Source organism: Athene noctua, chromosome 1 (assembly GCF_965140245.1).
Source record: "Athene noctua chromosome 1, bAthNoc1.hap1.1, whole genome shotgun sequence".
NCBI classification, from domain to species: Eukaryota; Metazoa; Chordata; class Aves; order Strigiformes; family Strigidae; genus Athene; species Athene noctua.
In genome coordinates, this window is record NC_134037.1 from 63635074 (window position 1) to 63779252 (window position 144179).

General features: G+C 40.6%; 2 protein-coding genes across 4 annotated transcripts; one reads left to right on the top strand and one right to left on the bottom strand.

The window, feature by feature from the left end:
* The first annotated feature begins 12754 nt into the window (after window positions 1-12754).
* ENPP1 (ectonucleotide pyrophosphatase/phosphodiesterase 1) lies at window positions 12755-71918 on the top strand. Of its 3 annotated transcripts, none has more exons than XM_074896337.1 (25): window positions 12755-12833; window positions 28854-28926; window positions 30615-30731; window positions 32962-33087; window positions 33249-33309; window positions 38280-38377; window positions 41887-41966; window positions 43362-43481; window positions 44590-44699; window positions 45907-45972; window positions 46287-46359; window positions 48431-48539; window positions 49645-49776; window positions 51307-51338; window positions 52467-52594; window positions 53732-53801; window positions 56926-57013; window positions 61071-61246; window positions 61795-61846; window positions 64649-64803; window positions 66002-66137; window positions 67151-67231; window positions 68260-68392; window positions 69082-69238; window positions 70078-71918. In XM_074896337.1, the coding sequence occupies exons 2-25, from the start codon at window positions 28869-28871 to the stop codon at window positions 70243-70245; spliced, it is 2526 nt and encodes an 841-aa protein (XP_074752438.1). In that variant the 5' UTR covers window positions 12755-12833; window positions 28854-28868; the 3' UTR covers window positions 70246-71918. The 3 variants fall into 3 exon arrangements, with proteins under 3 accessions (XP_074752438.1, XP_074752436.1, XP_074752437.1); XM_074896335.1 differs by lacking the exon at window positions 12755-12833 and adding an exon at window positions 14754-14987; XM_074896336.1 differs by lacking the exons at window positions 12755-12833; window positions 33249-33309; window positions 41887-41966 and adding an exon at window positions 14754-14987.
* A 15654-nt stretch (window positions 71919-87572) lies between these two features.
* CCN2 (cellular communication network factor 2) lies at window positions 87573-90730 on the bottom strand. The gene is made up of 5 exons (XM_074896340.1): window positions 90362-90730; window positions 90043-90265; window positions 89666-89917; window positions 89230-89441; window positions 87573-88902 (listed from the first exon to the last, which is right to left on the bottom strand). Exons 1-5 carry the CDS (start codon window positions 90728-90730, stop codon window positions 88606-88608), a joined length of 1353 nt encoding a protein of 450 aa, XP_074752441.1. The 3' UTR covers window positions 87573-88605.
* Window positions 90731-144179: the final 53449 nt, after the last annotated feature.

The following is a 144179-nucleotide window of genomic DNA, read 5'->3' on the forward strand; positions in this document are numbered from 1 at the left end:
CCTAGCACCGTTAAGTATTTTAGATCTGTCTTCAGTTTCAAGGAGGAAGAAGGGCAGAAAAAAAGCACTGTCTGAACTGCAGAAAAAAATAGAATATTCAAGTTTTTGTTCTTTGGCATTTTTGAAAGATTAACTGCAGACCCATGGGAAAGGTGAGTTCAAACTGTTGTTTTCTCTAATTCTTTCCACAGAATGAGAAATCTTGCCTCATTTCCTTTCCTCGGTTATGAGTTAGATCACATTTTATGTGGCATGAGACTTAATCTTATGAGTAGTACATAGTTTTGGAATCAGTTTAGCTGCATAGGCTTACAAAACACACATGATATGATCTCGTATTTGTTTTAGTAAATTTTTATTTATTAACATTGACAACAACTTTCAGGCTGTGTTTGGCATACCAAATGTGTTTCTGGTGGTCTGACAGCAAATAATTCCTTATAATCCTGTCTCCTAAAGGCAGAGTCAGATGGAGTGACAGCAAACAAGACACTGTTTGGTGGGAAAGCAGAGGAATGAGAAAAGAGAAAGAGATGGCAGTGAAGCATGTTTCAAAAAGGACTGGTAACATTTCCCTAGGAGACTGTGTGCTGTGGAGAGCACAGGGTCTGGCTAGTGACCCCTCTTTGTAGTTGACCCACAACATCGGGTATAAGAAGCAACCACATCAGATTCTATTTTTTGTGCAGGGTATCTCTGGCTATATCTGCTTTCCAACATCTTCCTTTTCCCATGGTTCCTGCTTATCATTTCTCTTACTCCAATGTGTGTCTTTTTTCTCCCCAACATCTGTGGCTCAGTGTGATCTTTGGCTTCCCTAGATGTTGCCACTTTCAATGAAAGGAGTCCCCATTCCTTTCTCCACCTTGGCCCTTAGCATTTGGCCCAACTGTTCATGTGCCAACCGTATTTCCTAAACAACTGATTTGGAATAAAACCAAAACTAGCTCCCTGCTCAGTCTTTGGGATTGTGATCGCTGCCACCCATGCTTTCTCGGGTCAGAAATCATGCCGCTTCTGCAACTCAGGACTATCAGAAATGTTAGTGTAAAAATGATTAATTTAGTCATTAAAATCACATGGCTTCCTCCAAAGAAATAGGATGAGCTATGAGAAGTCCAAAAATAAGCATTTCCATTAACAAAAGGCTTCAACATTTTATGGTAACATGTATTTCATTATAACTGTTCCCTGAAGTACCGATTTCATTTAATGTACTGGTGTAAAGACCCCTTGAGGGTGAGAACGTCTAAGTAAACATCGCTGTAAGAGAAATGCTGTAAATCTTATAGGTTACAGAAGTATATATAGTCTTTCTTTCAATATCTTCCTCACATGCAAAATGTTGAAGAGAAATAATACAGCGGAAATGTTGTTGTCAGTGGTACTACCTAACACTCTAGTCATTAAAAGCTACCAAAAGTTAAAAGGTGTGCATAAAAGCAATGTGAAAGCTTTCTAGAAATAGAAATATGGAGTCCGAGATATTTTATCTCACACAAAGGCAGACAGTGTATATTTTGAAGCAGCAGGCAAAAATTAATACTTGCTGTTACTGCAGTTATAGAAAGCTCCTTTTCTCTTTGTGAACAAGCTAATACAACCATGAACTGCTGTAATGATGTTTGAGAAATTTGTTGATTGAGTGTTATAAAAAACAGGTCCTGGTGAAACACAACTGATGAATGACAAAGTCAAAAGGGAAGTTGTCTAACTGATTTTTGGAATATCTCAGGAACTTTATGAAATCCACTGTAAAGAAGACTGTATTTCTTCATGGGAGTTGATTTTTTATTTTCTAGAATATGTTTCTACACTGTGATTAATGCAGAATAACTGCAGAGAAAAATAGCACTGACAAACTTTGTATGCTCTGGCTAAAGCTTCTTCTTTATGAATCACTGAATCCACAGTCTACTTCTTGTCCAACAAAGCTGCACAGTATTCTGGACAGCTATAGCATGCGATAATGATATATGGGACATGACACACCAGTGTGGTGTTTGTGCTCAGGGACTTTTTTGTGTGACATCTTGCAATGTTTACTGAGGTTTGAGGCTAAACTGAAGAAAACGATTATTTCCTCCCGGTCTCTGATAATCCATCTGCTTTTTAACTACTTGGTGTCATTTGTGGACTGCTGTCAATGTCTAGGTATCACTTTGAATACAAATGAGGTATTCCATGTGTATTGGTGTTTATATAGCCATATGGACTTGGCTGGACCTAGTGATGACTGCAGTGATGCCCTAATGGCCAAGTAGAGGAGAAAAAACAAAGAAATTGCATAATTTCTTCTTTAGATATTAATTCTGAGTGGTTTCACATATAGCTACTTACAGATTTGTCAAGCTCAGACTGGATGGCATGAGGATTGTGTTGTAGACCTGGAATGAACATCAGTGGCAGTGAAACTGCCAAGAAAGTGGACTTAGACATCCCGAAGCCTATGCAGAGTTCACACAGAGCTGCAGCAGTCTGTTACCTAATCAAAAGCTAGCTTCAAAATGAACATGGGTGTGACTGTCACTGGTGACACCTGCATGTCTTGGATTGCTAGTTGTCAGTAGCTAAGCAGCTTGTCAAATAGTTGTCCACACGGTCTCCAGGGGTGATTTCTGTAGGTACAGAGTACAGCTGATGTAAGGCTGCCTAATGCACATTGATGACACTTTTTTGTTGCTGTTTAGAATGTGAAGGGGGCTTCAAACTGTAAGGGAACATTGTAATTCCAGTTACTGAAGAGGTGTTTTCGATTTGGAGCAGGAGCAAAGGAAGGCTCCTGCTATGATATGAAAAATTAAGCCCCTATATTCTTACCTACTTTAATCTCTTCCCAGACAAGAAGAGATTTTAAAAGCTTGTCTTGTTTAGCAGAGCAAACCCAGAACCTGAGAGAAGATAAACCGCTCTTTCTAGCTGTATTGCTAGAGTGATAGTAGTGATGAACAGCAGAGAAAGAACAAAACAATCTGGCTATGGTACAGAAAAATGTTGGCACCAAATATTTAGATTATATATAAATTTGCTAGCAGTAGATTGAGGCTGGAAATTGGAAGACAGATTCTCACCAGTAAGCTTCTGGAACAGCTACTCAATGGAAATTGCAAGGGATAAACAAAAATACTTTTAAGAAAGAGCTTGGTCAGCCTATGAATCAGCCTGAATTACACAGTTACCCATGATAACAGGGAACTGCCTCAATGACTCAATTGGATCTGTGTTCTTTGCCTCAATGAATAACAATTAAATGAAAGACAAAAAAAAGGCCTTGATACTGTAGAAAGGTAATGCAAAATCTCTTTGAGACAGTGCTCAAGGATATTTAACAGAGATTAACACTAAAAGTCTGGTGACAAACTTACCTGGCTTTATAGCAATTTAAACAAAAAGTATCTGTGCTGGTAGGATTTGTATGAGTACTGCTCGCGCTGCCATTTCAGCAGTCCTAGCTCTCGCTCTGCTTTCACTGCTTGTGAATCATCTTCCTGAACACTTGGATAGGAAAACTGTTCCCTACTTGCCTTACTTCCAGACGTGTTTATGAGCTTGGGAAGTATGTGTGTGGATGACCGAAGGAAAAGGCAGTGGCAGGGTGAGGGGTCCTTTATTTCAAGGGTGGCGTTGTAATGCAAATCATCAATACCTCCTTCCTGTATTGACTTTATTGACTGTTTTGCACAGCATCTGCAAGAATGTGTGAGAGAGAGCATCTCTGAAATATAACAACAGGAGTTGTCATGCTGAGCCAGAAAATGACTGTACAAAGTACCTTTGACTAGTTAGGGAAAAAAGGGCAAGGATAGAGATGGTCAGAAGAAGATTAATAAAACTTAGCTGAGGTTTGTTGGTTTGGGTTTTGGGGTTTTTTTTTGGTATGAATTAGCTCACTGAAATGAAATAATTTTGCAGAGTCTGAATTTGCTTTCAGTGGTGTCCCAGCACAACTTTGTCAGCCAAACAACTTTCAGAACAAGATTAGAGGCCAGCATATCATCTCCATGACTTTTTTTTCCAGGCTTCTCCTGAGCTGACAAACAACCTGAACTCACTGACTCCTGGCTGACTGCCGTACCTCTCCATGGCCAGCTGAGCTGACAAAATCCATAGCTGGAGCAGCTTGTAGGCACAAGCTTTAAGCTGGATTTTGTACAGCTTGAGTTAGTGTCTCAACAACCAATGTGCTACTTGTTTTGTTGCCTTTCTGTCTGACTGCTGTCCCCATCTGAAAGATGGCTCTGACCTGGTGCAGAATGTGAAAGTTTCTGAAGTCCTAAAAATTCCCAGAGGACAGGAAATTTTTATCAGCACATTTCTGCCATGACTCTCATCTTCATCACATCCAAAACTCATGTTGTCCTTGCTTTCTTTGCCAAAATACTATTCCAACTCTTCATAAAAAGATATGTGAGTTTTAGTTAGAACATATACAGAGACAAGGGAAAAGCAGCCTGGCTGAAAAGAGCCCAGACATGTGATGGAGGATGGGGTAGTTACTGCATCTGCTCAGATTTCATTGCAGAGAAGCTGCCTTGCAGCTCATTCCCATTTATATCCACTGAGAGCAGTCAATCAGAAGATGGAGAAGAAATACAGGAGGCCAAAGGTAGTTCAATGTATTATCTATATGTGAGAGCTGATTGACTGAGTGACTATTACATGACTATCCTGATAGCTGAGTCCCTGCCTCTTTATTGTTTTGGGTACAGGATGCAAGTCTTGAGCACTATTCACCAGTATCATTATTTGGTTAGTGAGAGAAGATTATTCAGATGTTATCCTAGGATGCTGGAACTGGAAAGACCTGCCTGTTTTATTGTTTGCAGACTTCCAGAGTAGCTGAAAAAAAAAAAATCTACCTTCCTGGACACTTTTTAATTATTTAGGGGACACACAATGTATAAGATAAACACTAATAACTGAGAAATAAGCTCAGAAAGAAGATCAGAGAGAAGTTGGTTTATATGTTTTAGCTGATGCATGTGTTAAAATTGATTGGCTGGAGCTTTGGATTTTTATACCATAAAGGGGAAAAACAAGAAGATTTACTGCCTTGAAACTTTTATTAAAAAGTTATTCCAAATACTTTTCATGTAAGTCTTGCAAGAATTCAGTATTTATGTAGTTCATAGGGTACAATTATTGCTTACTTATCTCTGCTCTTCACATAGAACTTCTAAAAAGATAGTTGTCTGGCATGTTTTTGAGACTTTAAGTTCACACGTAGAAAGGAGTATAGTAATATTTTCCTTGCACCCTCAAAACCCATTCCATTAATATAATCTTCCAATAATTAGTGGAGAAGTTAAACAATAATAATATTTACTAGCATTTGGCTTTTCTTTGTAAACAAAGTACAGACTGAAGGGAGTTCAAGGGCAGTGGCACTGCTGGGACTGGCCATCGGTGTTGGGGATTCATCCTACCTTATTACCTGGTGCCAACTGACTAGTTTGGTTTTGGGAATGATGGTGGTGGTGAGAGACCAGGTCATGGTGGGAGCACCAGGTGTTCATCCTTGTAAGTAGGCTTCCTTATCAAGTTGGTCTTCCTGATCAGTCTCAGAGTTTTTGAGTTGTATTTCTTCATATTAGAGAGATGTGAGTCATGGAAAGAGACAAGCTTGATGCTCCTGTCATATAAACTGTTCTAGTAAAGAGGGCTGTGACAGAAGACAGAGGAGATGTCTCTGTGAGGCATCAGGCACAGAAACTATGGCTTATCTACATGTGGAAATAATCTGTGTTGTTTCTGTGGAAAAGCTAATCTGCATTTACAGAATCTCTTAGACACTCCCATTGCTGTCTAAGAATGCCAAGAACAAAGAGCTACGTCCAAAGTTTTCCTTATTTCATAATTTTTTGTACATGCTCTGAAAACCCATGGGGCATGTAGATTGCTAAACTAGAATATGGGCAGTGACTTCTGACTGGCAATTAAAGCACATGTTTGCTTCACCTTAATGAATTGCTTGCCCTAGCCCTCTCCCCATGAGAGTAGTTAAGTAAACTCTAGACCTTTTTCCAAATAAGATAGATTAAAACATGATTTGAGATTAAAAAAATAAGATTTTGTCTAATCGTTTGATCAATGGTCCTAACCATGTGTCACAGGGCATCACTATGAGTCAACTTTCTGTCAATGAACACTATCATGTTTATCGACATTTAACACATCTAAAGGGGTAACTCACCAAGAAGTACCTTAGCACAAATGATTTGCCGTCTCCAAAATGTCAGCTATCCCTACTGTTCATATGCTTTCTCTGTGAATTATGTTGCAGTTCAGGAGATAAGAATAAGTACCAGGGTGACTAAGTGCAATGATCCTGCAGTGAGTTAACACCCTGGAAGTGTTATAGGAAGATACCTTCCAAAGACAAGCAATTCTTCAGAAACTTAAATGACTAGTCTGAGACAAAATGGTTTACCAATAACTTATAAACTATGTGGCCACTATGTGGCCAAGGTATCTGGTACACAGAGCTCTTGGAACTTTCCATGAAAAAGGAACCCCAGACAAAAATAAACATTCACTAAAAATACACCATGTTTCTTTCTGGGGTGAGAGTAAAATGATTTTTAGACACCGCTAACATCCTGGTTGAGTCAATTCAACCCCCCTTGAAATACATAGTTGGGTTTGGTTGAACATAGTAGTTTTTTAATGGTAACAGACTAAAGAAACATCCCTACAAGAGCTGGCAATAAAAGTGTCATTTATTTTCTTCGTATCTTTTAACAAAACGATGAATGAATAGAAAAATGAATAGAAAAAAAAGAGCTGTTGAGCTTTTCTCTGGAGGAGTTCTTTGTCATGTAAATTTCATACCCCGTCTTTTGAGATATTTTCATTTTTTCCAGCTTCTTCGTCCTAGCAGGAAGAGCTCATATGGGAAGACAACACTTGCATAGTCTCTGTATTACATATCCTACAGCGAGTGATGCTTAGCCAAGATTTGCTGAGTAATACAGTATTTCTCATAAGTGATGGACTACCGAGAAACTGGGGACAAACAAGTTTAGGCAAGGGAAAAAAATATGGAATGAGCAAATCTGTTTCTGACATCTGAAGATAAACTGGCTGTGGAATGTCTATATAAGGGAACTGCTGAATTAGTTTAATGTAGACATCTTAAAAAAAAAAAGAAAAAAGTTCATTAACAGAAGACATAGATGATTTGGGAAATTCATAAAGGATATTTAACTCTACTCCTCAGATTCATTTGCAAATTAATCTGGAAGAAAGAGTGGATTGAGTACTGAACAGGATGAGTGCTGCCTGAAATACCCAGTGCAGGCTTGGAGTCAGCCCAGGAGTGGCTGCTCTGTTTGTAAAAGACCTGCTTTTTGTAGTAGAATCTATTAATACTATTTCATTAATAGATCCAGGAGTATTGACTTCCACTTCTTTTATGGGCTACAAGAAGGTGTGAAAGTAAAACAGTAAAAACTGGAGGACTTATGTTTTTACTACTCCTTTACCCTGATTGTGAAGCCAGTGTTGAGTCAACTTGCCCTGTGTCCCCTTAGGGCTGGTTTATCACATGTTCCCTAGTCTCCCTGCAGCCTCACCTGCAGACACCAGTTCTCTTTGTCCACCGACAAAATTATGACTCATATCAACATACTCAAATTCTGCTCTGAAAGTAGAGCAGTGGTTTGAGTTTGGATGACAAGATATCCCTTGTGATCTTCTGGGCTCCTGAAGATCATGTCTAGAGTACCTGGTATAGACCTTGAATCAGACTTGGAAGTATGTGCTTCCTGGCATTCCCTGAAGCCTGAATTAGCCATTGTTCCTGACACCTAGCTCTGGTGAATCTCTGGACAGACTTTAGACAATGCCCAGGTCAGGCATAATATGCCCAGGCCATAAAGTAGCAGGGATTCAGCAGTAGGCACCCTGCTAAAGACTTCATGCTGGTTCTCAAAAAAAGGGGTAGGTGCAGTGCTCTGTCCCAGAACACCTACTGCATACTTGAGATATCATCCTGAAGGATTTTTTTTAACAACTATTTAAACATGCATTGTTTCCCTTTCCTGGAGGGCTTCTCACCTGGGCCATGTCCCAGAAAATGGTTTCATTTTATCAGTCTGAAGCAGTTTTACCAGAAGAAATGTTGTGCATCCTCTTGTACTTTTATATTTCTAAAGATCTGTTTTCATAAATGCAGAGGAAGCAAATTACAAAGCCCAGAAGACTAATACTAAAATGTTCTCCCGGAATTTCCCTGGGTGGTTTTTTGTTGTGGGAGTCTAAGAGGAAGTGGGATGGGTTAGCTGGGTGACAGGGCAGAGTTGAAGAGGATTGGAGTGAGCTCAGGTGCTGGTCACATCCACTCACCCTGTTTGGAGACAAGAGTGTGAATATTTCCTACCAGGAGGCAGTTTCCCTGCTTAAGTGAATTTTTCTGTGTGTGCATGGTCACATGAAGCCGGAAGAAGCACAGAAGCAGAAAGTTGAGCAGGAGATGTGCACCAGCAAGGGACTCGGGCACAAGCTGATGTGGCAGTGCAAGGACGGGTATTTACTCCTGACAGTAGCAACATGTTAGACCCTAACGTTAGGTAGTTGTTTCCATTGGAAAAGAGTTATAGTATTCCTGAGAAAAAATGAGTCTAGTCAGTTTACTTAGAGATTATTAGAGAGCTCTACAATTCATGGATGATTCAGATTTATATACAGTTGTTGTTCTTAAATAGTGTTTAAGCTTTCAAAAGTGTTTGGGAACAGACCTGTCAGGATTGCAAAACCAGATGTCCAGTGAAGGCTTTAATGGTCAGGACTCCAGAAACATGGCGTATTTGTTGTTGTTGTTGTTGTTGTTGTTACTCTGAAGTACAGAAATGCCACAGCTATTCAAATTACTTGGAGACTTTATGAACGTCCTTTTATGGAGAGGAAATTTGATCCAAACAACAAAATGTTTTCATTAGGTGTTTTGTTCTGTTGAATCTGATCATCTCCTAAACTTGCAATGCTTGCACATACTGCACTGAAATTCAGATGAATAAAAAACAGCATCTGCAGGATTAAAACAGGATTATGTAACTTCCCCTCTCTTTCCTCCCAGGTGCTCCTCCCCTTCTGGAGGTTTTTTCTCTTGAGTTTTCTAGTTAGTCTTAACACTATACTTGTCAAGTATGATGTTAATAATTTTAAACTCTTGTCTTAAGCCTTCATTAGTTCTTGTTTTTTTTTTTTGTTTTTTTTTGTTTTTTTCTGAAAGGAATAACAAATGCTGCTTCTCTCATTATCTCTGTACACAGTATTTTAATTTTGTGTGGATTTTATTGAGTAATAACCTATTTTACAATACCAGATGTTTCCTTAAATGTACAACAAGTTCCTGGATCATTTGTGTTCTTCTAAAACACTGGAACAACTTGCATTGTGAAAATCAATTTTTTTTTTTTTTTTTTAAATGAGAATTCAGTGCAGCCAGTCTTAAAGCATAATTCTGGGTACTTTTCAAAAGTAAAGGTATTTTCCAGAATTTTGTTTTGATGACATTTTAGTATGTTCATATGAAATAAATGTTCCAGCAGTGAAATGCAAACTTGGCATTTCATGTACTTGCTTCCAGTAAAAAAGTAGTGAATGCCAGTGGCTGCAGCTTTTGAAAAGGAGACATGAAGCATGTGAACGGTAACACCACTATACAGGGCACAGGACTTTCTCAGAATACATTCACCTACATATTTTCCATGATGACAATAAACACTAAAATTTAAAGAGGCATTTCTTCAGGCACCGAGAATTAAACTCCAAAACTTTCTACTGCGGAATGGGGTAGATGGTAAAAGTGTTCATGTGTTCAAAAAGTGGTTAGACATGATGAAAAATTATCTCAAATAGTATTTAGCAGGAGATCTTCCCTCTGGCTCAAAAATCTTCTCAGCTGCAGATCTTTGACCACTGTTTAACCTGATTTAATACAGCAGTTGTATTACTCTTAGACATGAAATAAAGGTGGATTTCAAAACTGTTTGTATGATTTAGGAATAAAAATCTGTCTGGAGATGGAGGATGTGAATTCCGAAATTCCGTGGGCATTTTTTCAAATGTCTGCCCCTAGTCGACCATCTATGAATCTTGAAGATTCAGACGAGAGTTAGTCGATGTAATTTCACAACAGCCTTTCTATATGTTACCTTTTGGATCACCAAGTTGTTATAACCAAGTTAGAGATGTCTTAGAAGAAATGGGTTTTAAGGCAGGAACTAAAAGAGGAGTTGGTTGTAGCAGATCTATATCATGCAGAGACCAATATGGATGAGAACACAAGTATGCCTTCTGTTTATTTATTTAGTTTCAATTGTAACACATTTAACTTGCGAAAGAATATTTTATCTTCTTTAAATCACTAGCTAGCTGCAGTGGATGTTACAGTACCTACACTATTGCTTTGTTCTGGACTCCTCTCAGGCTGATAAGCACTGCTTTTAACCTCGCTGGAAGCAGCACTATTAACCCTTCAGGTCTGCAACAAACCACAGGACTGGTTACTCTAATACAGTATTTTCCCTTTTTCTTTCCTCTTGTTGGCGAACATCCTACATGTTTTCCACCATAGGTACAAAAGTGTTCTTCCTGGTAATAGGCTTGCTTGTGCAGACCACTTAGATATGGTTGCCAGGTTAGGTATTAAAACTGTGTTTGCTAGAGATAACATTGATAACGGCATAATGAATGTCTGCTTGTGTAGCATTAAAGTATTCAAACATCTTATAATGTGCTTCCCACGAAATACTGTCAGTACATTATCATCATGACAGGATTTTGTTGCATGTGTTTAGGCATTTTTTCTGAAATAAAAAATAAAGACGTTTTTGTATAGCTTAGAGAGACAGGCAATCACTGTCAAGCAAGTATTTTCTATTGCTAAAACAAAGGTTTTTCATAGTTTGCTTGTATTGTTGCCAGCAATCTAACAACTGTTAGAGTAACAGTTATTAAAGTTGCAATAATATATGCCAAACTAAGACTAAAAGCAAGCAGGATTATACCATTTTTCAATGATACAGGAAATAGTAGGTGATCAGTTTATTATCTTTAGATCATATTTTTCTTCAAGACCAGTAAAACAGAAAAAAAATTGGTAATTTTTTGCAAAACTAATTTTGTGTACTTATCAAAAAGGGGGCATGTTGGAGAGTAAAATTAACGGATTCTGAAGCAAGTAGTTATGAAGGACTAAGTCTTTTTTTCCTGACAAAGAGACATCTGAACTGGAAAGTTCAGAACCCGTGTCTTGCAATGTGTGTCCTGAAACTTGTGCCTTGGCTCATTGCTCGGCCATGTACCATCCCTTGATGCTGGTAACATTCAAATACAAAATACAGATACAATCCTGAAGATCACAGTTCAATCTACATGGTTTGATGTGCCCATAAATTCCATGGGATTTCTGACTTCATCCAGGGCATTACTGCCGGAGACAATAAAACAGTTTCAGATATACCTCCACTCTCATTTGTCCCTTTTATTAAGAATTTATTCCATTTCTGTAAAGTTCTAAACATACTTTGAGTGTTAAATAAAATTCCCCATAAGTATATTTCAGAAACAAGACAATTGTTATTTTTTCACTCATTTTTAGAATAGTTTACAATGCAGCTCTTTTGCAACAGCACCAGTGAAGTCCTCACAGCAGGAGCTGAGAAACTGAGCTTCTTTAGCTCCCAAAAGGTGGAGAGTCCCGTGTCGTGCGGAGCACCCAGTGTTCTTTAACAAGCAGCTTCAGGCTTTTAGTCTGGAGCTCCCGATCTTTTTTACAGCTACAGAAATTTTGCTGAGGATTAGAGACAATGCAACATGAAATAGCTGCCACAACCACCAACCACCAGGAGAAGGTTTGTGCTGCAATTTAAGGGTCAAGACCCTGCCAGCCTGGAGCTGATCATCACAGGAGACCTCGTAGGACGGTACTCCTTCCTCTGCCTGCAAGTTCGGTCTCTCCTCCTGCTGCGAGAGCAGCGAGGCTCTTCACACTCTGGCTGGAGTGAGCGGATAGCCCCCTCATGCAACGAGGTGCAATTTATACCCTCTGTTGCTAGTCCATAGTTCCGATTTGTGCCATAGCCACCTCACAAACTGGAGTCAGATGAGGGTTATGCGGGCACTTGGTGTTTGCTCCAGTCTTCCTAAAAAACAGACATTTGGTGGAGATTTTGTCGAGGTAAAAAAATGCAAGTGACAAGTGTCACAAGCTCTGAGATGCAAGAGCATGGAAAACTCCCTATGTTTACCTTTCCTACTACATCATTTGTTTGTCTCCTCTGCAGTCGCTAACAGCTGAGCAACAAATTAAAATTGATAATCTCTGTTGACTCCCTTCACAGATAAGGCCCAGAAATTCGAAGCTGGTATTGCTGCTCTTCTCCCTTGACATTTGGTGAGGCAGTTTGATTCAGTCACGGCTGAAGCTCCAGCTGCACTGGCAGCAGCCCTGGGTTCCTCAAAAGCTTCCTTGGTCTCTGTTGAAATGGCTGCTGCCAATTCTTTGGAATTTGGGTTTGCAACCTCAGTAATCCCTGTAATTAATTCAATGCACAATGATGTCTTTTGTCACAGATTTGTTAAAATGGTATTGACTGCTATTTAACAATCTCCTCCCCCCCCCCCCCCCCCCCCCCCCCAAGAGATCACACAACTGTAGATTTCTGAAAGTTGAACACTGGCAATGTTTCATCTCTTCTATTATTCAACAGAAAAGACTTTTCACCTGATTTCTTCAGCACCAAAAGTTAGTCCTTTTTGGGTTTTCATTCTCCTCTTGCCTAGAGTACCTTGACACTCTGTCAGTCAGATGGAATAACTTGTCACTGGTAGGTTAATTATATTCCATACTGGTTAATTATTTCCATGCTTAGCCTGAAGCACCTTAACTGTTTGCATTGACACAGAAAGAAATTACAAGATTGAGGCTGTTTAATGAACATTTGTACATAGGAAAGTAGCCATTAATGAATAGTTACTGAATGAACAACTCAGAAATTAGCTCCAGCTGCAGAATATCCTTTCTTTCTATGGAAAAAAAAAGATACAGTTTTGTTTGTGATGTAGTTATACATCATTTCCATTGAATCATCAGTACACAGGATGTGCTATTCAAACTTTTGAGTGGATGACTTACACAGGACAAGAAATGAGATTTTTATTTGATTTAGTCTTAAAATTAATCAGAAAATATCTTGCTACATACAAAACCAAGAAAATTAAAAAGGAAGTTTTAACTATTTGTAAAAAAAACCCCAAAAAAACAACTGAAAGCTTTTAATTTTCCTTGACATTTTTTGGGGGGGAAGGCATTTCCTTTCCTGCCACTACGAATGGAAACTGAGAGAAAAAGACGACTTTAACTTAAAATTAGGGGATATCAGTGTCCTCCTTTTTAGAGGAAAAAAAAAAAGGTTGTTACTGCCTCTTGTTGCGGTAGTATTAAAACCACACTCACTGAAAATAACCACAGTCTGACTGTGTCAGTTGTCATGAGTGTTTCAAAATTATCAGTGTTCAATTTACATTTTTTTTAACAGTTCAGATGTCAAAGTCCTTGAACGTCTAAGTCTCTCAGTTGAAGAGCTGCTTGAAATGCCGCACTAATGGAATAAATGAGACTTACTGTAGACTTAAGAGCTTAGTTCTCACAGTTTCTGTGCTTTTTTTTTTTTTTTTTTTTTTCTTCAGTAAAGTGAAATATTAGTGTAGAAATCTTCAAGACTGCTCCTATGGAGCCTCATTAGAAGACCACAAGAAGCATATGCAGGCAAGTCTGCAGGAACTCTCAGTATGCTGTGAGCTGCAGCACTACAGACCAACAGTTTTGTAAATGCCTTATCTTTACAATTATTTTTAAAGGAAAACTTTAATGGCATATTGATTGTGCAAGCCAGCTGAAACAGAAAACAGAGCAACAACATTTTGACAGAGATCAAAATCAATTCCAAGGGAAATTTTCTTTTCAACTGTAGCTATTTTTCAGAAAATATGGATTTTGTCAGAAACTGTGAAAGTGCCACTCTTTTCTGAGTACATTGACAGATAAAATAAATCTGGAGCGGACTCCTCAAGCCCTAGGAAATTAAACCCATCAGCACACTAGAACTGAAAGAGGAAACCCTTCCCGGGAAGGGGCGAAGACTAGCCGGCAGGGAGAGGAGCACCTTCAGCCTGCGGAGGAGACCAGCAGCCGGCAATAAAGAGCCGGCGAGTAGAGCTCGGGCTGCAAACACGCACCGAGGGCTGCCTGCCTCTGCCGACACCGGCATCAGGACCAGGACCGCTCCCGGTCCCGGTCCCCCCCGCCCCGGCCGCCGCGCACACCTGTGCCGCCGCCAGGGCCGCCGGGCGGCCTCGGGGAAGGCCGCGCCACCGCCTCCGCCCGCTTCCCGCGGCGGGGGTCGGGCAGCGGAAACTTTCTCCGCGCTCCCTCGTAAACACGGCCCGGCGCCCTCCCCCGACCGCTATTTTGGAGCGGCGGGATGTCGCGGCCCCTCCGCCCGCCCCGCGGCCCGGCCCTGCCCTGCCGCCCTGCCCGCAGGGAGGGGCGCCCGCGGCCCGCCCTCACCTGCAGGGACAGAGAGGGCGGGCAGGGCAGGACCCGCTCCCTCCTCCGCGCTGCGGCCGGCGGGGGTGCCGGCGGGGGAGTGGGGGCCGCTGGCGGCCGCGCGCCCGGGCGGGGCGGAGCCGGAGCCGGAGCCGGAGCCGGGGCCGGGGCCGGGGCCGGGCCGCCACTCTATTAATAGCCGTGGCGGCGGCGGGTGGAGGTCAGAGCTGCGGGGACCATGCAGGGCAACGGGCAGCAAGCGGCGGCGGGGAAGGGCCGTGAGGATCATCACCTCGGTGGGATAGGGGCGGCTGACGGCGAGCTGCCGGCTGCGGCCGTGCCCATGCTGCCGGCCATGGAGGTGGCCGAGGAGCCGGAGAAAGCTCCGGGCGGCAAGAACAAGGACCCCAACACCTACAAAGTGCTCTCCCTGGTAAGGGCCGGGGACGGGGGCGGCGGCGGCCTTCCCCGGGGCTGCCCTCGCCGGCGGTGCGTGAGGAAGAGGTGCGGCCCGGGGCAGGTGTTTCGCCCCGCGGGGTTGGGGACGGGCAGACCTCTCCCCGGGCCCTCGGGGACGGGAGGGGAGCCGGTGGCGGGGCCTTCAGGACCTCCCGGGGGGTCTGAGAGAGGGAAATCGCCCCGGGAAGCGGCGGCGCCCCCGGGATGACTGAGGGATGGCTCCCGCCTTGCCGCCTCGGAGGTTGGCGTCGGGTGGGAGCGGGCACTTGCGCGGGCGTTACTGCTGCGAGACAGAGACCTGCCGGAGACGGGGGGTCCGTGACTTTTGTGGTGGTTTATTCTGCTCCTTTGACAGCGCTCAGAATCGTCTCGATTCTTGTGTAGTGTTCGTGATTGTCCCGTCTTCCATCATGTGGTTTTTAGCTGGTCGGTGTAGGGGACACCCCAGGGAAGACCAAAAACAAGTTCAGACAGGAAAATACTGCTGAAAAGCTAAAAAGTGTTCAAGAGCCGACAGGACAGGGGAAGTGTAAAAACTTGCTTTTCACTGAGTTTGAAGTACCATGGATTGCAAGTTTGTCTCCAAGTGCTGCTTGGAGCCACTTTCAGCCCGGGTTTGGAGGCCTCGGTGGCCAAAGCCATTGTTAGCAGGTAGGTCACTTTCCAGTTTTAGCTGTGCTGCTCTATTATAATTATCCACCCTGTAGAGATGTGAAAATAAGACCTTCCAGACTGCCTGGAGTGATCATTATGAGGCTCAAGTCATTACCGAAGCAAAAGATCAGCAGGATTCTTGGAAGGAAGCTTCAGTGGAACTGCAGCAAACTTTATTACACATATAGAGTCACCTCTGCTTCTAGCAGTGCTAGCTGTGGCAGGCATCATTTTAAGTTCAGCTGTGGGTTTTCATACCTACAGGTATTCTCTTCTATTGCTGCTGCACAGGGAGGATTCCTCAAATGGTGGGACAGGACTGCAGGGATTTAGTAACCCATGGTGCTTCCCCAAGGCAGTGGAATGAAAACATCCAGCTCTTGAGTAATCATGAGAGATGATAATCCGTTTATCCATTTATGTAATTTTTGTGCCTGCCTCTTCATTTAGTGTCTTGCCAATTTTCTGAGCTCGTACCTTTGTCCCTCAAAGCCCGACGAGCTGTCTTGCTGTAGTCTCTCCAGGCTCACCCGCTGCTGTTGTGTGACTGAGCAGCATGCTGCTACTCAAAAGCAAACTTCTGTTTAGGTTTGAGGTTTTCTATTCCATCTTGCCAGTGACTCTCAGGCATTACATTTTGGTCTGATTCACTCATTCCATTAAAATAAAATTTTCCATGGGTTTGTAACAGCCTAAACATTGAGGAGAAAAGTATCAAAATAGATGATGTTTCTTTTTGACAGTTTAGGGCTTTCTTTGTCAGAAGTGAAGAACTCCTTCAAACTGACACTTTTGTTAGAAAACTTCCTAAGGAGTTTTTGCAACTTGAGAACTGTCAATTAAAAAAAAATTGTCAAAAAATTCCAGGTAAGGTTCAGGCTGAGACAATCAAAGTGTGTTAGTTTCCTGTAAAGAATAACTCAAGCATTTCAGAGTGCATAAAGGTAATACTGTGAAGTTCTAAAAAGTGCTGTGGGAATACACTTAAAAATATTCCATATGTCTGGGATTATCTTTTCCTTGTACTTTTTTCATTAAGGCAGTCTTTTTTTCAAGACTAGTGTTTTATGCATGTACCAGACACTAAATAGTTTTCTGCAATTTTTTTTTATTCAGTTGCCTTCTGCAATTCACTGAGAGGGTAGCTAGAACTTGTATAATACCTGTGAATTAAAAGGTTTTACTTAATAATTTAAGGCAGTATAATTCTTGGTGTGTACTCCTAGAAGGCTGCTCTGTGTTTTACAGCTGGTTGCAGATGCAGTGAGAAACAGTCCAGGATATGTGGTTGCACTCCTTTAGGTTTCCTTACCTTTTCTTTTGGATGTTTAGGGAACTCTTTCTTATCAGCCTGGGGATCAGACTAAGGCAGTGGGTGGGACAAGGCCCTGTAATCATCACTGAACTGAAGCCAGTGAAGGATACCATGATAAATATGGTGCCCTTGGGAACCTCTGCACTGATCTCGGTTGTCTCTTTATCTAGCAGTGGAAATTAAGTGTGCTGGACTCTATTCAGGGACTGGTAAATCAAGAGAAATTTTTTCTTTCCCTATAATCAGCACTTGCTAGATCCTGCCTGGAGTACTATGTCCAGGCTGGGGCCCTCCAGTACAGGAAAGATAATCCAACTAGAGCAAGTTCAGCAGTGCCACCAAGGTGGTCTGGGGCTGGAGCTCTTGTCATCATGAGGAGAGGCTGAGAGATCTGGGCTTGTTCAGTCTGGGAAAGAGATAGGTGCTCCCCACTCAAGTTAACAGCAGCCTTCCCATACTTCCAAGAACATCCAGTGAGATGGAACTGGGCTCTGTACTGATGTGCACAGTGGGAGAATGAGACAGTGGCAGTAAACTGAAACAAGAGCTTCTTGGTGGATATGGTGGGGAAAAATCACTATGAAGATAATGAAGTATTGGAACAGGTTGCACAGAGAGATTGTGTTGTTTCCACCTTTGGGAATTTTCAAGGCTCAACAGCATAAAGCCCTGAGCAGCCAGGTCTGAATTCAGTTTTGACCCAACTTTGTTCAAGAGATGGTTCTAAAAATCTCTTGAGGGCCCTTCTAGCCTTATGATTCTATAAATCCGTTTGCAGCTGTCCATTGGTCTCAATATTAAGTGTGAAAGATCTGAATCACAAACCCCCATAAATGATAAATGAGACAATCTCAGCCCAAGGAAGAGTATCTCTCTTCAGCTAGTATCCGCCATTGCAGCGGTTAGGATGGAGTCTAACTGGAGAGATCCATTGGCTTTCAAGATATTTTAGATAAGAGTCCTGAAATTTTTTCACTGCTATCTTCAAAAATAACCCATAGCTGCTGACTTTCTCCTCATACAGGGAAAGATAGGTGTGCTGTGTCAGGATTTTAGAGACAGCTGTAGGCTTGTTTTTGTTTTTTATTTGGTTCGTGTTTTCTTCCCCCACAGAGATGAAGGTGTGGAAACAACCTTTTCTTATGTAGGTGTCTGGAAGATTGCATGCCTGTTTGGTTGTTTTAATGCAGATAGTTTTCCTCCTAAATATGTTTGAGGATGCCCAAACCTTTGTATAGGTTAGTGCTTTTTTGTAAAAATGCATTTCTATATTCTTTCTCCAGAAAAGTTGCAAAATATCTATTTAATTGTTTTATTTAATATACTTGTTAGCTTAATCTTACTTTCTCTTCTACATCTGCTGTTGGAGAAGGAAAGATGGGGAGCAGTTAGTGAGAGCAGGTGAGAAATGAGTTGGACTCGTCAAAGTAGTGTGTTGGCTGAGACCCTTCAAGAGCATGTTCTGCTCTTGGGCACAGGCTCCTGAGAGGGGTGAGATCAGTGGATGAACTCCTTTGTCTTCTGCTGTTGCTGGAATGGGGACTTGATTCCCAGGGGAAGGACTGTGTAGAAAGCTGTTTCCAAACTCATGGATTTTTCCCTTTGTGCTCATCATACATTAATTCCTGAGCCTGTAACTCATGTGAGGAGAGGAAAGGCAATGATAGGAAAGTGTTCATGCCCAAACCCTGTGATTTGGAACGTGGTTATTGACTTCAGCCAACTTTGGCGTGGGTATTTTTGTGGGTATCAGTCTACTCTTAAGCACTGGATTCAAGGACACTTGTACTTGGTCCTCGAGTTTGTGAGACCTGGGTGCCATGTTCAGTCTTTAATTTTTTCTGGCCCTGAGCAAATCTTTCCATTTTAGCCTTTTTTTTGTACTGTTTTGCCCTCTTCCTTCTTTTTCAGTAACAAAAAGTAGTCCTTGCTGAAATTACTTGCTCCTGTGAGAGTGCTGGTTTGAGCTTAGGTGGGACTTTTGTGTTCCAAGAAACTCAACACAGTTTAACAAGTAATATTAAAGTAGCTTACTGTTACACAATTTAATTTTTTTGGTATCAAATATTTTTTTGTGAAATATGAAGTAAAAAAATGACAGTGATGGGATGGCCATAGTTTAAATAGACCTTGAAGCTCTTTGGGTTCAGAAATGTTGCAGCAGTTCTTGGCCAATCTCCAATATTTTAATATTTTGTAGGAAGATCTATTCCAATGTTTGGAAACAAGGATGTTTTACAGTGTCTTGCTGTCTTTCATCAACTTTACAGCTCTCCAGCTCCAATGTTGGCTTGTTTTGAATTCTGAAATCACAATAAAAACGGATGTTTGACAAAAGACTTTTGTATTGCATTTGCTGTTGATATTGCTTAAATGCATCTAACTACTATACAGTTGTAGCTGTAAATACATTGTTATTCAATTTAATCCATCAAAAGAAAATTTGGGTTTTGATGAATTTTAAGATCATTATAACTTCTAATGTTTTTCTTCAGTCAACTCATTTTTCAAAGAAGACTTTGCAGATAATTTTCGTTATATGCAGGGAGCTGTCAACCCACAATCTCTTTACTCTTTAAGTTGTTACCTTTATGCTGGGTATCGAAGACAAAAATCATGATCTCATATAAAAAGCTAAAAAATATTCAGCCATTTTAACTCTGAAGGATTTCCAGTGTCAATATTCTTGCTTTACTTGCACTTCACAGAGCTAGTCAGCATATCCTACCCTAGATGACAGAAGCTGGTATGAAATAAAAAATATTATTCAAAGAAACGCTTTCAGGAATTGAGACTTTATACAAGGCCTTTTTACTTAAACCAAACAAACAAAACCAAACAAAAAAACCCACAACAAAAAATTCCACTTGTATAAAAATCTTCCCCAAGGGAGAGTAGGGACCACCTTTGTTTGGAATTGTACTCAGAACTCATTTTAAATTTTATTGCCAAACTACATTGACTTTGGGTGCAGCTGTGCCACAGTTAAAGGTATGATTGAGACTTTCTAAGCATACTTCAGTTTACTTTGAGCTGGGTAGTTTAGGTATTGCTTCCAGCATAGACAAAACTGTGGAGTTTAGGACAGGCAGCGTGTTGCTCTCTTATGGAGCTGAGCTGGAGGATTTAAGCCATCTGGGAGGTTTCGGTCACCCCTCAGAAGCAGTGAATGCTTCTGGCTTCCTGGGCCCCAGCTGGAGTGCAAAGCTTGGAACAGGCTGAAGTACACCCAGCTGTGTGACTTGTGTGCTTCTGTCAACACCGCTGGCTGGTTGCCTGCCTGAAAACATCCATGTTGTGCCTGGGAATTTGAGTGTAGACTGTCTGCTGATGGATGAGGCTGTAGTGTACTAGGATCAGCCATTTTGTCTATCAGGCAAAACAAATGAGTGAACGGGACTGTGATTAGTGTCACATGTGCTCAGACTTCCCTATCCACACCTTAGGGTTTTCATTACTTTTGCAGTAATAGTCTTTGCCTACCTGTCAAGCACCAGATGAGGGTAGGTTGTGCAGAAAGAGAAGGTAAAACTGTATCTACGCATGGTAACAGAGCAGACACAGGCAGTGGCCTCGCTGAAAAGGGACAGTCTTGCCATACCTGAGCAAGATGAACAAGGCAGGTTTGGGGACACTAACCAGGTTCAGCCAATGGTCTAGATTGCTGGTCCAAGGTCAAGGAAGAAAGTAAAGTCTGAGTTAGGGTCAGGGTCAATAGGGTGCTTAGCCAGAATGGACAAGTGGCTTCAGTGTGGCTGTGACACACCCAGGCAGAGAACAGTGTCAATTGCTGGCTGAAACAAGGTGAGGGAGTGACTCTGCTGAGGCTTCTTCTAGTTTTTGTTGAAGAGCTGTCTTCAAGGCTGGTTGAGGTTTCCCAAAAAGTGCTCTCAACAGCTGAAACCAAATTGGAGAACTGTCCAGAAGCACAGGCAGCCAAATTCCTGGGAGAGGGAAAATGTGCTTTTGATCTGAACACCACCTCCATGTAGTTCTGCAAGGCTTTCAGATACTAAAATAATAAGGAATACAGTAACAGTTTCAATTGATAGACTTTCTGTAGAAATAATTATTGACCTGAATTCAGAATAACTTAGCTAAACTGTTGGATTTCAGGCAAGGCCAAAGATATAAAAATTATGCAAGGCTTCCTTCCAACTCCGGTTCTTCAAAATTTTTCCTTGGCATTCTTTTACTAATATCAGTAGAATTATACAAGGAGTGAATTGTTCTGATTTGAGTTGCTGTGTAAGCTATGTTTTTGTTGCTTTCAGCTGAAAGGAGGAATGGAACTAATTAAAGGCTTTGAAAACATGAGAGGTATGAAAAGTTTTTCATCTTGGAGCTGGTATTAGAAATTAATATATTGGCAAACATCACTGTGACCATATGCTATGGGCAGTGGATAAATACTTGTTTTAAAGAACGTTCTGTCTGACAGAATTTGGATGAAAATGTTGTAGATATAATTTTTCAGAGAAGCTATTTTACAGTGATCAATATTGGAATTCTGTTTTGAATAGAGGACAGGAAATATATCAAAACAAAGTAAAAATAAACTTTCTGCACTGAAAAGCAAAAAATACTTTCCTGCACAGGTGTATGGGTCAGCTCTATAACAAGTTTCCTTTAAGTGTATTTAGAAGACAGCAGTGGATTTTGTTGTAAATGAGGTGTGGTAGAGGGCAAAGGAAAATATTACAAGGCTTTTGGCAGATAGGCTATTGTTTAACTGTTCAACACTGAATGAGTTAGCTAAGGAGAAAAAAGGGAACAATGAGAAAAGATTAAATGTCTGCATTTCTGAAGAAACTCAGATGAGTGTGAACCTTGTCCTAGTTCTGCTATGTAATGGCATCTAGGCAAGTCAACCTGTATTAATTGCCTTCTAATACGTGGTAGTATTTTGGTACAAGTATGTGTTAAAGGTTTTTTGTTTGTTTGTTGTTCATAAAATAACAAAAAGTATAATGTTGTTAGAGCTGCTTATACAAAAGTCAATAATCAAACTCAGCTATTTATCTCTTGTTCTGCTGTTTGTCTCTGGCATGATCAAGTGGGCCAGTTCCTGAGTCCTTTTAAGGCTGAAATATGTTTCTATGTTGTAAAGCATTAAAATTTGATAGTTTGCCTTTTGTTTTTTGAGGGATGATATTCAAAGGGTGCAGAGGTAGATAACAGCCTCTCTGTCAGCCATGGCCTTTGTTTCAGAAAAATGGCCAAAGGATTCAGGGCTGAAGATGTGCCTGTGATCAGTATCATTGTGCTTAGTAAAGCCCCATAGTGAATAGCTTTGAAACATTATTCATCCCATCTTCTTCCTGTACCACTGTGTGGTTCTGCAACTTTTGACACTCCTTACATTTTTAGTGTTTTACAGGATTTTCTCTCTTGCTCTTTAAGGTCCATGTGTCTTACTGCTCAGCCTAATGTTACTGTCATGATGGCGGTAGCAACAGCGTCTGCAGGGGAAAAATGGAGGTTACTGGGCTTACTTGGTATATTTAGTGGTATTATGGTACCCAGCAGAAGCAGCCCCTTTTTACACTGTTCTTGTTGCAACTCTCATGACAGCATTATAAATCAGAACAGCTTTAGCTTTATTCTTGAAAAGGGATTTTTGGAATAGGAAGAGCATGAAGATGGCTCAAGGCCATATTTTCTTTTCCAGTTTTGCTTTTATTCACAGCTCAAGTGCAACTTGCTTGAACAGTAGTTTTGACTTGGCATAATACTGACAGTTTCTTCTCTTTCTGTGTAACTGTGTATTCATATGTGGTTGTCACTAAAGCAGATGGCATGTGGTGGTCTTTGTTCTTCTGTGTTTGTAGTCTGCTGTGCTGAATAAAAGAATTGTGTTTGAAAGCACAATATTACCTTTTTCCCTTGTAAATAAAGATCAGTTTTCAGTCCTGGTTATTCTTAGGTTTTTACAAAAACCTACCTGCAGATTAAATAGCAGGGTCATCTGCTCTCTGTTTTCTGGGAAGCTAACTAGAAGTTGTATTTTCTCTTCTTTTTGGCTAGCCTATGGTTGTACCTTAGTTTCTCTCTAAATTCCTCTGTGATGTAAAATGCATGTAAAAACAAAACAGCCAGTGCAAAATGTGTGTGCTTTGATAACAGTTCACATGTTCATGCCTTCCAGGAGAATATGTATTTATACAGTTGGACAAGCAAAAAATCACAAAAATATTTTAGATCTTAGCTGACAGGTGGTAACTCTGTTCTAGCTCTCTCTTCCTTGTTAAAAAACAGATGCTTGAATAGTTTTGGAAGGTATTTAGAGATCTATAGTATGATAATGTCTTCTGCTGATAATTCCCTGCTGAATAAATGTTATCACTCTGTGGTAAGCTTTGTGAAGGCTTTTTATAATACCTTACAGTGGTGTGAGCTACCTTTAAAACAGTCTTGTCCTTTGAATGACCTTAGGTTGCAATAGTATGTAATAATAGTTTTGGGAACATCCAACAGAAACAGTGAGAGTTGACCTTCTGTGTGCTGCTTTGAGAAGAAAAACAATAATCCCTATACATTTTTAGAGTAAATCTTCTTTTTAGCTCTGAAAAGGTTTTGGGCCAGCTTTTCCATCCACTGACTTTGGATAGTCAGTCACCTTCAGTGTTTCAGGACAAACAGAACCTGCTGCCTCAGCAGATCTCTTCCTCCTCCGGAGCTCTGGGTGTGGAACATGGATCAACAGAAGCAAATCTTTGAAGAGCATAAAAATATTTACAAATGTAGAAAGAAGAGATGAGTGGTGCAAGAAGTAGGTGGTGCACTTGTTTCAGTGCTGATAACTTTTTTTTTTTAATGTGATATATTTAGGTATACAGCTGTACTGGTGTGAGTGAAGTATCCACCTTTCAGTTTAGTAAACTTTGTTAAGTTTCCCCTGCTTTTGAATAAAACTGAGCTCTTGGGGTTATCCCTCTTTAAAAGTAACTTTTTACAAGTATGAATAAGTGTTCCACTTCCCCTGGCAAGCGTAGATAAGATTTTTTTCCTCTGTACAGTGTACTTTCTGCGTTTTTAACAATGCCCTTTTAAAGGCAGAAGGCAACTTAATTCTTATTTGCAATTCATCATTTATTATTGTGTTCTCTACATTTTTGCCGATCAAGTTTTTTCTCAAAGATATTTCAGTGTTAAGGTCCAGGTAGTTAGTCATCTATTCTGGATGCATAAAATGGTGAAAACATAGTATTCCCTTCACGGACCTCAGTGTTTTTGGAAAATTTCATGGGATTTTTGTAATACTGGCACTACAGACCCAGTCTAGATGTTCTCCCTTTGTGGGTAGACATGACACAACTGTGGGAGTCAGTCATGGAGATGAGAATGGAAAACCATTACTTTGCATTGCTTCTTTGTTAATGTGTAGCTGTTAATGGATGCCTTAAACTTTGGAGTGACAAGTTTTCTTGGCTGTGGAACACCGGGGATGAAGAAAGCAAGATGGAAAGCAACTGAGTACATGGTAGGCAAAGAGTGAGGAAGATCAACACGGAAAGAAACAACTCAGAATTATTATTCCTTAAAAGAAATATCAATTCATTCTTTGCAAAGAAAAAGGAGGACAGGAGAGTGGAGCGGGAGTAGGGGAGATGGACAGAGCTATGGAAGGGTGAAAAGAAAGGGACTGTACCATTGGCTGTGTCAAGGAAGAGTAAAATATGATAGTAAAGGAAATGTGACACTGGCTAAGGCTGGTGAGAGATTTCTTTGTATGTTGCCAAGATCCGTACAGTTGACAAGTCTCTTTGGGGTCCAGTGTCTGCAGCCTGTGTGCTTGGTGGCCTTTCCAGCTCCCTGAAGTCACCGCTGAGAAATTCTCTTCAACTGCAGTTCTAGAGATGAGTGACGGAAATGATTCTGCTCTCTAACCATGTTATCATATTTCCATATGCCCAGCTCAAAATAAAAGGCTTTTGAAATGTTTTCAGGATTGCAGTTTTCCAGACAGTGAACCACCTATTCCCAACCACTATAATGTTTACAAAGCAGAGCTTTTATTGCTTCCTCCCATGTAAAGGAAGCAGTGATGGGACAGAGATTCATCCCTAGATGACAATGTTTTTTGATTCCAAGACAAACTTTCTGAAAAATATTTTTAAAACAGAGAAGGACACTTTCTTCTCTGCATTTGTTACTGTGTTGGTTTAAAAACTTTTCTCAGATACTATATTAAAACCAAATCTGACATTTTGTCCTAGCAATCAGTCAAGTTATAGATCATAAAAAATGCATGTGCTACTTCTGTGTATAACAAGGCTGGGTTCTTTAATTTTATTTGCCTTCCTGCTAAATGTTGGATTCCCATATTTTTTCTTAATTGCACCTTTCTCTTTTGAGGGGAAGACTATGGGAAAGAGAGAGAACAGGTAAGATTTTCTCATTTTGTGTAAAAAGACAGACTAAATCTTGAAGGCAGGTGGTAGGTTGACAGTGTGGTAGTAGCTAGAGATTTGAGTCTGCTTGCACCAGGATGCTGCAGGGTTCTAACAAGGTTCTTGATAGTAAACCTTAAACTACATGTGCAGCTACTTGTCTTTAGATAGATTAAAACAATATATAATCTTTACACAGCAGACTGCAGCATCCCAAACCTGAGTGACCTGTGTGTAAAATATTTCAGGTAATAGTAGTAACCTACCTGCTGCAGCAAGGTCCCATATAGCAAGAAGCAAAGTAAATTAGTTCACATTTGAGCTGCAGCAGCAAGATGACTTTCTGTACCCGGGCGACCTTTAAAGCTAGTTTGAATATTCCTTGTCATCTGCAGAGCTGGTACTTAGAGCCTTTCCTCTGACAATAGACCAACTACTAGTCTAACACCTCTTACTGTGCCTAGTCAGGACTGCTGCTGTTGGCCAGTATTAGTTGCTCCACATTGTTCCAGCTGAACATTTGTTCAATTTGCATGGATAATGTCCACATGACTGAAGTCATTCAGGCTCAAGATAAAACTTTGTTTCAAAGTGTTAAACACTAAACTGTAATTGCATGGTATAGTCCACTACATTAGGGTTGGCTGTGCCAGAACACTGTCAAATACTTTACCTCTAAGCTTGCCATTTTTGTGAAGCTTCTTTATTAAATGTCAAAGAAAGAAAGAAAGAATGGGGGGAGGGGAAGCTTTATGATTTTGCAGTAAAATATTTTTAAGAACAAAATTTAAAGTAGTGGGGCTAATATTAAGAAAGCAAAGGCTTGGATGTAATGAGTCAATAGAAGTTCCCAGGTCTTCATTTATTACAGATGGACACAGTATATCTGGTAAGGACCTGGACCATGTTTTCCCTTGTGTATATATAAGAAATTTGAGTACTGAACTGGTTTGTAGGATGCTGTGGTTTGTGATGCTACAAGGTTTCTGGAGTATTGGTTGCAGGAAACTCAAGTTGCACTACTGCATCAAATAGCATTACCATTTTGTTGTATTTCCTACTCAAAAGAACATTCATATGCCTCAGTGAACATAATCCTTTCATGTTTTTGCTTGTTGAAATTAATTATGTTCTGGGAAGTGTAAAACTGAAAACCTGGAATACAATACAAAACTGATTTTGTAACATTTGGTGCCAAAATCTCAGGAATTATTTGTGAGAACCTTAGTGAGGATTACCAATTTTAGCTGGGAAGTATTATAATGCTACCGCTTTGGAGTGGGTTTTATTGAGATTTTATATTAATCTGGTGCCACAAATTCCTTGGTTTTAAATATGCATTACTTACACTGAAGCTCCATAAAGGAATATTATTAGTCCATTTAGTGGCACTTCAGTGTTTTCAATACAAGGATGTCTGAGGTGGCATAAGTCCCATAGGTCACGTAGCTATTTGAAAAGATGAGAATAAAGCTCTTATGGATAGAGTAGGTGTGATTTTTGTTTGCCTTAAAGCGTGTTTGTGGTCACTTGTCAGAGGACATTCTAATCTTTGATTTTAGTAGCAGGACCTAGTGGGAGTAGAGAAGCGATATATCGTCACCCTTAAATAAAATGTTCTCAAGTTAGCTTTTTAAAAACAAACCAATTCATCATTTAATTAGGACAATAACAGGATTTGCTCTCTTCACTGATTTTGCTAGGCTTTGGCATGTTGTGTTTGATGTGCTACCTACCTAGCTGTGCATGTGCTCTTATCTAGGTTATATTTCAAAGGTCCAGATTAATTTACGTGGAAGATAATACTGTTGATACTGACTTAACAGAAAATGTTGTTGATACTGCACGTTAGTGTGCTGTTAAAAATAAAAAAGGCAAATACAGAGCTCTAGCAGTTGTGTTTATTCTTGATGGCTGAGTTAATGGGCACTTGCACCTTTCTGTCAGTTTTAATGTATCTGGGTGCACTGATAATGGTAGACTTTTTTTTCCTTCTTTCTCTGTGAATTCAAGGATAGATTTGAACTCAAAAAGTACTTTTTTCTGTTACATTGAAAAATCTAAGATTCTAGCTCTGCCTGGTTCAGAACTCTAGACCAAAGATTCATCAGTCCAGTCTAGAATTCCCTTTTTTATGAATGCTATATATGTAAATTTTTTTATATTGATTAATACTGCACTTCACAAATCCCAGAATAATACCTGAATTTCGATGCTGCACATTCCGGAAATTACTTTCTTACTGTCTTAAGTGCTTAGTGAACAAAATTGTATAATGAACTGTATATTTGTTAGAAACAACATAAATAATTTGTATTTTCTCAAGTGCTCTCAGTCTTTAAAAAGGTAAGCTTGAGAAATAATTTGGTGCATTTTAAAATGGGGTGAATTTTTGCCACATCACAACATGATTCTGGCATACTCAAAAGACTGGCTCAGCAGCTTTAGCTGATGATGGAGGGGGAAAAAGGGAGAGACTTTGCATAGGCATGTAAATAAAGTTATTGAAGTATTGTTTGAAAGCAGTTTTTCCTCAGAAAACAATGACTGGAAAGGTGACTTGTACATTTTCTCATACCTCCCCAAATACTTCTGAAATAAGAAAGTTATTACAGTGCCTTCTCTTTCAGGATTTGTGGCAAATTAGCATGTTGCATTCTACACTTGAATAGAATAACCATCATAAGTGCATTGCTGGCTTTCCCAGACTCTTTAGTTACTGCATATGCATTGATAATGTATACACTTTTCCAGGAGTTTATGAACCAAATCCAGTACTTAATGAGATCAAGAGGAATCTTTCCCTGTGTTTGTGCAGGCATTAGATCTTGCCCTAAAATGCTGGACAAGGGCAATATGGGGGTTTTTGGTAACTTCAATGCACTCAGAATCCAAAATAAACATGGCCATAGCTTCTGGTCAGTGTAAGACACTGGTCAGTCTAATATGACATCCCACAGTTGCTTACCATGGTATGGACCAACATGTAGTGTCAATTGGATACTAGGAAGTGGGAAAAGGTTTTTCTGCCTAAGAAAATTATAGGTATCACTTAAGAGCCATGCCTTCTGTTTGTAGTCTGTGGTCAATGGCAAAACATCGCTTCACCTTCTTAGAACAACCTAGGAGGAAGGAAAGGGAGCAACGAAAGTTTTTTGCAAAACTGATAGAAGTGTAACCATAAACATCTTAATTTTTTTTTGTTCGTGAGAGATAAGTATCATCACGTCTACATTAAATAACTTGGTAAGAAATTAAATATACAGGCCCAGTCTTGAGAATATTCATGGTCATGCACCAGTAATTAGTTGCAAACAACATAACTACTTGCGTGAATGAAAACTATTTGTGAAAGCAGTGAAATCAGCCTCCTAATCTGCATGTTTATCAATTTCAGTACAATTGTATAGCATTATAGAGAAAGTGAGGGCTTTCAAAGGTCGCTTATGGTTACTTTCTTTTTCTTCCTGTCCCACAGGTACTCTGTGTCTGCATGTTAACGACAATCCTAGGATGTATATTTGGCCTGAAGCCTAGCTGTTCAAAAGATGGTAACTAATATGCCTTTTACTTAGTAATATTTCGAAGCAATTCCTTTTTATTTCCTTTTTTCCATTTTTGTAAATTAATTTTGATATTATCAGAATGACACCCTTTCTTCCTGCAGGAAGAGGATTGGATGCATTGCTTGAAGCAGTTTCAGTTAGAGGGGAATGAAAATATCAGGAAATAAACCTCAGGTGTACTTAGTACTTGTGTGTACTCAGTTGAGAGGTAAACTGATCCTGGCACTCAGTGCCTGGTCTGGCAGCTTCCATGTATCCCAGCTGTCACTGTGGTGATGTCACATGGCTGGCTTTTCTCAGTTCGCTATTAAAAAAAACCCAACCAACCAAAACCAACAAACCAACAATTTCTATTTCATGTTGTCCTGGAACATTTGTTTTTCATCTTTTCCAGTCAATTATGGGGGGAGAAAAAATGTTATTTTTGTACCGGTTAGAATTGTAGTCTGAAAACGTTCCTTGTGGAATTCTTCTGGCTGTTTTCTGTCCTGAAAAATATGTGGGTTTTTTCAATGGTGAAGTTTCTTCAGGTAGAATGTTACAAAAGATATTTTAAGAAATCAAGCTTCACTTTTCAGTTATTCTAGATAGTTGCTCCTAAAGCTGATCTGTTAAACAAACAGTCCTACAATGATTTTTAACTAAAATTTGGTTTATCAAATTCCCACTAGAATGTTTAGGTTTTTTTCTCATTTTATTACAGCTTTGCAATATTGGCTTATTATTATCGCATTTTCCTACTATCACACACCTCAAGATTCTTAAGAAAAAGAGCCAAGTAAAGGATTTACCTGATTCCCTTCTGGTGATTGCACAGGATGAAACAGACTGACCAACTACTTAAGTGTTGTTAATGCTTCACATCACCAGTTTATTTTTTTTCCCAGGCAACCCAGTCTAGTGGAAGAATTATATGCCTTTTTTTACATTAAAACTGTACAAAAATTAAACCAGTGAGTAGTACACTCAAGTTTGTATCTCTGGTGTCTGGTTTGGAACAGCCCTCCCTGTGTTTTGAGATAGTACCTTAACTGTGGTACGGCAGGATGTGAAACTGGGGCCTCTTCAGTTCCTCTGACTTGTATGAAGACTGTCATTCAAACTGGGCATGAGCATGGAAGAGTTGTGAGCATAGCCAATGCAGTCCAGACTTTAATTCAGTCTAGATTTTAATTTATGTTTAATTATTTATAGAAAGTGGAACATTGTCAGACATGAAAATGAAGATCAGTGTTCTCTGGAAAAGCATTTCACTGTTTATGGCATCCTTACTGAAAACCTAGGTTCACATTTCCTCTGATAGACATCTTCCATATTCTGAATGTCTGTACTTGTATCTTCTGGTGATACAAAAAGGCAGGGACAGTCACAACTAGAATCATAGTCTTGTGTTTCACTTGTTTCTGCCAATAATGAAACACCATGTTCTTGTTAAAACAGAATAGAACCCTTTGTTCCATATGATGAAAAATTATTTTTGTTCAGTAAGACGAAATAAACATTTAGTTGGATCAAGACTTTCCTTCTCCTTTGGCTGTCATTGTTTTTGCAGCTATCTTGTAAGTTGTGAAATGACCAACTGTGTCACTGCACATGCTGACCTTATTAATTTCTTCTGCATGCTGACTGATTTGAGATCAGCCACTGACATCTAACACTATCCAATATTACAGTGAAAACCTGCAAAGGTCGTTGCTTTGAAAGGACCTTTGGAAGCTGCCGTTGTGATAGAGATTGTGTCAAGCTTGGAAACTGCTGCTTAGATTACCAGGAAGCATGTATACAACCAGGTAAGAATGGAAAAAAGCTGTGGGGGCAAACTCTCCTATTCTGCAACGTGGGACAGCTCTGTGTATGTGAATACTGTTACAGTCAGATGGCTGTGACCCCTGACTTCTTTCAGATGGGCTGTGAGTGCAAAGGGGGGCTGCTGAACAGCAGGGTGGTTCTGATGCCAGTGGTCTCCCCCTCTTTGTGCTCCCTCCATTGCGACCATGAGTGGAGTTACAGTGGTGGTGGCGGTACTGGGGACTCCTGTGGAAACATCAGGGCTCTGGTGCAGCTGCTGTTGTACACAAACAAAGCTTTTATTTCACCCAGCTGGACTACATAGGAACTGACAGAACCAGCAGGCTGGCTTTTCCATAGCTCCTGTGGGGAGAGAGGCTGCAGGGGACTGTGCTGCTACCCTCCCCCTAGGAAAGAGAAGGAACAACTGCAACTTGAGGTCTCAGCAAGCCTTTTGTTCTCTGTCCGGGGGTAAGAGAACAGTGACCTGCATTGTCCCTGCTGTCAGGGACAGCTCCTACGTTCTCAGGCAAGCCAGGAATAGGAATGCATTCTGCATATTGTATCTTTTTGTCATTGCCCGTGTGAAAAGGGGGAAGGACAGAGCAGCTCTGTGAAAGCTGCCGTCTTTCCTTACCCAGCTACTCCGTCCCTCTGCCTTGTTAGTTTCCAGCTTCAGTGTGAAGTAAGGGTCATGTGCTGGCCTTTGGGACAAGTCAGGATGGTAGAACAGGTTGCACTGGTGGAAAATGATTGTGAAGTGAGAAGCAGTTCTCATGATTTGCTAGAAAGCAAAGGTCAGGTAGGCAGAGGTGTGAAAAGTAGCATGGAGAAATTTTACAGGGAAAGATGTTAGTGCAGATAGTAATAATAAGGACAGAACTTGACTGTTTTCTCTGATTTAGTTTTTGCCTTAATGCTTCACATGCAGTATTCTTTTCAGTTAACTATTTTTCTTCTCACTCCGCTTTACGTGTATTTGTAAGCTTTATCAATGTAGTTTCACCCTGAAATTAAAAATTCCAATGTTGACTTTTAAAACCAAATTATTAAACTGAGCTCAGATCTCTGCTTCAACTGACTTATTGAAAGGTCCTCTAAACAGCATAGAGCTTTTTGCTTACAGAATAGTTGCATGGGATTTACTCTTCACTTTGTTTCATTGCATCACTCTCCCTCGTTTTTTAAAAAATTCTTTAAAAACAAACTGGAGAGCCTGTCTTTACACTAAAATGAGAATCCATTGCTTGGTGTTCTTTTTTTTAATTAATTAGCCTTAGCATCAGTGAAGAATCAAATTCTTCTTTCCAAATCATATCATGTAACTAGAACCACAATAGATTCTTCTATCTCACAGAAGTAAAGATCTACTGACATTGATGGAGTTACTGAAGTTCAGTATTACTGAAAGGGAGATTAATGTCCCGAGAATGCTTTTAGGGATTTCTAATTGCTAGTCATGTGTGAAGATCACTGACTGTCCTCTACTCATGTCTCTGTGAAGACCTTCACTTAAGTATTCACTTCGTTGGTAATCCTCATTGACTGTGAAGGATCTATTGTGTTTACAACTGATAACAAAATTATCATCTTCAAATTATATGATGTATTGGAATATTCTGTTTAGAAAAATCAATATGATTCAGGACAGAAAGTCTCTACTAAAAACAGCAATGAAGCTGAAGTCAGTAGGTCTTCCTGTGAGCTTATGTATGTAGTCTCAAATAGTGCCAGAGTGATGTTTATGCCTAAGAGGTGCTGAAAGAAGCTGGAGTGCCTGATGGTGATTGATAAAATCCATTGTGACTTCAATGCGAATCAGAGTAAGTTACTGCTGCTCAGTGTTTTCTAGGCATTCCAAATTCAGACTCAAGTTTTGGTGTTTCTCTGGAGTAGTTGTTGGGAGCTTCTTTATAGTTCGCATTTACTATGTTAAACCCACAGAAATTTTCATATTTAAGGAGGTCTGTAAAAAGGATTCTTTCTGATCTGTGATACTTGTAGCCATATGCTGCATAATTGTATTCAGCTGGCTATGCACTTGGATTATTTAGCCATGGGTGTTTGTTTCCCAAAGTGCTAAAGCTTGCAGTATTATGCATGCATGAGATGTCTCAGGACTGTTTTTCAGCGAGTACGTATTTGAGACAGAACTTAATGCTCAATTTGTTAATTCTGCACTTCCACTGGTATTAATCATTGTGCCATCCTTCTCTCTTACCTGTTTTTTAGCCCATATATGGACCTGCAATAAATTCAGGTGTGGAGAGAAGAGGCGACCAGAATATCATTGTTCCTGTTCAGATGATTGTGTGGAAAATAAAGATTGCTGTGTCAATTACCATGCTGTTTGTAAAGGTAAATATACTCAACAAGTTCCTACAGTCTCTTTTATGTACCCATATTTTTATGAAAGGAGCAAGGTCATCACTTTAAAAGCATCCAGTAAAATGAAAAAACTTGCATTTATCACAAGAATGTGCTGTCTTAAAAAATAAATTGCACTCGTTTGTTTTAAGGAGAGGCAAGCTGGGTTGAAGAAGAGTGTGAGGACATTACTGAACCTCAGTGTCCGAAAGGGTGAGGATATTGTATATTTGCATAGCTCTGCTCTTCGCTTGCATTTCATTTTTGAGATTATTTTCCCTACTGTGCCTTCCTGGCACCTGCTTGCCTTTCTTATCCACAGTAAGAGCAGCTGCCAGACAGAGAAGGATGCCTGTTCAGCCAGCATTTGATAGTGCTTACTAACAGATGAGGTTGCTTCATCCCAGCAGCACTCCTGTGTCACAGCACTTGCTTGACTTGCAAGACACGCCTGTTCCTGAATCCCACTGTCTCTCACAGATATGTGTGCTCTGGGCAGCTCTGCCTTGTGCCAGCCTCATTACTGTCCTACATGTACTTCGGGACCCATCCAGCAATCTCGGGCTCCTGAGACTGCCTCTCTCCCTGGTCACCTCTAAAGACCTTTCCAGTTGCTTGCCTGTGATAGCCCCAGAGCTGCAAAATGTGGGCAGATCACTGTCGCAGTTTGACCAGCTGTGGCCAGCATTATTTGCAAGCTGTCTGAACTACTTTCTTTAAAAGGTGTAAAATGCCATGGGATCTTTGTATTCTCTTGCTCAGCTCCACACTGGGCCCGCTCCTGCAAGTTATGTATACACTGGGTGAGGAATGACTCATGTAGTTTATGGCATCAGCACTTGGGCTCAAATAGTACAGCAGGGTTCCCAGCCAGGAAAAAAGTCTGCATTTCTTGTACTGTTTTTGCTGTGGGATCTGCAAATTAACTTTAAAGCTGAAGTTGACTGCAAACTATGATTGTATGTATAAATTATTAATAGAAGTGACTTAAACATTCTTGACTGAAAAGTGTTCTGCTGGAAAATAGTTTGTAGATGTGTTGTGGGGATGAGTTTAATTCAGTTATGTTCTTGTCTGAAAAGTGTTGAAAAGAAATCAATATTGTTTTCATTTTGACGATTTTGAAATTATGGTCTGCTGGGGATATTTCTAGTAAAGTATAAATACTTCACTTTGTTCTTATGTCGTTGCTTTTTTTGACTTATGTTAAGATATTTAAATTGTACTATATTTAGTCATTGGAATTACAATACTGTCAAAATATAATTCCTTTTTTGGAATATTTTTGTACCAGATGAGTACTTTTCATTCTGATTCAGAGCAATAAAAACCACTGACACTTCAGAACCTTCATCAAGACAGCTTCTGTCTGGTATATGGAGCTTCTGTCTGGCTTGGAATCCAAGTCCTTGATAAGCCCCCACGTAGGAGTGTGATAGCCAGGTGGTTCTGGAAGCTGTTGTCATTAACTTCTGTTCTGAGATTGGGGCCATTCAGGACTGGGTGCTGGGAACTGACTCAAGGGTGCTGATTTCACTAATGCAAGATTAGGAAGTGTTACTCCCAAGGGGTGGATAAGCAGGAGGCTTATGCAGATCCACAGTCAAAGTTAATGGTGTAAATGCTGTAGGGCAACTCCTGTTGGTTAACTTGTTTTTAGGGTTTTTGTTTATTATTTCTGTTCAGCACTTGAAAGGGATACATAGTTACTTTATTAAAATTGTTTTAAGCCTGGCAAAACCAGAAATGTTGCAATAAAACCCTGCCCAGGAAAGGGTGATGTGTGGTCAAAGTTGAATCGAATAGTGTTGACTGAAGGCACATCTCAGACTATTAGCACACAAGCCTCTACCAAAGCTAACAATTTTGTAAACAATCTACTTCTTCCTCTTGTTAGGGTAGGCAGGTGTGCAGGTGACTTCAGCTCAATGCACATTTTGAGGTCTCAGGATATCAATTCTGATTCTGTGCATACCAATACAGCATGTTTTGTGGGCTCAAATTACTGATTTTATTCTTATTTGGTTTTAGTTGGGTTTGCTCTTGTGGTGCCAAGTAAACAAAAGACAGTGCAGCGTTCAATGGAGTGCTTAATCTGAGAAATCCCACTGATTGAGACTGATCAAATGCTGACAATTAAGTACACACCTAAATCTTTTCAAGACTAGGTTTGATGTTATTTAATAGGATTATAAATTTAATGGGCTATAAGATTTCAAGAGTAATCTAGTCCTGCCTACTGTTCTAGGAGTGAAATAACACTCCTAGAATTAAAGCTTACTTAAGCAGTTTATCCTAGTGCTTAGCTAGATGGTTTTCCTGATGTTTTAGTATTTTTTGCTGTACTTTAAGCCTGTTAGTATTTGTTCTGTCTTCATTCAGCTGGAAGAGCAGCTGATTCCTTTCCTCTTTGCAGATCTTTCCTGTATATTTGAAGATTGTTACTATGCCTCGTCCTGAGGCTTTATGTACATTTAGTGGAAAAGCTTTACTTCCCGTGCTTTATGGTTGTATGTAGGCAGTAGTGTGTGTGGAGGGGGAGGGATAGGAAGTTTTCTGTGTAGTATGTTTAGCCTTTCAGTGGGATTTTCTTTTCTTTTTTCAGTTTCTTCTATTTTATTTTTTTTCTTTTAATTGTGGTCTAACTTGCCTGTGGTGAGGCAGGTCAGCTTGTCAGTGTGGCCCACAGTTTTGGGCTCTTGATCATCCAGACTGGTGAACCTGCTAGACCACAGTAAGCCTGTGTTGCCTCCATGACGTTTCCACAGAGGACAGTTTATAGGAGGGGATAATTACCACTGCACTTCCTTCAGTTTGGAGTCAGGATATGACTGTGGCATATGTATTTATCCAAGAGCTGTGAAACACCCTTGTCCTACTGTTTGGACACAGCCAGCATGAATCACTGGCAGGTCCAAAGCTTGAGCCTCTTAGGCTTGCTTGCTCATAGTAGCACATTACTGAAGGACCGAGTGTAACCTTGGCTGCTGACAGGAAAAAGCCATGGAAATTGCTGATACATATCAGAGCTAAGGTCAGGTCAGTTTAGGAATTTTACTGGAGCTGTTCCAAAGAGTGCAGTTTAATATGGTCTGTCATGCTTTGCTTCCTTGAGCAGAGGGCAGATCACTAACTGTAAGATCTTCAGCATGTGCAGAGTATACGAGAAGTAAAATGGCCAATCTCCCTAGTTGTGGCAATGGTCTATTTTGCCAAGTTTAATTTTACATGTGCAAGGGGGTCAGTAGCTGGATTTGCAGACAACCAAAACATGTACTTAACAGTTGGTTTACTTGTAAATGCCAAACCAGAAACAATTGCGTAAAGTCCCTTTCTGAGGAGTTGTTTTAAATTTGGTTTGGTTTTGGTGTTTTCTTTTTTCTTTTTTTTTTTTTTAAGTTAGACTTGTTGGTAAGTGACATTGAACAGTCTTTGCCTCAAAGTTTCAGTGACGATTTTTGGACCTCTGCATGGGAGGGAATCAATTAGTTGTGGGGGGGAGGGGGAGAAGGTATTTGAGAAGGTTGCAGAGATCAGAATCTGTGGTGCAAAAAATACATGTAATATGTCAAAGGTAGTACTTGAAGTTTCCCTACTCTGTTCTGCCAAAGGACTTCAGTCTTGGTCTGAGAATCATTCATTTCTTGTTCCAACTCACTGCCCCTGCTAAGATTTTCAAAAGATGATATTAAATATACCATATAAATAAAAAGCAGGGTACAAGCACACATCTCTCAAATACATCTCAATGTTTTATTCTGTCTGGGGTGTAGGGTAGGCTGTGTAAGGATTCTGACTAATGCAATCCTTTTGGCTGAACTGTTGTCCAAATTGTTAATTAAAGTTTTCTTAGGATAGACATGTTCTGGTTGCTTGATTAATCTTCAGTTTAATATGCTCATGTTTGCTTGACTGAAATAAGACTTATAAATGTTTCACTTCTAAATGACTGTTTGGATTTTTTTGTGGGGTACCTCACTAAAGAAATTGTTAACACTTTATAAATAGTATTTGTCTTCTATCTTCACTGTTTTATTTTGGGAAACTAAAGTGCAACAAAGTTTTAAAAAAATATTTTCAGTTTACAATTTGTAAATATTAACAGGAAAAATGGACTTAATTTTGGCATGTAAAATACACTAAATTCTTTTATGCAAATATGTATTTTCAGTGATTGTTGCTGCACTGCAGTGATTTATTTTCAGTCTCACATATCCTCATAGCTATAGGTCAAACATAAGATATTTTTTCTTCAAGGAAGAAGTTACTGATGACTATTCCCATCTGCGATGCAGTGTTTTAAGTACTTACAGTGGAGGAAAATTGTTTGAACAGGGCTGAATCTGGGAACAAGTCAAGGCTGGAAAACATAGGTCCTGTGGAGACTGGAAGGGAAGAATTTATTTTTGCTAGTTCCAGTGAAATCAGTTTCTGAATTTATCTGTCAAGTTCCAGACAGAAATAGAGTTACAGTGTTTCAATCATAGGGCCACATTTTTCAATTTGGAGACTGGCAGTACTTCTGATAGAGTAACCAAGTTCTTCTTAGTTCAATAATCTTTATAAGGTGAAAGGAAAAATGTGTGCTATAGTTGTTGGTTTAACATATCCTGTACATTAGACTTCTTTACAGTTTTGTGCACTGTTCACGTAAAAAGATAAATTCCTTTTTTTTCCAGCTAGATTACAAGTTGTTCAGGAGCAAAGTGTATAAAGGAGAGCTATGGCTTCATACTATCTCTTCTCTTTCCCTGCTCTTACCTCAGTCAGGGTGGGAGGCGAGTTGTAGAGGGGCTGAGTGTTGCTCCAGTGGGACTGATTTCAAGATAATGAGTACCAAACCCACCAGACAGGTTACATGAGCATCTTGCTTTGTTCCTTATTAAACGGATGTTTGCAAAATCAGGCCTTGTCATGATTTCCCTGAGCATGCCCTGTCACAATCCTCGGCCCCTTTGGGCAGGGTTGCTACGCCAGCTTATGAGCAGAGGAACCAGGTGCTGGTCTGCTCGGCACTGTGCCAGCCTGCAAACCTTCCTGCTTAGGAAGACTGACTTTCTTGGCCTGACTTATAGTACCATAAAGAACACCCCCACGGTTTGGGGGAAACTTTCTTGAAATAAGTGTTAGGAAATTATTTCTCAGAGTCTGTCTTGTAATACTTTACTTTTCCGTTTGTTCAGATTTACCAAGTCTCCAGTGTTACTGTTTTCATTGGATGGCTTCAGAGCAGAATATTTGCAGACTTGGGGTGGACTTCTACCTGTTATTAGCAAATTACGTGAGTAGTTTCTTTGTCTAAGCAGTATTATGCTGTATTATCTGAAAAATCCATAGATGCAGCTATGTTTACTCTTTAAAATCCTCATTCTTCCATGAAATTGAAGTTGTTGCCCTAAACAGCTGTGCACAGAGAACTTGAGGTGTGGGAGGGCATGAGGAAAGGGCCCTTTGGATTTTCAGTGAAACCTTAAAAACTATTAAGGAGCCCTTGCTATATTTAGGAACTGGATGCTTTTTGCTGTGAGCTCACTTTATTTCTTCAAAATAAAAGTAGACCTCTTTTTACTGTGTATTGCCTACTGTCTTGTATTTAGGTAGAATGGCTTTCAAAAATGGAAATCAAGGTGGAAATCATTTGATTATATTTGAAAAAAAATAGAGGAGATTAGGAACCAGATGATACAGATGTGCTGGTAGAAATATGCTGAACCTGAGAAAACCTTCATTTAACAAATACTTTCAGAAAAAGAGAGACTCATAAGTACATATATATATTTCCCCCCCCTGCCTTTGTAGTGTCTAAGTAACTCTAGTTATTTTTCCTGTCTCTATTTTGGTTGTGGTCTGTAAAGGACTGATGGCATTTCTTGTCTGAGAAATATGCCAATCCTCTTGTCATTCATAAATTACTACCTGAGGTGGCTGGTTTCAGTTTAACTAAAAATAAATCAGTAAAAATACTTGCTTTTCTGTACAGTGGTTGTTACAACTTGATCTCTTCCAGAGGATAACAATTCACAGATGTATTTGAGGTTTTAGCTTTTTTTTTTTTTCTTGTTCCATGTTAGAATAAAATGAGGCGTTTCAGGCAATTTCATTAGATGCAGTTACAAAAAATTTCAGTTGAAGAAGACTTCTCAGGCATTGTGAAGAGAGACTGGCTATTACAAGTGATTTATAGCTCTGGCTCAGATACAAGATAGCAGTGCCACAAAGCATCTGTAGGACTTCCAGGATGCTACATCCACTTACACGTGTCAAGTTTCTTCATTCTTTGGTCTGGATAGGCTACAGTGCAACTTTTCTCATTGGCTTCTATAATAAACTTGTGTTTCTCTTTCCCCTGAACCCATAATAAATTTTCACCACTAAGAAATACAAGTATCTTAGTATCTTCATCAAAGTCACTTCGCTTCTCCAGAACCATGGAGTTTTTGATGGTCAAAAATTACATTTTTAAAGGATTCTAAAACCAGAATGTCTAACAAGTCATATTTTAGACACAATAAAATAAAGAACAGTCTGGGGGCAAAAATATTCTTTCTGCATTTTGTCTACAGTTCTACATTACTCTGGAGCATTTTTTGGTAATCTGATAGACTTTTATGATACAATATACTACAGGATCTTCAGCTTTCTCATTACAGACCCTTGCTTTCTAGACTTTTTTTTCCCCTCATAGTAAAATGGTGGGTAAATGTCAAATTTTCTTCAGTAAGAAAAAAATAGTCTAATAAATAAAAATTGTTGTCACTGTAGTGTATATAATATCACATGACACTCTGAGGGCCTGTGACTTCAGCTCTCCATGGGCTTCATGTCCCATGTGTCTAGACACTGAAAATGATGGAAGCCATCATATTGTAAAGACAGACATCTCTCTGTAAATACTGCTACAGTGTTTTACTGTGCAGGAAAGGGTAATGAAATCTGTTCCTCTGTAGTAGACAAGTAACAATAATGGATAAATTACTTGACTATTGATGAAAGATTGTATTGAACCTTTTGAAGTTCATAGTTTTCCTCTTACAGAGCTAGTAAATGTTCAGAGAGACACAGTTTGAGTGACAGCATTTACAAAGCAGTGAACAGTTATTTGCATTAAGGAACTTACTGGACTGCCCAGTTTTTATTAAATTAGAACCATGCTAAATCACTGGATTTTTCTTTTTAAAACACTTGATGACAAGTGAAATATTCTATTAGATAAAAATATTCCCATTATCTAGTCCTGTTAATTAAGCCATGTCTACAATGCAATTCTGATGTCTCCTTAGAGAACCTGTAAGACAGTATCGTGATTTTACTTTTAGCAAGTTTTATTATACGCTCACTCTCTGCTACCTGCTGAAGGGTGGACAATTTTGCATGGAGCTGAGGGTTTTCAGTGAACCCAGGCATAGGCATAATGTGTGTGTATATATACTTGTATGCTGTGATACCATAATTTTAAAATAAATTCTCCTTTTGTCTTAAATTGTTTTTAACTAAGGCAACAAGCCAAAAAGAGGAAGGGTAGTGCTTACAGAAAACCCCAGCAAAACCCCCTAGGATTTTGGACAAAACAGTAGTTTTTAAGTGTATTTTTCTCTTATTTTAAAAACAACCAAGAAAACTCAACCTCCCCATCCAAAAAAAACCCAGTTTTGGAAAACAGATTGGGAAATGGTTAAAATGCAACAAGTGTGTTACAGTAGTAAAAAGGGTACAAGTGATGATTTGCTACCATAGAATGCATATATGGGAGAGTACATCTAGGTAATTTAGGATTTATTTTTCTGACTTGGCTTCTTTTTATCTTAGTTAGCTCAAATTGATTATTTCAGTTGAGATTTAATCCAAAGCCCCAATTTAATGAGTTCAAAGCGCCTTGATGTAACACTTTTTATGTTATCAAACCTTTCATTTATATTTTATTTGTATTATATATAGTGATCGAGAAGGCCAGTGAAGACAGCCTAGTGATGACCTTTCTATAGGGTTGTTACTTTTGGCTCTTTAGCATCAGTTGAAGTGGGTTTGGTTATCACATAGTATTTTTGAAATCATTAATGAAGGCTCTTTTTTGTTCTTTTTTTTTTTTTTTTTTACTTTTCTCTCTGAAAAATCGTGGTCCATACATTTGCCTGTGGAAATTAGGCACCTAACTTAAGTAAGGTTTGCTTAAGTACTTTGGCCTGGTTAATGACTCTTCATGCTAGCAAATACTGTGCACTAATTTCCTTAAAAACCTATGATTTTTATATAAAGATAAAGAAAACCTTGAGATTCATCCTAGAATAAGAGCTTATTTTTATTTGAAAAAAACAAAACCTAAAACCAAACAAACCCCTCAAAAAACCCACATAAAAAAAGGAGACTGCAAATTTGACAGGTGACTGAGAGAGCCACTGTGCCCCAGGGTGAAGTAGCTAGTTGGTCTCAAGCTCTAGACTTCACTTACTGCACACCAGGGCAACTTTGGAGTGTGGGATTTCTCTTGTTATTCAGTCTTATCTAGGCATACTTTTCATAAGGACTGTAGGTTTTGCTCATGTGACCACTGAAGTCAGTTATTAGGAATATTTAAAATTTGTATTAATAGCCATTTAGTCAGCTTATAAATGAACATGGGAATTAAAATGAAGTAGTAACTCCAGAATTTTAAGAATGAAAACTTTCTGCAAATATATTTTGGGGGTTTTTATTTTCTTTTATTTTTTTTAATAAGTATACATTTTTATGAGAGAAACTTGCAAGGGTTTTTATTTCTGTAATTTTGCTGGTTTTCTTTCTTCCTCCCTCCAGAGAAATGTGGAACATACACTTCTAGCATGAGACCAGTGTATCCTTCAAAAACCTTTCCCAATCATTACTCCATTGTCACAGTAAGAATTCCTGTATATTATATTTTTCCACTACTGAAGAGACTGTTCATTATCAAGCTGTCTCTAAGGGAATCATGTATTTCTTTGATGAATTATTAAAATAATAGGATTTCCCTTCAGAATATGAAAATGTGTATATTATACTCTTTATCTAATATAGATTAACAGTCATTATGTAATACTACAGCTAAATGGTTAGATCCAATCTGATTAAGTAATAGTCTTTCAAGACTGGCTATAAGAATTTACAGATAGGTGGAAGGTCATATCACTTTACAGCTCCTCATTTGTGTAAATATTTCCACTAAATTGCAGCATTCTCTCTTGGAGTGAGAGCAGCCTGAGTCCTTTAAACTGCCAGCCTTTTTCTGCTGCTTTAATGTAACATGGCATGATGCAACGAAGGGTATGAAAGGAAAGGTCTGAACATCACATTGATGTTGAATTTGTTGTGGCCTATACCCAAACCTGGATAGGAATGCACAAAACTGATCTTGTACACTTATCACCTCCTGCATATAGGAGAAAAGAGAGGAATAGAGGTTTTCAACACTGAATGCAGGGTTGGAATCCAGTATATCCTTCTTAATTTCTTCATGTCAGAATTAAAATTCAGTCAAATACTTGAGGATCTGTGCCTTCTTTCTTATCTTCCCAGTTTGTCAGGACTGCCTTTTAGTAAGTGAGGAGCACAGGTTCAGAAATGATATGTTTAATTGTGTAATCCTCTCAAACATCCATGACTGAATATGCAATTAAGAGGCATTAACCATTCCCTGCAGCCAAATGAAAGTGTCCCTAAATACAGTATAGAGCTTTGTCTCAGCACCCCATTCTTGTGAAAACTAGCAAGTCCTGGTGTTTATCAGGGTCCAAATGGTGGTGGTGTTATATCCTTTAATGTAAAAAGGTGCTGGTCTGCTTGAAGGCAGAGCACTAAGTCTGTTAAACCACCTAACAGCTGGTGCCTCTGAGCACTTCTTTTGCTGCTTATGTAATGATTATCACCAGCTAGAGCTTTTTATCTGCTGATAGGCAATTCTCCTTTGAAATCCCTGGGTTTTGGTCATGTGATGGAGGTCCAGCATAGGTAATTGTCATTGGTACTAAAGATATGATGAGTATGAACTGATGTGATGTCTTCCAGTTTGATCCCAGAGCAAGTTGCTCGCCTGTATTGTTCATTCTCACTGAGAAGCAATTAAAAGAGTTGGAAGATAGAACTTGGTAGCAATGACAGGTGATGCTGTCAAATTTGGCTTTTGAGGTACTGGGTGGAGTGAAAATCACATGTAGATTATTCACTGGACACATTTGTCTAATGGGACACTGTTCATGTAGCCAGGAGGTTCTTTTTCTTTATAACATTGTGACAAGGTGTACTCTCAATTACAGGGGCTGTATCCTGAATCTCATGGTATAATTGATAACAAAATGTATGACCCCAAAAGAAATGCATCCTTCACCCTTAAAAGTGAAGAGAAGTTTAATCCACAGTGGTACCAAGGACAGCCTGTAAGTATTAATATGCTGCTGAGAATGTACATCGGCCTGTTGTTATGTTACTTAATATCACTGGATGCATAGTGATGTTGAAAGAGTACAGAGGGTACTTCTAAGCGAGCCAAGAAGCATTACTCAGCATGGTTAGGAATTGCCATACTAGAGCTACAAAATGACAAATGAAACAAAGTGTAAGAGATTTTGTTGAACTTAAATGGAATTTTCTCTAAGGAGAAAACTCTCTTAAAATAGCTAATAACGATACCAGATTTTGTTGGTTTTGATATGAAATGGGCTTGCAATTAACTTCACTGAGGAAATTGGCAGACCAGTTAGTTTTAGTAACAAGCAGTATTAAAAGGCTTACACTCTGCCCAAGTTACTGCTCAGTTTAAAGATGCAGTTTTAAAAGAAAACATCTCAGTTCTGTCATACAGCTATGGCAAATCCGCTGAGACTGCCATCAAAATTAAGTGGCATGGGAAAGTTTGGGTGAGTGCTAGCCTGAAGAATAGCGAGGGAACAGATGCAACTATTTAGCAATGTTGGGAGGACTGATTTGTTTGGTTTTGGAGGAGAGAACACACAAGTGTAGACCTTATGGGCCCCTGCGAAGACAGTGGTGTACAAGTCAGGCAGGAAAACACACAGAAGGCAGACAAATCTGCAAGTCATGAGATCAGCAGTAAAATCAGAAGAGTTGACCAAACCCTTGCTCCTGTGTTTCAGAGTTTGTGGGGCATAGGTCCACAGAACATTCCCACCCTTTCTTGCTTCAATATTCTTGAGACATTTCCCCTTTCTGGTGTTCAGCCATGGTTCTATGATTGCGTTAGTGCTCCATCCATGGGAGCTAATGGAACCTACTTCTGTCCTGGCTCCCCTTCTGCTGGTGTAGCAGCAGAAGGGATGCAAGTTTGCCATAAGGAAACAGGTTGCAAGGTGTATCTGGACTGCAGATAGCGAAGACATGCAAGATTGACTGTTTGGAGTGCTCTGCTTACATTTGCAGATTTTGATCTTTCTGAAAGGTGCAGAGCTGGTAGGTGTGGTAGTGGATCTGGCAGTTACTCAGCTAATTCAGTGAACTGCACTAATGATGGTGATTTCTCTACTGCAGATTTGGCTTACAGCTATGTACCAAGGTCTAAAAGCGGGTACATTCTTTTGGCCTGGGTCAGACGTAGCAGTTAATGGAACCTTTCCAAGCCTGTATGAAAACTACAATGGGTATGTAATCTCCTATGTCTTGGATGAATATTTTACTTTTACTGTTACAATGGGACAGATGTCAGAGAAAATAATGGGGGTTTTCCTGCTTTTCTAAGTAGTTGTAGACAACGGGAAAAGAAGATAGATTCCAATTAACTTTTGTTCAGTATAATATAGATTCTTTGTCTAATAATTTTGTCATTCCTCAGCAAACTTTTACAAGAAAGGTGTGGAAAAAACAGCTTTAAGAGCAGCCAACGTTGAAGCTTTAGTGCTTTTCTGTTTCTATTTATAAAAATCTTTTGTGAGTGTCTTACAGTCATTCAATCCATATCTCTCATAGAGTGAATAGATCAGGTCTTGACGATATTTTCCATGAAAACTAAAGTTTTACTGTTGACTGTGGTAAATGTAAACCTATTTTCATTGTGAATTTTGAAAATATTTCACGGCAGTCATATTTGAGTCAGTGATTGCTCTTCACCACAATTAAAAATTTTGTGCCAAATTAAAATTCTACATAAATCTGTTTATCACCATTTAGTTATTAATCTCAAATTCACCCAAGGAATCAGGCTTTTTATTTCTATCTTCCTAGGAACATTTTCTCTTCCTACGTCCTTCATATAGCATGGAAATTCTGATGTTTGATTTACTACCTACATTATTTTTTTTCTCTAGGAACTTGTACATTGTTATGTGAACTTGTGTTAAGTAGCTGAATTACTACCTTTGTGGGTCCCTCATGTTGTTATAGGTCAACATGCTTATTGTTGGTCTAATTTAGTAATTGATATAGAGCATCTACTTTGTGACATAGTATGAGAACTTGTATCGAAACTGTTTAAATAGTTGGAAAAAGCCAAACAGCCCCAAACCAAAACTTTTCAAAACATGAAAAAACATGAAAACCTCCCCATGATTTTGCACCTTGAAGCCAATTATTCTCTTTGTATAATAAACACAAGCAATACTGGGAGCTTTATTCTAATCACATTGAAATCAATGGGAACAACATTTTAGGGAGCTTTAGATCAGACCATTCACTCCGGTAGAGTCACAGGCAATTGGCATAGATAAACTTACATCCTGCTAAACAGCCATTAATGGCATCCAGTTGAATTCAGTTTTCTCTGCTAAAGTACATTGGTTTTGTAATGCGTGACTAAAAGTTTTTAGCTCTTGGCAATGCATGGTTGGTTGATCTTGTGTTGTTCTGATACAGCTCAATCCCCTTTGAAGAGAGGGTGGTAACTGTTCTTCGCTGGCTGCAGTTACCTGAAGATGAAAGGTAGGTATGCAATTGCAGGTGTAAGTTCCTGTTCGAGTGGTATTGCAATTAATTATTTTGTAAATATGATTTCTGTTTTAAACAATATCTTATGCATTATTCTAACATTGTTAAAATATTACTTAATGCAAGCCTCTTTTTATGACTGAAACCTTTTTTTTATTAAGATGCATTTTTCTGTTTCTCTTTAATGTGTCCTTCCTCTGAATGACAGTGTTATTTCCAATATTTGATATCCATTGTTGAAATATAATCTCTTCAAACTGTCTCAACATGTATGTAAAATATTACATTTTTGGTACTGTTTGATATAGACCACACTTTTACACTCTGTATTTAGAAGAACCAGATTCCTCAGGCCATAAGTTTGGACCAGTAAGCAGTGGAGTAAGTAGTTTTGTATTTTCTTCATTTTTTAAAAAATTTAATTTTAAGCTTTGTTCTGACTCTATAATAAGCTTCCGCAATTCATGCTAGATTAACCAAGACCATGTTCAGTATGCTTATTAGGTAAAAAAATTGTCAATAGACAGACCATCCATAATTAACATTGATACAAAGCATGTAATAAGCAGGCTATTTAGTAAGTCTAATTTTTGTTTTCTTTATTTCAGTAACTTTTAAGTTGCCAAAGCATGTTTGGTTTTGTCTTGTATGTTGTTTTATCTGCCCCTACTAATTCTTTACACTGATTTGGGGGGGTGGGGGGTGGGGTGTTGGTGGGACAGAAAGTTTATATACTTTCAACATAGCAAGAACAGAGATTTTTATAGCCATTGTCCAAGTTTTGGTGATTAAATATTCATGTTATAATTATAATTAATTTTCCCTTCATCTCTGTGCAAAGTTTAGATGAATATTGCTCTTATCTCCCTGCAGTTAGGTTTTATGCTTTCTCGGAAGGAGGGTGATAAAAGGGACATTCACCTCATTACAGTCTGTGGCGTACCTGTTGTATAAATACGAAGTCTTTGGGACTGATACTGTTTTCAAGAGTACTAAACAGCTTCATGTTTTAACAAACTCAAGTGAAAAACGCAAAGGAAAAATCTTTTGGAAATCCAGGAATGTTGAAAAATTCTCCCATTTTGAATGGTCAGGAAGTTTGGGCATCTTAACTGGGTATTTAATCTCAGTGGTGACAACAGCAAAAAGCTCTTGCCAATTTCTCTTGAGGTGTGAGCAGTTACTGTTCCTGTAAGGAACTGTAAGATGAATGTGAGTGTCCACTGAAGTAGCAGACAACTAGTTGGAATTGCAGTACAGGGAATGTGTTTAAATTGGTTATCCTTTTCTTTGGTTCATAAGTGGATCTAAAGTTCTATATGGTAGGAATCCTTTGGAGGAAAGACCCTGAGGGTCTCCCAAGCAGCATCTCTGTTCACACAAAACAAGGCAGTTTATACAAGTCTTTCAGTGAGGTAACAGAATGACTTAATTTAAAAACACTTTTCTTGTTTTGTTTACTTAGCAAGTATTCAAAAGTAGCCCCAGTGGCTGTGCCTACGCAAGTGAGCTTGAATGCCAGACCTCCTAATCACGAACAGTGCTACACTTGTAGCTTGTTCTTTGGCTTTTTCAGTCCCTTTAAGCTAGTTTTCTCTGAGACCAATACCCAGTCACAATTTCAAGGACAGTTTGCTTCAGGGTCTTTCCCAACAGGGATTTCGAGGAAGAGTGCCACAGGCTTGGCTTCCTTTATTCTTTTCTGCCCTCTAGTATTCTCCCATCAGCATCTGTAGCCTTAGGCATTCCCTTTTGTCCTCGGTTGTGCCCCTGATAATGCAATAAACATCATCAATTTCATACTTTAAAAGCACCCTCACTGGCTAAAATCTGGGTATTAGTGTGTTTTGGTTTTTTTTTTTTAAATTATCTGGGTTTTTTTTTAAATATCTTCCACTGAAATAATACATAAAAATGTGTAGCTGTGTCTTAGTACAGTGTGAAGCCCAGAAAAAAATGGGGCCAGGAGCTGTATAGTGTAGATATAGCCAGTCTTCTGTAGATAGAGGTAGCCCTGAGCAGTGCAGGTGCTAGGCAGTCTGCAGACTCCCATTTTTATTTAGCAGTATTACGTGTACCAGTTGAGTCCATTCTCAGTGGATGTAAAGACTATGCATCTGAAGGGTATACAGCTGAAAGAAGTAGGAACAGGCAAAAAGCAGGTTTACCGGGTTATTGAGAATGTTGTAAGTCTCCTGTCCTCACAGTTCCTTCTGTTAGTGTGTGCTATGTGTGTTCCCTGTCCTGAGTTTGGGGTTACTGCACAGTTTTAGGGCCCCTGTGTCCTTCATTTATGTCTGGACTGCATCTAGCCTTGAATGGTCTATAAGAAGAGCTCCTTTATTATCACATACTATAACAGTTTAAATTTATTTGTTCTCCCTAGAAATAAATTCTATTTTTTAATTGAAATGATTAACACTTACTTTACATTACTATTTTTGTCTTGCAGGTCATTATGGCATTACAGAGGGTGGACAACATAGTAGGGATGCTGATGGATGGTCTCAAGCAAATGAACTTGCATAAATGTGTGAACATTATTTTTATATCGGATCATGGTAAATTCAATTTATAAAATATGTCTGATTTTTGAAGAGCTGTTTTTGTAAAGTACTATTCTGAGTTTATACTTGCATCTTTCTGGCAAGATTAGTGAAGCAGCTAATACCTAGAAGCTCAATTTTATATTATCAAGATGGTTTGAGAGATAATCAGTGTAGGTGAGAATCAGACTATTTTAGAGAGGGGGGAAGAAGTGGAGAACATAAGGAGGGATTAAGTAATTCTCATATTTTATTCCTAATTCCTCTTGTGATCATTACCAGCTGATAAAAGGAATAGAATGAAAAACGTGAACTGTGAAAATAGGTTTCATTTTATTCTACGCAGCAATGGTTTGCAAATTGCTGAAGAAGTGAAAATACAAGCCATATCTTCCTTTCAGTTATCAGTTCTCTTATCCATTATTTGAAGACTGTGAATATGAAACTTTGATTTATTTCTGTAATAGCTTTTCTATATTTTTGGATTTCTATAATAAGTTATGTATTTTAACAACAAATTTTTTTCTGCTACTTTTCGTGACAAACAAAATATAAGCATGCTTCCATGCAGCAAAAATTGACTTGCAGAACTCATTACCACTGGGAACAATCCAAGCCAAATACCTATACAGATTTTTGAAATATTTATGAAATTAATGAAGGGTAAATCTGTCAAGAGTTATTAAAAATAAGAGTTCAAGTGCAATATGCAACTTGAAGTCCCTTTGACTTCTGGAAACTGTTGAGGAACACTGGGAGGAAGATTGGTCCATAACTGCTGTGCTTGTCGGGTATTTCTCCAGACATGCTACTGAACACTATTACGTAGGATATTGGGCTAAATGAATATTTGGTCTGACCTTACTACTGTTCTTAGGCTCATAAGATTTCTTTCCCTTCAGAGAAGAAAATTTGTCTATTTATTCATTTCAAGTGTCTTCCTCGACTGAAGAAATGGCTGATTGTGTGTATCTACGTATTATGTCTCCTTGAATCAGATGTCTTGGGGTTGCTGATAGAAAGACCTGAGAAATTACATCTCTGACTTCCACATGTCTCCTCAACAAGGCTACTCTACTTTGATATTCTCATTTTAAATAAAATTTATTTTGTTCTGCAGGGATGGAAGCAGGGAGCTGCAGAAAAACAGCATATCTGAACAGCTATCTGGATGATGTTCAAGATTTCATAGTAGTACCTGGTCCTGCAGCTCGCCTTAGACCTAATAATGTTCCAGATGAGTATTTCTCTTGTATGTAGTTGCTAAACTAATTTTTGTTACTCGGTTTTATGCTTTTGTACTTTATGAATATAGACTTAGGATTCACATATTCCATTGGTAAACCTGACAGTGAAGTTCAACTAGGGACAACCTGGATGATGAGGAGGAAATACAAAGTAGTGCACCTGTGTTTTTAAAGACCATTTGACTCTGCAGGTCTGGAAGTGTACTGGAATCCTACAGGTTGCTTTTGTGGGCTGCCTCAGCGTGACCAGCTGCAAATGCTCTTGCCTTGTGAATGGCATTCCTTTGAATCAGATATTTGGTTGTCAAGACAGACCAAAAATCCCCCCTCATGTCTCACCTCATTTCCTGATTTACCAGTTTATGTATAAATCCGCCGTATTTCTGTCTTAAGGGAATGTTAGATTGTTACTATCTTACATATTGAGTATTATATTTCTAGTTATCAAAAAATGGCATAATGGTCTGATGGCAGTTGAGTAAACTGAGCTGCAAATAAACCCAAATAAGATTATAAGCCTAGAGCAAAAATCTATGTATGCTTACAAATTTTAAACTGATTCATTATGCAGTCTCATTTCAGTGAACACTTAACGCCTGCAGTTTTTGGTGGTACTAAATGCTGAATGCAGGCGTGTCCTTCATGTTTCATAAAAAAACCCCCTTATCCTAGATTATTGTTTTTCATGCCCTTTAAAACTTGTAGGCCTCAACCCCAGTGACTTTTAAGTGCTGTTTACTTAATTCATTATTCTAAACTGTTTTAAATGTTTTCTTGGAAAATGTGGGAGTCAAATGCAGTTCCAGGTTCTCCCTGGAGAAACAGGTTCAGGAAGTGGAAAAGCAGAGTATCTCCTGCTTTTGACACATGCACTGTTTTCATGAAGTAGCATAGCTGTCTTTGTAGCACTGCATACATCTATGCAGGAATTATTAATAGTTCTTTTGCCAGTGTAAGCCTTTATGTACTTTAGTCAAGCACTGGATATCAGACTCAGGACAGATTAACTGTGTGAAATGTAATGGGCCTGTGTTATACAAAATGTCAAACTAAATGATGTAATGGTCCCTTTTGGCTTGAGTCTAAGCATTTGAATCTTAGCCAGTTTGCACTTGGCTGTCTTCCTAAGGATGCTTGCCAGATAAAGCTGCTGCCCTAATAGTTTGTTTCTTTTTCCTTAGAAGTTTATTAGCAAGCAGAAAAAAATCCAGCTTGATTAGCACAGCATTTAGTTGCTGCTTTTGTGAAAATTTACCTCTTGGGTTATTTTTCTAACAATGGCCAATAACTTAAAATTTTAAAGCTGTAAGTAAGCAAGCAAGAGGAGGATAGACTGAACTAAAATTTCATAAAAGCAATAGCTTTACAGTTCAGGGATATTTTGCTCCATGTGAACTTCATTCTGGAAAAATAATTTCTTATGTCCAGAACTTTTTGAAACTAAGCTTATTGTATTATATATGATGGGAATGCTTTCATTTTACATCTGATTTCTTTTAACTTAGGTGACTAATTCTTACATATGATTCTTCCAGTTAATTATGAAGGCATTGTCAGAAACCTCACAGTAAGTGTCATTTTACCAGTTATTCTATCTTAATTTCTACTGACCTTTACAACTATTTTATAGCATCAGCTGTTTGCTGGGATACTTATATAGCACCTGGACTTCGAATCAGTGCCCTTCCACATGCTATACAGTTAACAACAAAAACAAAAGTAGTTCCACGCAGGGGAAGAGAAGGTCAAAGTTGAGCAAGGTGTCATATGTCTGTGGTTGTGCTTTAACTAAGGTTTTGTGTTCATATCTTTTCACTAACTTATCTAGCACTGTATCATGTTGCTCTTCAAGCTGGAGAACTTGTGTATCTGGACCATACTGGCTGAGGGCCAAGTCAGTGTAAAGCTCAGATCTGTTTCCTGGACAAGCATAAGATTTTCTTGCTCGCACCTTTTTGATAAATGGCTTTGAGAGAGGATATTGATTTTTTTTCGTTTTGTCGGTTCCAGCTTAAGGAATTTGCTTTTCTGCTCTAAACCTGGCTCCTATTCTCATACTTGCACTACAATCTGTTTGGCTTTCTCATTGTGCAGACACCACTGTTGGTGAGAGCTATGCTGTTTGTATAGATAACCAACATAGATATAACTTGTATAGCTAACTTCACCGTTAAAAAATTCCAGTGTTACTGTAGAGGGTGATGTTTTTCTTAATTTGGTTGGGTTTTGGGTTTTTTTTGGATTGTCTTTTTCTTGGATCATTAGTGGATCTTAGTTGATGAAAAAATATGTTTGTCTACCAGTCTGGAAACTTCCTTGAATGTCTGCTACTTTCTGTATTACAGAGCTGTAGAATTATTAATAGTCTCCTACCACTTGTGAAAGTGCCATAATGTTTGTGTCTCAGTATGATTCTTTATTAATTCTAAGCAATAGTTTGGTTCTGTACAACTGTAGACTGTCAGAAAAGAAAAAGTTACATCCATAATCCCATAAAAATATTCTAATAAATACTGACTGGTTTTGCATTCAGTAGTTGTTATTTAAATAGTTACTAATATTTGTCCCAGACCATATGACTCCAAACCTGATGGAGTTCCATTGTCTTTAGTGGAAGTGCTTTATAAGAACTGTGCATGTCATAAGCAAAAGTTTGGTGAAATGTACAATTTATATTTTAATTTAAACATTTCAGTGCATAGAACCAAATCAGCCTTTCAAAGCTTACATGAAACAGCTGCTACCCAAGCGTTTCCATTATTCCTATAACGACCGGATTGAACCATTGACCTTTTATTTAGACTCCCAATGGCAGCTTGCTAGGTAAGATACAGTTTTCAATACTTGATTAGATAGCAAATAATTTCTTGTTTTCTTACAGCTTGTCTCTTACCGATGCTTTATCGTTCAGCGATAGGTATTGGAACATGGTATTGTTGTTTGCCATAGCAAAGGGACATTGCAAAGAAACAGTGCATGCTTTTCTCTGCAGTTTTTGCTGGCCTGAGGCTCAGTTCTCAACTTGTAGCTCTAGATAACTCTCCTTGCTGAGTATGCAGGTAGTGGCAGGCTTTGTGACACAAATGTTAGAAACTAAGGTCCCCTTGGTCAGGTACTTGAGCACATCTTGCCATGCTTTAGAAATTTCTAAAGTGAGTCATGAAAGCTAAGCATGTGCGTAACTACTTGGCTGAATCCATCTTGTGAGTGATCTGCTGGCATACCTTAATTTTACTGAGCCGGCTATTGTTAATTACCTTACATGTTCTGACCAATGAATTTAAAACTCCCAAAATAAAGGCGTCTGCTATAATATAATTTTGAACACCTCTGTGGTACTCCAGGGCTTTTGTCATGAAAGATTTTTTCAGTCCATGTATTCAGTAAGTCCTGTTGTGTAACACCCTAAACCTGTACAAGTTGTGCAAATCAGGTTTGGGTTACTAGAACTGTACACATTTAAATAATATGTGTGGACATGGCATACGTTGGAGATTTGTTTTTATTAAACAGTAAGATGTTCAGCCGAATGCTCTAAATTTCATTAGAATTTTCATTTAAAAAAAAAAGAAAAATCTTAAGAACCTACTTATATAAAGTACTGTAAAGTTGTGTTATCCAAATAACAGTGAAGTGAAAATCTGTTATCCTGAGAACAAACATTTTGTTCACATATCATCTGATCTTTGACTTTAAATGACTCTGATGGACATTTGACAATTTCAAAGGGGATAACATTTGCAGAAGAAACTATCATTCTGGTTTTAAATTTTAATTTTAAATTTTAAAACATTTGCAGAAAAAATTACCATTCTTTTTCGGAGCTTAAAGACCTTCTATTACCTATGGACAAGCCTCTAAGAATCTTTAAATATGAAAGTAAACAGTGCATCACTGAATGCATTTTATACTGATATGATTTGTAAAGTGTGAGTTACATAAACTGTGAATCTTTAATAGGAAGCCACTTGAGATTAAAAGCTGCACAGGTGGATTCCATGGCTCAGACAATCGCTTCCCCAGTATGCAGGTGAGACTCAAATTTATTCTAGCTCTTAGTTTCAGCTCATTCTGTTTCTGGATGTTGTGTTTCCTGGGTCTTGAGATTATTTTTTTTTTAAGATCTGTGACACTATTCTATCTGCAATTATAGAAACCAAGCATTTGTAGGATCGCTATTGTGACATGTTGGGTAACCCAGGGTAGGTTATAAGAGCTGGGCAAAAACCCAGCAGGATTTACCCTTGGGGATTTCACTGTGCTGGTAAGAGTATAAAGTTGATCCAAGTTCTTTTGTTGTATCACTGAAAGCAGGAAAAGAGAAATCATCTCATCAAATCCTCACAGTAATTGTAGATTTTAAGAGAATTCAGATTGGAAGGCACCTCAGGATGTCTCTAGTCCCACCTCCAACTCAAAATAGTCAGCTGTGAGACCAGACCAGATTACTCAGGGCTTTATGCAGTTGCATCTTCAAAACTGCCAAAGGCAGAGGCTTCGCAACTTCTAACCAACCCTTTCCACTGCCTGACTGTCCTCCTGGTGTAAATGTATTTAGTTATAGCCAGCCAGAACCTTTCTTGTTTCAATTTATGCCTGTTCTCTCTCTGCTTTATACTGCATAGCACTGAAGAACATGGCTCTGTCTCCTTGATGACTTTGTTGTAGGTACTAGGGAACTGCTGTTAGGTCCACCTGAAGCTGTCTGTTCTCCATGCTGAACAAGCCCTGTTCCTCTTCACAGGGTAAGAGCTTCAGCCCCCAACCACTTTGGGGGCCCTCCACTGAGTTTGCGGTGATTGTTTATTGATGTCATTCTTATGTTGGAGATGCAGTATCCTGATGTGGCATTAGAGGGATAATCCCTTCCTTCAACCTGCTGGCTGAGCTTCTGTTTGTACAGCATGGGATGCTGTTGGCTGCCTTTACTGCCAGGGTGTGTTGCTGGCTCATGTTTGGCTTGCTGTCCCCTATGTCACCCAGGCCCTTGCAAGCAAAGTTGTTCCCTAGCCAGTACCCTGGTCTGTAAGGCTAGTCCATTCTTTTTTTTGTGGGTTGCCCAAAACAGAAGTAACAGACTTAAACTGCATTAAAGAAGAGTTGATTTGGTTACTAGAAAACTTTTTTTAACTGTTAGTGAGTAGAATAGTTTGCCCTGGATGTTTGTGGAGCTTCCATCACAGGAATTACCTAATGACCGGTCAGACAAAAATCTTTCAGAAATAGCGTAATTACTTTTGATTCTGTCTTTTGCAAAAGTTGACTAAATGATCTTCAAATTCTGCAACTCTACTGTTTCATGATAGATTATGTATCACTATTTTGAGGTAATCTGTTCAGGAGAGAGCGTGTCAATCATGCTTAAAATAAGAAGAGTCACAAAATTCTTAAGTGAGAAAAGGAGAGGGATCATAGAGAGACATGAAATCAGATCCTTAGTCAGCTCCATCTAATTTGGGGAAGTCACTTAACCTATCCTCTGCTTCAGTTTCTGCTTTCAATAAAATGAAAGGCAATACTCTTAATTTCAAAAGGCTTTTTTTCATGATAAAAACCACTAACAGTTGTGAGGTACTTGTTGCTATTACAATTAATTCATGTAAAAACATCTACAAAGAGAGAACCCAGTACTGAAAAAGTTATTGAAAACAAGTTTGAGGAAAAGACCTATGTAGTCCATGTAAAGCCTTATTTTTCATGTCTTGTAGAATTATGTAGTGTTGGAATCAAACTGGTTTTTAAAAAACTGTTAGCCAAAACCTGTGTTAATTTTGTATTGGTTTACCCTTTCAGGCCTACTCTTCTTCCCCAATTTGACAGTGGAGAACCTGTTGACAGGGTACCTAGTAATAGGTTACAACCAGCAAGGCTTGCATGATGCTGAGTGCCACCTTAGTGTATTCTCTCTCTGCTACAGTTTGACTATTTAAACTTTTTTTTCAGTAGCTTGACTCTATTGAAACTGTTCGCCAGACGTGATTGTCAGTTCTTAGCATCCATAACTGGTCTTAAAACAATTTCTCCTTTTGTGGCTAACATTATAGCAGCATAAATTTCATACTCTGTAATTGGCCTGGTTCAGCAGAAAGGAGGTAGCATGTTTCTGCCTCATCTGACTCAAATTAGAGTAATTATTAGCCTACAGATTTTAGGTTCAACAGTTGCAGAATGACAGCCTGCATTATGCTTTAATCTCAAAAAAAGAAGTTAGAGTTGAGTTTTTAGCCTCTCTTTTTTCCACACAGATATGAAATCGGAGAAGATGGGCATTGTTTACAAACAGCTGAGATCTTATCCAGGAAGATGATATAGAGTGCAAAGCATCCATCAGTCATTCAGTATCTTGATACCACAGATGGGTGCAGTCTGTTTCACTTAATTAAAATAAGCTGAATATCTCAGGATAAGTTTAAAAACAATCTTTTTGTTTGGCAGCAGTTGAATTTGCTGCCCTTACCTCCTTGTTCTTATTCCTCAGCAAACCCTGCTCTTTGCTAGTGTAAACTTTGCGTGGCTGCAGCTTTAAGTAGGTCGGGGAAGTGAACCAGAAAGCAAAGAGCCAGCAGGAAAAAAGAAAGTTTTTTAGCTGGCTGCTTTCCTGGATCAGGTTTGCTGTATGGCTATGCAATAGCTTGTGCCAGTACAGCTCAGGAAGTGGTGCAAGAAGGAGAAAGAACAGCTGCAAACCAGGCGTAGAAGCCTAGGATCTTGCCATTGCTTAAACCATTTAAAACATTGCTACCAACAGATGTTTTTGTAGCATTAAGTTAAAAGCTTCCAAATTGTTTACAGGGCTTGAAATGCATTGGTTATTTTGGCTCAACATTTTAATTAAATCTCTTAAAGCATTTAAGAAAATAAATGTAACTTCTCCAAAAGCAGAGAAGAGCAAGGGACTTCAAAAAGCTGCCTTCAGTTATTTATGAAGGCAACAGTGAGATGAAATTGGGTTTTCTAATACTTTTTTGCTACTTTAAAAAATTATTCTTCTATGTTTACCTTTTTTTTTAAGAAAAAACATGCTTTTGACTTGATCTGTAGTATGTTAGTAAAGATTAAGTTCTTGGAAGAAAATGCCCTCTGAGTTTGAAGATATTTTCCATTTCAGCTTGTCTTAAACAGAGTTCCACTTTACTTTTCTTTGTAAATCCTAGGCTATCTTTATTGGGTTTGGACCAGGATTCAAGTTTCGTACTCAAGTTGATCCATTTGAAAACATTGAAGTGTATAATTTAATGTGTGGTAAGTACAATTGATGGGGGTCATCTTTGTTCAGTAAAGTATATATTTTGGGCATTGCAAATCATCTAATAACAGATTTTTAAGTGTCCTTAGAAATTTGTCCTTAAGACTTTGCTGCTGACTTTCACAAATAAAAAGCTGTTTGTTTTTCTGAGAAAGGTCCAGCTTCTAAATGACTGAATGACTAATGGCTGTTTAGGTCAGACCATCTTGTATCTCTCCTTTCCAATGATCTCTGTGTATTCCTCTGGCTGCTCCAGAGCTGGCACTTTGACTCACTGTTCTAAAACTGACATCAAGAAGGGATATTTCTCACTTATATCTAACTGGAGGCTTTATCAGATTAATCAATCAGGTGACCTTATTCAGGCAGAACAATAAATAACAGGCAGAGTAATGGGTATAGGTGCAGCTGTCAGGCATATCATGTCCAGAAAACTTAAGTCAGTTACCCCCTCTGCTTTTTATGCACTTGGACAATACCTTGTGTGTTTTCTTCTTTGTTGATATCTTTTATTATATTTTTAATTTTAGCTACTTGATATAAATAGGCTTTTAATTCAGATAAAATTTATCTTTTTTTAATTTTTGTTTACTTGATTCATATAATAAGCCTTCTCCCAAATTCTTCATTGTATGTGTCACTCAGTTTTTTGTATTGTACCTTTTAATACTAGATTTGGATGTTTCCTTGTTCATTCTCATTGTTGAATACAACAGGTGTTTCAAGCAATGCTTTTTTTTTTTGTCTTTTGATGGACTGCATCTGTCTTGTTAGCCTGTAGGCCCATTGTTTTGGAGTCTGGCTCTAGAGCTAGATGTCTCATTCAGTAGTCAGGTTTCCTGTTTCTCACCTGTTTATGGTGTCACTCTAGGATTCATGATTGATTTCTGTTCCATGCAGTCTGCTCTGTATCTGTGGATCACAGACAGCCCACTCCATATACAAATAATCTTCACTTTATTTTCTGACATTGTACAATACACTGTACCAGTGAAGTGGTGTTTTTTTCTGAAAATTAGATGTCTTGCAAGCCCTCTTTTCCCCTTTTAAAAACACAGTGTTACTGTGGCTCTTTGTTCCTTTATCCCTTCTTCATTCAGTATTTCATGGTTTCTCCAAAAGTCTATCACTAGTTCTACCACTTTCTTTTCATTTATTCCCCTTGAGGTCTTCACCTGTTTTCCATTATTTTCTGCCTACTTCTCTCTCTTGCCAGGACTTATACTTGCTCTAACATCTGCATCTGTGAGAGACAAAGTATTACCAAAGGGTTTGGTCCGGAAAACACTTAATGGGAGCACTGCACATGCTTGAGATCAGTGGCGATATTCAGGTATACCACATTTAAACCATGTGTTTAAATTCTTTTCAGAAATAGGAAAATAGGGCAGTGTCAGGAAGTGTGTCTCAGGCTTGTATGCTTTGGTGTTTTCTCATGTCATGGTTGATGATGTGTTGGGCCCAAAGAGTTGTGATTAATGGAATTAAATCCAGTTGGCAGCCTGGTCACGAGTAGTGACCCCCAGAGCTCGGTTCTGGGCCCACTCCTGTTTAACATCTTTATTGATGATCTAGATGAGGGGATTGAGTGCACCCTCAGTAAATTTGCAGATGACACCAAGTTGGGTGGGAGTGTTGATCTGCTCGAGGGTAGGGAGGCTCTGCAGAGAGACCTGGACAGGCTGGAGCCATGGGCTGAGGCCAACTGGAGGAGTTTCCATAAGGCCAAATGCCGGGGGCTGCCCTTGGGCCACAACAACCCCCAGCAGCGCTACAGGCTTGGGGAGGAGTGGCTGGAGAGCTGCCAGTCAGAGAGGGACCTGGGGGTGTTGATTGACAGCCGGCTGAACAGGAGCCAGCAGTGTGCCCAGGTGGCCAAGAAGGCCAATGGCATCCTGGCTTGTGTCAGCAATAGCGTGGCCAGCAGGGACAGGGAAGGGATCTGACCCCTGTACTCAGCACTGGTGAGGCCGCACCTCGATTCCTGTGTTCAGTTTTGGGCCCCTCACTCCAAAAAGGACATTGAATGGCTCAAGTGTGTCCAAAGAAGGGCAACGAAGCTGGTGCAGGGTCTGGAGCACAGGTCGTACGAGGAGCGACTGAGGGAACTGGGGGTGTTTAGTCTGGAGAAGAGGAGGCTGAGGGGAGACCTCATCGCCCTCTACAGCTACCTGAAAGGAGGGTGCAGAGAGCTGGGCATGAGTCTCTTTAACCAAGTAACAAGCAATAGGACAAGAGGGAATGGCCTCAAGTTGCACCAGGGAAGGTTTAGATTGGATATTAGGAAGCATTTCTTTACAGAATGGCTTGTTAGGCGTTGGAATGGGCTGCCCAGGGAGATGGTGGAATCCCCATACCTGGAGATGTTTTAGAGTTGACATAGCACTGAGGGATATGGTGTAGTTGGGAACTGTCAATGTTAGGTTAATGGTTGGACTAGATGATCTTCAAGATCTTTTCCACCCTAGATGGTTCTGTGATTCTGTGATCTTGAACCACTTTCTTGTGCCTCCCTAATCTGTTCTGTGTATACTTCATAAGAGGATTAGACATCTCTTGCTGGTGTCTCAGTGAAGCAAGTTCAGTGACAAAGTCAGACGTTTTAAGTGCGGTCACTGAGGTCTAGTTTTTCTCCATCCAATATAAAGAGGATAAGAAGAACAGGATGTGCAAAGCCACCACACATACTTTCAGATAAAAAATGAAGTGAGGTGACTTAGTCAACCATTTCTTTGCCCAGCGCTTAGGTGCCTTCTGGACTGCAGAAAGACATCCTATTTCATGTGTTGTTTGGGGCTCTAGCATTTCTCTTGGAGGTGCCTGACTGCCAGAGAAGAGATACTGTCTCTGATTTGTCCAACATCTCAGCAGTTAAATCATGAGCACTAGATACGTACAACTATTTGTCTTGTCTGAATTGGGGAATTTCAACTCATGTTTTCAAAGTCATTCAAATTGCCAGACTTGGAGATTTCTGGGGTGTTGTGTATTCCTGGATACTCCACTTAAAATAACAGGAACATAACAATGTAATTTAGCTGTTGAAATGGGGACCCAAGTTCTGGAACTGGTTTTGATGTGTTTTTTCATTGGAGCAGGGACTACTAGGATTACAAAGGTTGTTTTATTCTTCTTTCCAAAGCAAAACAGCTTCATCTGAAGGGAATGCTATTAACATATCTGAGTGGCACAGTGCAGAGAGAAGTGTGTTCAGTTCCCCATGTAGGAAGAGAAGTTCAGTTCTAACTCTTGTGCCCTTGGTGAGTGATCTAGACACCAAGCTTTCAGATACAAGTGCGTCTCATCACCTGCTGTTTTCAAAACATCTTATTTTGTAGATTCAGTATGAGTTGAGTGGAGGAACAACAAATCTGTGAATGTTAGCAAGGATAATAGGCCTTGATCTATTCAGTATTTTGAAGGTGTCTGAAGCATCTCCAAGCATTGGTGGTACGCAGCTTTTAGTTGAGTTATTTGAATACATAGCTGTTTATGGGGTAGAGTTGTTTTTGTGGTTAGACTACTTTGGTGAGAATTTTGAAGCTTATTTTAGACCTAAGTGACAAGCAGAAACCTGTGCTTTGTCTTGGTTCTTTTATGGCTTTACCCTTTAGTGGTGCTTATTCTCTGAAGCTTATGTATTTAATTTCCAGATAATTCAATCAAACAAACCAAAACAAAAAAGAAAGCAAAACAAAAAGCTTCCAGTTTTATTCCCTAAAGCATCAATGTTACGGAGTCACTAACTTCATGTGTTTGAGACTCACATTCTGTCCACCACTGCACGTTTGTTTGCTGCAAGTTCAGTTCCCCTCAGATGTAAGCCTCTGTCACTTTTTGCACTTGTTCTGTCCCTCTTTACAAGCAGATTAATACCACCCTGAGCTCTAGTTAAAAACGTGCGCTTCCTTTTAAAGGGGTTACATTGCTTTCCCTTTTGAGTGTTATGAGCAGTGCAGCTTTATTGACTCACCTATACTTGTAATTATAGTATAAGCAGCAGTGTATTACAGTCTTTCTCATCCTGTTAATATCACTTGAATTCTTTCATAGACTTGCTTGATTTGAAACCAGCGCCAAACAATGGAACTCATGGACTCCTAAACCATCTTTTAAGGAACCCTGTTTACACCCCTCACCATCCCAAAGAAACAAGCCACCCTTCTGAATGCTCTGTGGTGGGACAAAGAGCCTTTTCAGTGAGTCTTGGCTGCTCCTGCAGGACAGGGGTAAGTACTGAAATGGTTAAAGTTGTGGAGGCAAACATCTTGTATTCAGAAAATGTGTTGTATTCAGAGTTGAAACACTGGATTCTCCGGTGTTTACCTGCTGGTTTTGCAGTCCCCTACTACTGGTTTCAAAATCAAATCTTGCCTGGGGTTAGCGGGTACTAGTCTGTATTTGTATATTCGTTTTTGTCGTTTTCTTATGTAAAGTCATATTCAGCTTGGAAGAGCCTGGAAGACACCACAGATGCAAGCTTTGATGCAGAAAGGATTCAGTTCTTGCTTGTTTCACTTAATTATGTTGAAATTTCCATTCTGTGAATGTTGTGTGTTTGGGCTGTGGTTTTCAAGGTTGTAGATTTGCTTGCAGCAAAACCAGTTCGTTTCTGCAAATTCTCTGTAGCCCCTCTCCAGTAGATGTCAGTGAGTTCTGTATAGGGATAACTTACAAAGCAGATGTTACATTTGGTACTTTTAAATGTAGTAGTGGATCATAATATGCTCTGTAGAACACGTAGTAGAATCTCACTGGTTTTGCTTTATAATTATAGGGCTTGCCAATAAGGGATTTTCATCAGCGTTTAAATTTCACTGAAAGAGAAGGTAAGAACTTTAGATAGTAATATAAAATTGTAACAACAATGTAAGAATTAATATGAAAAGTTGGATGTCTAAACTTCTGAGCAACTTTCAAGTACATGAAGTAAAAGTTCTTCGAAACACTCACTGGGACTATAATTCTGAGATTTTCAAATACAGTCCTACTGAACCATTTCTTCTCAAATAAATGTGTCTCCTTATACACATGTCTTTATGGCACATGTATTATCTGATATTTTTGAATTTTCTAGCACTGAAGTAATGAACATTCCAGAATGGGAAGCAAAAGCGGTGTATGGGGAAGTGTCTGATAAGAAATCCCTGCAAATACCAACATCATGATAGCAGCACACTTTTAATGAAGCATAAGGGGTATTTTACACAGTCGAGTTGTTACACAGTCTTAAGCTGTTGCTTGTTTTACTTATGCTTTGTTTCCATTCTTTGGACATATACGTGCCATGTTTGAGCTGCAGTTTGCAAGGCTGTAGGCATGCTCATGACTCGTAAAACAAAATAAACTATTTTGAGTATGAAGCAGCAAGACAATAAGTAAATCGTGAAAAACATAAGTCAAAATGGAATGTAGCCCTTGGTGCTAATACCTTAAAAGATTAAATCAATATGATTAGGCTGTCAGAAAGAGAAATAGGCTGATAGAGATCTTGCCTTGTGTGTATTGAAACCTTACTTCTTATGCAAATAAACTCTGTACTTGGCGACACCCCACTGTAGCTCACTATTAAGAACTGAACTTAAATGTTCTAATAGTTACAGGCAGGATCCAGTACTTGCTGCTTATTCAGGGCTAATTTAAGGCTTTTGTTGGTTTGTGTACTTTGTCCTGACACAAAGAGTGGATAGAGCTTTCTTGAATCTTTCCCACTAACAACAGGCTATCTTTTTAAAATGTGTCCTAGAACCCTTTTAAAATAACTGTTTCAGTATTGTAACACTCCTGAGAGCAACAAAATGAAATCTACTTAGTACCCTTCAGCGTGCTTTCCCCTGAGCATGGTTTTACTGAAACAGACTCTGCTAATGTGTAGGTGGACACCTGAGTGCCTTACTGAACCCAGCTTCGAAGAAATATGGCAAGGTTGGGCGCATAACCTATTTCAGTTCCATTTTGTAGAGATAGGAACCTAAGGCTCTAAACCTATGTTTTTGAAACAGTAGGTTTTTGGCTTGGATTATCAGTGAGACCTGGCTTAGCACTGGTCTTAACAGCAGCAATTTCCTTATAAATTGTATGAATTAAGCACTTATTAATTAGATAGAAAAATCATTGTCACAGATCAAAGAATTCTAGTAACCAGCCTAGATGCTTCTTAAAATGAATTTATTAGTTACCTCAGTTTGCTCTCAAGTTACTGTTATAACTTGACAGCCTGTAAGAACAACAAAACACTTAACTGAATTTTTAGTTCTATGAAAAAAATGTGAGTTGTTTGCCTTTTCCCTTGTGGGTGGAGAAATAAATGTCATAATCTTGAGGTTTTTTGTGTTGTGGAATTACTTTGGAAAAAACCTGCAGCATTCATTGCTCAATTTCTTTCCCCATTTAAGACAGTTGCCTTGAGATTGCAGTTTTGCATAGTATGTGGATGGTAGCGACCTGTTTAATGGAAGATATACTTTGATGCCGCCTTTATAATTCCAGTCATGTAACTATTGAAAATACTTGCATTTTCAATGGCAAAGCAGTATTTTGGTATTTTAAAATATTTCCATGTTGTGCTAGTTTTCCTCAGTTTTTATTTTACATCAGTAGCTCAAAAGCTGAATACCTTGGGTTTGTTTGTTTCCAGTTGGCAAAAATTTAAATATTCAATGTTTTGACAAAATTGAAGTCTACCTTAGGGTTAAAACCAGAAACTTTATGCTGACGCTTGATTGCAGCAAATAAATACAATAGCATGTGTTTCTTATGACTGTTTTGTTACTTCTTTGTTTTTTCATTAAGATAAATGGCATTGAGTGTAAAGTAATTCTGTTGCTAACTCTGCTTTACTTTTCAGCTTCTGTCTAATGACTTACCCTCTGCTGATCCCACATATCTTCCTTCTGATACAGTTTTAAAGTCTAGTCTTTGCTCTTCCATTGAATGCAGTAGTTGGCCAATAAACAGGCAGTGCCTTAGACAAGGGTCTGCTGGAAACCCTGTTCAGTATCATACGTAAAACATTTGGAGATACCTTTCTCAGTATAGGAACTTTCTAAAGAGATGCAATCCATAGGAGAGAGGGAGGAGGAAGGTTTTGTGACTATCACACTCATTATAAATCAAGTCCTCGCACATCTGAAAATCCAACCAGTACTTCACTGTATTGTTTATTTAGATCTCTATATTTTTTGGTCCTTTAAGTGTCACTTTTATATAAGACTTTGTAGTTTCTACTAAAATAGTCCCCTCAGCAGATTTCACATCACCATGATTGGTTACAGTCCCATCTAAATGTTACATAGAAGCAGATCCTACATTCTATATTTAAATTGAAACACAAAGTCAACAAAGACTAGCTTTGCAACTTAGATCCATCTCATTTTAAATGGCAAAATGCTTTGTTTTAAGTATAAACCTAATCTGTACAGTTTTAAGTTTTAATGATTACTTTATACTGGCTTTGTCATTTAATTTATTGCCTTAGGATTGAAACTACACCTTTGATATAAGAATGAAATTTTTTTTTTTTGTTCCTTTACTGTGACTTCTCTGGTAATTGAAAATTGAGGCAACCTTAGATGTATAAATCAATACAACCAGTTTTGATTGAAACGTAACAAACGCTATTTCTGCTGCAGTTAAGAAGATAGAGAAACTTACTTTGCCCTACGGACGACCCAGGGTTCTGCAGAAGAGACATAATTACTGCCTCCTTTACCATTACCGCTATGTGAGTGGATACAGCAGGGACTACAGGATGTCTCTGTGGAGTGCGTACACTGTTAACAAAGATGTAAGTGTATTAAGAAAGGTTAGAAGCAACCTTGAAAGGTAAAAATCTTGAATGTCAGTTATTCCTGAATGGTTCTTAGATCTGCTCATGATACTGTCTCCCAGAGGACTAAGTAGAACCACATGAGGAAAAAAAGGAGGAATTTTGTATGGGCTTTTCTTCCCTTCCCTATATTAACAAGGATTGACTTTGACTCTTTCTTGCTTGTTGGGGTGAGCTTTAGTTTTGCCTCCAGAGCAAGCAGATCCACCAGGAAGTAAGAAGCCCATTGCCATTGATACAGAAGCCCTCTGAGTCTGCACTGGCTTACTGCTTGGCAGCACAGATCTGCTCTAGCAGTCTGCCAGTGCTGTCCTTAAAGTCTGGTCTCAGCATGGGTTTTGTGGTCTTAAAGCAGTGTGTGTAATGTGTCAGGATCCTTTTGAAAAAATAATCTCTAGACTATTCTGAACTGTTCATGCCCTGATCCAATCTTTCTCTCAGAAGATCATCCTGATTGGGGAAAAAAAGAGGTCAGTGGAGATAAATCTGATCTTTGCTGTCCTGAACTCTGTGCTAAGGTGCATATGTTCATGCAGAGCACTGATCTTGTGAATGTATATTTTTTTCAAGTTGGCCTTTTCCATTCAGAGAAAATTTAGAAGCCACCTCATGCTTAAAAGGAATTAGGACAGTAGAGGATGCTTTTTGGTTTTTATTGTCTGGGAATCATAGGTTTTAATTAGTGACCATTATAATTAAATTTAACTAAACTCTGGCATGGTTTGCTTGATCCTAAATATTTTTAGGTTAGTGGCATGAAACAACCAGCTGCTGGAACAAGTGACCCAGTGGAGAGAGATGGCTAATAACACATCTGGCTGCCTCTGATTCCTAGCCTGAATGAACTAGTACATTTACAGTAGATCAGGTTATCTTAATGGGCACCTCTGGGTTCTCTTTTGGGAGATGTTATTTTCAGCTCAAATAAAATGCTGCTGTTCTGTTCACTCTATTTCCAAAATACTATGAAAGGAATGGGAGGGCTTGTTTTCTACTGACAAAAGAGGAACAGTTCTTGCATCTTATTTAAGTTCCTTCACACCATTAAAGGCATTTGCAGCTAAATATTTAGAGTTCTGCAGTTCCCCACACTGAGAGAATTATTGGAAGTCAGTTATCTGTTTTACCATTTATACTTTCTTCTTTTTTTCAATAGGACAAATGGGCTTCTGCTACAGAAAATACCTCCAGCTGTTTACACAAAGATGTTCGTATTTCTTTTAATCATAACCAGACATGTTTGTTTTACAACAATCATCCTCGCCTAACTTATGGATTCCTGTCTCCTCCAAGTAAGTACATTGCCTTCATAGTACAGCATATCTGATTTGAGTAATTTGTAATGTAGTAGGTGTAGTCTTTTATAGATATTCTTGATAACCAATCGGAGTATGAAGTAGTAGTTGTTGAATTGTTGCAGTTTACTGCAGTGTATGAGAAAGAAAAACATTTTAGGCACTTCAGCAGTTGATGGGTTGTCCAAGGTCATTTAGTACTTCCCAAGAGCTTTGGAACTTGTGAGATTTCTAAAGTGGCGTTTCATAGAAAAAACTGGAAGGAACGTGTAAACCATCAGTCAAATCTGGCAAGATAGTAAGTGGCAAATTCACTTTGTATAACAGGTGTTAGTTGGAACTATCCAAAGTAAATTTCAGGGATGTTTCATTAAGTAAAAAACTGCATTGATAAGTTTAATTTTCTATTTGAAATATAGTGTTGCGTGCCATGTGTGGTTTTGGTAAAGGGATTCAGCATTGGTCTGAAGAACGTAGGTCTGATTCTCAAAATTAAAGTAATAAGTACTTAGTAAAGTACTTAGCTGTTTACAGGTGGTTAAATTTTTTGTGAACTGTTGCTGACCTGATTTGGAAGCATTTTACGTTGACTTTACAGCATAAAGTATGGAATAGTAGGTTATTTAAGCATCCACATCAAGTGTAATTTACAAAGTTCCAACAGAGCTCCTATTTTTATGCCTAGATTCTGCGGTGAGAACAAGTTGGTCTGACACTCGTGAAGTGTATTTTATTCCCTTCCGCACAATTCAAATGTCTGTCCTGATTATTTTTAAATCTCATGAAAATTTATCTACTCTATATCTTACGAGTGCAATTGCTCCTGATGCTGCTAAGATTATTTTGGGTAGGATCCAGCATGTAATGAGGTTAGCACTTAGACACACATCAGCTTTGGAAAGTGAAGTTAGGTCAGCTCTACCTTAATGTTATTACAACGATCTTTAAAAGCATAAAAATGCAAGTTTAAAGTACCAAATTCAAGTAATGAATTGCTTTTTTTGTTTTAGATTTTATGACAGATGCAAAGAAACCTCACTATGATGCCTTGCTTACCAGCAACATCGTGCCAATGTATCCTGCATTTAAAGGTATTTTATTTGTATACATATTTTGTGTGGACAGTTGAATATAAAAAAGACTGCTGATTTTTTGCTTGCTTCCAAACCACACAAATGACCTCTGTTTCAGCTTCCTCGGTAAAATAAGACCTCCCCTGACTGTGAGTAAGCACCTCAATGAAAATTTTCTTGAATTAAGATTATCACTCTTGTGAAACAGGCCCACCATTGTGAGCTTATGGTTCCTAATCAGCTGGATTATTACATGGGAGCATAGTATAAGTGTCTCCATTTAATGTCTGACATTTTTGTTTGCATTTTCCTACCTACCTAAACATGGTTTTATACTGAATATCTACTAGAGAACCCAGATACCATATATAATTTGTTAAATTAATTTCCAGTTTAGGAATGTCTTCTAAACTCAGATGATTTTCCAGGTAGGAATTTAGGATCTCAATCACTAAGAAAACAGAAGAATAATCATGTCTCTAATAGAAAAGATATGAAGACATAGGCTTTCCTGAGTGAGAGTGAATATGAGATGGTTGGCTGAGGGACCTTAAGCATATTCCTAGTGAAAAAGGAGGATAACTATGGCACTAACTCTGGGCAAAAGATATGTCCTGTTTTGTAATGGAATAGTGGTCAACTCTTAACTGTAACTAAAAATATCCTATTGGTAAGATGCTTCACAGCTCATAGGTGTGGGTGTACAAGCTAGCCAAGCCAGCCTGATAGTGGGGCAAGACACAGGCAGGCATGCTTTTCTCTAAGCTTTCCTCCTCTAGCCTCTCTGTGATTTGAATTCCAAAGAAAGAAACCCAAGGCCACCAGGGAGCAGTCAGGTTTGTGGTTAGGGTGACTGTGAAACCACAATGTCAGGAGATACTGCAGTGCATGCTGCTGCTCAGTTAAAGGTGCAATCTTTAAACCTCTGTAACTTTTATTTTCCTAGTTTATCATGTCTGTTTATACTCCACTGAAAACTCTGCAGAGTTGTATTTACAGCTTCTAACTTGGAACGTATGTTTCCCACTTCCATTACTGTGTTTCAGTGTTATGGAACTACTTCCATCAATACCTGCTACCTGAGTATGCTGCAGCCAGGAGCGGTGTCAATGTAGTCAGTGGTCCAGTGTTTGATTATGACTCTGATGGACACTATGATACCCCAGAAAAGGTGAAAAGGTAGGAACCTTTCTCATTCTATCCTTTCTTTTTCTTCCAGTAGTGGTCAAAAGGTAGTTATGATGCTTGTTATCTAGGAAAGGTTATGTCAATTCAGAAAGACAGGCAAATGGTCCTAAGCAGATACAGGAGCATAAAGCTAAGAAATAAGCAACAAGCACAAAGAGAAAGTTCACCCTCAAAATGTGTCATCCTAAAACTTGAAGGTGAAGTGTAAGAGAAGCTGTTGCATGTGAAAGAACGTCTGCTGACCTGAAATCTTATGACATTGCCTCTAGGAGTGGATGAGGCAGGGGCTTATCCCTGGAAGTCATGGCTGACACTTCCTGAGCTGGCAGTGTTCCACTATGAAGTTGTGAGTACAGGTACACTGGTTAGCAAAACTAGTTCAAGCCAGCAGGCACAGTTTTCTGAGCTCAGGCTGAACTCTCCATCTACTCTAGATGCTTACTCATTTTAATGATAAATCAGTTTGTTGTTATACCTCATCAAACGTTATTTAGATCAGCCTACAAGCCAAACTTGATTTGCAAAATAGTAATCTGGAATTTTCCTTCAAGGCCTAAGCTTTCTTTGGGCTTAATAGGTGGATTGCTAAAATTGATATGCCAGAATATATCTAGCTGCTGGCACTTGTTCTTTGTGCAAGTATGATTTGATGGGTTTACAGAAAGACCTTTGTGTTTCAGGCACCCTGGTAATTCAGAAGTTCCAGTTCCAACGCACTTCTTCATTCTGCTGACTAGTTGTAAAAATACTTCTGAAACTCCTCTGGAGTGTGAAGGGTCTCTAGATGCCTTGTCTTTCATTGTGCCTCACAGAGAAGACAACAGTGAAAGCTGTGCAGTAAGTAGTCTTTTCAGTCCCCATAAACATCTGAAGTCAGGCTTGAGCTTGTTTTGCTTGGATATCAGCAATTAGCTAGTTAAAGACTGTAAAGACTGTAGAAACAATACAGTCTATCATCATCTTGAGAAAGAAGACAATATTTTTGTAAATAGAATTATGTTAAAGTCTGCATATATGCTCAAATGGGAAAATCAAGTTCCCTATTTGAAGAGAAGAACTTAAGAGCTAGTGGGGTAGAGTCAGAGTATGTTGAGACCATCACTGGGATAAGTACATAGATTTCCATAGTGCATAGAGCCAGTCAGCAGTTGAGAATGATGAAGACGTTCTAGGAGAAGATGAGTCATCTACAAAGAAGGGTCAATGCTAGGCCAAATGCATACCCAAAAGGAGAAGACTCAGGTGTTCCTGAAGCACACTGGTTCCTTCTTGTTCAGGTACCTTGGTATTGTGATGGGAATACACATAGCTGCTCTCCATATAAACCAGAACAAAGCATGGAAAGTGTGTAGGCCTGTCTTACAACAAAGAATTACACAAGTCACTGCCCAAGTCAGAAATAGTTTTATAGAGATGGTGGATAGATGCTGGACCTCATCTGCTATTCCCCATTATCACCAACTTTCACTGGTGCAGCTACAAGTTCTGTATACTTGAGGAAGTAACAGCAAGTACTAAGTTCAGGCAAGCTTATAAGTATTTATATACCACTGCCAACAGTTACTGCTTTCTGTCCTTATAAAACATCAAAATGTCTTTGAGTAATTGATTAAATATATGTCAGAACAAAAAAAATGATGTTTTGCAACCCATTTTTTCCTCCTCTGTCCCAATAGGATGGCAAGTCTGAGTCTATGTGGGTTGAAGAGAGAATGAAGTTTCATACAGCTCGGATCAGAGATATAGAATTACTTACTGGTCTCAGCTTCTATCAAGACAGAAAACAGCCAGTATCTGAGATTTTACAGTTGAAAACATACTTACCAACTTTTGAAACAGTTTGATTTTTCCTGTGGAATCTTGTTATCCATTTCACAACAGATTTGTAAATAGACTGTTTTTAATTAATGGAAACATTTTTTTGAAAATAAGCTGGAAAAATTATTGAGAACTCTTGACCAAAATGCCAGTAGGGAGGTGAGTGAGTGCCATAGTTGTATCTCAGGGACTCCTGATGGACTATGCATGTAACACAGGATGGCAGATCCTGTCATTCCCACTTGAATGTGGTAGAACCATGTCCATTATTAAATGCTAACAGCATTTGATCATCATAGTCTGAGACACGAACAAAAATGTTATCTTTTATATGCACTGGAGAGGAGAAGTTTATAAAGCATGGGTTATGATCAATGTTCTACTTTAAAATGTAGATAATTAGGAAATACAGTTCTGGGAAATAACTACATTCATGGTGACAGCACCTCTCATTCCAGTTTTCTTTGAAACATGAATTACATTCTGAGCTTTGGGTCTCAAACGATGCAGTGTTACGGTGCAAGAAGCTATACTGAGGTTAGTAAGACCGGTAACTGAAACTTCTCCAACACGGAAAAGACGCCTGGCTAAAGCTGGTCGCTGGGAAGCCTTGGTATGTTGCTGCCCTCTGCTGTCTCCAACACTGAAGGAGAGTTTGAGGCACAATTTGCATGTTTTATACGCATCCTCAGCATGAGCAGATAAAGGATGCGTCAGGTCACCTCCAAATCAGAAGTTGTTAATTCAGGAATATCTTTGAGCTCCCCAAAATAATGACCTTCCTTCAAATTAAACTTAGATTTTATGAAAATATTTTGCTTTCCTGAAGCAAAGATGGCTTTTTCAAATTGGTGCACGGTTTTGTCAGCTCTGGTCTTGAAATCCCGATTTTATCAAGAAAAAATAATACTGAACTAAGATTGTTGCCTTAGACTGGTAAGATGATCTTTAATGGCACATCTCATCACTACCATAAATGCCCACAGGCCATTCAGTTGTCAGTTGGCAGCAAATGACCAGATCCTAGTGTTTGTAGCTGTTCTTAGGGCTACATCATCCAAATTCCAGCTCACATAAGTTACCCATCTTGAATGCAGACACGGCCAGATGCAAATTCTGAAGAAGCATGTCATGAGCTTTCTTGGAAGCTTTCAGGCTACACAAACAGCTGCTACAGACACTCAGGAGTGTAGGAACTCCCTCCTTTTCCAGTAAACATGCTATCACCTTTGTAATTCTCCCACTCTTTCTAAAGCTGATGAGCCAAAATTGGCTCTGTTATGTATAGTTTGGCTTAGTCAATTACACATTTATGTTCTTCTCATTTAAAAAGAGGAAAATGTATCACGCACAAATGTGTTAGAAGAATGAAGAGCCTGTGACTGAGCACAGAGGCATTTTACCTTACAGCTTGGTCAGGGAGTGCTGGAGGCTGGATTCAAAGTCTGCTGAAGTCAGTGGAAACTTTTCCATTAACTTCAGTTTGAGCAGGCTGAAATCCTGGGACCATTTTTTTTCTTTAAACCAAATGTATTTTCTTGATCTTCTGTTCCAAGCATGATTTATTTTTCCCCTGAAGTAGTTTCACTGTGTGAAATTTAAATGTGTTGTAGCAACTTCACATTATATGACTGTGACAGCATTATTCATCGTAACTGCTTTGTAACATTGCCTGTGACCAATAAAAACATCAGAAGTAGTATGCTGTTCATGACTCTGTACCAAATGCTACTGGCTAGTTAAATACTGGTGCAGAAATAGAGCACTATTTCACATTATTTTTAGGGGGTGGGAAGAGAGTTTCTTCAATCCCTGCTCTTTGAGTTGAAGATAACTTCTCCAGCTGGAATGTTAAAGTTACATTTGTTATTGGAAGGGGAAGGTAGGAAGAAAGATGGTCAAGGTGTTCTTAATTTTTTTTTTTTTAGAACTGGTACTGTCTCTTGAATGCAAATGACTGAGGTGTTAATATTGTCAGAAAGTAAAGTGGTGCTGGTTTCAGTTAAGAGGCGGGGTAGCCTAGCTCCTGGGTGAAGGTGGAACAGGATAAAGGAAATGGCTGCTGGTTTGACCTAGGGAGAATCTCAGAAGGGGGAGCAGCTGTTGAAAGCTCTTATGGTCATCAAGGGAGGGTAGTGGCTGAGAGGGGTTTGGGATGAGGCTTTGCCAGAAATTAACAAGTCAGCTTTGTCAAAGAAGAGACCTGTCCTGATTTAATCTTAGTGTAAATAGTTTTGCTGCTTTTATTTCATCATCTTTGCTTTTTAGAAGCATTTGTAATGATGGTGTTGGGCCATTGTGAATAAATGCTGGTGCTAGTCATGGTGTCCAGTGGCTGGTGATACCCCAGGACGGCAGATACTGGGTGGTGTTTTTGAAGCTTGATGGGCCCAAAGGAGCATGCTACAGCCACCATCAAACTTGTAATTCTGAAAAAAAAAACCACCCAGCTTTGTCTATTTGGCTGTAAAATATTTCTGTTTCAGCTGATGTATGGTATCAGAGCTCCACTGAGCGATCACAGTAGGTGAAGCTTGAAGGTGTCATAGCAACGCTGTCGTGACATGACTGCGTTAATCAATGCAACTGCTTCTCAGTGTCAGCTGCTCTGCACTCTGGCCCTCTCACAGGTTAAAAAGACAGTGGAGGGGCAGACTAAAGGTTGTCAGTCTGGATGTGCCCAGCAGTGTCATGTCACCAGGCCGCCTCAGGGAAGGCAACAGGAGATGCTGTAGGCTGCAGTTGGTGCCCACCCATACAGGGAAGGTGCTGACCAGTTTCCACCTCCAAAGCAATGATGTTTGCTTAGGGTAAGGAAAGGACAGCTGGGGAAGAAGGGGGTAGGGGCCTTCACAGATGTTAACAATTGTTTCAGGGTGGACAGAGCTAATTTAGTCCTTGTGACTGTTAAGTTCTGGAAGAAAGGAAAAAAAGGCCTGAAGTTGCAACAGGGGACATCTGGTTTGGGCATGGGCTGTCTAACTGGGATGAGTTAAGCAGTGGGGTGGACTGGTTACATAAGGTATGAAATGGGTTCTGAAATTGTTTTGGGCAGGTAAGCCTCAACATATCTGAGAAGCTGATAGCTCTGGGATGGCAAGGTAGGAATGAGCAGTGGGGCAGAGGACATGTCAGAATGGTTTTGCTGCTGAAAAAAATGCATGTGGAGTTGTGCTTTCAGAGTTATTGAGGTGTTACAGATTTATATTGCTGGCTGCTCCCAGCACTAACTGTGAGGTAATTTGACTAATCTGTTACAGGTTTCTTGCTCTTATTTACCTCAGGATCTACTACATTTTAAGAAAATGAAGCAATATCTAACTGCCTGTATTTGAGATGGGCCTGTTCTAGCAAATTTGTTCTCGACATATCCAGCATCCACTAAACCTCTGTGTCCAGCCCAGTGCACAACAGCCGTCTGCTAACAGCACCTGCCAAAGGCTGCCCTGTCACATCCGGCGAGTGGGTGGCCTGGGTTTCTGCCTTTCCTTAGCCTGAGGAGATTTAAAGTACAAAATTATCCCTTTAAATACAAGATTATAAACCAGGCTTGGCAAGCTGGGAGGAGCTACTCCTCTATTGCATGGGAGGGCACCCACTTTTCCAGGAAAATGAGATTCATGGGGACCAGAAGACAAAAAGGAACATAAAAGAAGGCCTACGTCTGTGACTGTGGTTAGGGCACTCAGCTGGGAGGGAAGATCTCATTTCTGACCTCGCTGCTTCTAAGATCTGCCGCAAAGCTCAAGCCTGTTGCTGAGGAGGCGCCTGTGCCAGGATGAATTGCCCATCATACCACTCAAGTGGATACTGAGGGGTGACAGCACCGGGAGAGACCTCTCCTACAGCAGGGCCACAGGGCAGCCGCTGTAACACTCTGTGCCCACAGCAGCACCACTAATGAGGTCAGGAAACCATCCCAGGGCTCACAGCAAGGGCTATGCTCAGCTCTTCTGCTTCTCTGCTGTGGTAAACTGTTTTTACCCTTCTGAGGAGTTCAGGGACAGTTGGTGTGAGTCCAGCAACTTACTAAAGCAGAAGTTTCCAAATATTTTTGTTTGGGTACCACAAGTGCCAGTGGCAGCAGCAGCAACATCTTCTGCTTACCCTTGTACACCCTGGGGCAATGTCTGGGAGGTGTTGGATCACCACACTGAGGTGCCTTGTGTACCATGAGTGGTAGATCTACCATAGTTCAGGAATCTCTATATTACAGGAAACCAGTCCAGGTTTGGCCTCCTGTGACTCAGAGTCCCTTGGAAAGGAGTCGAGTCCCTCACTGAACCACTGTGAGTCACCACACCGGCCTCGAGCCTCAAGAAAGGCTGCTATGGAGACCATGGACAAACTTGCAATAATTACGGAAGCCTGGCAACAGATTTTAGAGGATGCTGTTGCAAATTATCATATTCCTCCTCTGCCACAACATGTGTTAAATTTATGTTGCCCTTTATTGCAGGTTAATCTTTTATATTTTTAGTTTCTCTGCTGAAATAAACCAAATACAGCAGGATGGAAAAATTTTGAGTCACCCTAAAGCTCCTGACCTATATCCCCCTGATCAGAAGGCAGTGAAAGTTGCCCTTTGGTCATGTCCATAAGGTGCATATGCATGGCTGAAAGTCAGTCTAGGTGGTATGGGAGTCTGCGTTCATGGCACTCAGAAGCTGGTGTTGAAGTGCAGTTTTGTCTATCTGAGGCTTGAAAGACAATTTATATCTCTTCATATCCCTCTGTGCTGGAGGCCTTACCTTTGCCATCCTTTGATTTTCTGGGTGGCAGAAAGTGTGCTGCTTGAGGACCATGAATTTGCTTTTAAATCTTGTACCTGCTGGTTGCAGGATGACACAGTCCACTACAAAATTTTAGATATGTATATGTTACAGTGCTGTATCTAGATCTAAAACTGTACCTAGCCTCTTTACACTGGAGAAAGGAATGATGTACACTTGGTTCTGCTGTTCAAAATAAATTGTTTAGGGAGGTGCAAAGTTTGATAATCATGTATTGATGCATTTTACTTTGAACAAATAGTTAATGCAGCTGCATTTGCTGGTAATATCTGGCCCTCTTCTGCTCTGATCTGAACCAAGTGGGAGAAGATCTGTTTTGCCAGTGTACATTTTCTAAGGAAATATGGCCCTAGAATAGTAGAAATCCAGGCAAACCACTTGGAAAAGAATGGGCTTTCCTAGGCTTTTTATGAAATGCTTCACATTCTTGTAATTAGCTAACACTCCTGTGTTGTGGTTTAACCCCAGACAGCAATTAAGCACCACACACTTGCTGTCTCACTCCTTGTTGTGGGATGGAGGAGGGAATCGGAAAGGTAAAAATGAGAAAACTTATGTATTGAGATAAAGACAGTTTAGTAGGTAAAACAAAACCTGCATGCACAGGTCAAGTAAAACAGGGAATTAATTCACCAGTTCCCATCAGCTGGCAGCAGCTCAGCCATCCCCAGGAAAGCAGGGCTCCATCATGAGTAACAGTTACTTGGGAAGACAAACGCCATTGTTCCAAATGTCCCCCCCCTTCCTTCTTCTTCCTGCAGCTTAATATGCTGAGCAAGATGTCATACGGTATGGAATATCCCTTTGGTTAGTTGGGGTCAGCTGTCCCAGCTGTGTCCCCTCCCAACTCCTTGGGCACCCCCAGCCTCCTCGCTGGTGGGGTGGGATGAGGAGCAGAAGAGGCCTTGACTCTGCATAAACACTGCTCAGCAATAACGAAAACATCCCTGTGTTATCAACATTGTTTCCAGCAGAAATCCAAAACCTAGCCCCATGACGGCTACTGTGAAGAAAATTAACTCTATCCCCACCAAAACCAGCACATCCTACTACAATTTTTAAAGATGAGAGCACTGGGAGGACTGAATTACTGGAGTGCAAAAAATTAAAAAAAAAAAATTGCAGAAATTTATGCTATGACTTCCTGTGACTGAGGAAGGGCTTTTTTCATATAAATTATTGTATATCCAGAGTATCAGACCTGCCAGCGGAACTAATTACACTACAGTTGTCAACACTTTTCTCTCTCTGTATGAATGAACTAAAATTACATAAAATGCACACTGCTGACTCCCACTGCTGGCTTCAACAGCAGAAATGCAATGTGATTCTGTATCAGATTCATCACTGGGGGGGATAATTGTTTTGGGGATATCTTGCAGAAAAGGATGTCATCTTGGAGCTTACATAATATAAACCAGGTTGTCCATAGCTTTCTGCAAAAAAAGGAAAACCAAAACCAGCAACTGCGTGAGCCCAGACCCCCTGCCCCTATATACTTCAAGATACACTACAGCCAAAATAGCCTTATTCAAACTGGAGAGGTGGGATGGTGTTACAACGATGAACACTCACGTGACTTCAGAGGAAAGTCAGCTAATGGATTGGGTGGTAAAGATTATCTTTTGATTAAGTCAGCAAATTTGGCTGCAGATCTCAGTTCCAGAAGGCAGGACTTGGGACTGATACATGGTTCACATGGAGAAGAGTTTTAGTTTGACTAGACACTTAGTAAGTATAAAGGGCAAAGCAAACACTCTTGGGAAGATCAGAAAACACCTCAAGGAAGAAAGCACCAACAGTTAGACATACCCACCAGCTGGCTCTAAGTCCTTATCAGGAGCGTCTGTTAAAACAACTTGCAGGTTCCAGAGATTTTATATCTGAGGGCGTAGATGGCTGTAGCTTGGGGAAAACTGTTGGTGACAGCATCTGATGCAAGTTGTGTTCAACACACATAGCTTCTTGACATGTAGCTCCTTGAATTCAGAAAGTGTGGAGATTCCTGCAACATCCAGAACGAATCCTTCTCAAAGCAATGACAATTTGTCAAAGCATCATCTATACCAAAATAAAGCTTATGGAAGATGGACATTTTTGGCGTTGAAGACATTAGAAGAAAAAGACCTACATACAAGAAAATGGCATGTGGAGCTTAACATCAGAGTTCACAACAATCACTGAGTTGTAAATATTTGAGCAAGACTGCAACTGTTCCATTACTGAAAGGTCATCAAAAGAGGGAGAGTGCTTTGGGAAGTAGAAGGAATGGATCTATCTGTTGAGAAAAGTCACATAACTTTTTAAAAAATAAAAAGCAATTAATCAGAAGCCTGTTTTGGCCCAAAAGGTTTGGATAAATATGTAAACATTTTCCACTGTTAATAGGAGGATAAATTTGGGGGACCTGGTAGATGGCAAACACCTTCCTAAAGACCATGTTTGAAAATAGAACATGCATTGATTTTAGCCCTCTCTTTGGAAGATGTTTTTCTCAGACATGTAATACATATGACAGATTTTGATGGTATAAGAGATGGCACTTTATGTAGGTCAGGGTTTTGTTGGGATGTGTGGATGATAAGAATTTCAAAGACACCCTGAAAACAGCTAGAACAGCTGTGCTAAGGCTGAATCACAACACAAAATACTAGGGGAATACAGTTAACCTGAATATGTTCTTTGACCTGCTTGGCTGAGCCACCACCTTTAACAAACAGGGGGGTAAAGGGATTTCTCTGTGAAGCAAACTATATAAGGAAATGTTTGCCTAATCTGGATCCTCAAACCAGCAATTTGAGAGCACTACATGTGCACATGTAGTTATGAGATGTAACTAGTGGGAGAGATTTGGAAGCTGAAGAATTTGGTCGGTTAGGGCTGGGCTGATGGTGAGCACAAAGCTCGGCTGTCCACAAGCCTTTCCAAGGTGGAGGCTGGGCCTAGGAGAGTGAAGTTTTTTCTAACACCTGCCTGACACAGCAGTACTGATATCTCAAGGCCTCTGGGTCCCGCACAAGGTCTGAGGCTTACCAAGCATTTCCAGTCAGTGAAGTTGGCAGCAAAGATCTGAAGTTCTGTGAAGACCCCTTGTTAAAAGTTGTTCACCTGGGAAAGGTGTTGTGAGGAAATGTATCTCTAAGAAGCCTCTTTTCTCGTGCAGATGAGGTGCACAGCACTTTTAAGGAGCAAAGCAATGACAGCAAATCTTGGGTGAGTCTCTGGTTCTGAGTGATTAGGAATGGCCAGCCCATCACTACTACTATTGAATAAAAGTGTTATTCAAACAAGTTGTTGTAAATATCTTCATCAGTATTTGTTTATGAAGGCAGTATAAGCACCTAACAACACCCAGCATTTCTTACCGCTTTTTGAGTCTAAGTAATGTAGGTGTCCATGTACCAGACTCTACTCTGCACTTTGGCTGGGGGGCCAGCTACAGTAGAGAGGATCCAGAGAACAAGGCACAGCAGCCCTCTTGCCCATTTGTATGTACAGACCCATTTCCCAGAACTGGGTCTCAAGTAAGGAGCTGGATCAGAAGGCTTTTTACAGTAGCTTTGGGTTAGAACCAGATCATAAGACCAAAGTCCTATTCATCAGACCAAATCTACACAAGGTGGACACGACTCATTGTCTATCTATGTCGAAGAAGTGAGGAGGGAAATGAGTTTCCCGTTCCACAGTCTAACTCAAAGGCTTATTGTAACATAATTAGTCAACTGGAAAAAGAGATGCAATTACATAAGATAATTTCATGGATTCCTGACAGATTCCCCAACGCCTAGATGTGAATCTGTATCTGCCTAAGGAGAAGCAAGCTTTGCTCATCCTAAAACTTGGACCTTAGAGGGTTGATTAATTTTTAAGAGGCGTGCAAGATAAAAAGCCAGACATTTAAAATATACTCTTTTTTATTATTACCTTTATTTACCTTAAACCTCTCTTCTCTTTTGGATTATTTTTCCAGGTACTGGCTAGTAACAATCATTGTGACATATTGTTGTGATCCGTTCCTTCAGGATGGGTGCTGTTGGGAAGTCAGAGAATGCCCAGGGAAGGTCTGTGAGGGGCTCCTGTTCTGCTGCCAGTTTGAAGCAGGGCAGCAGCCCAAAGCAGGAGAGAAAGGGGGTCAGTGAGATCTCATCCTGCGACCTGCAGCTCGTTCCAGACAGTCTTAACTGCACACTTGGGTGTTCTATTTTCTGCATCATTAATATAGGTAACAGTTATATGGAGAGTGTATAATTATATGTCTAAATAATGCATGGTGCTCAGACAGACCTGTGTAGCTATTATGTTAATATTTTATGAGAAAATAGGGAATATTTCCTATATTCCAAACAAGCCTATCCTTAGCTCACACCACCCTTCCTAACAAAACAGAGCTGTTTCAAGTGAGAAATGAAATACCTAGCACAGGAAAGAGCATAATGAACCTTCTTCCCTTCATCTACAGGGAGGCAATGTTTGTACCTGGAGCCCAGGGCTGCTGCCGCAGCGGAGCAGCCACACGGTGTCAGCGTGATGCAGCGCAAGAGCCCGGGCTCAGCCGCGGGCGCCGGCCCCAAGGCGCAGCGCAGCCCAGCGCAGCCCAGCGCTCCCCCCACCCGGCCGCTACCTGCCCTTTCGGGAGGCGCTACTCTGACACGGGCTCAGGTGTATTAAGTGGTAAATATTGGAATATAATGCCGTGCTGCCTACACCGTTTATTAGCAGCATCATATAACAGAAATTACATGCTCCAAAATTGCTTCATCAGAAAAGCGATTTTAATCTAAATGCACTCATGAAATGAAACGACAGAGCAGAATTTTTCCTCCTCCTTGTTTTGGAGAAGCAGACAGACAAAATAGAGGTGCCAGTGCACAGTTCTTTATTTTCTGACTGAAGGACAGGCTGTTTCTGTGCAATCCTACTAAGCCCACAGGTTGTCCTGGTACAAACATACAGAGCACAAAGAAATTCAAAAGCTAGTTTAATGAAGTCTAATAAATAATCTTAGAGTGATCTTAGGCAAAACTGTTAACTATTTGGAACAAGAACCTGTTGCCTCTCAATCAGCAGTCACCATACAGCACAAGGCGATCTTACTAGCCAGCATTACAGTTGCTTGTTTGGCTCTGATTTTTGTTGAAAGGGCCATTATATATGCCTCTGTGTGGTTCCTAGCAAATATACATATTGCTTCTAAATTGTTTTGTGATAAGGTCTGTGGAGAATGCCATGCAGGACCCAAAGAAAACATTACATAGTCTCTAATTTGCTTTTCAACTGTATGAAATTAAAGCACTCTTAAGGATTGAAGAACCTTGCTTGATTTCTGCATGTAGAAATTCCATTAATTCTTCATACAGAAAGCAAGTTTTTACCCAGAGAGCTCTTGCACTCTACACTCTAAAGGCTGGCTGTACTTTCAAGCTTTGCCATGCTCTTTATATACTTGTAGAAGTCAGAGAACTAACAATCCCGGTTGTACAGAGTTTTTCAAAGGATAAGATGAGCGTACTCACATTTGCAGAGTGGAATTTTGTGTGGAATGACACATTTATATTGCAACTGCATCCTCTCAAGAGTAACTACATAATACAGAAAGCTCAATGGGGATGTTTGTGTGCGTGCGGGCGTGTGTGTGCATAAGGTTGGACCTTACAGGCTCTCCTCACACTAGATGTATCCCATGTTGACTAGCTCTAGGAGTCAGGCACTCTAGGTGTTAAGTGAAGGGGGGTAACATTGCCAGTTCTTCTCTAACAGCATTTCGTTGGGTGTCTAATCAAGTAACTGTAAAATAAGATGGTACTTCTACAGTATTGTTTATTACTGCTATGGAACATCAGGATGAGCAGCAGTGCTGAGCCTGTAACACAGCAAGCAAAGGCAAATGTTGCCTTCCCTTGTAGTGCTGATCCCTGGTGACTTCTTGTAGGCATTAGTAATGCTGGGATCAATTTGGGCTCACTGGCTGGCACATATACTAATCTATGTAGTGCTTTCCAAAGTGGCCACTTATTGGCTATGGACTTGTGGCTGGAAGGATTAATGGAAGGAAAGTAACATTTCATTTCATTTCATATTTCATTTCATTTCATTTCATTTCATTTCATATTTCATTTCATTTCATTCTAGTTGGTGGCTAATCACAAGTGGTGTCCCCCAGGGCTCAGTTTTGGGCCCACTCCTGTTTAACATCTTTATTGATGATCTAGATGCAGTGATTTGTAGTTTGCAGATGACACCAAGTTGGGTGTGAGTGTTGATCTGCTCGAGGGCAGGGAGGCTCTGCAGAGAGACCTGGACAGGCTGGAGCCATGGGCTGAGGCCAACTGGGGGAGTTTCAATAAGGCCAAATGCCGGGGGCTGCCCTTGGGCCACAACAACCCCCAGCAGCGCTACAGGCTTGGGGAGGAGTGGCTGGAGAGCTGCCAGTCAGAGAGGGACCTGGGGGTGTTGATTGACAGCCGGCTGAACAGGAGCCAGCAGTGTGCCCAGGGGGCCAAGAAGGCCAATGGCATCCTGGCTTGTGTCAGCAATAGCGTGGCCAGCAGGGACAGGGAAGGGATCTTACCCCTGTACTCAGCACTGGTGAGGCCGCACCTCGATTCCTGTGTTCAGTTTTGGGCCCCTCACCCCAAAAAGGACATTGAGGTGCTGGAGTGTGTCCAAAGAAGAACAACGAGGCTGGTGAAGAGTCTTAAGAGGAGCGGCTGAGGGAACTGGGGGTGTTTAGTCTGGAGAAGAGGAGGCTGAGGGGAGACCTCATCGCCCTCTACAGCTACCTGAAAGGAGGGTGCAGAGAGCTGGGGATGAGCCTCTTTAACCAAGTAACAAGCGATAGGACAAGAGGGAATGGCCTCAAGTTGCACCAGGGAAGGTTTAGATTGGATATTAGGAAGCATTTCTTTACAGAACGGCTTGTTAGGTGTTGGAATGGGCTGCCCAGGGAGATGGTGGAATCCCCATCCCTGGAGGTGTTTAAGAGTTGAAATAGCACTGAGGGATATGGTGTAGTTGGGAACTGTCAGTGTTAGGTTAATGGTTGGACTAGATGATCTTCAAGGTCTTTTCCAACCTAAACGATTCTGTGATTTAATTTCATTTCATATATGCCATCTTACAAAAATCTTTGGAGTCACACACAGAAGGAAAATCTCAGTTGAGCAGATTCCCCCAGGTATGCAGCTACAGCTATGATGCTGATGGAAAATCTCATCGAGAGACACTCATGGCAGTTCCCAAGATAAGATGAGCTGGCCTTTTTCATTAACTCCTACCACATTAGATTTCAGAAACTTACTGAGCTTATTGACCTTGGACTTTTTTACCTCATAACATGCCTAGAACTAGAACAATGTATGTAGGTAGAAAAGGCCAAATGTGACTTTACATATTTCCATTGCTCTGCATAGCTGCTCTCCTGCACACATGGTGTTGAGAATTAAGTCAAAACAAATGCTCTTTTCCACTGAGATCAATGAACTCTAAGACTCACCTTCCTTAGGGTGGCATAAATTGGAAATTTGTGAAAATAACTATTTTCTCAGCAAGATCATGTACTTTTACTCCCTGGCTTTACAGCATGTAGTGAACCTCAATTATTCTCATGCTTTTCATCAAATACACATTTCTCACTTGCTCTTGATTTACGGATAAGGAGGTACAAATTTTGCACAGTATTATTCTTCTGTCTTGCTCTTGTTGGCTATGAAGCTGAACCCCAGAGGGGTGGTCATCTGTTTAGCTGATCTGTTTTCTGTTGGTTTATGAATCCTCTCCTCCTGCCAGGGTCTTCACCTAGGGTTGGAGCTGTGTGATAGTAGAGCACTGTTACAGATGTTGGCTGGGCCATACCTGTTCTTGGATCAGCAAATGGCTCGGTGCATGTGATGTAACCAAAGCCTGAGGTTTAAGACAACGTAAGTTCCTTCTTGTCCATCACATTCATTTACCAGATACACTGGTTTATCACTTCCCTAATAGATTGTACTTTTAGCCGTTCACAGAATACTTTCTTGAGCAATTTGTGCTTCTGCAAGTGCTTATTGCCCAGAAAATACTACAGGAGCTAGCCTGTGTCCTCTCGGGAACCCTCCCAGGCACACAGCCCCACACAGTTCCCTTAACATTGTGCAGCCTTGGGACTTTGGGCCACAGGTGGTCTAAACCAATGTGACTGCAGTTATGTCAATTAGCTAGGCTGACCTAAGTCCTGAAAACTAGCTGAAAAGCTGGTTCTTAGCATTTAGCGTGGGAGCAGGAAAACATACTTCGTAGCTGCTGAAAGCTGTTAAATACCTGCTTTTAATAAGACTAATTTAAACTAACAAACATTTCTTTGGATTGTGCATTTCTTTCAGTGGCCCAATTAATGGGGCTGAATAATGAATGGAGGCACCACTGGATTGTGTTTACACTGCAGTACCACGTTAGCAACCTTTTCGTCCTGCTCGCGAGGCTGTAAAATGCTTTGTTCCTCACAGCATAAACGCTATTATACTACTATTAGGGTTGGATTTACTTACCATTAAGCAAGCGTAAATACTCCTGCATTTGGCACTGTCCCACTATCAGGCAGGAGCTGAGGAATGTTGCCACAATATGCAGCCAGAGGTTTCGGGGAGGACTTTTCAGAATTGTCCCAACCTCACTGCTCCGGGGGTGTGGGCTCAGACCAGTGCAGAGAAGAGCTTAAATAGCCAGGGATAGCAGTCATGACTGCAAGCAGCTGTCCTCCGATGCAAGAGCAACACTGGAACGTGCAGTGGAGATGGGACCTTAGTCATGCTTCTAAACTCTGTTCAAACACTAAATGCGTTGAAGGCTTGAGTACAGTTTGGGAACAGGTTCCTTGCAGAAATTCCTGGTATTTCCTGGTTCCAGGCAGGCTGAAAAACATTGTGAGAATGTGGTGGGTTCTGGTATGTCCATTTATGGGCATGAATCAAAGGAACTGCAGGGAGGAAAATGGAAAATGAGAGGAAAAATAAGTTAACTGAGCTACTTCCTCTCTCGGATTCTTCTTGGGTTTTGGGCAAAGCCTTACACTGGTATTTCATCCCAACTTCTCCTTGCTAACTACTTCCATATGTAGGCAGACTATAACATCAGTTAAAGCCACATTTAAGCACTGTTTTTAAAGAACTTAGGTTTTTGGTGGTAGGATGCAAGGTCAGAATGGTTAAATTATTATAAGTTTGGGTAAGAATATTATACTATTCCTTCTTACATTTAATGTCTTTTTCAGTGTAACGGTGCAAGGGCTTTCTCCAAGTGCGATGTCTGAAAAAGCTATGCTACATGAAAAAAATATAGATGATCTAGTTAAGAGTATGCTATTTCTAGTGGTGTCCAAAAGACAGTTTTCTCAGCTGAGTCCCTTGTCTTTGTGAGACAAACAACTGGATACTGTTCAAAGACTCATTTGTTCCTGTGTGGTTACGGATCATTAAAAGTGGCTCATTCTTGAAGAGTTTCTTAACTAGTGTCTTTTGGATGTTTCTTAGCTCTGAGGAATCTGACAAATTTCCATCTGGAGAGTAGAGCCTATTTCATATGAAAGGGCTATAATCCGTGTCTGTTGTTCACATCTGTATTGTGTTAGAAAGCTAAGCTGCAAATCCATGCAAAAGTGTTATGGTACAAAAAACTGAAGTACAGTGGCTTAGTTATTTCACAAATTATTTGATACTCTGGTCTCCAGCTACCTTGAATTCCTGTTTAATGATTGAGTAACATTTATTAAATTAGTACTGACTTTACAGTGGTCCTTTACCAAATGTATTATGGATATTGCTGGAGATTCATTTTAAGGAGCTAGTCATTTGAATGAATATACTTTCATACATGAACAAAATATTTTAGAAGTACAGTAGCAAACCAGCACAATTTTCTGAGGATGCAAACATCCAAAAGAAAACTTCCAAAACAATTTCTGGAAGGAATGTGAACCAATGTTCGCTCCCATATAAGTGACTTTGGACTTTTGAAGTCAAGTTTTTATTCTTGCATCTTTGCATCTTAGGCACAAAGAATAAAATCAGGAAATATATTTACAGTTGAAAGGCCCACATTTTAACCATCATTTAAGATGCCATAAATTCCACACAAGGGCTCCTTTTTCCTGGGATACCTTTGAAAGAAAGCCTTACAAACAGTATGATGCCTATCTACACCTCTGGGAGACCTTATAACAAAGTATTTAAATTTCTTTACTTTCAGAGATAAAACTTTCAGTGGTCTAACGCCTATGAAACTCTGTAAAATGCAGGCTTCTGTCAGAAGACATTTGTTCCTAGAAAAAAATGGGAGTGCAAATCATTATAATGCAGTGATAGCTGAGATTTATGATCCTTGGTATGCTCAGGGGAGAGTAACAACTTGCTAAACAGATCTGCATGTGTATCATCCTTCCTTATTGTAATTCACAGTGGCAACAGCAAACCACCATTAAAATGTTCTGACAGGAGTCCTCTTCTGTCCTTCTCCACTGGCCTGCAAAGCAGTGTGATAATTTGTCAGATGGCAGGCAAGGCAGCTGCACCACTGCATTACCAGGACAAGGAGCAAAGGTCATGGACCCGAGCTGTTTTGGGGGAGCCCCTTCATGGATGCCTAATTACAGATGGCCCTTCCCAAACTAGAGCTCTGCTGCTGCTTTCTGGCCCTGCAGCCTCGCCTTGCCAGGCACAGCTGGTGGGCAGTGCCCGGGGAGGCTGCTGTGCTGTGCAGCTCAGGTGTCTAAGATACAGCCCACGCTGCAGAGGAACCCGAGTGAATCGCATGAGCTAGTGATGAGGCTCAAGAGGTCAATGTTACAAAGAATGGCCATTCATTATAAAGTCTGATATTAATTTCCAAAAGAATGCAGGGCAGAGTTGTTAATGAACAGGCTTGAGCAGCATCATAAACACCCCATCTCTTAGGGGCATTATCCCAACCTGCCAGGTACATTGTGCTTCTTTCTGTTCTGATGCTGAGAGCTTCTATACTGACGGCTGTGAATGAATTCCACGTACGTCCTGTCCTTGCTGGAACTAGAAATGACAGTTTTCTTGTTATTTGGGGGTGGAGCCACAGTAGCAGTCAGACAACCGGTCCTTGTGGTGGTATGAGCGTTTGAAGTGTTTCCCAGGTGGACTGAATGGCTGCATCATATTCATAACCTGAAAAAAAATACAGAGAGAGAAAAAATGCTGGAGAGTCTCAGGGAGTGTAAGCCAGCAGCTACCCAAAAGTATTTCATACGGGACAGAGAAAGCCACTTCCTCATGCCAGGAGAATTCCTCGTATTTTTTAGAGGAAGGGGAAATGCTTCTACGGCCTTGTGCAAAGGCTGGTGAGGCCACTGGCAAAACTCCCAGTGACTTCCCATTAGTTTAGGGCTCTGCTGTCTACCATTAGTCAAAGCTGGCGTTACACTGATTTGCTGCTAAATGCTAGCTGAAATCAATGGGATTGGAAGGTGCTCAAGAAGGATGGACATTTTTGTAAGCTAACACGCTTTCACCACCAGGAAATTCCAGATTGAACTTGTTTGCCTGAAAAGGATTCTTGTTGGAGAGTATGTGTTTTTTCTGAAAACAAGAACTAATGCTTCTAGTGCAAAGGTTAATTTCAAATTCAGAGAATCCCCTTGTCTTAATAAAGGGACAAAAATAAGTCTGTTGTTAATGTAGGACCTAGCCCAGGACTGAGGCTTTCCTTTTAGCTTTAGGGGGATGAGGCAAGTGACTCATAACTGTCCTACTGTTTTTTGCTTATCTGAGAAGAATGTTTGAACCATTATCAATATGTGTAGCTCTTACCTCTCTGTGGGCCTGCAAGAGTTTGAGTCAATGGACACTTCACAGACGTTCACATGAACTATCATGTAAAATGACTTGCCCCATCATCAAGTAGGAAGATAATTCAGGTATTTGCCATCTGAGTTTAGTGCTCTGTCTACCATCCTGTACTAAGGTATTAATTCAAGTGAAACTACATCTAAGCTGGCCCTACTCTGCATGAAGGTTAAATCAGAAGTACGGTAGTGTTCTGTGATTTTTATGATACAACTCACTAGCTCTCCACTGATAATTTTACCAAATCTTGGACTTCCGGATTTGACTAGAGTCAGGAGCCACTTCAGTGCAGATATTTTAAAAACATCTTCCTTGCCTTACTTGAAAATAAATCTTAACCAGTGGAACCCTTCAGTGAAATTAAGCACGTTGCACAGAGTATTACAGCAGGAGCTGAATACTATGGTGACCAGCTGGCTCATTTTAAAGCCACCACATGTGATACACAAGGAACCTGTTGCACTTTCTAATACAATTCCAGGCCTGGCAAAGCAAGCCTGGCCCTGCCCTCTATTTGGAATTCAGAAGAGCAATGAATTACAGTTGGTCACCAGTAATAGAATAAATAGCCATAAATCATTAGCTTATTCATAAGTGTATGTGCTTCTGGACAAAACACCCCACCACACATTACTTGATTTTCACCTAGTGCAAAGCCAAGCCCTTTTAGAAATACGTAAAGTAATAGTGAAGACTAAAGGTAAATGAAATACCAAGCCATTTATATAAAAAATATAAATACTTTATTTTCAACTAAAAAGGTGCAAACATGTAACTTTTGGTCACACTTCTCAACAAATAAACTGTCCAAAAAGAGCCATAGTCAAAGAAAGAAACAAATGCTCAAGTGGAAAGACTGATGAGCTACAGAAGAGACGTTTTTCTTAAAGCCACTTGTCCAATAAAGTGAAAGTAAATGTATTTTGCCAGATGAATGCTTTGTAAGGATACAGACACCTCAGCCCTAACAATCTCCATCTTGATCTCAACTCACCATTTGGCCCCATCGGAACAATTTCCACTAGAGTATCTATTTCATGCTTTGAATGCATTGTCAAACAAGCCTTAAATCCTACCTATCTTGTTCCAAAACAGAAGGCTATCATTGAAATTTCAAAGCATTAAACAAAGGCACAAAACTTTAAATTAATTTAGATAACTGTACAAATATATATACACACAGTATTTACAATATTAATAAAAAGTAGCTTGTTACAGGTAAATTAACTGCCACAAGCTGTCCAGTCTAATAGACATGATTCTGATTCTTGTTGACCAAGCCATATGAATCAGAGCGTCAGAGCTGAAACATTACTGTCCTGACTAACAGAACACCTTCTACTCAGCACTTTGCTGGGTGAGGGTTTGCATTCCAGCTGTTGCTGTCACTAAACCAGCACCAGCAAACATGCTAAGGGTCTCCTTCTCAATTGCACTACTAGATGAAGCAGTCTGTACCACATTAAGGGAACACTTGCTTGATCTTGCTTTTCCTGCCTATTTCCCTTAACCCCTTCACACCACCTCATGAACAACGTGTTCTGAAGCCGTGTCTTGCTGTGGTCCCACCGTCTGTTTTACCTTCTTCAAACCACCATTTGGGGTCAGTAGAAAAATTGTCTTAAGTCACATGGAGCAGTTTGTTGAAATTAAAAAAAAAATTATTTAAATACCTTGTGCTATTGAATCATGTTTACAAAATGAGATGCAAATCAGTTCAAGTTGAGAATCTAGTTAGCGTCTCCTTCTGGCTTTATGCCATGTCTCCATACATCTTTCTGTAGTACAGAGACTCAAAGATGTCATTGTCTCCAGGGCAGTTGTAGTGGCACGCACAGGTCTTGATGAACATCATCTTCCTTTTCATGATTTCCCCATCAGGGCACTTGAACTCCACGGGGAGGGTGGCTGTTCTGTGGGGTGTGCAGCAGCGCCCGTCAGTGCAGACACCACAGAACTTAGCTCTGTAGGTCTTCACGCTGGTGCAGCCAGACAGCTCAAACTTGATGGGCTTGGAGATTTTGGGGGTGCGAATGCACTTTTTGCCTTTCTGTTAGGATATAAGTGAATACAAAACGTTTAGAAGGCAGGCTCTCACACAGCACTAAGCTTGCAAGCTAAGGGCAAGAAGACAGGCTAATACCTGTTATATTTACATAAGGTAAGAGTGTCTTACCTAGTGCCGTAATACAGCGCAAGAAAAAGTTAAGGACATTTAATTGTAAACTATTCGCCACTGGGGCAAAACTCAGATTTCAAGGTACACCACTTGAAACCTACTACCTGTCAGAACTGCAGTGTTTTTGGTAAGACACTGGGTTTTTGCTAGTGGATGGAAGCATCCTAGTAGATCATAAGTAAAGATGAGACTATTTACCTTGATGTTCTCCTCCAGGTCTGCTTCACAAGGTCTGACCATGCAGAGTCTGCTCTGTTTCTCCAGCCTGCAGAAGGCATTATCGTTGGTGACCCTGGTTGAGATGCCCATGCCACAGGTCTTGGAGCAAGCACTCCATTCCGTGGTCTGCACCAGGCAGTTGGCACGCATCATTGTTGGGTCCGGACCGTAAGTGTCTTCCAGTCTGTAAGCTGCGGGTGACAGACAACCAAGATGAGGCCACCGCCTGACCTGCTAAAGGCTCTCTTCCCTTTCCTGAGAAATTGAGGCATCCACGCTTATCTGAGGGGTGACTCCACTTAGCGCAGCGCTCCAGCTGCCAGGGTGCCCCGGGTCAACCCGTCCCACCGCCTTCGACCTCCGTGCAGGGTGCCCCTTCCCCCCAGGCTCCCGTCCGCAGAGGGACCCCCCTCACCAGCGAGAGCGGGTCCCACGGCGGTCTGCTCTTTGGCCTCGTCGCAGACCCACTCCTCGCAGCACTTCCCGGGGAGCTTCACCCGGCGCGGGTAGGGGCAGTCGGGGCTGGGCAGGCGGACGTCCATGCTGCAGAGGGGCACGCAGCCCACCGCCCCGTCCAGGCAGGTGCACTGGTACTTGCAGCTGCTCTGGAAGGACTCGCCGCTCCGGTACACCATCCCGCCGAAGACACACGGGGCGCCGTCCCGAGCTGCGAGGGGCGGGAGGCGGAGGGTGAGGCGGGCCGGTGCCCCGGCGGACCCCTTCCCTCAGCCCCAGTCCGGCGGGACCCCGTCCCGGTCGCCGCGGCGGGCGGCAGCCCCGGCCCCCACTCACCGGTGCAGACGCCGATCCTGCGGTTGGCGGGGGAGCCGAAGTCGCAGAAGAGCCCCTTGTGGTGGTCGCAGGGGTCGCGCTCGGTGCAGAGCTCGCCCAGCTGCTTGGCGCAGACGCGGCAGCAGCCGCAGCCGTCGGGCACCAGGGAGACGCCGGCGGGGCAGGTGGGGCCGGGCCCGGCGCCGCACTGGCACTGCCCGCCGCACTCCTGGCCCTGCGCCTCCTGCCAGCGGGACAGAGCGGGGAGAGGGGGCGTCAGGGCCGCCGCCGGCACCGCACCGGCCGGGGCAGGGGCGGCGCCGCGGGCGGCGGCACTTACCGGGCTGAGGAGGGCGAGGAGAAGGACTACGGCGAAGCTGGCGGGGGCCATCCCGCGGCGGTCGGCGGCTTGTGGGCAGGCGGGCAGCGGCGTCGGGGCGGAGAGGTGAGGTGAGGTGAGCCGAGGCGAGGCGAGGCGAGTTTCCCGCCGGGCGGTTCTCAGCGCTGGCTGCGCGGACGGGGCCTGTCGCGGTGGGCGCTGGGCCGGCGAGTGGCGGCTGCTGCTCGGTGCTGCTCCGCTCCGCTCCTTCCGAGCCCGGCGGGAGAGTGGCTGTGCGACTGCGGAGTGCTGGGGCGGGCGCCCCTTTATACGCGGCGGCGGCGCGGCCTCGCCAATGGGCTGAATGGGGCCGCGGACAAACAGCGACATTCCGCGCATTCCTGCGCGCCGCGCCGCGCCGCCCGCCCCGCCCCGCGCCGCCGCCGCCGCCCCGGAGCGGCCCTGACCCCTGACTCCCGCATTCCTCCGTCTGCGCCCCCCCCCCCCGCACCGACCCCCCGTCTTTTTATTTTTCATTTTTTCATCCTGATGTTTTTTAAGTGCGAGTCACCTCCGCTGCCAGCGGCTCTCGGCCGTCCCCCCCCTCCCCCGCGGCAGCGCGTTATTTCGAGGCGGGCGGCGGGTCGGGCGGGAAGGGGCGAGGGGGGCGGTTGCCAGGGGCGGCCGGGGGAATCCGTTATTTCCTTTCCTCTGTTCTCCCCGCTCGCCCCTCGTCCCTCCCCCGGGCAGAGGGGACGGGAGGCCGCGGGCTGGAGGTGGCCCGAGCTCCCCAGGGGCGGCCGGCGGGGCCCTCGCCCCGGGGTGCCCGGTGCCTGGCGGCGAACGGTCCTGGCGCTTTGGTACCACCAAAAAAAGGTATAATTACGCTACCGGGTATAAATTGACTCTGTGTACCACTGAATCATACGGAGTATTTGTAATGTGTTCCTTCCCTAATAGATGCTCTCTATGAATAGAGAGAGTGCCTATTTACTCTGAAATATTTGGCACAGCGGATGGAGTCTGAAGCGTGGAAGAAGTGGCTATTATTTTCCCACTGCCTGTGTGCAGCTGTCATTTCTGAGCAACACGTTCCTCGTTCCTCGCACATCCCTGCTTCCCAACCTTGCTGATGGTCCACCCCCTGGGTTACAACAAGGAGAGACTGGCATGCCACCGCACTCAGACAAAACCTTAACGTTGTGGTTTGTATTTGACCGAAGCCAAGACCAAAGCACTGTGGCTTGTATTAAATCACTGCAGATAACTGTTAAACGGTTTTCCTTTTTTTTTCCCCTTTAACCAGGAGGATGGTTCCTTCCCCCACCTCCCCATGTTTCATTTGAATATTCAGTGATGTCATGTTGTTTGACCTCAGCTTTAACGCAAGGAATGCCAGCGTTTTGGCTTTTGACCTGTAGAAGTATGTTAGTGTTTAATGAGAGAGACCGGCTGTATGCGTCTTGCTAGGCAAACTGAAATCTGATGGATATCTTAAAAGATACCATCTTTTACATGTAGGCTTTCTCCCGCTGCCATACCCCACCCTTCTTTCCGTCCCTCCATACGTCGGCATACTTCCACGCTGTGATGCAGCAATATGTATGCACAGGATTCTTGAGGGAAAAAGAAACGTTTTCACATAAAGCCCCAGTAGGATATATTGTACTGTAAAACTGTTAGTTATATTCTGCCAAGACTGTAGTTTGGCCAGTAAAGTAATTTGGATGTCATTTCTTCTACTTGAAATTCTCCTTTAAAAGAAATGAGATTGGCTCTGACAGAAAAAGAAATCTCATAGGAACAGTTATGGTAAATAATATATGTTCCCAAACCCCTGAGGCCTCCCAAAATCTGTATTTACTTGAAGGACTCCAATGGCCTCAGTGGTGGGTAAATAATATGTGTACCAAACTATGTATGACATGCATACCAAAATGCAAATGTAACCAGGTAAACAGAATGCCTTTTTTAAATGCCTAAATATGGTAGGAGAACAGAGAGAGAGGCTCTAGACGTGTTTTATAACTTTCCATGTAAGAGGTTTTTTTCAGAGAAACAATTTTATTAAACAAAACCTAAGAATCTCACTGACAGAAAAAGTATGTTTAAAAGTAACAAACCACCAGAAAGCCAGGAAATCCAAAATTAAAGGATAAATCTGTCCTAAGTCCTCACACTGCGGGCCAAGTACAGCAAGCCCCATCCACTTGCTGCCCTGAGAAAAAAGGCTTAAATAGGCATTTGGACTTCAGAACTAATTCTGGTCTTGCACCACTGTGAATCGGGCATTAGCCCACTGAATTACAAGTTGTACCAGCCTGTGAAAGTGGGCAAGAATCAGAGTTCCGTCAGGTCTGCCTATTTGTCATTTTGTTTCCTGTGCTGTTAGATGTGACTCATCGGGTAGCTCGCTTGTGCGTGTGTTTGTGTGCACGGGGGCGAAGGGAACCTGGAAGGAAAGGTAGTTCTTTCAGAATCCAGTCAGTCTTCAGCTTATCCTTTCTGATGACAATATGTCACGGGTTGGAGAAATACATCTTGGCATTGATGTATAAAATGGTTAAAATGCTCTAATTTGGTCTTCCATGCAGGTGTTTATACAGCACATGCTTTTAAGATTGTATATTTTTTCTGCTGAAACTAGGAATTCACTACACCAGCCTTGCAGTCTTGTTTACACAGCTATATACGTACGGTATGTGTGTGTCTACATCAGCTTCAGTTGGTATAGTTCCTTTGGTGAAGTCTTGTAAAATGTACAGGTGTGGATATGCTGCATTCCTCTCTTGTGTTTTTCCTTCTTTTTTTTCCTCCTTCCCCCCAAAAAGTCACTTGATCAGGTATCAGACATACTGAAAACCTGGCAAGACTACAGGAAAGTGGCTAGACTTGGAGTGTTTGTGTACTTAAAGAAAGAATCTTGCACATTTTCAACTTTCAGTCACAGATATTTTTTTATAAGAGCAATTGGAGGTCTGAGCCAGCCCTCAAAGCGGAAATCAAAAGCTCCCAGAGAAACATACCCGAGGAATGTGAATCTGATCCAACAACCATACGCAATGCACATACAGTACTGTCAGTCTTATAGGAAGTCTTGCCATATATGGACATCTGGACCCTGAGCTGTTTATCATCGTGATAGGCTTGTAGCTGGCTTCAGACGTTTCTGGCTTGCCTCATGTTTAGTATGCCAGTTAGTTCTTTTCCCAAAATGCTCACCAGGATATTTCTTAAAAATTGTAATAAATATATCTCAAAACCCTGAGAGGTCTAGTTGAAGTTACGTTAGTAGGCTTTTGCTTAAAATGCAGATTCCAAGCAAGACTTACTCTGCTAGTTCAGAAATTGACACAGAATAAAAATAAAGAGATTTATTCCATCGTGAATGTGGTTGCCTGGTATTTGTCTTTCTTAGAAGTCATCTGGTAACTTGCTCTATGTATCTGTAGGCATAGCAAGTGCTCTGAAGTAGACTACTTACTGGGCTTTTACTCATCCTTTTCTGGAGAGATGCGTGAGCGTGTGGATCAACAAAGGCAAAGCGAAATAGAAAACTTCATTTCCCAGGAGCTGTCAAGCAAGTTATCTGCGTTGTGCCATTTGATTTGCTTTGTTAGAGTGAGGCACGTCATGCAAGGCTTCCGCTTTGGACCCGTGGCCGTTCACATCAGCTAATCTTACCAATCAGAGGCATTAGCTCTTCTCCAGAGCGGACCAGAATGAGAAGGCTGGGCGGTGCAGTGGATGGCATAGGGCCTATGGAAATGTTCACCACTGAACTCGTGGACCTAGTCCAAGATCCTTGTGATACTGGGTCGGATTCTCTTCTAGTGTCAGTTGGGCAGATTCACTGAATGCACTCCCGGCCATCAAAATACTTGGATTGGAGAAGTCCGAGTCCATTGAGCTAAAGCTGCTCAGCAGTATGAGCAAAGCAAAACCATCAGATGTGATTCCTGTTAGCAGATCTGAGTTCTGTTCTTTTCAGTAACTGTTGTTATTTAAACTTATGTTCTTTATGTTCTAATGTGTAATATTTTGTTAATTCTAGAGCCACCGAGAACGCTGCTTTAAGCTCTTGCTTCATTCTTCGAAAGTAGCTGAAGATTTTTAGGAGTGTTTGTGGTCTTAAAGCAGCAAAGTGATTACTGGAAATAGAATAAAATAAATGAGCATTCAAAGCACATGTAAAACTATTTGTATAAAACAGAGATTATAAGTAGCATGAAGCCAAAGGTCCTTTACCTACCGAGCCTCAGGTTCAGTATATCTGATTTTATTCTGAAAAATTTGCCATAGATCTTATCAGCACTGTAGGGAGCAGCATTCACTACATCTGTGCAGAGGCTGACTGTATCTTAGGTTTTTGTGGGAAAGCTCAGAGCCCTTCCACAGCTCGCAAGGCTGAGTATGGAGGGAAGAGACTTTAAGTTGTTTATTTCTCAAATTTCACTGAGGATCACAACCTCTTGCAGTAGTAAGGCAGGCTAATGTAGGACTACAGTGAGTCACTAACCACTCCTTTGACAAATGTATTATAAATGGTTAACAGTTCTTAAAAAAGTGTCACTGGCTGGAGAGGAAACGTGTCCAGGGACTTGATTCAGAACATCCACCAGAATTCCTTTGAGGTCTGTCTCTTAGAGGAACCACGTGGAAAACAGCTGGCAGATCACTTCCTCCCACTCTGTCATGCCTTATGTGGGCAGGAATGAATCAGATCTGCTTATTCTAAAATGCATGTGATTTTATTTTGTTTTTCAACCTGCTTCTCTCAGGAGCTGTCAGTGTAAATTTTGAGGTTTTGTGGTTTTTTTCCCCCAAGCTGAGAGACATTGATGTTTAATTAAGACTTAACCAGATCAGGGACTTCACTTAACAAACACAGTTTGGTCTGCTGTAAACTATGGGATCTCTTAATTTATGTTTTAGCTGCTCTGGAGGAGTAGAGGCTTGTGGAGATATGGTGGAGTACATTTGTCCATGTTGTCCGATAGGATAGGATTGATGTTTCTACATTAGAGGGTGGTGAATAGTGTTTACTTTGGGGAGAAAGAGATCACTGTCTGTAATATTTGTCCCCTTTTTGATGCAACCTGAGTTCATTGACCTTGGTATAGTGTAGCATGGGCTTTTCTGTTTACACAGCCCTTCCTGAGAAAGCGGAGGAGTTGGGTTATTGTATAGGTCTATAATGCCTCTGGAGGACTTGATAAGCACACTGCATCAGCTGACATACAAAGGAACGTAACATCCTCAACGTATTAACATATTAGGATTTTAGAGATAGCTTGATTTTCAGGAAAATGATTCCCCATGGTTCAGCTGCCAGCTAGGCTGGCTGTTTTTTCAGCAAGTGATGTGTGGTATGTGACCTGTGTAAATACATCTGTACAAGTGACGCAGATGGGGAAACTAGGATGTAACCTACAACAGACAAGGTGGCTTCCTTATTGACCCATGAATGTGTGTGAAATTTAGCAACTACCGGACCAGGTCTGAAAACCATCTTACACTGCTAATCTTCTGGTCTTGGTGGGAAATTCCTGTCAGACCGTTTTTCACATGGAGCTGAGAAAAGCAGATGCTCCAAGAAATGTGCATTGTTAGGGAAGTGGGGACATTTCTAAGATATTTTGATTTCCTGCAGGAACTAATTGAGGAAACTTAGTTTTAAAAGACAGTGGTCCCAGGTCTGGAGTTTACAACCATGTTGCTACAAATGTCTTGGTGATGAGCGGCTTTTAAGTAGTAAGCATGAAGTTGTAAAAGTGGTAGGATTCACACTAACAGCAAGTGTTTCTTAGCATATTACTCCATTTATTAAAGGACTTTAAATAGAAATCAAGGTTAGGTTTTTACTGTACCTAGGTGTTTGTTTTGACCATTTTGGACAATGGGGTCTTTATGAAGATATTTGTGGTGCATTTCTTGTGAAGAAGTTACCCGTGATGGATCTTGTGGAATAGTCTAACCTTAATAGCATGGTAGACCTGTATGATTATTTAAGATTCAATTATGACATGGGATGAAAGGATGATTCATCAATTGCCTTTTCTCATTACCTAAAATTTGCAAGGTACTTTAAAATCTAACCAGTGTTCACCCTGTGAGTTAGGAACTTTGTAATACAAAAATTTCAGGTGAGTTTTAAAAGCATATATGAACCAGCCACATCTTTTTCTTTCTGCTTATGTCACTCACAAGATACAGAGGGTTGAATTCCAGATTCCTCGGGAACAGCTTTTTTATTTTACCATCTTAAATTCAGTGAGACCTTGCCTAGGCCTTTACTCCATATCTTTTTTTTATTCATAAATGGCTTGCAAAAAGTGACGGTAGAGTACGTGACTTGGGAAGCGTGCTTCGTATTTCTTTTTTGCCATCAAGCTGCCACAGGGGGGAGTAGAAGTTTGGAAAGGACTGTGCTGCCCGAGGAGCCACAGAGTCAAGTCTTGTATTCCAGGTGTGTGCCCTGCCCAGCCCCTTACTGGGAGAAGAAGGGGTGCAAAAGCAGAGTGGGTGTGCTAGGAATGAAAAGGCTGGTTGGAGGAAGGAGCTGGAGGGTTTCTACAGCTGGGGCAAACTGAATGGTTCATTGCATCGCAAAACCACGCTGTTTTTCTTATTCATTCCAACCAGTTTTTCTGTCCAGATGTAAGGGGAATGTGACTGAATTGTTTTCCTGCCTCAGGAGAGAAGATGACATGTGGGAGTTGTACAGTACTTGCAAAATCCCTGTCGCTCTGACGAAAGGCTTTTCCCACGTTAGGACTATTTGCTAACAAGGGAAAAATGCTAAGCAGAGGCAAGGCGTCTTCGCAAGGCAGAGGACACAGCAAGGAAAGTTTTGCCGACTTGATAGAAAAGGGTTGTTCCTGTGGGACTGTTGGTGAAATCTCTGCTTATCATGAGTAGCTGGATTCTCTGCGAGTCCTGTGCAGCAAGGATGGGGAAGGGGGACACTATCCTCACACCTGGGCCACAGCTGTAGGGTTACCCTCTCATCCTGTGTGTGACCACAGCTGCTCTTGCAGTGCGTGGTCTGCAGTTGCAGCGCGGCTGTCACCCACCCTCCTTTCCTGACAATGGGCCTGGAGCATCTTTGAGGAGGAGGGATGTGGACAGAGGTGGGGATGTCAGTGTGAGAGTGGAAGGAGTGGGCTGGGATTTTTGAGTAGTGCAGAATGACAAGAGGGTGGAAAGCGGCTTATCTCTCCTGTCCTGGGTGCCACGTGCCAAATTTGAGCCTGAACCCAGCGGCAGCCAGCATGGTGCTGAGTGGGAAAGGGTAAATAAGGCTGAAGAGAGAGGTGCACATATGTGTTTGTGTGGGAAGGGTTGGGGGGAGGACACGGAAGGAAATGGAGGAAATGGTGTGTGAGGAGAGCGGTGTAAATGAACCAGCCAAGGACAAGGTGGGCTTGGCAGATTCCTTTCCACCGCCTTCACAGCGTTTTACCACTGAGAAACAGTGTTTGGGTCTGTTCAACCACGGGCGAACTCATTTGCCAGAAGAAGAGAGATGTGTCTGCAGCGAAATCTGGGTGCTTTTGTTCTAAGCACCTTCAGATGCCAGTCTCTGTCCCACTGCGCTCATCAGCAGGCTATACTGAGGTGCATGATGGAATGACTACATGTTTCTAGCTTTTGGGGTCTGTGTTGGGGAGTTTTATCATTGAACAACCCAGTCAACAATTATTGGGAGAGAATGAAGTGGTTTTCAGGAACTACTTAATAAGCAGGAAAATAACTGAAAGGAGAGAATCAGGCACATCTTATTTTATAAAATCCTCCAGATCTGAGTGAGCATATCAGTAATGAGACAGAGTAAGCAAGGAAAAAGGAAGAATGAAAGGAGAAATGCAAAAATGATATTTCTTTTTCTGTGACCTATCATGAGAACTAACAATGTTGTGTGTTGCTAAATGTGTTATTTTAGGATGCAGAGGAGAATATGTCAGGCAGGTGCTATTTTGATTTTAATGGTGAAAGCAGGATGAGAAGGAAAGCAATTCTTTGGGTGAAATTTTTCTGTGCTTTTTGTACATCTGTGATTCCTAGAACTATCAACAAAAGGAACCTGGGAGAAATCCCCATTCTTTGTGTATAGTATATTGCTAAATACAATGCCTGAATTCAATGCCTGTTCCACAACCTTGTGCCTAACATAGACACACACAAAAAAAGAGAATTAATGGTCCAGTTTCCAAATAAGACATAAGGAATTTGTTTATGCTTTTGGGAGGTAATGTATCTAGGTTTGAATGGAACTATGTTAAGTATACTGAAAGTCTCAAGGAATGCAAGGCTGGTTTTGTTCAACAATAAACATCTAAGATAACAAGAATATTTATACATTTGGCAAACTTGTGCCTAAACCTAAACATTTCTTGTTTTTTTCTTAGGGATGGTTGTTACAAGTTCAGGGAGTTAACTGGAGATAAAAATGGAAACAGAAAAAGATAAATTTTAACAAATTCAGAGCAACTTTGAAATTTTCCCTTAGTTCCAATGGTGCTTGCAGTGTAGAAGGAATTAAAGTCAGAAATAAACTGAAGGTTGTACCGCAATTTATTGCACTCACCTGGACTCCTGCAGTAATAAAAACCTGGAGAACACTGACCTGAGTCAATGTCACATAAATCACTTTTAAAGATACCTACACTTTTGTCCCACCCTCCCTAAAGCACTTTCAGCTTGATTTGTCAAACCTTTTTTCCTAAAACTTTTTTTGAGGAAATTGGCAATGAAATGTGAGTGTGTAAAAGAAGAGAATAAAAAGGCAGGCACCTAACAGTGTAAAAACCTAGACCCTGCTTAGAGTGCTTTTGCAAAGTACAGTGTCAAGATTGTGTGTGTTTCATAACATTTGAAGAATCAGTACATGTACTAAGACAAAATCAAGAGCAAAACTAGCATTACATAGTTTGTAATTCCAGAACTCTTTCTGTGGCTTTTCTGTTTTTACCACTTTATTCTTTTCAGGAAAGAAAAAAAAAAGATTTTGAAGTTTGAGGGCAATTACAGCAATGCTTTTTGATGGTTTAAGACATCCAGCACTGACTAGATGCATTAGCCCTTCTATTTCTACTCTTCGTCATGGTGTAGGATGAATAGACAGAATAGTTCCTGTAGTGTGATTGAGTCATTCTTTCAGTTGAAAAAGTATATAGGTGTGTGTTTCTGGTGCTAGAGGTCACAGGTTTGTTCCTGCAAACTTCAGTTTACATTATGTCCAGAGCTGATTCATAATGCACTTTTGACATTTGAAAAAGGTTATTTTATTACAGTATAATTCCAGCAAGAAAACCACACATGCTGTATTTCAAGCCAAATTAGTTGATGAATGAATGAGGTGTCTAATTTTTGTTTAGGGCCATCAGAGCAAATCTTACCAAAGTTATGGTTTTACTCAAAATTCCTTGATTTGTCCTGCTTTTCCTTCAGACTAACACAGAGCAGTACATTCTCATCACTTAATTATAAAAAAAAAAAAAAAAGGCAACACAAAAAAGCCAAGGTAACAATAAGTTCTGTCCCACAGATATTTACCAAGAAAGTCAAGCAGGAACATAGTTGCGGGACTTAGAGCATATTTGATAGTCCGAGACTAAGTGAAGCAATGCTTTAGAGTTTTGAGGAGAACTAGGATAGAAATAACAGGAAAGGTGGAGAGAAAAAAGCTCCAAAGGTTAAGACAGTAAAGTGTCCATAATTTATGTGATACGGGGCCACGGTATTGATGTCAGGAGACTTCTGATGAAAATAGACCCAGGGTCTGTGATCCTCTTGCTTAATGCCTGCTCTTGCTTGGAAGGAAGTTTTGAATCAGTACGAAAGCACAGGGGCTGAGATAATTATTAGACATAATACTCAGCTATAGATAGCTTCAGCAGTGACCATAGGACGGTGGTGACACTCTGTCTGACCAGCTGTATCTGTCATCACCAGAGCACAAGGGATAAAACTGCCCTGCCCACCTCTGCTCTTTGCACCTTGCAAAGTATTCACTTACTTTTGCATCATTTGTGTGTCAAGTCCCTGTTCATTTTGGAAGCTTTGTCCTTTTCCTGACCATTATTTATCCATTCCTAGAGCAGTCTGAGTCTCAGTGCCTTTTCAGCACCTTTCCACTTGAATCTTAAGTGAATTGCCTCCTTTCAAGAACAGAGGTAAAGCTAGCCATCACTCCTCACCGCATTCAGCTTTGGTCCCCATGAACCTCCTTTTGTGTCTTCAGAGCAATGCTCTTCTCTTTGATAGGTGACGCCTTGATCTGCTTCTCACTATGGGCTGGTAGTTAAGACTACCTTTGCTAGCCTAGGTGAGAAGTTTTTATGGGATAGTGTATAGGTGAACATGAGAGGCTTTTTGGTCGGCCATTGAGGGGTCTTATAGATTTGTTCAGCCTGTACAGTAGCATGGATGATGTTAAAACATCTCTGCTTTCCAATCTGGAAAAGTCACTGTGTTTCTTTAGAATATTTTTGGAGATGTTTCTGTGGTTTGTCAGATCTAAAAATAAACTATGATCAACACACTTAAAAGTTATGACAGGATTTTTTTTTTTTTCAAGAATATATAAGGCAGTCAGATATTTGTTTTCCTCTCAGGGAACCAGTTGGAACTACAGACAGGCTACGAAAATCCCCTTCAGATCTCTGGGACTTTTTCTGGCTGTGTGTTTAAAGTTGAGGACATCTTCCTGCCTATCTATTCATCTGTCTTTTGCAGTTTATACAGCCTATCATTTTCTCAACTGAGAGAAAAAGTCATCAGGAATATTTGTAGTCTTTTCTCCTTAAATTTCTAGGGCAACTGGGAAGCTTTAATCGAAGTTTGTTTTCATTAGAAAGGCATCCTGATGAGATAGACCCTGTGCATCGCTTGTATTAACTTTTAGCAATATGAAGCTTAGAAAAAACTTGGGATTCTGTTGTTTTTAAACATATCAATGTTCTGGTTTGATTTCGGAAGGGAGAAATATTGGAGGAGGTTACTTTGAAATTCCCTTTGTGTCAGTGACCTACTGGTCTTGAGTAGCCTGAAAAAGACTTTTAAAATTTTCTCTTTGAGGGACATTTTTTAATGTCTGTCACTGTAAGTGGGGCTGAAGAGAGGTCTGAAAACCCAGTATTCTTCAAGGAACAGAAATCCATTTTCTGGTCCACATCAGAGAAAATTTAAAAAATATCCTATGATTCACTTAGCGTCATTACAGCCTGTTGTGTAGAAGCAAATTTAGTAATGCAGTTTTACTGTTTTCTATTGCTGTAATTGTTCCTAAAACAAATCTCATTGTTGTGAATGTCTGCATTACAGAGCCTTGGATTGGGTAGCTCAAAGGTTCAGTGTTGGTTAACAGGCCACGGAGTCCAACAGGTAGGGATGTATCACAGATGACTTCTCTGGAGACCTTCAGCTGTTATTCTGCATCTGTGCTTTTACTTGAGTCTTGTGCTTGAGTACTCATTGTAGTTGGGAGTGTTGGGTAAAGCTTCACTCCTTGTAAAGAAACGGTAGTTGTATATCATACATTTTTATTGCTGTGGTTTTATGTCATACATTTTCATTGCTGGGGTTGCAGGGGGAATTCCTGAGACACAGTTCAGGAGGGAATGATCTAGTGAGAGCTCTTTTGGGGACCTGAGAGTACTAAGCCGTTCTCTGATGGCACTCGCACATGAGGGCCTTACCTCCCCTCACAGCTGCTTCATGGCCATTTGTATTTCTCAAGTTTCACCTAAGTGTCCCTGCAGAAGGGATCTAACACTGAACAACTCTCCAAAGTAGTTGTAGCTGGGTTTCTGCCATAACCCCTCAAGCATCTCCCACAAGGGTGACGTGCCAGGGACTTTCTCAGAGGGCTCAAGTGTGTGCTGTGTTGCTGGTGCCTGCAGGTCTGAGAGCTGGTGCAGGTTATTTCTTCAGGGGTTTTTCTGCCTTTCATAGCAAAGGGCAATAGCATTCAACACCTGTCTGTGTTACTAGCAGTTCCTCTTTCATACTCACTGCTTTGCAGATTGGCATGGGGAAGAGCTGATACAGGAGATTTATCTACCTGATTTACCACCTCCCAACTGCACAGGTTAGAAGAGTCATCCTTGCATTTAAAAAAAGAAGAGGAAGTGGCATGACCTCTCTTTCTGTGCACCAATCTAAATCCCATCCTATTTTAAACCCCATCTGCACCAGCGAGTCTTATCTAACACTGACAGAAAAACAGAGGATGTCGGTTCTCATCAGGACGGAGCCTGCATTTAGCTTTCTTTCAAGTGGCCCAATAAAATATGGGAATAGGCTTCAGCTTCCCATGTTTTAATTCTTCTTTTTTAATCCCTGTTTTCATTTTTGAAACTATTTGGATCCGAGAAGACATTTTTTCTCTTTCCACTTCTGATTTGTTTGTTGGAGCACTGCCTGCTTGCCCTATTTGGATGTCAAGAGACTCTCTATTTTTCCATTTCTGGAATAGTCATTCACGACTCAGTGTTTCTTGTGCAAACCCTCAGAATTTACCGTGTGTTTATTGGTCTCTCACCAACTGCAGTTTCTCTCTTGTAATATTTTGTTTCAAAGTTTTCTCAGATACTGTTATATGGATTTTGTTCACAAAATAATTCTGTTGTAAGCCTAGGAGTTTAAATGGCAGTCTTTCTAAAGGATCTAACTAATCAGCTAATTAAAATATAAGGGATTTATAGAATTGGTGGAACTAGTAAATTTAAGACATCATTGATGGGGTAGTAGTACATTTTTAACAGTAAACTAGCGTGCAAAACATACCAGTTGTGCAGAGTGCTGCAGGAATGCACAGTAAAACACAGCTTCTGTGTTGAAGAGACCACACTTGTGTCCCAATTTTGCCATTTGTGCTGCACAGATTAAGAGCATGTTTGTATAAAAGAACTTGTAAAATCTAGTAAAATAGGGGAGAACCAGTAAATTGAGATGGATATTTCATGAGAGTGCAGGTAAGGTGGTTTGACTTTAGGGTGTTGCCACTGAAAGGAGAGTGGAGGTTAAGTGCAAGACTGGTAGGCAGAGCGTGGAGACTGGGAAGGGGCTGAGTGTTATGAAGAAGGAAGGGAGGTGTGTGGCATAAGTGGAGCACAAGTGGCAATAAAAGAAAATGCTGAGGGGAAGATAAACAAACTGCAAAGCAGAAAAACACATGGACAGGTGAATGAAAGAATAGCTTGTGGTGGGTTTTGTATCAGGGCCTATTGCTGTCTTGCCCAAATTCTAATGAGGTTGGTACAGGGAAGCATTAGTGGACTTCACAACTGACTCTTCTTCCTTTTTTACAGCTAAAGAAGTTGAAATGTGGATGGAAGCTGTAGCAGCAAATGGAAAGCTGGAATGTGCTCCATGTATGTGAGAGAGGCCTGGGCCACTGAACAGCACAAGAGTGCAGGAGCAGTGGATGGGAATCAGTATTCTCAGTCTATAAAATGAAATGTCTGCCAAATCAGACTTGCTCTATGACTGCATTTCTCATTTTACTTCCTCTCTGTCTTCCATTAAAGTGTCTCAAAAAAGGAAAACTTCATCTAATCCTTTAGTTTGAGTGCTACGTTTTAAGTCTAATAAACTGGTTTGTTATATTAGTATAATTGTGCTTTAGACATAGCCTTGGCATGAAATGATTCTTTGCTGAAGATCAAGAATGTTTGAGAATCCTTCTTTTCCTGCTGTGGTCCTTGCTGGGTTTTGTCCAGGATGTCCTTGGAAATGCAAGCTCCAGATACATCATGAGACGGCCTGTGTTATGTGGCAGCTGCATGTTTCAGAAGAAAATGCTGGAAGAGATGGCTGAATGTGCATGCAGACTTCTGGATGCTCATCAGCACCAATTCCTTTTTTGTTGCTGATCACTGATTAGCACTGTAAAGTGGCACAAACAAGACAGATAGCTTTAACCACTAATGCTCTTTCTTCCGCTCTCACGGTCTCTTTAAACTAGAGTTTTACAAACAGCCAGATGCAGTTTTCCTTCCAGAGATCTCACAATACAGATTTTGGTCCCAACTAGCTATTTCAGGCCAATTTAGACTCTACCGAAAGATGGATTTATAAGAAAAATGTTGACAGATCCTGGCCTCTTGTATCACTGGTGGGAGCCACGATAGTAATAATGATTTCCTTTAATAGTCTTCCATCAAATGTTCAAAGCGGTAGTTTTTCCTTTGGTGCAAACATCAAAAATGTGGACAATTTTGTTTTCCTAAACTTGGACAACATCAGTATTTCCACCATTTCTGTGGGAATGCAGTACACCCTTTCCCAATTTTATTAAAAACCACCTTTTTGGCTAAAGCGTGTGCCATTGAAAGCACTTTCATTCTGTCTCATATATCTTGTTCTAAGAAGTCGGAGTTTGCCTATTTCATTTCTCCAGGACTTTCTTACTGTGAGGAGTGTAGATGAGAGCTGTGTTTTTCCTCTCAGAATGCCTTCAAGTTGTTTGTCTTCCTAACCTAGACATCGTAAGTGTTTCCAAGTAGTTAAATGAGTCTCCAGTGACAGTAATGTTTTACTGATACTTATGTTGCTTGTTGGCCCAACCCAGAATCGATTTTAGAGATGATTGTAGTGAACTCTGACATCTGGAAAAACTTATACTGAAGCCTGGCTGCAGTTTAGTTCTTTACCTTTTGGGACAAGCCTCTTGCATTTGATGTGGGTTGGAAATCTCAAAATCAGCTTTGGATGTGCATGTGGAAAGAAAGATACAAGAGAAAATGCAGGAGGATCTCACTGTTTCCATTGTTGTATTTTTTCAGTTCTGCCCAGTTGGAAGGAAGGCACCCATCTAATGTCAATGTAAAGGCTGAGAAGGCTTGTCAGTGTAAGGTAAAGTTATATTTTAAACATGTATCCATGTCCTGTAGGCAAACAATTTGTTCATAAAGCAGTCTTCAATGCCTGATAGGAAGACTGAGGAAAGATTTATGCCGGCTCGTGGTATCCCACGCCCAGCAAAAGAGTGCTTTCCAAAGAAGGAACTAGCTTTTCTCTGAGCAAGAGAAGGGTAAAACTTACTTACATTCCTCTCAGTTTTGCTGAGGAATTCTAAAACGGATTGGCCTTGCTTACATGCCTCTCATCAGGAATGGAAATAGGCAGGCCATCTGAGGGAGTGGTCTTATTTACATGGAAACTGTTTTACGTAAGAAGAGGAGGCTGGTCCAGCAAAGGTGTGGTTTTATTTACATTCATGCTCTTCCCTTATGATTGGAGGGTGTTTGGAAGGTGTGGTCTCATTTACATCCCGCCTAGACTGCCTTTGGCTCATCTGGATTCAACTCTTGCCTGTGGCTGGAAAAGGAAGGAACTGCTGCTAGCAGAATAAAAACAACTGTGTGAAAAAACATGACTGTTTTCCACCTCTCTTTCTTCAGTGTATGCATTCCTGCTGGTATGTACCTGAAAAGGGAAGGCCATGTTCCCGGGGAGAGGGTTTTGGGTCTGTGTAGGTATGTATATGTAGGTACGTGTGTGTGTACATATTTGTAATGCCAAGGTGAACATATCAGGTTTTGTGCTACCCTGGGTGTTGGAGGGTGCTAGAGCTGTTTCTGAAGAAAGGTCCAAAAAGCAAGTTCTTATTAATTACAAATAGCTACTTTTTGTTTTGGTTTTTTTTGATTTGGGGTTGGGGTTTTGTTTGTTGTTTTTTTTTTTGAGGTGCATATACAACTTTTCAAAGGTGCTGCTGACAGCTCTGGAGGAAGGCCTGGCTGTATTGTGTGCGTGTGTGTGACATTTCATGTAGTCCCTTTCATCAAAGTGAAGGCAGTGTAAACACGGTAGCAGCATTTTACACAGTCTCTGAACTGGGATAGAAGATTACAGCACAGACAGTCAGGAACTGGCTATGCTACATGCAGTTGCTGTGCAGTGGTCTGTCTCTTCCTCAACATGTATGGAATGTATATTCAACTGTAGGAGCTACTGTACCTTATGGTCAGGAATCAATTCAGCTGTTACTGGCCTCTATCTGCATTAACTGTGGGATGCAGATATATTTTTAGCAAAAAGAGGACTGGGGGAACTCCTTGCATGTGGGTTGCAAAGCATCCAGAAAGCCTTCAAGCTGCTGTTGACTTGGTTGGATTGAATTTACTGTGCTTACTCCTTCCCTATTTTTCTTCTTCCATCCATGGTTGATCAGGCACCATCTTGATGAATTCCAGGCAATGAGAAAGGTAGAAGACATAATTTGCCTTTTTTGTCACCTCTTTTTTCTAAAAAGGAAATCAAAATATCTTGAATCTACAACAGACTGATGATTGGTCCAGATGCACATAAATGAGCATCAGTGTTATTTTCACCGAGAACAGAGGTATTTTGTTGCTTTGGTTGTGGGTAGAAGATGAACAGAGAGTCGCTTCAACGTGAAGCTCTGATTTGTGACCGTGTCCAGAAGCACTGAACACTGAAGGAGCTGCCAGCAACGTGCTGGGACTGGCTGCCCCTGCCATGGCTGGGATTATTTTGCTGCGGCATGCTGTTGCTCAGCACAAGAACAAGGCACTTTCAAGAAGATAGCCTTGTGTGGGGATGTGCACGTCAAAATCTCCTTCTGTAATTCTTCTTTCTGCTGCTTCTGATTATACTGCTGGAACTCATGGTAAATATCTAGGCATGACAACCCAAAGATAACATTTTCAAGTTAGAGTCAGAACTCCTTCTGAACTTTAGATACCTCTGAATGCCTTTATAGACACCTGGCAATGAGCCATTTCTCCTTTGCCCACAAAAACTTGGTGAAACTGGAAGTCTAGCTACCACACTCTGATTTAGGAGATGAAAGTTAAGAAAATATTTCCTCTTTTCTGTCATCAAGGCAAGCTGAGATGCACAAAAATAATTGTGTGCTGGTCCACCGCAGGAGGAAGTGTCTGGCATTGTGTACCTGGATTGCAGACAGGCAGGAGAGCCAGAAAGTTTGTCGTCAGGATCCCTTGCATGTACTCTGGGGCTGCAGCTGAAATTTTTGTTACACATGAGTATTGCACAACTTCTGAAAACAGGTCCTCCAGATGATATAAGCCAAGAGAGTGATACATGCTAAGAACACCAATATAAATTTACCTTTGTACACCCAGGGAGCTGACTGGTCTAAACTGCCATCGCAGAAGCTGCATAAGTTAGCCTGGACTGTGTGCTATGCTGTTCTGCTTCTCCAGAGCCAGCCTAGGCTGTTTAAATAAGGCTTGTGAATCTCTACACTGCCCTGCATTCATGGCTGAGACTGCGCTAAGAGACATACGCCTCATTTTTAAAATTGGCATAGGTTCCAAAACACAAGGGTGCTTTATAAAATTTTCTGGCTTCCTGATCTTCCGCTCCTCCTTGAACTTTCTTCCTCAGGTTTAGCTTCCCTCCTTCATCCCCAGCATTGTACCTGAGCAAACACTCAGGGGGGGCAAGTGAAGGTGTCTTCCCCCAGTGGCAGCTCTCTGGTGAACACCAAGCAGCCGTTCCCCATGTCCCAAAGGATGTGGCAGCCCTTTAGCTGGTGTGCACCCACCAAAATAGATTATCTTGTCAGAGGAAGAGATGGCAGGTTTATAACTGAGGGAAAAGGGATCTAAGGGAGATAAGAGAGTAAGAGACATTACTGCATTTCTATATTTGGAATCGGTTACGTATGTGTGTGGTAACCCAAATGATGGGTGGACTGCACTTTCCCATTACCATAATTACATTTCCTTTCATAGCTAGGGTTGGGGACACATCCAGACATTGCAGAACACATCAGTAGATTTAGTGTGGCTTACTCAGTCTCCATTTATCAGACTATGTCCCAATTATGTTATTTAGGAAAAAGAATAATTTTCTGGTTATAGCACATGGAATTTGTGGCATTCTAATCCTAGTCATCCTGCTGTATGACCCTGGAGAAGTTGTTTTACTTCTCTTTGATGGTGAAAAATTAACTCGCCCCATGGATGGATTTTAATACCATGCCAAGTTAAAAAAAAATCTGAAGCTAAAGTTAGCCTTCAATATTCATATTTAGGGGCTAAATGGGGTGACTTGTTTTCCACAATCCTGAGCACCCAGTAGCTGTCTCCCACCAAGGCCAGCTAGAGATTTTGGGTGTTCAGCAGTCTGAAACATGAAGCAAAATAAGAGTGAAAGCAGCTGCTTATGCACACATGAAGAGGAGCTCCCTGATGTGGTGTGGTGAGACAGGGACAGCAGTCTGTCTTTCCTGGATGGTTGTCACAGTCACAGCAGTGAGGAGATGTGGGTGGGATTCATCTCACTAATTTTACTGTCTAAAAGTGGGGTGTCTGCCTTAGGCTGGTTCTTGGTTCAGTGGATCCAGAGCAGCTCTCTGGGGACAGATGAGCATCCCGATGTGTCATACTGCCCACCTATCCAGATGTGGGATGAGTTATCCTCCGGAGATACTCAGCTTTGTCCACTGAGTAAAGTGATTCATAAATGCTTAGACAGCTTGCTTGGGCTCTGCTGATTGTAAAGTCAGTTGGTGACTTGGGGTTCATGAGGTACGTCCAAGAGTGTGGCAAAGCTGCTCATAGCTCTGGAGAATGGTGAAACCCCCTTGCAGTCCTGAGGGGTTTGGTTGTGAAAGCTATGAACAAGTGAAATCAGGGAGAAATAGTTGAGTCCTGCAAGGAAAATGAAATATAAACTTAACTGTAGTCATTGAAAACCTATTCCGTATTGATGGCATGGTTTGTTTCCACTGGAGAGCTTTGTTCTTCTGGGCAGTGTTTGAGGAGGAAGATTAATTTTCCCACGGGAGAAATAAGCTTTGAATAAGTCAGCTAAAACGGATTGTTCTTATGTGCACTGCACATCTATAGGAGGAACAGAAGACGTTTACATGCTCCCTGAGGAGGAACCATGACAAGCAGACAATTAACCAATTCCCCCAGATCCCCAGATTTAAAGAACCACGTAATGGCTTAATTGAGTAGAGTTGCTGAGAGTGCAGCACTGCGCTGAGATTCGTGCTGTGAAGTGCGCGATTCCCAGAGGCATCCATCAGGTTTTAAAGAATTGACTTTCCATGCTAATTGACCCAGATGTGCTTGATTTTACCTCACAATCTCCACTTCATTCAATTACTGTTAAAGAGAAGGGAATGAGAAAAAAGGACTCCATTTGTCTCATGTACTATGTTAAAAGGAAGGTTTCCTAAAGCAACATTTTGTAGTGCTGAACAAATTGTTCAACTCAAACTGGAGTGGCATTTATTCCACCTTTTTTTTTTTTTTTTTTTTTTTTTATTTCCCAAATGACCGAGCACGTATTTTGTAAGGACTAGAGAATATTTGTTAAGCCACTAAGCTCGGCAAAGGAAGTGTAGGCATCATCACCAGAAGAATGAGGGCGATACAGATGGATGGACGGTGTCTGACCTGTCTGACCAGGCAGGGCTGAGCAGCACAGCATGAGGGCTGAGCACTCTTATGGCTTGGTGAAGTGCTGGCCCACCCGAACGATCAATAAATGAAGAAAAAAAATCACAGTTTATCTTCAAGAAGGCAAGGAGCCAAGTTTGAGAAATAGGCTTTGCAATGTGAATTAGCAGCTGAACTCTTCCATGTACCAGGCCAGTAGGCACCTCATTTTGGCAAGCTAGGGTCACCTTTTATGTGTGTGTAAACATCCCTGGAGCACATAGAGCAATTAGTGTAAGACTGAGGTTTCCAGCGCATTCTGTGTGTTTTCAGAACCCGGGGTTTTGTTCCTTGTCAGTTCACAAGCCTTAATTCATTTACAAATCAAGTATCTTTGTGCAGTAGGGACTGAGTCCACCTCTCTAGCTACATTCCTGGAATACCACCGGAGGCTTTCTTCTGTAAGGAAGCTGCTCTCTACCTGATTAAAAATTTCAAGCTTACCTCAAATAGCGCCAGCAAGAGGCGTGTTGAGGAGCTTATGTATATTCATATTTAAAGAGACTGTGTAACACTGAAATTAATGGAGTTCATCTGAGTTTGCACAGTTGTTAGGGGAGTGGAACTTAGCCCCTGATGCTTGTGATAAGCCCTGTTTTCTATCAGTCAGTCAAGTTCCAGAGGTCTGCTGTGAAGTGAAGGTGTTCAAGGAGTTTACTTCTTTGTTGAGAGTTGTATGCCATATATGGTCATTTGTGTTTTTTTTTTTTTGCTGCTGTTTTCTTTTTTCCCTGAGAAGGCTCTCCTCCAAACTGCTGAATCATATTGCAGCCATAGACCTGGTGATTTTTCAGAATTTGAATCATAGCTGAGCTCTCTGGATATCAAGCTGTGAAGCCACACGTGGGTTCAGCAGTTTGGCAACCACTGAGTACAGCCTTGGCAGTATCATATTCACAGTCCAGATGTGGGATGGTTCAGCCACAGCATACAGCATGTTGGAACAGAGCAACAACATGACTGAAAATTGCTCTTTACTCTTCTTAATTTAAATGCCATGGTTTGTACTGTTCTTGATGATTTAGCCTGGATATTAAGAACCAGACTGCTTTAGATCTGTATCCCATCCTAGAAGAAGGTCTCATGTAACAACCCCACATGCAGTGAGAAACCTGTTTTGGAGGTTTTGCTCTTGCATTCTTCCTGCCAAGGTCCCCTGTGAGAAGTTGTCCCAGTTAGGCCCACTTCTGAGGTCAGTTATAGATATATTCAGGATTAACAAAAAGCATCATGATCCTGTGGAACCAGAAATAAGAAAGTCGGGGTGGTGCTTGAGATTTGTGAATGTAATATGATCATGTTTTGTTTTAATGTTCTGCTTTGCCCTTACAAGCTGCAGTGATTAATGCCTTTGCAATAATTAGGAAAGATAGACACAATCTCAGTTAAAACAGGATGATTCTTCAAAGCTGTGCTTCTGCAGACTCGGTTGAGCTCCTTCCTGCATGTGCTTCATTTTAAATAATGTTCTGTATTTAAATGGTGTGTTTTGAACTTGCTACAGTTTTCTGCACGTGATACAAGAAACTGAGGAGAGTCTCAACAATTCAATTCCTGTATCATTTCTTTAGGAGTGCAACACTTAGTCTGTGAAGATAGCTACTGGTTTTTTGCAGATCATTTAAAAGAAAGATCTTTATTTTTTCATAGTGAGCACTAAATGTGGAAGGGAAAAACAATGAATCACCTAGGCCAAATTACTTATGTCTGCAGAAAACGCCCTGACAAAACTTTGGGGGTTTTTTTTGAGAATGACTGTGAGACACATAGTAGCTAATTGTTCACAGAATCAACTAGGTTGGAAAAACATTGAAGATCATCTAGTCCAACCGTTAACCTAACACTGACAGTTCCCAACTACACCATATCCCTCAGTGCTATGTCAACCCAACTCTTAAACACCTCCAGGGATGGGGAATCCACCACCTCCCTGGGCAGCCCATTTCAATGTCTAACAACGCCTTCTGTAAAGAAATGCTTCCTAATATCCAGTCTAAACCTTCCCTGGCACAACTTGAGGCCACTGCCTCTTGTCCTGTCTCTTGTTACTTGGTTGAAGACTCATCCCCAGCTCTCTGCAACCTCCTTTCAGGTAGCTGTAGAAGGCGATGAGGTCTCCCCTCAGCCTCCTCTTCTCCAGACTAAACACCCCCAGTTCCTTCAGCCGCTCCTCGTACGACCTGTGCTCCAGACCCTGCACCAGCTTCGTTGCCCTTCTCTGGACACGCTCGAGTCATTCAATGTCCTTTTTGTAGTGAGGGGCCCAAAACTGAACACAGGAATCGAGGGGTGGCCTCACCAGTGCCGAGTCCAGGGGTCAGATCCCTTCCCTGTCCCTGCTGGCCACGCTATTGCTGACACAAGCCAGGATGCCATTGGCCTTCTTGGCCACCTGGGCACACTGCTGGCTCCTGTTCAGCCGGCTGTCAGTCAACACCCCCAGGTCCCTCTCTGACTGGCAGCTCTCCAGCCACTCCTCCCCAAGCCTGTAGCGCTGCTGGGGGTTGTTGTGGCCCAAGGGCAGCCCCCGGCATTTGGCCTTATGGAAACTCCTCCAGTTGGCCTCAGCCCGTGGCTCCAGCCTGTCCAGGTCTCTCTGCAGAGCCTCCCTACCCTCGAGCAGATCAACACTCCCACCCAACTTGGTGTCCTAACATGGAAAAGAGTATAGTTCTGTTGTCTTGTCATGGAAGAAGATTCTTGAAGAGAAAACGAGAAGAGCGGCTGAAAAATATGAAGGAACCAAGACAACTTTTTGTTTGCCTTGTTTTGTGTTTCAGCAGCTGAGGTAAAGCTGAGTTCCTTGGAGGAGAACATTAACTGAGCAAAGCAGCACAGGCCCTCGAAACATAACAAAATGGCTGGAAGGAGAAAAAGACCTAGGCAAGAATATCATTAGAGAGTTCAATGACAGCAAATTGATCTGGCCAAAGGACCTGGAAATTTTACAATGTATTTTTTCCAAAGACTAGATATGTATAGTATTTATCTAAGTAGAAAGTAGTAAGGTATTGCACTGTTCTATGTAATTTCCATTTTTCCTATACAATCAGCTACTTGAATGCTCACATACTGAGAAGAGTTGAAGAGTTTGAATAGAATTTTGATGAATGCTTTATCATAAGAAGTGAGAGCTAAAAGGAGGAGGAACTATGAAAATTCATAGCAATAAAGACCTTGCCTCACAGATTTATGAAGGTTCTTAAGTCTCCAAATGGGAGAAAGCTAGTTCAGGTAAGATGTTTAAGTCAGAAAACTCCACCCTCAGTGGGTCTAGCTGTCAAACCTATCAAAGAAACTTTTGTGATGTGTATTAATTATTATTTCTGTCCTATCCAGGAGTCCAACAAAGAATGAATGAAATCCTCAAAGATCAGCTCAGTAGTTGAGTCATGCATTATTGTGGTCCTGGTTTTGACAGAAGGAGGTCAGGTCAGAGATTGACTGGTATATTGACAGTTTACATAAAATGCAAATATTTTGCTTTTGCACAGTCAGAAATAATGCTCCTAGGAAGAAGTCACAGAAAAATATATGTGGTAATTCTATGCAAATGAAACATGTTCCGCAGGTTTTATTAATTGAAAAGAAACTAGAGGAAGCTTTTAAAAGCAGAGGGTTTTGTTTCTTGGGAGCCAGAACATCTGTAATGTAAGCAGATGCCTACATGGCCTAGAGGTTTTACCACTTAAAACATCCAAACAGCAATGCAGCAAAAAGCTTGCAGTGTTCCTGGAATTATGTGATACACGTGAAATGCTTTTAAAAGGCTTAAATTAGTCAAAGACTTAGTCATACTGAGTGCAAAGAAATCGGTATGCTAGTTCATCTCTGCCTGGATTCTGAGCTATTAAGTGTTTTAGATACTGTTAATCCTATTCTGCATTTTATTTCTACAGCATAATATTCTCATACTAGTGATATTGGACATCTTGCCTCAAATGTTTCGTAATACACAATTCCAAAATATTTATGTGTGTGCTTACAGACAGATGCTATCACCTTTAATCATGTGAGAAGGGGAAGTGCTGTCATTTTCACCCTGTGTCATTTTATAGCGGACAGGAAAGACAATGGTATGTTGAAATGTGGAGTTCAGAAACAATAGGAACTGGTTACGTGGTGTGTGATGAAATTTGAAGTCTTCACAGATCTCTAGTGGAATCTCCCTAAATACCCTCACTTTTCTTCAGCATGGTGACTGAGGGTATTGCACTAGGATTCAGCAAGAAACTTTATTCTCTAATAGTTGCCAAGTACTAGCTAGATACCTCAATTTAAATGCCTTTTGAAAGGAAAAGCAAATCCTAGAATAATTTCTTATCTTTACCACAAATTCCAAACCCTGCAGTATATTTGGAAGAAAGCCAGACATAGCTGGCTTTTTTCTGGTGGAGAATTACACAGAAGCTGTGAAACAGCACTCCTCTCCCCCTGAATGAACAACTGAATTAACAAATTGGTTTTGTTACCTCAAGGCAAGAAACATACAGTGTGTACCAAAAATGCTTAGCTGCAGAGTGGAATTGAAATGCCACAGGGTTTTTCATCCTGGCAGGGAAGAGAGCTACTACAAAGCTGGGAGGGGATAATTAAAACTCTTCAGTCCCTTGTGCAATAGTGAATAAGAAAAGAGTTCTTAGGGAGATATATTGAACCAGTGGTTGCTATATATACCTACATGTATATTTCTTGAAATGACATAGTGGATTTCTCACTGCTAAAATATAGTACAGAACAGTTATTCACCTATTTACACCAGGATAGTTAGGATCTTACTAATTTCTTCGTTTCATATTTGCTTTATAAGAACAAAATCTAAAGTTATTGGTTTGAGTTGCTTTCTGAAACAACCAATTTAATTGCTTACTCCCTTCCATTACCAGAACAATGAGAAGTATATTTTTTTAGCACGTGAACCTGAGAAAAACCTTAGTTGTCCCAACCCCTCACAATCACCCAGTGAAGTCTTACCAAGCCTCTGTTTTTGTTTTCCTTGATGTTTGGACTCACTAGAAGAAGGTTTTGAATAACAGCTCCACACATTTCTTCAAAAATGGGATATAGATAAAGAAATCCAGGAATTACAAGTTTGCATTCAGTGAGATCGGTTATCAGAGATCAGAGATCAGGACCAAGTGGAAAAATGATGGCTAGGAAAATGAGAGGTCCAAGGAAGATTAAAAGAGTTGTGTGAGACAGGCATTAACTTTTCTAATCCACTGAGAATGATGAGTGTATTTCCTGGATCTGTATTCCCCCACCCACGTAGCCAGAAAATAAACTTCACAGATTAATTTCTAGGAGCATGGAATGGTTTCCAAAGAACATTATTATCTGGAAAATAGATTCTCTTTTTCAAAGTACATGTTCTGGCTGTACCAGACCTAAAGAACTTGTCTGGCAAGCACATGATTTTCTTTTACATTGGTATTGCAAGAATTAGTTCAAAGACTTTTTTTTCTGTACTAGTTCTGTTTCTGTAGGCCCTGCAGGAAGATAGTTGTTGGCTGTTGTCCAGTATATTAATGGCAAAATAGCCTTTTCAAGAAAGTGAGATCAAGAGCTTTCTCCTTTCTCCCTGCTAGAATACTTGTCCTAAAGAAGAGGATATAACTTCGAAGTAAAATGAAATGCCTGATTGTAAGTAAATAATGAAAACACAGGTAAAACTGTAGATGCTATAGGTCTTTGCTTAGCCTTTTCAACTCCTCACAAAAGCAGTGGTTTTTTCTACATTTTTTGTGACTTTTCAGTGCAAAAGAGTTGGAATTGTATTCTCTATTTTAATGTCAGCTGGCAATCACCTTCAGGACAGCATTCATTAATTACTCTATGTACTTGAGAGCAGCAAATCTTTTTTCCATGCAGAAAACCTATACTGCATGCTGTACCACTAGTTCTCCTGGATTTGTAGGGACATTTGTTTTCTGGATGGTATTTGTGAAATCTTCTGAGCCATAAGTACAGATGAATCGAGCAACACCGCAAAGAAAGGAAATAGCATAAAGTCCTTCATTTCCATTCAGAGAACCTATTTATCTAGTGATGACTGTATCATTGTTGTACATGAGTAGTGTGGCGGGTGAGTATCACCATCATGCTTTCTAGGCATGGTTTTACACTAAGGCCAGGAGCCTTTCACCAGTTTCCCCTCCCTTCTCCCCATACTGCTGCCACAGCAGCACTTGCTGCTCACACCATGTGAGTCTTACACTGTTCTCCTATCTAATACCACTTGCAGCTGCATGCAGCCTTTCATGTCTACTTCAGCTTGGAGTTGTGGGTCTGCTGGGAAGGAAATCCAGCCACGAGACACTTTAAGTAGCAGTTTGATCTTTGACAGTGAGATTGACTCAGTTTAGACACGTACCATTGAGAGGTCAGATCTGGACTGGAATATGTTAAGGGCTGTCAGAACATTGTAAGCTGGAAAGGCAGACATTGCAACCACCAAGGGTTTGATTCCAGCAGAGAGTCTTGTAAATGGGGATGTTTAATAGACCGTGGAGAAGTTAAAAGGAAGGATTAGACAACTGGTGGGGTCAAGTGCACTTAAGTAATCATAAATGCATAGGGTGGTGCTGTAATTAAAAATGCTTCTGCATTTCACTGGGTTGGCCTCGGCATTGGAGCCGTGGCTAGTATAGGCATAACTTTGGCTCCAAGGGGCTTCTGTAATTGGTCCAAATCATATGAAAACTTTAAAACTTAAACGTAGGATTAAACTTAAAACACCAGGGTGGGAGAAAGTACCCTAACTTTTCAGACTCTTGAATAAACAAATTTAAAACAGATATAAACATAAACAGAATACACTCTGTATTCTGAAGTTAATGTATTTGTGATAGCTGTCTGGAAAGCAAAACTTTGCAAAAAAAGTTTCAATTCTTATTTTATCATGTTCAAAAGAGACTATTTTTTACTGAGTATTTTTATTAAACATGTTACCTGAAGAGACTTAATAATGTTTATCACAAACACTTTGATACTAGATGTCTGTAAAAAGCATAAGCAACTTTTGTTTTTTAAAATAAAAGGGCATTTTTTATTGAAAAAAAATGTTTCTCTTGACTATTCTTACTATCTCTAGCAAACACACAAGAGTTATTCAATGCCATTAAATGCTTAGAATAATATTACACTTCGCTTGCTAACTTAATGGAGTGTTTTCTTACACACCAGGCCAGAATCATGATGAAATTTGAACCAACTGCTTTAGGCTTTCATTCTCTTTGATTACTTTTTTTTTTTGTCAGGCATTTAGAAAGAAGATGCATCTAATGTAAAAAATATTGACCTTCTGCTTGAAAACACATTTTTTAACAACTATGACAGTTGCTACTCTGTACTTCATAGTGTCTTTCTTGCTAAATTCAAGTTCAGATTTACTTATATTTTTTAAGGGACAGGGAGTTGACAAATGCCTTCCTTACAGCAGCAGTGGAAATCTATGAGCCTGAGGTCTGTAAATGCTGGAGAGAAAGAAGAGGTGGGAAAGGACTGCCTGCTAATAAAAGGATTATTCAGAATATGATACTTATGGGACCCAAAATAGCACTTCTGTTTCTCTCATATTATATTTCTTGTATTTGGCACACAAAAATTCAGCTGGGATCCTGACTGCTTAAAAACCCTTTTTACATGAAAAGAGAAGTGACCTTTCTTCCTTAAATATCCTGGCCTCTCTTGCTCCTTATACAAAATTCAGCAATGTGGAGTGGAAGAAAGTAGGTTATCCTGCCACCCTAACAAAGGTTTTTCAGGAAACTGAAGTTAGGACTGGATCTGGAGTTTACGTGGAAACTGGTGGCGCTACAATGGAGCCTCCTGAGCAGCAATAAAACTGTTGAAGATTAACTAACATTGTACTATCAATAATTTTTAATACACTTTTTTCTAATACCTTTTTATATCAAAGACAAAAGTCAAAATCACTAATACAGAGACTGCCTTGGACCACAAGTGAAACACCTCGCAAGAGCAGGGGCTGGGAAAGATTGCAGGGGGAGAGGGTGGAGTTGCCCTCCCAGAGTCTTTGCAGGCAGCATCTTCAGGCGTTTTGGACAAACACCTGTTAGGCCATCAGTCTAGAGAGAGAGAGAAGGAGGTGCAGATTTGATAACACTTGAGAACTCATTTGCCAGATGTCAGTAATGACATTTCAGGTGTTTTAGCATGAAGTTGTCAGGTGATTTGTGGAAATCCAGAATCCTGCCTTCCTGCATGAATAATGAAGACCCATATTTCTTGCCAGTAAAAAAACCCAAAACCATTTGTTTCTATATTCTGTCCCTGAAGGAGATACATTCTCTTAGTACCATAGATTTCGAGACGGGGCAAAGCATGAAAGCAAAGTCATGAGGAGCTGTATTTCTGACTGGTTCTTAGTAAGATAATAGGGAGTCTCACAGGGGATAAACATAAGCTCCTTTGTTACTTATTTTCTTAACATTATTTTTTGTGTTTTGCCCATTCTGAACAGCAGCAAAACAGAAAACTGCCTTTTCTCTTAAATTATTTCACATGCCACTGACAACACATCCCCTGTACCTTTTCAGTCCTACAGAAACACTTCTGAGCTTATACAGCACCAAGCACAGCAAAGCCTTGCTCCATGATGATAATTTCAGGCAAATAATTCACAGCTGTGGTTTGCTATGCAAAAGTAGATCCATTCTCCATCAGTGATACCCTGTTCCCTGCTGGGAAGAAGCTGGTGGGTTGCTCTGTGCACAGCGGCCATGACGAGGGTGAGCCGGTGCAAGCACCCTCGGGCTGGAGCCTCAAACTGAACCTCCTCCCTTCTTGGAGACAGATGCTACCAAAGACACCTGGCCCAGGCATCAGGGAAGGCTGGAGCTGCCAGCCTCTCCAGCGGGGCCAAACTCTTTCCTCACAAGCAGTAAAGCTGCCACTTCACCCCACATGCTGCTGGAGGGTGGGTACCAGTGGCGGGTGCCAGTGGCAGGTCCCACTGCAGTGCCATGCCAGGCTGCAAGTACTGGCAGCAGGACGCTGTCTGCCAGGGAAAGACTGGGGCCTCACAGCAAAAGTTTAAGCAAGGGTTAAAATGGCTGGACAGCTTGTGCACTAGAAAACAGGGTTTTTTTCCATAGTCACTTCCCAGTCTTGGATATGCAGTCTCCAGTTACTGGAGGGATTCAGAGCTGGCACAGGCAGCCTCTTAAGTATTAGGCTGCCCTGTGTGCTTGGCACCAAATTCAGACAATTTTAAGAACAGTTCAGATCTTCTGGAGATTTTTTTTTTTATTTTGTTTTGGATTTGGGGTTTTTTTTGGTATTTCTTTCCATAAGAAAGCACTTCTATTTTTAGGACTTGGCCCAAACTGTTGAACCCAGCAGTTTGACTTTTACTGTTGTTTTTCCTCTCTTCAATCAAAATGAAGTGGTTCTGGCTGATCCAAGCCAAGCAATGCTGCTGCTTCTCTTAAAGTTACGCTAGAGGAGATTTTGTGAGTGTATGGGTGCATATGTGCGTGTGGAAAGTTTCTCTCAATTTCCTGGAATAAAAAGGGTCTCTGCTTCCTCCAAATCTATACTCCGTGCTTGTAAATGTCTCTATTAAGACTGGTTTTGTGGAACATTCTGAAGGGAGGCTGGCCTAAAATATGTCATTAAAGAGAATTTTATATTTGAAGCTCATCTCCTCAGTCTCTTCTGTTTTCTTTCTTGCTGCAGCTGTATACCATTGTGTTTCAATGTATGTTTGTCTTCAGCCCATATAGGTAAAAGAACACACTATTTTTATCACCTGTGGAAAATCAGACAGCATAACAAACCAATGAACAGAGCAACTGTTGAAGCCAAGTATCCCTACCCTGTCTCTCCTCTGGCCACAGTGCATATGTAGACCCTGCACACCCAAGTTAGCTTATGGATGAAGGGGAATATTTCTTCCTCTGCATGGTGCTAAGCTTCAGCTAATTAGCTGGTTTAGGTATGCTGCTTCAGGGCCTAAGGGATTAAGGCAAACATGGTAAGCTACCCCTCTTCATCCTCTACGCATAGTGTGTAAATTGCCCTCTCTCCCTTTGTCTGAGAGCATCTGTCCTGTTGCACAGATTGGAAGATGGGAGGGCACGTGCCTGTTACTAGCTGGTTTTGGAGTTTTCCAAAGAAACAGGGAAGGTCAGAGCCTATTTCTCCCAATTTTGAAGCACCAGGGTGAGAAGGAGTCATCCACTTCCTATGTAACTGCAAGTGGTGACAAGGCCACTGTAGACTGTCCTCAGGTCATTTTTGGAAAGCTTGACTGGACACCTTTGCTCTCTTTTATAATTCAGGCTGTTTTCCTACAGGCTGGGACTTCGGTTTGAAGAGGGGAAGGTGCCTTCCAATAACTCTGAGTACAACACGTGGGCCATTGAGGACAGAGTTAAAATCTGTGCCTGTCCTCAGGGCTTCCCCGTTTGCTAGCTGGAGAGGCCCTCTACTCAGTCCTAGTCTCCGCAGCACACAGGGTGGATGCGATTCCCTGTAGCCACCCCCTGCACAATTTCTGGTATTGGGACCCCAGCATTGCACAGTGGCTGGGCACTGACTTTCTAAACACCAGGCATCTCCGCAGTCCCACCTCTAAATTGCTTTCTGGATGTAGACTTTTGCTCTTATTAATGGGTATAGACTAAAAGCTTTCCTTTCAGGACTTAAGGGCATCCAAAAGATCCCAGGCCATTTTTTTAAATATTTGAGTGCTCTCATCAAAACCATAATGAATTGCCAAATAATTTTCAGCAGTTTCCAAATGTAAGTCTAGCCCCAGATCTTAAATCCATTGTAAAAAAAGGCATTTGTATGGAGATTAGCATTTCCTGGGTCAGAAGTATCCCAGGTTCTTTCTGGCTCTGGCTTCTGAAAGTTCAGAAATGTGTGAAGTTCAAAACAAGGCTTGTTTTCCCCTGATTTCCATTTTGCTTTCTTTGGAGAGTTCTGGCTTTTTTTTTTTTTCTGTTTTTTTTTATATATATCAACTTGAATATTAATAGACATTGAAGAAACATTCATTCTCTGGTATTTAGTTGTGGGGTTTTTTTTCCCCCTAACTCCTCCCAACACTCTGACAATGCAATGCTCACCTAGCAAAGACACTTAGATGGTTATATGCTAAAAAGTACATTTTTCAAAGGAGTGGAGGTGTTAGCTTCAGTTTCCTAGGCAAATTCTCATACAAGGAATTACATTCTGCCTACTGCATTCCTCTGCCACTTCAATTGGATATGGTGTTCTTCAGTTTGTGCCTACACTTATGCAGAGCATTACTGAGTACTGTTAAATATTTGTTGTCCACCATCCCAGCAGTGACCTCACTATAGAGAGTGATTAAAGTAAGCCGCTGGGTAAGTAAAAATTAGTAGCATATTCTTGTGGTATTTACCATCAAAACTACTTGTTAGTCCAAAACTTTCAGAGTAAGATGTGTTTTTATCCATGATTAGGTAGTACAATAACTTGCAACATAAATCAGCAACACAATTAGTTATGGCTGCTTTCAAATGATGAATGTTTGATGGTGACTTGGGTATAGCAATAGCAAAAGAGGATCACTGTGGGCTACCTGTACTGATACCTTCAAACTGTGACCACTGTTTTACAGTAGTAGCTGACAGGTTATGGTGGTGTGTGAATTATGGTGTGTTTGCTCTACATAGAGGAAGAAAATGATCAGGACCATCCATCCTACAGCAAAAATCTGGAGAGGGGGAGATTAGGGCTGCTCCCTTGGTGTGTTCACAGTAGGTATGTGCTGTTGAGATATTAGTTGAAACAGCCCAGTACATGAGCGCTAGCTAATTCCAGGGAACTTTTCCACTACTCCCTGATAATCATAGTGTTTCACAGCTCTCTGCCAGAAGTAAGCGTCTTTTTTTCCCCACATTTCAGCACATTCATTCAGTAATGGCAGAATTGGGACCTGTGAAGCTAGTGTTAGAATGCTAATTTTAGCTTTTCTTTCATTTCACCATGTTACAGAAAAAAAATCCCTTAATTTACATGGTCCTTTTCCTGGCAACTCTCAGCCTTCAACACATTCAGTGTAGTGAACCAAAACCACTGCTAGTTGCTTCCCCTGAAATTATACCAGTTTATTTGATTTCACCTATGCAGACTATTATACCATGGAAGCTAGCTCTGTATGTTACAGGGAGGGATGCCAGACCCGGTGATCATGTAGGTGTTCCTGGGTCAAGGCTAGGGCTATGCTGCCTTCCAGGACCACCTGCTGGCTGACTGCAATGGGGCTGAGGTCACTGAGTACCTGGGAAAAGCCACCCTCCAAAACCTGAAGCATCATAACGTGGTGACCAAACCACACCAAATTCCTGCCTTGGAGAAGGAGGAGAGTTTTTGTGGGAAGGGAAGGAAGGCAAAGCAAGGCAAAGCAAGGCAAAAGGCAAGAAGGTTTTATCCTGAGTGCTGTAAGTTATGGAGGAACTGCTGAATATGCCAAGAATTTACAACCCAGATGCAGAAAATTCAGCTAAACAAATCTAAATGTGACCTGACACAGATGCTGGAAAGATAAAATAATGAAGTATCTGGCCTTATTCTGTGTTTCCTGTAAAGGGAAATTTCTTTGGTAGCTATGAAATGCAGTAGGCTGTTGTCACTCATTTGAGCGGTAATAGCACAACTGGGAAGCAGTGGAAAAACTCACACTTAAGTGATAACTGTAGCTTTTGATCTTGTCTTTATTCCCCTACTGGTCTTCAGGTTTGTTAAATAGCTGGCTTGTTTTATTTGATATCTGATGCCATTACGTGCCCAGATTTGTTGTGCCATGTTAGGAAAGAAACAGTGGCAGCCATTGGCCTTCACTTCCATAAGGGAGCTGGGTACGGGAGGAGGTGAGGGTGCCTTTGGAGTAGAGGAAGGAAAGGATCCCAGGTCTGAAACATCCAAGTGTTTAAAAGTAAACAGAATTCTGATGTTTTTTGATTAAAGAATTTAATTGTCTCTAAATATTAAAGCCTGCTTGCTACCAGCTCAGCTGTCAGGTGTTAGTTGTTTACCATACTCCAGCCCTCCTGTTTGTTTTCCTTTCTTCTTCTTTTTCCTGAAGGAGATGCCAGAGATCATATTGGCTTCTCAGTACACTAAGGGCTTCAGAAACCAATCTGAGCAACAGTTTTTGAACAGAGAACTATGAGACAGTGCATATTCAATCCAGAAATGTTTATAAGTTTTTTGCTTAATCTATTCAATTTACACATATTACGTATTATGCTACTTTGAACTGAGCAGAACAAATGTTCTTCTACTTAGAACATTTTCGTGTACTTAGATAATGCAGGAAAAAACAGGAAAAAATATAATAAAGAAATTTTTTTGTTTGTTTTCTTGAGTTGCACCATAACTCTTAAATAGCAAACATTTTGAGTTTGTAAAGTTGCTAAGCTTCATCTATGTGTCCCCAGTTTTTTAGTATTTCTTGATAGATGTTTGCAGTAATGGATTTCACAACTGCATTGCTTCACAATTGCTTCATGTCTCATAAAGCAAATGTCTTTTCCATTTTTCTCAGCTGGGAGTTGCGGATTATAGAAATGTCCCATAACTACCATTGTCTCGTTCTTGACAAACACCTGGAAAATGATACTATTTGTTTTGTGAAGGAAGGTTATTTCAATCAAGAAGCCAAGGAATAGCTCTTATTCTTTGTTGTTGTTTTTGCATTTAGTGCTGCTGAGAAGAGATTTCACTTTTTGAGGGACCAAAAGTGTAAGTATTGTTTTGTCCTAAAAAGGACAAAATTAAAAATTAAAAAATGCTGATTTTTTCCTGGTGGGCTCAGCCTGTTTTAGTTCAGTTGTATTTTTATATGCATACAGATGTGTGATGGTAATCTCTCATGAGATTTGAATTCAAGCAGGAGTAAGCCATTTACTCTGCAAGGTTTTTCATTTCCTTTTCCGAAGAAACGTCTGAAAACAAAGTCTTTAGAACCTTACCACATCCCTGAAAGCTTCTGAGGCTGTGGAGCCCACAGGTACTGCCTGGTGCATCAAACCAGGAGGTTCCTCATTCTCTTGACATTGCATCAGGAGTGGAAATGTCAATAAAGGTATGTGTAGAAAGTAGTAGAATAGGCAGTGGTTTCACAGAAGCGCATGATGTAAATCTGTAAAAACCCCATTCCTACAAGGAGACAGTGATGTTGTCATCACTGGTGTGATTAGCAGAAAGAAGCACAGACCTGTTCCCCCAGTGACCACCAGTAGAAGCTCAAAGTCAGCACCTGCGGGTCAGTGGGCATGAAGCTTGTGCCACTGCAGTGGGAGGGGGTACTGTATTGTTGGCTGTCACTCACAGGGTGCTGGGAACATCCCTAGCTCTGTTGTGTCTGTCAGTCTTGATGCCAGGCCTGGTGAGTGGATGAGGAGGTTGTGGAGTGAGGGGAGATGCTGAGGTAGGATGTCCGGGGACAGCTGGCCAGTCCCTCCAGGAGAAGAGCATCTACTGCATGCTTTGCCTTCTGACAGTGCTAAACATGGAGGAAAAGAAAAATAAAAAATGTAGCTGATTTATCAGCAAAGAATCAGGGTTGCTCAGAGCTCTGTCAAACCTGACTTTGAATGTTTCGAGAGATGGGTCATCTACCACTTCTCTGAGCAACGTGTTTCACCATCCTCATTGTAAAAAATGTCTTCCTCATATCTAATCTGAATCTACCCTCTTTTAGATTAAAACTACTACCTCTTCTCCTATCACAACAGGCCCTACTAAAAAGTCTATCTCCATCTTTCTTATAAGCCCTCTTTAATAATTGAAAGGCTGCTATAAGCTCTTCCCAGAGCCTTCTCTTCTCCAGGCTGAACAACCCCAAGTCTCTCAGCCTGTCCTCATAAGGGAGGTGCTCCAAGCCCCCTGACCATCTTTGTGGCCTCCTCCGGACCCGCTCGAGCAGGTCCATGTCTTTCCTGTGCTGGGGGCCCCAGAGCTGGATGCAGCACTCCAGGTGGGGTCTTACCAGAGCAGAGGACCAGAATCACCTCTCTCAACCTGCCGGCCCTGCTGCCATTTGTTTGGCAGCAATGGGCATTTCCCATTTGTACAAAGAAGGGAAAGATTTACTTGAAATTTTGCAAAAAGTAACAGTTTCATCTAATAAATAAGGGGCCTGCAGCTGATTGAGGGGTTCGCTCACCCTGCCAGTTTCCCTCCTTGCCACTTGTACACTGCTGAGTCCAACATTTAATCACCTGCAGGGGAGGGAGGAGAAAGGGGATGCATGGGGTGAGTTTGGCTAATACCAGAAAAAAGAAAATTCTCCGTGCTCCACCAAAAAGGGATAAGAAAGAAAAGTGGATACAGTAAGACATGTTTTTCTTCAACTGCATTATAAAGGAGAATCTAGATGCACTTTAAATCTAAATCAAATAATGTATCTGATTCTTAATGTAATTCAACAATCTGAACATATTAGAGACATTCAGTGCATCAGGGCACTGTGTGCAACACCGATACCTTGGTCATTCTCCTGGCATCAGTGGGGCTCTGCAGGGATTTGCCCCATGCATGCTCTATTACATGGTATCCCAAGAGCTGCTGTTCCACTGACATCTTCTGGGTGCACACAAATGTTTCAGAAGAAGCGGTGTGTCTGCATACACACATGGGTGCAGCTGTATGGCCATTGGCTCAGTGGTGATCCTGAAGCTCTGCAACGCTGTCCTTGCATTAGGCTCAGATTTCAAGAGCTCATTTGACTGCCAGGTATCACAGCACATGGGAGATGCAAGGCCAGCCTACTGTGTTCACATGGAAGGTTATGTAGGAGATGCTAAGTACCACTGTTACATAGATTTTCTCAAGGCAAGAGGAGTCTTCTCCTGGCCCAACAAACCTGACACAGGACAATACCTCAATATCATTGCACAAAGTTGCTCTTGTATAGGCAGATCAAGACCGTAGCCTCCTTGTGCTTTGCTGAGGTTTGAGCTTTTCAGTCCACTGAACCCTTAGTTGCTTTCTGGCTCTCCTTTGACATACACTTAGAGACATGTAGTGGAGCTGTTTTTCCAAGAGCTTATTCTCCCTCTAAAATACACCTCACTGCAATCTAAAAACCAGATGACCCAAGGTTTTATTAGAAGTACTGACTATCAAATGAGACCTGATAAAATTAATTGACTTGATAACAACAAGAAAATCTTGTTTTTTAAAAAAAATCAATTTATAAAATGGAGACCAAGGGGTGGGGAGGCAGGGGAGTATTAAGTTTAGAACTTAATTCCTCCATGCTCAACAGCCTCATTTACAAGAAGAATACAACAAATCTCTTGTTTTTGCAGCACAAGGGCTTTATACAGGTAAACACGTTGAGAATTTTGCCTGTAGTGTTTGCCCAGCTAGACCATAAAGAATTCTTGTGAGTGAGGGGGAGGTAGTGCCATTGCACAGCCCAGGTGAGATCTGCTTTCCTCCTGCCTCCATCTGCCCTAGTGCCAGGGAGGGAGACTGCTGGAGTCGTTCTATTCCTGTGGACCCGTCCAGAACGTTTATTCTGAGTACAGACACAGTGGTCTTCCATTTTGTAATTACAGAAACAAGAATATCCTGTCGAGCTTTCTCGCTTTCCTCCCTTCCCCACTGTCACCACTTGGTATGGCTGTAGGGAATATAAATGGAACAGGAAATTTGACCACGTCCAGGATCAATGTCATTAAAGACACGTCTTGTTTTAAAATCTAATTTTATATAACTGCTCTGTTATATAATATGCTTTTGTTTGTCGTCTTGATTTTTATCGAGGTAGTGTACATTCCCCTGGACCTTTTCATGAAGGAATGTTTATACCTGTGGGCAAGCGCTAATGGCAGTGAAAGGCTTGCATTCATGGGAACAGCATTTAGCAATTCATGGTTGCCAAGGTAAGCAGCAAAGGCATGCCCTCTGCCACTCCACTGCCTCTAAAAGAAACAGTCTCTAAGGTAACAGGCTAGCACCCCTTGAGGCCAAAAATCTTTAGCTTTTTAGACAGAAAAACACATTAAATAATACCAAGAAAAGCATTTTTTTGTCCAGGCATTTTTTCTTCACAACAGAAAAGGGGCTCAAAGTGTTCTATTTCTGGTTCCGCGCAGGAATTTAATTCAGATGCTGCCGTGCATTGTGCACTCAACACCCCTTTGACAGTTTAGTTTCAGGGGCACATAGGACTAATGAGCCAAGGCATGACTGCAGTTGAAGGCTGGCGTCTCCCAGGCCTGTGACTGTTGTTCAAGTGAATAGGCAATTTTCCTGATTAGCTTGGAATTCGCACATTATTTGGATGGTTATTTGGCATGAGCCCTTTTTCCAGGATCACAGTCAATGTGGGAGATTGAGTCACCTGAAGAAAAGGTCTGCAGAGACAGCACTTGCTAGATGCTGCTTCTGATGGGACAGGAGAATAGGCTTCTCTTCTTAACCTCGTCTTGCTCTGAAGCCACTTGCCAACCTCTTTTATCTTACCGTAGCAAAGGGGAGAATTAGGTGAGTCATCACATTTTCCCAGTGAAAGAAACAAGAAACAAACAGTAGAGGGCTGTTTTAAAACTGAATTCTAACAAAAAGTAAAATGCAACAGCCAGATCACCTTTCTGCTAATACTGGTGCATCAGAGTCCTGTTGCATGCAGAAGACAAATTGTCTATGTCATCTGCAGGACATTCATATGACTAACATCAGTACAGTTTGCTAGATGTGGGGAAATGCAGAAGCAGCATTTTCTGGAATATTTTTTTTCTTAAATGACTCGTTTTTATATTTTCTTGACAATGATAAAGTGACAATTCATAGACTGTAACCGAATAATTCAGGACCTGCTGGTTGTAACATGTCTTTTTACATCTGGTGCAGTTCCTGGAATTGTAACAAAGGTCTTACAGCTCTTCACGAGAGGGGAGATGCCTCCTGGAAGCCTTTTGCAACTTGTTCAACAAATCTGATGCTGACATTAATATGCTTATACTCAGACAGATAATCAGATCTTGTCGTATCTTCAGGTGTGCAACACATGCATCACATTTCAGTGAGTTTTTGGGAATAAATCTCACATTACTGAGCTGATTGATAACAGTGCAGGGCGTATAACAATTTGCCAACTTTCAGTCTGACAGAAAGGATAGTGCTCTGATTACATTCAAGGGACATACGTCACTGACAATTCACTTGGTTTACTTTCACTTCATGTTCTACAGGCATTTATAGTATTTATAGAATAACTATGGACTTTGTAATGGTTTGAAACATAATAACACAAAGAACATAAAACAAGGAAATGAATTATAGTTGTTATGTCATTCACCCCAGAAACATCCATAATGTGACAATTTGTTATTATGCAAAAGTTGCAAAGTCAAGGGCAAGTATCAGGACACTATTTTTAAGTTCATCACCTTGTCGTGTCCACATTTTGATGCAGCACACATTCACATGATGTTATTCAAGAGAAGTCCTGTTCCATTTGAGACAGATGGGCTGGGGCTCACTAAATAAGAAGCAATTTGGTATTTGTTCACTTTATGTCTTGCTCTTTATTCACGTCTTGGGTACACAAATGGACTTAAATTTCACTTCTGGTAGGATGGACCCATGCAGCTGTCAGAGCAGGTTGTGAGAAACAGCCTGCCTTCCTTGACAGAATTTGCAGGCACCTGAGCAGCCCACACAAATTGTCCCTACGCTCCTTCAGTTGTGGTGTTTGACAGCCTGGGCTGAAGGTAATAGTGTCTTTCTGCTGTTTTGTAAGATAAGCAGCCCTGTGACTAAGTCCAATGGGTCTGGATGTTGTAAGCAGTAGCTTAGTGTGCCTAGCACCTGCCCACAGCACTGAGCTTGGCAGTCACAGACATTTCTAGCTGAAACATGACCAAGTTGTGAAATCAGTCTGGTCAGGAAAAAAAATCACTGAGTCTCTAAGTTCTTGCATATTCTCAGTAACATCCCTATAGATTTGGCTGAAACGTTTTAGAACCGTTAATCTTCAGGGAGATATACAATATGCAAAAGTTCAATTTGATATACTTTTAACACAAAATAAGTTCTTGAAATGTGATCTTTCAAACAGTAATAATCGGGAGCAGTATTAGATTCATCTGTGAACTAGCAAATAATAAGAACTGGAGACTAAGTTATGAAAAGCAGCTTTTTAAAATACTGGCTTCACATTACTTCCCTGAACTTAGTGTTGATATTTCTGTTTACTCCACAAAGTAGATTAATATGAGAACTCTATTCCATATCTATAATTACAAAATATTATTTGATGTCTAAGTTATCATTATTAGCTGAAGAATTTGAACTCTTTTCTTCTTTTCCCAAAGAACCATTATGCTGTTACTGTGAAAAGACAGAATCTTGGGAAAATTAAAGTAAAAACTGAATGCTCATACTCTGACAATGTGGTTTATAAGCCTGTCTTTCAACAGCTATAAAATACTTGCATTCCCCTATTAGGAAGATGAAAATACGTAACTGCCATTTGCTTAACAGCTCTTAACTGCAGCTGGAAAATTTATCAGTTTCATCTGACTCAATTACCATCACATTTGTCTTTCTCTCTGATCTCTATTTTTTGATCTGTACTTTTGCAGATCCTAAGGCACACTGTACACGTGCATTTATTTAGCATTTATATTCCAATGTACACATAAACTGACATCTGAGTGGCTGATCCAAAATTCAACAAAGTCACTAGAATGACTCCTAGCTAAACATCACTCTATCTTCCCGGAGCTCTCAGCAGGACTTTTCCCTATAATATATTCCCTAGATTTCAGTTGCTGCTCGCAGAGTAGGTACAGGGACTGCATTAATGAGAATATTTTTCTCATTCAGTTTTTATTTATGGATTTAGCAAAAAGTTGATTGATGAGTTTCAAACCATTAATATTTTATACAGCAACTGGATATTGGACCTTTTAGAATATTCTTCCTATCACATTTAAACTTACCCAGTCCCCAAATATTTTTGTCCCAAAATGTTGGCAACTTCACTTTAGTTTGTGTTTTCAGTTTGGACACATGTCAGAGAGCCCAGACACTTATCCAAATCTTATCTGAATGAATCAAATATCTTGATACTGTAAAATTGGAGAGGAAGTGATTTAAATATGAGACTTTCTTGACAGATTTCCAATATTTCTGTTCCCGGCTGGCACTACCATAGTTTCAGCTTTTCTTTTGTAATGTTGACATTTATCTCTATGTCTATCCCAGATGTAGAAGCACAAAAGTAAAAACATTTGTAAAAAAGACCAACCTAACATTTCAGGAACCAAGGCAAGCTTTGGGCAGTACTGATTCTAAGAATACACAATGATCTTTTATTTCACTTGAACTATTTTGCCCATCTTCACCTCAGCGTTTGCCAGGAAACCTCAAGATATTAAAACCCAGATATCTTACATGAACATAGACAAATGGAGTGATGCCTAATGATACATGTATTAGTAAAACTACCTGAAAGGACATTGTAGAGAGGTTGGTGCTGGTCTCTTCTCACAGGTAATTAGTGATAGAACAAGAGGGAATGGCTTTAAACTGCAACACAGGAGGTTCAGACTGGACATTAGGAAAAAAAATTTCACAGACAGAGTGGTCAGACAGTGGAACAGGCTGCTCAGGGAGGTGGTTGGAGTCACCATCCCTGGATGTGTTTAAGGGTCGTTTGGATGAGATGCTGGGGGATATGTTGTAGGGGAGAACTTTGTAAAGTAGGGCTGATGGTTGGGCTCGATGATCCCAAGGATCTTTTCCAACCTGACTGATTCTGTGATTCTGTGAAAAGGAAAATAACCCTGAACTGTTTTACCAAGGATGCATTAATTGTATTTGCTAGATGGTAGTAGATACTCATGAAGAAGGAGAGAAATCCTTCTCAGACCAATATATTTATGGCTAGACTAAAGTCTAACTTCTGAAATGTTTCTCTAAAGATGCTGGTATAGGCCACATTTTTTGTGTCCTGGCTTAAAAAATATAATCCTGTAAATGGATGTAAAATATTTTTTCTCTTTTGATCCCATGGGTCATGTGTATGGTTGATAAGTAGAAGCTAGTAATCTTATCCCTATGCACTGCCACTTACCCCACCACAAACATCATATCTTATTGTTATAAATGATTTGTCCCTTGTGGTGCTTTCCTGGCATCTGGGCTTCTCAAGGTCTTCCTCATTTTCTACGGTAATGTCTTACTGCACCTGGGACTGGTTTAGAGGTGATGATACATGAGCCAGGAAGAACCCTACCTTATTTTCAAATCAGGAAACAGCTCATTGACCTGCCAGTTAAAACCACCAGCATCATCTTGCTTTTGAACTGAAGAAAAGTGATGGGAAGTCACTGAAAGACAGTAAATGTGAACCACACTTAAATGCCAACCTGGCTTTAAATAGTGTTTGACAACACACAGAAAACTATTTATTTTGAGACTTACGGGACTTCTGCAGGAGTTGGTACAAGTACAATGAAAATTATAATGTTTACATAATCTATAAATAAAACAGTAAAGAAACCCAAGTCCCACCAGGATCACAAGTCAAAAAGGAGTAGGAATAAACACGATCATTAATACACAGGTTGGTTGGGTTTTTTGCCTTGTTAAACAATAAAGTCATTGATACACACATATCTGCAGATATATATAAACATGCAAAACTCAGAGAAAATGAAAACGTTTATCAAGGCCCATTTCCCAAAATACTACTTACAGGAAGCAGCTGAAGGTTTAACAGAAAGGAACCAGTTTCTTGGATATGTAACTAACGTTTTTTGAGTGAGTTAGGCTCTAGAAAGACCATAAAGACACTCAGATAATTTTTTCTAGAGGTAAAATTAATTGCAAAATACAGCCTAATGCAGACACACAGCCTGACACTGTTCACGAAATTGTCTGCATCTACATGTGCATGTTTAATCACTCACTGAAATCATAAAATCTTCTCTAAAAATGTGACCTCATTATCACATATAGTAGAAAGATACCTTGAGAAACTGGGGTGGAAAAATACCAACCTCAAGTGTTTGAGGGGGCAGAGGGAATTATATACTATGGTTCTTAAACTTCCTCAGGATTGTTTTTTGACAGATCATCCAAAAATAATGGAGGTGCCATTTGATCCTTTGGGTTCAAAGCAAAAGTCATTTCCTCTTCCTCAGAATCTACTACCTATAAAAAGCCAACATTTCCTTTTCTGATCTTCAAAGTAAATTACGATGGAGATGTAATGAAATAAGCTTCATTAACCTCATTTCCTTAGACACAGTATTAACTAAAATCTATTTTTCTTGACATACTAATATCTTTATAATGGAATAAATTTTATTTATTTATTTTTTTTTTTTTAATTAAATGTACCAGTGAGGGAATCACCAGCCATACAGATACAGCAAGGTTTGAAAGATTAAGATAATTTTACTAGAATAAAAAAGTCTGTCCTGGGATTTGAGGAAGCTGAAGTTAATGACCCAGAATCCTTAGAAGTTACTTACACTTCCCACAACATTGACAGAGAAGAAGAAAAATACATTTTAAAACTTACACACATAATCACGCTCCCCCAGTTTTACACCACAGGGAATCACTGAGCTAACACTGAGCTGCATTGAATAATTTCCCTCTGTTTTAAACAGAGGGCACAATCACCGGTATTGGGGGAACTATGGCTTTGTTCACCTAGATGTTAGTTACGGACTGTGACCGCTGACCTTCTGCCACTGTCTTCTTGCGATCACTTATAATAGATCACTGTGTGGATGAGTTAGATATAATGAAGCTCCTTAAACAGCTATTTAAGCAGGTATCCCAGCACATTCTCCTGCAGTATCCCTGAGTGCTCTTCTCTTTCTCAGCACTCCCCGCTCCTCGCACTGTGCCAGACTCCAGGATGAGTTGCCTCTGTGCTCTTGGCATGTGTCTGCCTCCATGCAAACATCTCCACCCCAGGCTGAGAGAGCACAGCGTTTGCTGGATGCAGGCAGGCAAAGGAAGTTTGGACACCACACTAAGTGTGGAGATAGACATATACTTGAGGAGTCATGTCCTGGAAAAAGGTGGGTAGACACCCCTCAGTTTGGGATCAGATGAGCGTATCAACCTGTTAAAAAGAACATGGTTGCACTGATATGCAATCTATATTATTGGAATAAAAGGTCTTAGGGAAAGTGTCAGAGGAACAGTGCTACATGAAACTAATCAGCAGCTTCAGTGTTTTTCAAAGAATGAGGGTCGTTAGCTGGTAAAATGCAAAACAAATATGAATAAAAATATGGGATGCTTTTACAATGTCAATGAAAAAAGAAGTGAAAATTTAGGTTTATGTTAAGAGTAATGTGATTTCTAAGACAGTAAAGTAAGACAGTGAATACTTTTACTCTGCTTGGTTCCTAGTTACAATAGTGAAACAACTTTTGGCGTGAGAATTTGGAAGAGACCAGTAAAAATTGTAAGATTAGAAAACATGACGTAGGAGAGGGGTAAAGGAACTGATTTTGTTTAGTCTAGAAAACAGAAGACACAGAGGAGACATGTTAACATAATCCTCCAATATATAAAATGCTATGGAGAGGACAGTGTACATTTGCTCTCATTTTCTCTTTGGGAATAGAACAATTGTTGGCAAGAAAGAAATTAGACTTTAAGTGAAAATATCTAACTGGGTTATTGAAGTACTGGAACAGATGCTAAAGAAACTGTGGAGCACTCTTCACACAAAGATTTCTAAGAGAAGTCACAGACAAATATCTGCCAGGCATGGCCTGTGTGTACTTAAAACTGCTTCACTGTTGGAACATAGGTTGGGGGTTCCCTTCAAGGCATTTTGGAAGACGTAGTTCTTCTACAGCTTGGGAGGGTTTTAGCACAACATTTACTATAAAGTAGCTGATGTGCAAAGTTATGGACTAGATTTTTTAGATACTTTGAGTTGTTTTGTGGTTATTAAACTGATCCTTTCTGCTTTGTAAATGTTTGCATACTTACATAACTGAGTGTATTGAATTAAGTAATCAGAGGTACTCAGGTTAAGAACTTACCTAAATTTTTTGACAGTGCAGCTATTACACGGAGGCGTTCACAGTTTAACCTCTTTTTACCTGGAAGTTTAAAAATCAGAAAGAAACAGAGTATGTTAGTTATCTTAGTTTAAAATCTTAAGCCTACGGCAATAAAAACTTTGTGTTGTATGCCTTCATCTTCTCTTTGTTAGTCATTTGGATTTTGTCAGGGAACAGAAAACGGCTAAAATCCTTTTCTTGTAAAGAAGTTTCTAGCATTAAAACTATTCTAGCATCCATGTGTATGAGGGACTTTTCATTAAGTGCCTGCAGTTATTTAACTCAGAAATGACAATATAAACTAGTATCTTTTTCTATACGGTATCTATAAGGCTGAATATGACTTCCAGTCACTAAGAACTATAAAGAATGAGAAAATTCTTCTGTTCTTCCTACTGGTATTATATGGCCAACTTTAAGGAAGTCATACTGGGAAGGATTTGTAAAGGTGTATTTTGTTTTTCAGTGGACCACTAGTGCTTGGGTTGATTAGATAAGAGATGTAGGTCCTGGAGGTTGCAGGCTGTACGCCAGGATTCATGGATTAGGCAGGAGTTAAGTTTGTGCATTCAAGAGAGTTGCTACATTTGCAACTTTCATAAGAATTGGTATAAAAGCACCTTTTCTTAGGCTAATACCAACTGTGAAATACAAAAGATGATGATAAGCTCTCTAATTATCTTGAACAATTTCGCCTAGGAAGCTTACAAAGTGTTTGCCAGGTTTTTTAAATCCTTATCAGTAAGTTTTCTAATATCAGCAAGGAAAACTCTTAATGATTACATAAGGATTTTAGCTTTCTAGGTATTATCAGCAAACACCTACTCCTGAGTAAGTGTTTAGGCTTTACACCTTAGTTGGTGATAAGTGACTTCCAAAAGCCCTGTGTGACTGCCTGCTTCCACTTGCACTGAAGTCAGAAGAGATTTACCTTTGGTTTTAATGGGTTCTATACAAGATTGATTTAAGGGCCCTCCAGAAACCTCTTTCTGGGCAATGTTTCTCAATATCATTTTTTTGAACAAACCTCCAGTGACTTTGTTATGAATTGGACACTGACCCAGATCAAGCAAATGTGGAAATCAATGGGACTGTTACCGCTAACTTTGCTGAGCATACAGTCGGGCTCCTGAAGTTTTGTAAGTGTCAGGTCAAAATTACTGTGACCGAGACAGCCGGAGACCTGTCAGAGCGTTGTCCCTGGCCTCCAATCCCCTCTCACCAGAGCAGGTAGCTAGAGAAATCTAGCTCTTCAACTTGCTTGCACGTTAGTGACCAAGGTTGGAATGACCCTACTGGGATAAAACAAAAACTAATGGGAAGAGGTCTATGTCACATCAAGTTCTAATAAACTCCTTTTTTAGGATAGGGAAAAAAAAGTTATTAAAAAAGCCCATGACTTTTCATCTTTGTGTTGGTAAGAAGGAATGGAGCACAGACAGCTGCTCTCTTCTGAACCATCTATCCTTTCGGAAACTTTCAGGAATCATTCAGATAGGGATGTGCTCAGCTGTCATTTGCACAACCACTTATGGCTAATTAGGAAGAAAATTTGAGAGAATTAGGGCTTAGTTAGAAATGCCAGAGGCTGTGGATATGTCCACATTGTAATTCAGGTGCTCATCGATTTCTCAGGCTCTGAACCTCTATTCATTTTCTTCCAAGGATACCAGAGTCCCTGGCTGCCCTTTGGAATAAATCTAGTCTTTCCTGAGATGAAAGCCATGAATTATTCTGGGAATAATTTACTCCCAGAAAACACTAGTTTGGCATGGTCAGCTCTATGCAATTTTCCTATGTTATTCTAGCAAACTTATACTATCAGGTACCCTCACACATACCATGCCCCATGGTGTGCGTTAATTTGATATCATGTTATAAGGACACTGCTGCAGCAGGCTGAAATGTTCTGAAAGGTCACAGAATCAAATAATTATTTCTTAGGGCCATGGGGACTTCCTGTGTGTTCCAGAGAAGACAGCAGGTGAGTCATTCCTTGGGGGGAAGCCTGAAGTTATGTGGTTGTAGCTGGTGCTGCAGAGATAAAATGGAGAGTTCCTAAAACAAGGAAAAAATAGAGGTATTTTTAAAGATTCTCAGAAGAATAAGGAAGACCTAAGGAAAAAAATATTTACAATCTATTCAGATAATAAAAAGGATGATGGATGAAAAGCACACTAGTTGGATAAAAGAAGCTCATTCTACTTCTGCCAGTACTTCATTGTAATATGCATCAGCCAGTCCCTAAATAGTGATTTGCTCTACCATAATTCCTACATTCAGCTACCAGTAAAATATATTTATTGTTGGTGGTTAGCATCCAGCCTTTGAAATGGTGCACCAAGTGCCTTGTTTTTTTATATTATTTAGTCAAAAAAAAAAAAAAAAAAGATAAAAGTTTAGCTTTGTTTTGTGAGTATGCTGACAGACTGAGGAAGGCTATTTTTAGAGGTCAGGTCAGTCCCTTGCAGAATTTTGGGCATCTAAACCCAAGAGTTAAATGCAGTATCATTTCTCCTTGAGCAGGGTGATAAGCACTGAAGGCTCAGCCTTCCTTCCTACCCTGTACCCCAAACCCTTGGAAAGAGATGAGGCAGAATGGTTCCCCAAACCATCACAAGGCTTCACTCCAGAGGCACTCTAGCACCGATTGTGCCATTCTGATAGGAAATGAGGAACATTTCTCTTCAGAAAAAGACAAGGACCTGGAAGATGAAAGATCTCAAGCTGTAGACCTGCTGTGGCCAGCACACAGCAGACTCTCCTCAGCATGCCACCATCTGGGGTATGCCACCAACTATAGGAAGCTTTCCCACTTGCAGGCCTGTGGGAAAATGTGCTACAAATGGGACAGCCCTTTTCAAGAATTTCTGCTTCTCAGAGAGCTTTGACAATCCTGCCTCAGCACCAGCTGGTGTGTGCCGGGCTGTCTGGTGGGGAATATTGGCAGAAACACGAGCAAGCACCATGTCAGATCTCTTCAGTCCCATGCTTGACCTTCTAGCAACCGATGCGGCAGCAATGCCTTGTGGCGGTCTGTGAGAGCTCACTGCAGCAGTGAATTCCTCTGGAGGTACAGGTGCTCAGAAGCCTGCCATGGAGTCTTGGGTAACGGGGATTGGTTTGGACAGATTTGGTGGGTGCACTGATTATTTTATTGACTTCTCAGGATTTCTTAGCAATAGAGGTATAAGGAAGTGAAGGATCTGTTGCACAGACAGAAAAAATCATATACACTTATACTAAACTTTAAATCTGCGACGATTAACATAACCACTTTGACCTCTACAGGAAGAGCAATGAAAAACAAAGGAGTGGTATTTTTACTTCACTTCACCCCCAGGACAGCACATGAGAAGAGACACAGCCTCAAGGCTGCTTCTTGGTGCATTCCCTCCACTTAATAGCTTGGATTTTTTTTATATTGGGCAATATCAAAATGCTGGGACAGCAAAAAAAGAAAAGCCTCAAACTATTTTAAAGGCAGCTGTAGCCTTAAAAATTTGAGTACTAAATAGTGTGCCAGGTAGTTCCCTTAGCTGTGGTAGACATGTATAGTTATGTCCACAATGGCTTTCATTAGCGATCACTTAACCTCCACAGTAAAGAAATAATCTATTTACATAAAGTCTATTCTAAACAATGGTCCTAAACTAATGATAATAAAAAAACCAGTTCTACAAGCACTCCCTGGTTTGGTTTTAATTGTAGAAATCTTAATTTATGTGCACAATTTAATGTTAAAATGATACAGTCCTTGTTCAGGAAGGCTTTTCTTCCTCTTTGGGGGTCTAACTCCCTTGCACAGTGCACTCATAAATACATATGTGTATTAGGCACACCAAAGATCTGTGAACTGGTCCTATTTTATTTTATTTTGCTTCACTTTAATTTTATTTTTAGCTGCTCATGCTTCTACACACAAGTAGGTCCAAAATGAGAACAATTGCTGAGATGCTGAGATTTCTCATTTGGAGAAAGTAAGCAGAGTTAAACCATGTATAAGTTCATTCAGTTATCAGGGGATGCTTCTGCACTGCCACTGCTTTCCTTGTGCCCTCTTCCTCACCTTTCTTGAACATATGTGGCACATCCTGAAAGAGAAGTCTCCATCCACCAGTCCCTTGATATTGATATAAAGGCAACTTCACCTCCACCCAGATTCTTCCCTTTCCTCAGTAACCATGAAAACACAACATCGATCTTTCCTTCTCTCTCACTGTGCCTTTGGACTTTAAGCCAGGTAAGAGTATGAGCTATAAATTGAAGTGAAATATACAGCTGGGTAAATAAAGTGAGAGGAAAGGGAGAAAAAGGGAAATGTGTTTCCTATCGCCGAGTTTAAAAAACAGACTTGGCACACAAGGGGAAAAAACAAAACAGGAAACAAGGTTCTACATATAAATTAAACTTTTTCACCCTGAACCTTTTTAGATAGCCCAGGAGTAATAAGAACGTGTGTTTCTTGGACCAGCAAAGCAAGCATTCCAACACTAAATGGCTTCCTGTTCAACTCGTTCAAAGCCAGAGACTGTTTTTGGGGGTTGGTTAGAAATATGTGTGAAGTATGCACTTTTACTTCGGGCCAAATCAAATGTTTTTAATCTCCCTCCCATGCCCTCCCCCCCAAAAAAAAAGAGAAAAAAAAGAAAAATGTGACCAAAGTTTTCTCTTTCACTGAGGAAGTTTAATGATTAGCCTTCAGTTAATCTGCAAACATACACACTTCCCAGTAAAGATACTTAAAAAGGAACTGGTCAATGTCATTCTGCATTTGAGGGTATGAAGTGTGTTACAGCATTTTCCCCTATTGGTGTCAAACCTATAATTCTCAAATTGTTGATTCGTTTTCTTCTACCGCATCAGCCTCAAATGTTATTTGGTACTGAATGTTCTTTGCAGATAGATCTTTAGGTTTGTTTGGTGTTTGTTTGTTTGTTGTTTTTTTTTGTGGTTTTTTTGTTTGTTTGTTTGTTTTAGTTTTACAAGGTTTGATTACATGTCCAAAAGTGAAAATAACACACATGGGAAAAAAACATGGAGCACCATATGCCATGGATGCACCAAGGTGAGGAGATTTTCCAGTTCCTCACTGAAGCCACAGGGTACTTTTTGCAAAAAAAATACAAAAGCACACCTCTTTTATATACAGCTAGTGGACAATAGTTACATCTAGCTAACCTGGGTCTCTGTTTGTCTCTTTCAGTATAATTTCAGAAGTCTCACCAATTACTGCTTCTAGTAACATTTTTCTCCCAGCTCCAAACAAACAGAAGCCACGTAAGTGATAGCCAACTATTTTCTTTTAATATTTTTCTCATTCCAGTGTTTTTGAGCAAACTTGGGATCTAAACACTGTTCTGTTTCAATATTTGAAGAATGTTATGCACTGAATACAGTCCAAGATGGTATGTTGTTGTGAGACATTGGTCTTGTCTGTTGCTGTTACTCCACCTTGAATAAACTGAGCTGCATACTCTGTTTTGGTTCTTTCTGCCTAATTTTTTTAAAAAAGAAAATCCCCATAAACAGGCCATTATAAATATATATTTTCAGATTTTAAAATGAATAAAATTAATTCTAGGAAGAGATCTGGATCTCCAGTCTCACCTAAGTCAGTAAAATTCGGCTTGCGCTGATTTGCACCAAATTGATCAATGATGTTCTTTTGGCCCAGACAACTATAGTACTCATTTTCAGAAGTACTGCTGAAGACAGAACCAACAAATATAGTGGGACTTAATGAATACTAGATAGATGCCTCAGATGACTCATCCCTGGACCTTCATATACTTCAATAACATATGTGATATCCAGAGCTATTGCTGGGGAGGAGTGGAGGAAACGATCAATGAAAGACAGGTTTCCTGGATCTGTCCCTCACTGAAAGTCCAGCTTTTCCAGAGAGAGTTGTAGGAGTTCAGCTTCTAGTGAATCTGTGGCAGCTGCTCAGTGAGTCTCTTCTGCCATGTCCCTGGCACACTTAAATTCAATTTCAGTTCAAATCCATGTCCACATTGTCTTCTGCCCTTAAGACTCCTTACTTTCCACAGGCCCATCCAAAATAAAAGCATCATTTATACCTTCAGTATTAATTCTTTTGAGTTTGTGTTCTAGCTTTCTCACATCTAATACCATATTTCTACACACACCAGTTATTTTTCTAGTGTGTTAAATCAGTCATTAGAAAACTAACATGAATTCTGAAGAAGGGGAGCATGTCCCATGGAAACTACAGGGTCCAAACTTTCTGCAGCATCATGTTGTCAAATCTTCAGGCTCCCAGCAATAATCAGTATCAACAGATTAAAAATGAAAGGTATACTCTGGTGTAATCAATATGTTTCTTTTACCTCAGATAGTTCTTCTAAAATTGACTTCTGACACATATCCTTTCACCTGGAATGAGGAAAAGTGATGCAAAATACTTTGAAGGTACACATGAAGTTTAAGAGTGACTCATATCAGTTATTCCTAGGTTACACACACACACTTTGAGGAAAGAGAGGAATAGAGTGTGAATAAAAAATAAAAAAAAAAAATTAAAAAAAAAAACCAACAAACAAATGAAAAACAGAGCATGAGAGAAAGAGAAGGAAGGAAAAAAGAAGGAAGGGAGGGAGGGAGGGAGGGAGGGAGGGAGGGAGGGAGGGAGGGAGGGAGGGAGGGAGGGAGGGAAGAAGGAAGGAAGGAAGGAAGGAAGGAAGGAAGGAAGGAAGGAAGGAAGGAAGGAAGGAAGGAAGGAAGGGAGGGAGGGAGGGAGGGAGGGAGGAAGGAAGGAAGGAAGGAAGGAAGGAAGGAAGGAAGGAAGGAAGGAAGGAAGGAAGGAAGGATAGTTGAGGACAGAAATCCAACTAAATATGGGAAAGAAAGCCAACACAAAAGAAAGATTTCAGGGATAATTTATGGTAGTTCAAATCCCTATTTCTTTTGCCAGGTGGAGAAATCCTAATCCTGTTACACGATCCTTACCTCTTTCCAACTACTTCAGTGAATCATTGCCATTACCAATATGGGCAGAAATTTACTGTATCAGCTTCCCAGACACTGAACACAGTGTTGGCAGAGCTAAAAGCTATTAACTTGGTGAGTCAGATAGGGTGTTCTTTTTTTATCTCCAAGGCACACAGCAGCAACTGCAGCCATGTCTCCACTGCAGCTGCTGCTGAAAGCTGGGCAGCCAGTGTGATAAAGAGGTGGCTTGCCACAGTGGTACTGAAAGACTTGTATGGTAAGTTCAAGCTGTCCCAGCAGGTAATGAGACTATTACTGACATCCTGGAGTACTTCCTCGAGGTCATGTTGATCGTATTCAGGAATCTAGAAAAAAACCCAACAAATAATACTATAACTGTCATTATAATGATACATAGTTGCAGGCATCATTATCTCATTTGGTAAGCTTTGCCTTGAAATTATCTTCTTCAGTCTTACAATGATTCCAAGTCTCCCTAGCACTTTGTACCTGTGATATTATCTACTGAGGAGAATTTGACATTTTACTATTTTTTCTTTCTTGCTTCTAGCATACACCACTTTGAAATACAGCTGCTTAAGCAAAGCGTTATTTGTTTTGTGGAAGCAAAGTCCATACATCTACTCAATACATAATGAGTTTTTGTTCCTTGGCAGGAAAGATTTTGGGTTTTTTTCTGTATCTCTGATAAATAAACAGCTAGGGCTGAAGGTGATCGTGACAGAACAAAACAAGAATTGCACTCTGCACTCAGTAGAAGCACAACATGAAAGCAATCTGAAGGTGCTCTGAAGCAGTCACGTGTGTTGTGGAATCATTATATGGTTGACTTCTGCCAAATGGCATCAGTGGATGAAGTAACAGCCAGAGGCTCATGTTGCTCTTCAAGAGACATCAGACTATTTTTTCTCTGATTTTTCCATTCTTCTCTGCTTTCAATGTTTCATCCTTCGACTCATTTAAGAAGTCCAAATTTCAAAGCCAAATACTCACTGAGGAAGTCAGGCTATGCTGATCTATAGCTAGGAAACTGCAGCCATTTCTTCCAGATGGATGCATCACTCTATGCTTGTCTTGTCTTAGTCTTTTCCTTGTAATTTTCAACAGCCACAATTGGCCACATTTTAAGAGAGAATGCTCGGGATGTGGGTACATCTACCTCTCCTTATAAGCAAACCTACCTACCAGAGTCCATCCCTTCTACCACACTGCATTACTCTGAAGCAAGACCCCATAGTCACCTCAGTTTCCACACTACAGGGGACTGATGCTGTAGATGCTAGCAAAATGCATTCACAAACTCCAGCTCCAGTTTCTGCCTGTGATATGTAAACATGAAACCTATGGAACTTGTCTGTCTGAGAGTTTAGCAGAAATGACCTTATCTTTTTTAAACCAGCACTTGTGTTTACCCCGTTGGCCTCCACCTTTTTGATGGAGGTGCACTTCAAGGATATTCAGGACCAAAGGCTGGATTCATTAAGTGATTTAGACAGTCTTATCTACATAGTAATTGCTTTTTCTACACAGTCACAATCACATTTTTGCTGAACAACCGGATGGGTATCAATGCACTGCAGGGAGATTTGAGGTGCTGTCCCATACTGTCTTAATACAAGTTTCTGTGAAAAGTACCTGAGATACTGTTTTTCAGTTGTTCAGTGAAACTTGGAGCATTTGTCTTTTCAGCAAGGTTGGTAAAAGGAAGACTAGCGAACTGGGTAATACATTTGAGTAATGCTTCTGTTCACACACCAGAAGTGTTATTTGTACAAGGTTATGGGAGCCAAGCCTGTCGCATCTTTGCTTCTGAAGGTGAAATATCTTGAGTGTGAACAAACTGTTGACACACATGTACATTATATTTATGGACACCTAGTCAGCTTGATCACATACATAATTTGCAGTTAGGATTTGCCACGATGCAAACATTAAAAATATGGTAAAATACTGTAGATAGTTTTTCACTTAGCACAAAGGAGCTTGTGCTTTCTTTGAGTGTAGTCAGCAAAAGTTCTTTCCTGTGGAAGAACTTTATTATTCGGCAGAACGCTATATAAAGCAGTCTAAGTGTGCCTCGCCCTCCCCTCCCCTCCCCTCCCCTCCCCTCTCCTTCCTTTCCCCTCTCCCTCTCATTTCTCATTTCTCATTTCCTTTTTTCCTGTAGATGAATACTAAAGAAAGTAATTGGAGATCCAGGTACAAGTTTTTTTTACTGGTGAAAGCAAGCTCATTGGATAAAACACAGTTCTGAGGACAAGACAAACTCTGAATTGCTCTCAGAAGAGGGCTTAGAACATGTAATTTCCAGCTATTTTCAGTTTACACAAAATTCTAGGGCCTTTTGCAGCTCACCAAATGAAAAGCTGCAAGTTCTAACAGAGTAACAGGTTTCCTTGAGTGCTATACTGTAAGAAAAACCAACAGGTAGGCTAGCAGTGGACTAACAGGAAACAAATTCCAAGTTCCAGCAGAAATTCTTTCCCTAGTCTTCATAAATTACTGATGGACTAGTCTAACATTAAGGAGAGGTTATCCAGTGGTAGATGTTAGACCTCTGGGTGCAGTGACCGCCTGCTCCGTCTGCACCTGGCAGTGATTCTCTGCAGTCCTCGTCTTCCCCTCAGGGAATTCCTCAGGTGTACTAAGTGCCCTGATAGGAGATTGAACACGCACACACAAGATCCCAAATTGATTTCAAGAATGCCCAGATGTCACTGAGTGTGCTGGAAGATGGCATCAATGCAAGGCTGATACCACAAATGTTATTAAATTTGAAACTAGAAAAATGCTCGAACCTGATAACTCAGGAACATGAACTAAGCCATTTTAACCAGCTTGTTATCAAGACACCATATATTCATAGTAGACTAATCAGCATCTTAGCAAAAACAAGGACCAGAGATTTGCCATGTGACTAAGTGGTGCCTGGGTATCCCTGACAATGCTTCTGAAGGACATGGAGAAATTCTGTCAAAAGATATCGAGAGTGGAAAGATGCAAATAGGAGGGAAAGAAACCCCAGAACTTGACCCTTTGGTTATGCTAAGGGTCCTTTCCACTTTCTTTCTGTGCATGCAGAAAGCAGCAGATCTGATACGGTCTGCAAATAGATACAAATACATGCACAAGATCTGGGAACATCTTGTACACAGATGTGAGTCAGTACTTGGCAGGTGGCTAACTGGAGTCAGATTTCCCAGACAATAATTACATTTTCAAAAAAAAGAATTAAAGAGACAAGAGAAGAAGGACTTATTCCCACTGGGCAAGAGTATGAGCTCTGCAGTGAAATTCCCTTTTCTTTCCACAAAGTTGATTCTAATCACCTGAGGTGTTGCTTGC

Coding starts and splice junctions, on each gene's coding strand:
- CCN2 (XM_074896340.1), bottom strand. CDS start 90,730: ATGTCGCTGTTTGTCCGCGGCCCCATTCAGCCCATTGGCGAGGCCGCG. Junction 90,266..90,361: donor TCCTCGCCCTCCTCAGCCCG/GTAAGTGCCGCC, acceptor TCCCGCTGGCAG/GAGGCGCAGGGCCAGGAGTG. Junction 89,918..90,042: donor CAGGATCGGCGTCTGCACCG/GTGAGTGGGGGC, acceptor CGCCCCTCGCAG/CTCGGGACGGCGCCCCGTGT.
- ENPP1 (XM_074896335.1), top strand. CDS start 14,793: ATGCAGGGCAACGGGCAGCAAGCGGCGGCGGGGAAGGGCCGTGAGGAT. Junction 64,804..66,001: donor CGTACACTGTTAACAAAGAT/GTAAGTGTATTA, acceptor TTTTTTCAATAG/GACAAATGGGCTTCTGCTAC. Junction 67,232..68,259: donor AATGTATCCTGCATTTAAAG/GTATTTTATTTG, acceptor ACTGTGTTTCAG/TGTTATGGAACTACTTCCAT.